Here is a 121,896-nt window from a genome sequence, read left to right as displayed (position 1 = left end):
TGAGAGCGGGCCGTATATCAAAGTCGGCATCGTAAAGGCACCAACTGTCATAGGGCTTATTGTGGCGGGCTCGCTTTATGATGGCATTTTTACTGGTACAAGCTTTGAGCACTGCCAATTATATTCTACTCAAGTCTGTAGTTTGTAGATACATGGAAGCCCCGCGCATACTTTTGAGATGATGAGAAATTAATGAAAGATCGCATTCTGTGAATGTTGTGGTGATAAAAACTTTCGTGACAATTTGTATGCATACCTAGATGTGTTTAAAGAATCAAGTGCGAATATATCTGTCTTACCAAAGATTCCATACCTCCCTGGTATACTTGTATTTATATGGTACGTATTTTCACTGAAAATCTGTTTACTAACAATAGTAAGAACAAGCGGTTGGCCCCTGGTCTAATTCTGTTGTAAGCCATTCAATTTGATCTGATGTTTTCATTCAAATAAAAATAGTCGTTGGTGAATTTTGTCATCACATATTAAATTTCTGTTGACGTTAAATTTTAGTGTAACCATAAGTCTGACATTGTTAGTGAGAAAGAAATAATTTGAATAGATTTATTTATTACTATATTTTATAGAATTCTTAATAAAATAAAGTTTGAAAACATACGTGTCTTTTCGGTACAGTTTTGCGACGAAAATACTTACATTGAAAGCCCGGGAGGGAATAATTATTAAACGCAGCAGTGGTATGATTATTTTGTATAATTCTAATAAATAGTTCAATAGATTTAAAATAGATCATCACGTTAAAGTTCCATGTAAATATGTTATGTTTAATAGATAGGGAAAAGTTTCTTCGCATATCATATGAAACCTCATTACAGTATATAAGTGCCATGCTGTTCGATGTCTGTTTGCGATCTTATGATTAGTGACAAAAGATCCCATTGCTGTCGGGATTCTGGGATTCTTCTTTGGAATTTTGGGACTACTGATCAAAAAAACGCAACCAGTGGTTTTCATCAGCACTCCCCACTTAAAAATCTTTTCAAAAACACTTCGGTGTCATTTCGTTATCTATAACCGTACAAGCTTTGAGAGTTTGCATTTGTTAGATATCAATGTGTGTGTTTAAATTCAAGTCAAATGAAAATTAAATACGCTAGGGTTAATTTATGTTTACTTATGAGTTTACAAGTAAATTGGTAACCTTACTGGGTTACCACTTACTAATTTCAAAAGTTCTGACAAAAAGCCTCTAGTTGATCTCGTTAGAATTCGTTTCTCGTAAATATTTAAGATCTATTTGATATTAGTTATTAAAATTAAAAAGTTATAGAGCCGGACAAGAATCCTAGAGTCTAAAAGTCCGGATTAATCCCGACGGGTGGTAATCCTATGGTAAACCCTAAGTTAATTTAGAACTACAATGAAAACACTAAAAGTAACTATCCAATATTCGTTGTGGAAGTACTACTAAAGGGACATCATCGGAGGATTTGAGTACAATTTCGTCAAAATATCAGTATTTCGACGAAGTTGTAAGCGATTTGATCACAGGTGTGAAGTATTTCTTTGATTTGTGTTGTTGCCTAGTGCCACATTTAAATCTTCAAATTTATACATTTATTTATAAATACTATTCAAAACAAGGCTCACCCGTGACTATGCATACTGCAAAGCACGAGAAAGACAAAACAAGCCGCTCGTTTTTAGAAGCAATCAATAATAATTGTATGCAGCTGCAATATTTGCAGAGACGTACACGAAGGGGCGGGGCGCGGCTTCGTTATTAGGGTGCGTACTGCGTGCGTAGTTGTGTGTTATGAAGGCTGTTGACAGGTAGAGGGTTGGCGGCGGGGTGACGGGCGCAGGGAGTCGGCAGCGGCGCCCGCGCAGCTCGCGTGGCTCTCTCGCCTCGCGCCTGAGTCACGCGCTCCGTAATGCTTGCATAATAATAATGACGGATGCCGATCGCGCGGCGGTCCCTTTGATCTGTGGGGCGTTTGATCTCGCCGGCCGCGCCGACTGCTCGCCGCCCTGCCACATAAACGAGCCCGCCTGTTACCTTTCCGACGCCGCGCTACTCGGCCCTTCGCCCTCAATCTAAATAGAGGCTTTTGTGAACGGCCAGCTACCGACTGCGATACTACGTCTTACGAGCCAGTGCCGCTGTGCGCGTGTTCAGTATGGGGTGTGTTCACTGCGGGCAGTCGCCGCGCTATCACTCGCTCAGCCTCCAGTGATGACCACAGGAGCCGGTCACTGCCGAGCGTGGCTCACGTGGACGATATGTGTACGCATTGTTTTTATTTACGTCGGGATTGTGATTACAATGAGGGTTCTGTTTTTTGCTTTATCTGTGGTTATGGTTTGTTTCTTTGTTAAATAAGTTTTAACGAGTTTCAAAAAGGTTTTATTTGTTCGTGTTGTTGATTGTTGTTTTGTGATCAATTAGTCGTTTTAGAAAAGGGTTGTATATGGCAGGTGTTGTGAGTATATAATGTGTGTTTTTTTTCGATTTCTTGTTTCTACTGGGTAATTGATTAAGTTACACGTAGGTTATTTGTCAGCATAATACTTAGATTATGAAAAGTTTCTCTTGAATTGAAATCTAAGTTACTTTCTTTATTTAATAGTTTCTGTTATCAAACGTACGTACCAACAAGGAACTGGAATGGTTTGGATTGTATTTTTATTTGTAACTATAAAGTATAGTTAGTAAAACAATGAAAAAACAAAAAAAGCATCGCTACAATAAGAGTGTCCTGGTCTTACCTACTCTTTTCATTGGTAGGTAACTAATTCCATTCTTAGATTCATAGAGTTTTTAAAAAAATATTGAAAATAATTTACGTTTTGTTTAACATTTAAATTAAAATATTGTTTATTATATTATAGATAAAAATCGTAACTATCGTAACTACCTTAATCGTGCATGCTACACGCGGAAATTGCAATTCACGCGTCCCAATATAAGGCGATAAGAATGACTTATCGGGTATATTGGGACAGCTTCAGACTATTGACAGCTAATTACTGATCTCTATTTGTTGATAGTATATTGGGAACGGCCGTTAGTCGAGTTAGTAAGTCTTGTGAGGCGATGTATAAAATATTGTCTTAAAAAAAGATCCCAGAAAGAGTTTTTAAAATCATATTGAAAATAATTAACGCTTTGTTTAACATTTAAATTAAAATATTGTTTGCTTAACCTTACATCTCAAATTGGGACAGGGGAATCAATAAATCTATGAGGTACAATTTACATCAAATTAATAATATATTAAAATCTTAGTTATAGAAAATATCTGGGCATGATCTACCCTATTCTGTGGTTAATCTATGTTTGTTATGCTTCACTAGCATTTTCTGGTTTTGTCACGAAAGTTAAGAGGTGAAGGGCGCTCAACCAACAAGTTGCTGATCTAAAAACTTGTAAACTGTTATATTTATTTTTAAATTAAACGCTATTAATCAGTTAACAATTGTTACATACTATCGATTATTCAAGGGTCATGGCAGGAGTTCAAAATCCCTCCTGATTACGAATATGACCACGACCTACCTATATATATTATTGGGCAGGGTTGAAACCTACAGTATTGAGTGGTCTTAACGCTCGTCCGTTTATACCAGTGGGAGGCTTCTTTGCACAGGAAGCCGGCTAGATTATGGGTACTACAACGGCGCCTATTTCTGCAGTGAAGCAGTAATGTGTAAACATTACTGTGTTTCGGTCTGAAGGGCGCCGTAGCTAGTGAAATTACTGAGCAAATGAGACTTAACATCTTATGTCTCAAGGTGACGAGCGCAATTGTAGTGCCGCTCAGAATTTTTGGGTCTATCAAGAATCCTGAGCGGCACTACATTGTAATGGGTAAGGCGTATCAATTACCATCAGCTGAACGTCCTGCTCGTCTCGTCCCTTATTTTCGTAAAAAAAAAGTCATTTATATGTCTAACAGAAGATCCTTAGAGAATTCTTTTTGAAGTCATTTCTAAAGTTCGCGAAAGATGACCGCATAACGTTATTTAATGACATTAAAATGCACTACGACCTCATAATCTAAGTTCAGATTGTACACAAAACTTTTGTATTTCAATCTTTGTAGATGTTTCTTTATTTTGAATGATAGTATTGTTCGTTTTTTTTCTTTTCTTGACTTGATTCCGATTTGTCATCCTCTTTGGGTTAAGTCGGTGTCATATCTCAAGGACAGAAGTTTTCTCTTACTCTTTCCTGGGTTTTCGAGCTTGATCTTTTCGTTTCCTGCTATGTCTACCATTTCCTCAGCCCGCCGTCTGTTTGGCCCACCAACATTTCGCTTTCCTGATGGCTCTTCCATCTTTTAGGTAATTCAATCAATTCCCTACCCTCTTCTGCTCTAGAGATGTGGTGTGACACGTAACCTGTCCAGCCTCAGTGCATCTCTGCTTTTTTTGCTTAGTAAACTTGTGTTTAATTTTATCTTTAGACTTTGTAATTTTTGATTTTTTCTCTATAAAGGAACATGTATCGCTACAATGCATTAGGTATGGTAATAGGCAAGCATCTTTTACCACTTTTATTGATGTATAGGTTGCATTCGCCTTTAAGGATTTTCCGTAAAGATTTCAGTAAATCACTTAAGATTTTAAATAAGTAGATCTTAGCCACAGAACATGAACCACGTTGATATCGTACAAGGAATACTTAATGATATTTACTTCGAAGAACTTTGCCATTCCCATTTCATACAAAATGAACTAGTAGAAGTGGAATCACGGGAAATGTTATTTAATAAACGGGACGCAGTATGAATAGATAAACTCACAAGTACCTTGGGGTTCCGTCAGTGCTTTCAAATATTTTCGGGCGCACTGAGATTTCTATAGTTTCTGAGTATTAAAATAAATAAAATAAGTAAATTTGCTAGAAACTGTCATAACCATAACGTTAACACCAGGAACAGACATAAACTTATATGCCTACTTCTCGACTAACGGCCGTTCCCAATATTCAGTCTATCTCTAACTTGAGATAAAAATCGTAACCATCGTTAACTTTTCTATCCCAATACACTTATCGACGGTAACTCACCTTATCCGTGCACGCTACACGCGGAAATTGCAATTCACGCGTCCCAATATAAGGCGATAAGAATGACATATCGGGTGTATTGGGACAGCTTCAGATTATTGACAGCTAATTACTGACAGTAGAAGGTAGTAATTTATCTCTATCTGTAGATAGTATATTGGGAACGGCCGTTAGTCGAGTTAGTTAGTCTTGTGGGGAATGTGTATGTATAAATATGGCTTTTACAAAAAGATCCCAGAAAATGTTCAAAACAAAAGTATTACGTTATTTAAACGAATTGTTAAAAAACGTTTGTGTGGTAAAGGTTACTATAACATATATGACTGTCCTAATGATACCACAGATTGGGAATGGATCGACCGCCCGACCGATCAGGCAACTAAATAATAAGTTTATTTGTACAATATTACTTTGTAAACATATTTTTTCGATGAAAAAAAAGCCCGCTGATATTGTTTCGCCCATTCTTCTCAGGTCTGAGGCATTCGTTTTGGAATGGGTGGTAGTTTTTGACTTTCAATAAGTGATGTAAATGCTATTTTTTATAAAATATTTGAATTTGAATCCCCATTCTCATTCAGTAATTCAATATCAGTAGTTTTTGATAATTTTTATGACGATGACTTCTTGTCTATTCGTCTCAGCAAAGGCAGCTTTATGATGAGGGGTAGTAGTATAAATATTTTTTATTGACGATCTAGAAGCTAGGATTAAGAATGACCAGCGTGGGATATTATTCCTGGGACCTTAGATCGGGACATCTGGCCAAAGTTTGTAGGATTTCAGTTAATATAAGTATCTAGTTGTAGAGTGCACATTGCAACATTTTTGTATTAAAGAATCTTAGAAATATAAGTAATGTCTGATAATAATTGTTATTTCATTATTCGGCAATGATCTCGGTATTGATCTAACAGCTATTTGAGATTTTTATATAATACTAGCTGACCCAGCAAAAGTTGTATTGCCGATATTAAAATCGCGATACAAAAGTAACTGTCGATCGTAGATGGGTGAAAATTTGAAGTTGTATGTATTTTTAATGCTGACTCATAATCAAACAAATTTAAAAAAAATCTCAAAAAAAAAAAAAAAAATTGACGTGGACCCACCCTTAACATTAAGGGGGATGAAAAATAGATGTTGTCCGATTCTCAGCCTCAATCGGTCAAGCCGTTTTGAAGGAGTTTGAACTACAAACACCGCGACATGAGAATTTTATATATTCGATTTCTAAACATTTGTGCTATGTTATTTACCGTTTTACTACTAAATAATGCGATATTTGAATTAAGAATGGTTGATAGAATCTGTATTCTATTAAATCTTTCCAAGATAAAAATTACACTTAAAAAATACTGTTTACTAATAAATATAATAATAAACTCTAACTTTTTAATTTTGGTTTTGAAATCTTTACTGCTTGTCTGAACGCGCTGATCTCTGAATCTAGCGTACGGTTGTCAGTAATTATTTTTATATACTTTTTTTTTTTATGGAATAGGAGGGCAAACGAGCTTCACCTGGTGTTAAGTGATCACCGCCGCCCATAATCTCTTGCAACACCAGAGGAATCACAGTAGCGTTGCCGGCCTTTAAGGAAGGAGTATGCGCTTTTTTTGAAGGTATGTAGTATCGTCGCGAAAACACCGCATAAGGAAGCTCATTCCACAGCTTTGTACGTGGAAGAAAGCTCCTTAGTGCTCCTCCTAAGCTACCTATGATTATTTTAATTATAATGTTATTAACAGATGAGGAATCTATAGTACAAGGATTGAATAGATATTGTGAATAGTTTTTAATTTACTTCAAAGATTTTGTTTTGCTGACACATTAAATATTCTTAATATAGTTTAAAATTGATGTGCAAACTGATTTAATCGGCTTGCGATTTCAGTTTGTTGTTTTGCCTAAGTTAGGTTATCACCCTCACCATCTGGATGTGTGGCGGTCCTCCACATTGCGGTATTCAAGGAGCTTTCTTCCACGTAGTACAAAGCTGTAGAATGAACTTCCTTGTGCGGTGTTTCCGGGACGATACGACATGGGTACCTTCAAAAAAAGCGCGTACACCTTCCTTAAAGGCTGGCAACGCTCCTGTGATTCCTCTGGTGTTGCAAGAGATTGTGGGCGGCGGTGATCGCTTATCAACAGGTGACCCGTACGTTCGTTTGTCCTCCTATTCCATAAAAAAAACACTTAATGAAGAGCCAACCTCAAAGTTTCTTTCTCTAAGTCCTTTCAAGGCTTTTTAGTATTTTTTTATTTTGTTTCTGTATTTTAAATGATAATATTGTTTGTTTTTTCTATTCTTGAGATTTGACACCCTCTTTGGGTTAAGTGGGTGTCATATCGCAAGAATAGAAGGTTCCTCTGACACCTACATTGGTTCTTCTAGCTTGTTCTATTCGCTTTTCGCTATGTCTACCATTTGCTCAGCCCACCGTATTTTTGGCCCACCAACCTTTTTTTTCTACTAGATTAGGCCGTAGTACTCAGCCCTCCTAATCGCTTTTCTTTTTCTCCTTCTGTAGCGTTGGTTGCAAAGTTTATTAAGTCCATTTTCAATAATAATCTTGAAGATTGCAGTCTTGGGTATGTCTCTGAATCAATTTAAATATTCTGGGAGTTTGGCCAATTTTTAATTATATTGTTGTTTGGCGTTTCCTTTCAATGCGAGCATTTTCCGAAAATACGGCAAATTTGATGAAGATAGCCCTAAATCACCGTAACCTTGAACCTTTTACTTAGTCAAAAGTATCGAAGACTAGAGAGGACACAGTTAATGAATGGCATGTTTAATATTTCAGGTTTTGTTATCGGCTGCCAGTCACGGAGTCTCCCCCCCAGATAGTCTGAGGCTGGTTTGGCTAAGCAACTCTTCCCTCACATGCAATGATGGGACGCCAGCCGGGTTAGTATACTTTAATACATACTTATAATGTTATTATTCATAAAGCCAAATCTTTATGACTCCACTACCAGTACAGCACCTGGACTGTTTTTATCGGATATCTAACAGCAAGATACTTTATCTAGATGTATAAATTATCTAAGGGGTGACTATTTGCGATAATTTTAACCCCTCAAAAATTTATTTAAAAAAAGTGTCAATATAAATCTCTTTTTTGATTTATAAAAAGGAATAAAAAACTTCCAAATTGAAAAATTCGATTGACTCGGAAACAAACATCCATACTCATCATATAAATGTTTTCATCTATCGTGATTCGAACCCGGGACCTCTAGCTAACTAAACCGGGTCACTAACCAATAATTTTAGTTGAAGGCCGCCTTTCGCCCATCAAATCTTTGATTTTGGGGAAAATACATACATAAAAAATGTGACGAAATTCATCATGTAAAGAAACCCAACCTCTCTCAAATTCAGCAAACCATCGCCTCACGGTGCTCAAGCAAGGTGCTTCTCTCCCAAACGCATTTTGAAGACGAGCGGCACATTCTTGCGGAGAGAGAGAACTTTTAAAGTAATAAAAAATCATCGCTCTAAAATATTTTCGACTTAATTCCATTTTCGTTGCGTACCTAGAACTGATAAAAGATATGATAGATGTGATAAAAAACAATTGACAAATGATATCCCCGCCAATTGTTTTTTTTTATTACTATAAAGATTGCAACGTTTCAAAAAATATAACATTCGAAATTCAAATAGTTCCGATTAGCTAGAAGTGCAAAACTTTTAGTGTGTATCTAGTATATGTATAATGTATGTAGTACTTTGTACAGTCTCCGCGGCTCTGGGCTACTATAACCAACAAATTTGTGCCAGTTTCTGTCTTCGGCTATTTATTTATTTCTGTTATTGATGGCACAGTACTGAGGAAATATACCGAAGTAGGCGGGGCTCTATTCCACACCCTAGGGTTAAGTGAAATTGATATATCTGATATATCACAGTTCAAAAGCTTTTACAAACACGGTCAGATACCATAAATAATTTTAATCACTTGTAATAATAGTTCCAATAAACATTCAAATAGCGTAGAGCAAAGGTTGTGCATTTGAATTTCATTTCAATTTATTTGTATTACTAGGTACTATCTCTACTAAGTAATAAGACGGTTTTATCACAAACAATTTAAATCTTAATGGTGTTATATTAAATTAAAGTAGTCTGGATTTAAAATACACTTACTGTCTTCGGTTTTATGTGCCTTAATCTCAACAACATAAATATTTGCGCATCCGGTGAGTCAATGAATATTTTACGTTTCAGATACTATATCCGGCGAGGAGCTAATAGTCAACACTGGGTTGTGTACCTGGAAGGTGGCGGATACTGCTGGGATAAAACATCATGTGAAGGTCGATGGAAACGCCGTCCAGGTCTTATGTCGTCATCGCGCTGGCCCAGAGCTCGACGTGCCCCAGCGTTATTATCTGCTGACCCTGCAGCCAACCCACTCTGGCACAAGTCGAACCATGTTCTACTACCCTACTGCTCCAGCGACATGTGGGCGGGAACTCGCATTCAAACAACCAACACAACCTTTGCATTTACTGGTCGACTCATAGTGAAAGCTGTATTAAACGAACTACTCCAACTAGGTCTCAAAGGCCGGCTTTTACTCATTGGCTCCAGTGCTGGAGGAGCAGGTGCTATGCTGCACGCTGATGCTGCTAGACGCACTCTACGAAACCATGGAATCCGAGTGGCAGCAATCGCTGATTCAGGCTGGTTTTTAGATAGGCCACCTAGAGCAAGAAAAGCGTCATCGACTGACGCAATCGCTAGACTTGGCCATTCGTTATGGCAAGGTTCTCCGCCTTCAGCTTGTGTGCGTATATATCGAGAGAAACCGTGGTTGTGTTATTTCGGATATCGACTATATCCACACATTCGGACACCATTGTTCGTCTTTCAATATTTGTTTGACTCGGCACAACTGACGGCAGAAGGAGTGCGGGCTCCGCGTACGCGAGCTCAATGGGACGCGGTCCACGAGACCGGCTCAGCCATTCGTGCCAGTCTCAAAAGTGTAAGAGCTACGTTCGCTCCAGCCTGTATTGCTCATGGAGCTCTAGCGAGGCCTGAATGGCTGTCGATCAACGTATCTGGGGTGTCACTTCCGCGTGCAATTGCGTGTTGGGAACGTCGGATAGGGAATGCAAACAGGCGTGATCGAGTTCGGTGCGCACCAAGGAGGCTAATCGAGAGGTGTTCTTGGCCTCAATGTAATGGTTCCTGTCCTAGACTGCGCGATCCTCGCACCGGTGAAGAGGTGGCTTTAGCAGCCTTATTGCAGAGCTTTGGATTGGACGTTCGAGGCGCGGCTGCAGCGATGGGACTCGATGCGAGAGCGTTATCCAGAATGAGTCGAGCTGAGTTATTGCCTCTGTTAGCTCCGCACAAGTGATACTGTATCATACATAGACTGTTTACGTGCATTACTGCACGGTGAATCTACCTCGTTTTTGTTGCAAGTACAATTAATTTTAATGTTAGATGTTATTTATTGTAATGATATGCTGCGGTATTTATAAAGATTAAATAAAATGCAAACATATTGTTTAAATTTATTTAGGCGATAGGTTATTTTATTTACAAACGTGAATAGTAACATCACTGTTGTTTTGAACTTTTTCTTTGATATTAATGAAGACTAGCTTGTACATATAATAATAATAATTTAATTCTCTAGGTCTCACTCAGGTTAATAATAACGATGTCAACTTTAATTTTTAATAATTGAGCACGTCTTTATCTAATAACATAATATATCTTTGGACTTTTGAAATCTTCTACGTATTCATTTATAGAATATAGCGTCGTGTTAAAGCTATTGCAAGCCACGGGGAACGCACATTGAATTGCATATTTGAACTAGATTTATTAAGGTAAAGTCCTTTATGCCGAATTCGGTTGTACTGTCATAATCTGGTTGAGCGTTCGACGCTGATTTCAATTGAAAGATCTATGACGTCATTTGCCAGGAAAAAATCAGATGCAACAATGTTTGATCGCTGTCTCCAAAGTGTTCTTAGTCGCGTGGTGACATTACGGTTGACAGCGTCTGCATTGTGTCTCAAGGAGCCTCTTAGAAGCAATATGTCGAGGACATTGGGGGTAGTTTGTGCCATCGCTGAGAACATTGGTGATCGAGCAGAAGGCTGTGGTGAAGTACTGATTGCATTGTCTAAGTACTCAAGTAGTTTCGTGGGGCTATTTGTGTTAGCCCATAACTGAGGTAATATCGGCCACAGCCAACTATTTTCTGAAACAAAATTATAAATTTTATCCTTAATGCATTTTATTATAATAGTGACGACTCATTCATCCCTCTTGTCTCCTGCCCGTGTATGCAAGCCTGGTTAAGCATAAGCAATGGTAGATAAAACTTAGATAACCTGCTCCAATTAGTTGAATATGGATTTCCAATAAGGAATCCAATTTCACGATTTACTATATTACTAGTGAACAAACCTTTGGCGCCCTTCAGACCAAAACACAGTAATGTTTACACATTACTGCTTCACGGCAGAAATAGCCCGTTGTGGTACCCATTATCTAGCTGGCTTCCTGTGCAAAGGAGCCTCCCACTGGTAAGAAAAGTAAACTAATTATGACAGTAATCACGACCGTTTACGAAGTATCCTAACACAAACAATAAATCTCCATCAGCTGAACGTCCTGCTCGTCTCCTCCTTTATTTTCATAAAAAAAAATTGTTACATGTTATGAAGTTGAAGACTTATAATGATTTTTCTGATTATCTAGCGAACTATCGCACTTTAAATCCCCATTGGGAACAATGCATTGGTATGTTTTATTGTTTGCATTTTTTTAATTTCATGATAAGGCAAAAGTTTTTGCTTTCAGCGCTGAAATGTCTCCTTTTGTCGTATCCTCTCGATACGCGAGCACCCCTCTAACTGTCACTGGCTATGAGCGAGGCCTCACTAGTGCGTTGCGTTGCGTCATCGCACCGTCAACGCTGCGTCCTTTCTCATAGATTTTTTGTGCCATGCCACATTAATGCGTTGCGTGTCAACGGATCGACGGACAAGAAACGAAGCGGGGGAAGGTTGATGCACTGCGTCGTCGGAGCTCCGATGCTATCATATCTGGAGATATCCAGAATCTTTTATTGTTTCTATGTTTGTTTTGGCGGTGGCGTAATAAAAGCAACAACAAAACACGTTTTTTCCGATCCATTGTCGAGTGAAGACTGTTAACACTGAGACGCTAACGCAGATGGGGCATACAATGCGTTGGTCTGTTGCGACGACGCAACGCGACGCGCTAGTGAGGCCTCGATATGAGGTCGCCCGATATATCGACTCCGAATATGCTGATACAGGCGGGGCGTATCAATTACCATCTGAGCTGAACGTCCTAATCATATTGTCCCTTATTTTCATAAAAAAAAGATTAACAAATATAAGCATCCAACACTTACAATGATTTATTAAAACAGGTCGACCTGGCATCACAAGCAGCACCCGTCCACGAGTTAAGTTTATGTGATACGGCTGGCTTGTTAAAAATGAGCTTACCCGCTACGACTGAGTTGTCGACATAGCTGAAAACAAGTCTCTTATCAGCATCTACTAGTGACTGAATGGTGGGGCCTCTAGTTCCTGCCCCGGTTGAGAACTGAGTTGCAAGAGCTAAGTGAGACCCGAGCTCGCGCTGAACCAGCTCTAGAAGACCTGCATGAACCGATCTGATTGGTGCACCGTCGTGCTCGTAGAAGCCCACGGGAAAATGGTGAGCATCAAGGAATACTACCTGAAAGAAAATTGTGAACATTTTTATTGCAATAAGATTTACAACAGGATTTTAGAGACGCTAGATCTGACGGTACTATGACGTCACAAAGATGGAGGCTTGTCTTTTTAGCATTGTGCGGGGATTAAAAAGTTTTGTTATAATTAAATAATTATTTATATTAAAAACCGACTAAAATTTAAAGATAAATACTTAGTTGGTACCAATATAGACATGGAAATTACTAAATTTAATAGTGTAGGTAAAAAGGTATATCTTTGGCTATTACCACGAAAGATTGAACTCAAATAATAATAATAATATTCACATACTCTTACATAAATGGTTGTAAAGATAATTTATTTTTAAATTTTACCATTATCTTTATCTCGAAAGTAGTTCTTTTGTAAAAAGTTTTACTTTTTATGGATTTCGCTAAGCGAATGTTGTTTTCTTGACTTATGGAGTAAGCTGGTGAATGCTTGACGAGAGTCTTACAAACGAACGCTAGCCTTGAGAGAACGGTGACATTTAAGAGCACTTTCATACGAATTCAAAGTAGAATGATAAAAATGTGATAATTTATTTCTAAGAAATTTAAACAAAGATTACAAAAGTAACGACTTGAATTAGATATGTTACTTAAACAAATGTACAAGCTGTAAAGTCCAGATTGCTCGTTTCAGCCTGGATTTATTTAATAATTCATAAAAATCTTGAGCGATGAGTCTTTGGTGTAATTGGAAGAGATGAGAAGAGAGAGAGAGAGTGTCAAATCTGTTTTTAAAAATGTTATCTGTTTTAGATGCAATTGTGAGGCCCATAACAAGAACACTCTAGTATTTAACAAATGATTTAAATTAAAATGAAAGGAGAAGATAATCTCAACCGACTTACCTCTTTGGTTGAGTCTAAGAAGGACTTTATTTCCCTCAAAAGAGGTACCAGTGGACGGACTCGTATTAAGTTGTGGTTCAACCAGTACCTGTAAAGAGTTAAACGTTTCTGTCAGTTTTAATATGTTTTTTTTATAAGATTTATATATTTAACGATCTTTACTAATATTATAAAGAGGAAATATTTGATTGTTTGTTTACATTAAATAGACTCCGAAACGACTGAACTGATTTAAAAAGTTCTTTCCCTGTTGGGAAGCCACACTTTCCCCGGATGACATGGGCTTTATTATATTAAAAAAAATAGGGTCATTAATAGAACTCCAATAATGTAAACCCAAGGTTAAAAAAATCTTAAAATATTCTTTTCATCGCGTGCCCCGCGAAATGGAATAAAATAATGTACTAAGACTTTGCGGAACACATAATTATTCAACTACAAAAAGTTTCGCGACAGCGTATGTATATAAGTATTCTTATATTTAAAATAAAAATTTAATAGTTAATAGATGTCGATGACTTATGAATTCATTCAATAAAAACTTTGTCTCTGTTGATATTGATATAGATTTTAATACAATTAATTTAGCACAATTTAAAAATGTTATTAACAAGAGAATAACTGCAATACATGATCTCAAATGAAGCTCATAAATTCTGTAACATTAGTCTTTTTTTAATGTTCTTTTTCAGTAATATTTAGTTAATTAAACTGTACTTGTCACAAGAAACTTTAAGTCTTAGTGAGAAATTACTAAGGAACAATTGTTTTAGCATTAAATATTATTAGCCATTTAGTTGTACCTATATTTTATATAATTATTCTGTTTTCTTTCTCCAAATGTGTGCAGTCCTGAGTGTAGGTACACACACAGAGACACTGATGAATATTATGACATTTCTGATTCATAGCAGCGGCTACCGAGACACAACGACATACCCTACCACCCTCGTTCACGCTCCCGTCCTTAAGGCGAAGAGTAAGCAGAATACACGCAAACAAGGTGTTTTTAGACATGTTTTGTGGTGAAAATATAGCATTTGGAGCTATAAAAACTACTTTATCCTGTTACACATACCCTTAAGTCTTACTTGTAGGTTGCTAATGCCTGCTGTTAGTTAAACTTAACACTCCAAAGCCATTATGAACTACCAGTTTTGTTTGCAGTTAAACAAGTTTTTTCTCGGCATGATGCATTTGTTTAGTATACTGCTCTCATAAAAGTTGTTCTTATAGCTTTTACTTTATTGTGTTGGTATATTTATTAAGATTAGAAATCAATAATGAGGATTGTAAGCAATTAAACTGTTAGCGCCTGTTAAAATGTTAAATTTTCGACGCAAGAATTTTTTAAATATTGGCTTTGTTACATAGGAGCCGTGAACTCATATCGCTCAAGGTCGCCGGCGTTAAGTGTCGCCTTAAGTTACTTACCTACTTCTCATTCTATGCGATAATTCTTCGACCGATCTTTGAGACATCAAATATTTTTATTCAAAACTAGCTGACCCGGCAGACTTCGTACTGCCTCAAGCGATAAAAGGCATTTATTTTCTCAAAATTGATTCCTTTAGAATTCTTTTTGATGTCATTTCTTATACTACTAGATACTACTACCGCATCGGAAACAAATGGCGCTCTGAGAGAGAAGAAGCGGCGCAAGAAACTCTCCCAGCATTCTTTTTTTATGCGCTCTTTTCAATAAAAATATACAATATTGTACAGTCGCTATAAAATAATCACAATCTAGTCCCAGGCTGTCCGATCATTTAGATATTCAGCAGTGGAGTAATAGGATTTACGACAGAGCCATTTTTTTATAAAACATTTAAATTTATTTATAGATAATGCCTGAACAGTGGCTGGGACTTTATTGTAGAAGTGTATACATTTACCCTTAAAGCTATTATGTATCTTATAAATAAAAGACCTAAACTTTTGTATGAAATAAACAAACAGAATCCTTTTTTATTAGAACAAATAAAATAGAAATGCTCGGTATGAATTAAATTTAATTATTATTTTCAATTTATGTTACTAATAAGTTATTTTATTTATACTACTTCTCAATAACACATGATGTTGATCACTTACAAAACAGAGTTTTCCTGAAATACTGACTATTTATAAAGTTTCAATTTCATATTGACAGACACACGCAGTTATGATACAATCTGTTAATAAATTTAAAGCTCTCTGATAAACTATATTTTTTGTTTTGTTTCGAGGTGGTTCTGAAATTATATTTTTTTGACAAAACTTAAGATTTATCAATCTACAATGTTTGTTACACGTATCAAACGTCAAATAATAGTGTTTGCGGTCTGAAATTTATTTTGTGATAAGACTTAAGATATATCAGTCTAAACTCTAAATAAAAATAATCTGTTAGATAGTTAACAACTGTATTTAAATTACCAACTATAGTTACCTAAAAATAATATTATTTTTTACCTCCTGAGAAAGTTAGAAAGATATAAAAATTCTAATTAGTTATTCATTTTAAACTATTATTTTACACATCAAAGAAAAATCAAAATCGATGTTTTATTTAATAAACAATTCAAGGCCAAAATTAGCCAAATCGGTCCAGCTGTTCTCGAGTTTTAGCGAGACTAACGAACAGCAATTCATTTTTATATAATACTAGTTGAACCGACAGACATTGTTCTGTAGATAATAAAAAAGAACTGTTTTATAGGAATTTTCCAATAATATTTTCAAACATCAAGAATGCTCCCTGTTGTTAACTATAATGAAATTGTTTCACAGCAGCAATGTCAAACCGTGCGTCACTATATTCTCGCATAGAAAATATGTCCATACAAAATAAAATTAGAAATAAAAATAACTATTGGTCCCAAATCGAAATAAAAGCTATCCTATCTCTCAAGTTAGACCTAACTGCACAACATGAAGTAATCCCCATTTAATTCCGATCATTAGTTTTGGAGTCCATCGCGGACAAACAACATGTCACGTAATTTATATATATAAAGATATAGATTGTATTTGAAATCACGTGTTAAACTTCGAAAACTACCATATACTCGAAAATTTAAGCATCAGACACGAGAAGATCGCGCGTTCACAAAAAGAGTTCACTTCCCGCGTTATTTATTAATAATATTTAATTATGATAAATTATCTATAGTTGTAATCAGCAATTACTTTGTTTATGACTAATAATTCATTACAATTAAGTCGCTTAATGCTTGATATGTCCGAGTGTATAACAGTTAATTACTTTTCAGCTGATTATCCTTAAAGATTTTTATCTATACGGAATTAATTATATTAGTGAGATATTACGTCGATTCTTTCAAAGGCAAAAGGCGAGATCACAATTGCGAAATGCCAGGCGTTGGAGCGTGATAAAGCATTGCGCATACAATTATAATTTAAAATATGTTGTATAACACTGTATATCACGCACTACTTTTGTTGATCAACAACAACTCTAGACGGTACGTTTTATAAAAACCGTACCACAACAAATTCTGTTTCGGTCTGCCGTAGCTAATGAAATTGCTGGGCAAATAAGACTTGACATCTTATGTCTCAAGGTGACGAGAGGAATATTAGTGACGCCCAGAATTTTTGGGTTTTTCAAGAATCCTGAGCGGCACTGCATTGTAATGGGCAGGACGTATCAATTACCATCAGCTGAACGTCCTGCTGGTCTCTTTCCTTATTAGCTACTTAGGTACCACCTTAGCTACCTTCACCAGTGGAAGGCTTCTTAGCACAGGATGCCGGCTAAATTATGGGTACCACAAAGGCGCCTTTTCTTCTTCATTGAAGCAATAAAGTAATTATTTTGTTAAGGGCGCCGTAGCTAGTGAAATTACTGGGTAAATGAGACTTAACCTCTTACGAGTATGTCTGAAGGTGGCGCGAGGAATTTTAGTAACTCTCAGAATTATTGGGTTTTCCAAGAGTCCTGAGCGGCACTGCATTGTAATGTGCAGGACGTATCAATTACCATCAGCTGAACGTCATGCTCGTCTCTTTCCTTATTATCATCAGAAAAATATTTACCTATGTTTGTTCTAAAATAATACAATTTTTTTTATGGAATAGAAGGACAATCGAGCGTAGGTACGGGTCACCTGGCGTTAAGTGATCACCGCCGCCCACATTCTCTTGCAACACCAGAGGAATCACAAGAGCGTTGCCGGCCTTTAAGGAAGGTGTGAGCTTTTTTTGAAGGTACTCATGTCGTATCGTCCCGGAAACACTGTACAAGGAAGCTCATTCATTCACAATTATAAAACTACCTAATTAGGTAACACCACAACACCTTAGCTACCTTCACCAGTGGAGGCTTCTTTGCACAGGATGCCGGCTAGATTATGCGTACCACAACGGTGCCTATTTCTGCCGTGAAGCAGTAATGTGTAATATGCCAGTGTTAATTGAAGTGAAACAGACCAATCTAAAATTGATTAATATTTAACAAATAAAAATACTAAAAACTAATTTGGACATTGTAACAGTATATTATATTCAGCGCACAACGATTTATAGGTAATGGTCGGCTTCCTTTTCTAACAAGTAAAATAAAACCAAAGAAAACAATACGAAAGAAATGCATATGAACAAAATAGTTGTTAAAACAAGCTTCCCTTACCTATCTTCAACATTTGGATAGAAGTCGTAATATGCAATCCTGAAGTCAAAGTATCTGATGCCATAAACAAGTTGCGCCCATATAGAACGGTCCTGGCAAAGAACGAAGAGGTCCCGGGAGACTGTGCTTATTTCTGTATCGAAGCGCCACGCTCCCGCATTGTGTGTGCCGGGAACAGCCAGTTCGCCGATACGTAACTTATTTATTTTGTCCCTGGAATACATTCATACTTTTAATCACATCTACCTACCGGGAGAGATATAACTGAACCCCCATTTGATACGGCAGTGGCATTCGCCCGCATCAAGGCACATCTATTGTTTCATGCAAATCCCTTGATTTTTGGTAAGCTTAGTCAAGCCTGGGGGTTCTGCAACATATAATATCACGGATGTACTCAGAGGAGGTTTCCGGGTTGATACCAGCAGCCGAACTCCACCATCGGACATTACGTCAAAATGCGAAATTATACCCCCATCATGTTGACATCCGGTATTCCACAACCACGGGTTTTGTGAGGGACTTCTTGCCTCTAACAGTCAATTACCGGCTATTGTTTCCAGCTACTTTCAACCATAGAGCACACTCCAAACGAAAAGGCCAGAAACGCATCTCTTGCGTTTTTTGCCACCCCTGGATTTGCAAATTTCCATGGACGGCTGCCTCACCACTTTCCATGACGCGAGTGTCTTGCCCGTTTGTTCTACTTCCACTTTCCACTCTTATATAAAAAAACCCTCTTTAACACACATTGTAAATCTTTACAAATCTCAGAGCGCGTGAGACTCATATAAAAGGCATAAAAGGCATTTATTTTCTCAAAATTGATTCCTTTAGAATTCTTTTTGATGTCATTTCTAATATACTAGACACTACTACCACTTCGGAAACAAATGGCGCTCTGAGAGAAAAGAAGTGGCGCAAGAAACTCTCCTAGCACTCTATTAAAGTAATAATAAAACAAATCGTAAGCCCGGGGAAAAAAGTTTTGATTAGAAATTCATCACTAATTATATGTAGGGTTTTACAGCAAAACTGTGGACCCATGACATCGAGTTTACTAAAACGTATCTTCGTAAACAGTTTCTTAGAAAAGTTGTACTACATGTGATCAATAATTACTAAAATTAACATTAAATAGTCCCTGTCTGAATACGATAATTGTAGAATTTGTCGGTAGTTGTATTGTTCAGCTCATAGCTGCTTAGGGTGTAGATGTCTTCACGTGGATAGATGAGCAGCGGTTATCAATTACCAAATGATGACCGATTCGTTCGTTTGCCCTCCCCTTTCATAAAAAATACATTACTGAAATATCTTTGAAAACAGAAATAAATTCTTAAAATCTTTCTTTTTCACATAAATATTGTTTATCAAAAGCAATGAACCCGTCGAGGAAATACGTAGGTCGTACATTGATATACCAATAAGAGTGAGTAATATTTCTTTGTTTCGTTTAAACGACAATTTCCCTTTTACGATAAAGAGAGATTGGCTTTTTATAAGCTTTTGTATATTCTACCTACATGTGTAGTTATTCTGTAGTAAAGATATCAAGAGTTTGTAAGAAAATAGATTCGATTCGCAAGATTTTGGTGATGTTCATGAGTGACCGACTTTTTTTTATTACTTTTTTTTATATATTTAAACATATGTTTCATCCGAGCGCATATCAATGAGATGTTACCTCTTTGTAGAATCAATAAGTTAACCGATTTTGAGTTCCGAATTGTCTTTTGTTTAACGAGGTACCTATAGTAAGGCCAACGAGACAAGATACAGAATGTAAACAAAGTTTCAGGGCTTCAAAACATTTTTATTTGAATTAATTATATACAAATTATGGGCTCTATTATATATATTCTAACAGTGACTGAGTCTCGTGCCAGAGTTTGGCGCGTCAACATGTCCTGAGGATTCCTCGTGTAGAGGCGAAACACGTGCCGAATTGTTTAAAGACGAATATTGGCGGAATTAACACTTATGAAAACTTAAAACATTTGGATAAATATGGATTTCCGCAATTTCAAAATAACGCCTACTTCAATAAATTTTCTAATGACTTTTTTAACAACAAGCTGCTCTGCGTTCCACGCGGTCAAATGGTTCGAGCTGATACTGGGTAAGTATACTAAAATGTTTTATAACAGTTTCGCAAGCTCATTTTTTATTAGTTTTATTGTAATAAGTCTAAATCTATGAATGATTTATGCGATATGCGGTCTTGCTGACTTATTTGGTATGAGAAATGGAACGCATTTTTAGATGCGTGTCAGCTAAATTGTACAAACAGGTACATGACAATGACAGGTAACAAACACCTAACTATCTGAGTTATTTCTAAGTCTTCGTTATGGTCGTCGTATAACGAGAATACTTCAACCTTACTCTCTACATAAGTCTGAATAATATACATCAGCCTTAGTAATTTTCTACTAGTTACGAATATATGTCTATCTAATATATATATAAAATGTGCCTCTACACGGTACAGCAGCATTTAGGGGTAGCTTTAAATACAGCGCCTCCAAATGCTGGAATGATTTGCCGCCACCTATTAAAGATCAAAAATGTTTGTTCTCTTTTAAAAACAAACTTAAATCTTTTCTTTTAGAGAAACAAAAGTGTTTAGAGGCATAGAAATAATAATAATCAGAAAATGAACAGATTCAATAATAATAATAAAAAAAAAACAAAAAATATACCCTATTTATTTTGATAAAAAAAATCTTTTAAAAGTCCCATTCAATTCAATCTAGCTTGGTTTAGTTTCTTCTCTTTTTGTTATATTTGTAGACGGTCACTTTAAAGACCTACTCGTATAAATAAAGGAACCGTGTTGTCTACGGCTGCTGTCAACAGGTCGTCTTGGTAGGTACCTACTGAAAATCAGTGTTGGAATTGGGGTGATCCTTATTTCAATTCCAAAAAATGCTGAGTGTGGTGTCCTTTTCGTGACGCCGTATTTTTAAATTTGTTATTTTTACTATGTATATAATGTTTCGTGTTGTCATGAATAAACTTTACTTACTTTACTTTAAATCTATCTGTCAAATTTATTGTTTTATTTTATTACAAATTTAATGCCGATGAATTAAGCTTGTAATATAATACATAGCATACAAGTAAGCTCACAAGTTTATAAATCTACTGATACTATATACGACTGATAAGATTGTACACTAATAACAGGGGATTATAAAAAATGATTTGATTTTAAATAAATAAAACAAAGGATTTTAATTCAAGATTTTTTATCAATGATTAAAGCTAGTATCAATAATTTAAATAAACACTTTTTTAATGATTATAATACGTGATTTTAATCCAATATTGATCGATCCATACGTTTTGATCGCCTGCCACAAAGGTAATCCTTTTTAAATAATATTACTTTTTTAAATTTGAGTTTATATTAAAATTAACATCAATAGAACTAAGTTTATTGTTTGAATATTGTTTGAATGCATACTGTACTAATATATACGTTTAATAAAATCGAAACAACTCAAAACTGTCCACTATGTGTCTTCTACAAAAAAACACCGAAGCCAAAAAAGTAGTTCGAATAAGTATAAGTAGAAGTGTTAGTATGTCCGGATGAAGTGTAAAAACGAGTGAATAGATTTAATCTAATTATCAACCGCCGCCTCTTGGAATAAATAAATAGAGGACCACCAGCTGGTGATCTTCATGCATCTCTCGCCAATAAATTGGCGCAAGCGGTTGAGGTTTCTGGACACGGCGAAGGCCTTCAGTTGGGTGTGGCACAAAGCACTTATCATGAAACTGTTATTCTATGGGCTTCTCGAGAGATTGTGCAGATTGGTCGTTAGCTATGTGGCAGATCGGAGCATCAAAGTCGATATCGACGGTACACGCTCTGACTTAAAGCCCATAAACGCTGGTGTCCCGCAAGGCTGCGTGCCATCCCCTACACTGTTTCTTCTGCATATCAATATATCCATATGCTGCAAATCAGCAGTATTAACGCCAACAGCACAGGGTATGCTTCTTACACCGGCCGTGCCAAAATCTCCCGGGATAGCGTCAATGAGAACCGGAAAAAGCTTGTGCCTAAAGTCAGGACTATGCCTTGCAAAGACTCGGAATGGGGCCGATAAAATTAAGTCCAATTCAACCATTAGAAGACACAAGTTTGTTTGTTGACTGCTCAAAAGTCTCACCTTGTCGTATCCCCTCGAATCGAGATCACTCTTCTAACATATAGCATACTCGATTCGATCGAATCGATATATTGGCCGACGTTCAGTTTTGTAGTTCTAATTTCAGGCAGATACAGCCTGTGGCAGTTAGAGGAGCGCTTGTGAATCAAAGGGTTACGACAAAGGGAGACTTATGAGCGGTGAATGTACAAACTTGTGCCTTATTATAAAATCCAATCGTGTTGGAAACTGAATGATGCAAACAATGAAACTTAATAATATATTGTTCCCCAATGGGGATTTAAAGTGCGATAGTTCGCTAGATAGTTGTAAAAAACATTATAAATCTTCAACCAACTTCATAACATGTAGCAATGCTCACCCATTATCCTCCATCCACGTTGGTTGTATTTTCAGGCAATTGATCACTTGTATATTATTATGGTCACCGGCAGCAACATAAGGCCACAGGCATTGAGGACCTCTCAACCCTGCACCATAATCCCATCCAACCAGAGATTCCTCACCAAGAGAAACATGAGTTATATGATAACCCTCCAAAGTTTCGACAGGATATACAATGAGCCCGTTGTCCCATGACGTCGGCTTGTTCATAAAGAGACCAATCTGAAATGTTGTAATAATATTTTTTTAACGGAGATAAATTCAATTTCTTATATATTTATACAAAGAAGGGTATTAAACGCACATATAGAATATAACACATATAAACTTGAAGAACGTCTTGAGACTCGAGAGATACCAACTGCTCCAACTTATAATGATGGGCAAAGCAGAGGTTAAACGACACGCTGGAAGAAGAAAAAAGTCCTGGTTGCGTAACATCCGGGAATTTACGAAGATCGCTAGCGTAAAAATACTATTTCGCTTGGTGCAAGACTGCGAAATATTTGCTGAGCTGATGGTCAACCTCCAGTAGTGGAGAGGCAGAAGAAGGAGAAGAATAGAAACTTGGAAACTACCACCCGTTCCCAAATATAAGAATATAAGAAAGGGCGCAAGAAACTCAGTAGGCTTCTTTCAGCTTAAATGAAATTTCGTTACTATAAAATTTATTAATTAAACAGCCTGAGGGCAAGTTATATGTTATAATACAATTTACCACACATACTTTCTAATAACAATTCTTTTGCTTTGTACAGGTTTTTTAAGTTGGTATATGGGATAGACCTGGAACACCGACTGAAGAAGATGATTTTTCAATGCACTTTCCTTAAAATTATTCGAGTGCCTAGTAAATATTCAAATTTGTATTCTAAATATTTTCATAAAATTCCGTACTTTTATCGGCGATACATATTGTATGGTATACAACATATTGTATTGTGAACAATTCCCTATAGAACTTGGCTAATAGTTTCTTATTTTTTTTTTATGAAAATAATGGACGAGACCAGCATGACGTTCAGCTAATGGTATAACTTTTACGTATTGTATACTATATATCAAGCAATATTATTAATTTACTATAATTGTTATATGAAAATGTGTTAAATTTAACAAATTGAAAGATGTGTATTTAAATCAGTAGCTTACATATTAAGATTCAAAGTAATAAGATAAATGTCTTTTCGTTAATTTAATTTATACAATATATATATATATATATGTGTATATATGTAGATTTTATAATGGACTGTTGCGGTTCTTAGTTAAGGCGTGAACTAACAACCTAGCTTAAAATAATAAAAATAAAATATAATACGACATGGGTACCTTCAAAAAAAGCTCGTACACCTTCCTCAAAGGACGGCTAGGCTCCTCTGGTGTTGCAAGAGAATGTGGGCGTAGGTTTACTAGCTATTTTAGACTTAACACTACCCGTACGCTCGTTTGTCCTCCTTTTTCCATAAAAAAAATTATCACAAGGGTCGCTGATAGTGTGCTCGTGCGCAGATGAAGTCTCAATCGTCACTTGTCCGGGAGTTGTTCCCACTACACTACACCTCACGATAGGTATATATGTTATCAAATCACTATATCTCATACATATTATGACTAGTAAATGCGGGATGCGGCGAATTTAACCACGCGGTCAGCAAGCGGTGCGGTACGAGTTGATTTTACGTGCGTTATTTAATCTATAAAGACCGTTAAACACGCAATGCTAAATAATTGCATATAGTTTATGTATGACACATATATTCTACTCAAATGATATTATAATAATCGTTTCCTGTTCTATTTAATAACAAATAACAGCGATTAATTAACAGATTGAATCAGAGAATAGGGTTGTAAGAGAGACATTAGCTTAGGCCTTTTAAGATTTAAGATTTCTAAAATAACATACAGTGGGAGGCTTCTTTGCACAGGATGCCGGCTAGACTATGCGTACCACAACAACGCTTATTTCTGCTGTGAAGCAGTAATGTGTAAGCATTATTGTGTTTAAGTCTGAAGGGCGCCGTAGCTAGTGAAATTACTGGGCAAATGAGACTTCTTATGCCTCAAGGTGACAAGCGCGATTGTAGTACCGCTCTGAATTTTTGGGTTTTCCAAGAATCCTATGGCATTGCATTGTAATGGCAGGGCGTATCAATGACCATCAGCTGCTCGTCCCTCATTATCATAAAAATATCTGCGGACTCAGCTTAATGTTGCTAGAGATAATGAATGATCACTTAAAAATCACCCGCTGTAACATGGAAGGGATAAATCTAAAAGCTCCAGCTATAGGTACATACCTGAGTAGGAATTGTTGCACATGTACTGAAATCCCAATTCAGTTCTATTGCATCAACAATGTCACTTTTACCAATCAAGCGTAATGTTGGCGAATGTATTGTGATCCAGACCTTGCCGCAAAACGATTTCTCAACTATTTGTTTATCTGACGCTGAAATTGTTTTAAAATCATAAGAATCACGCTCAGTAACCAATATTGAATCTAAAATTTAAGTCACCACCAACTAACTATAAGTAAAGTATTAATAATACTACCAATGAATACATTAAATTATTGGCAGCGTTGCCATGTTGGATAGCAAGGCTGATTTGTTGACCGAAATAGCTGCCAGCGCTAAGGTTGCCAGCCCTATTGAGGCGAGAAGATCAAACGTCACATGACATATTTGCGACGCTTGTTGTCTTCGGCAGTCGAAGCAGCAGCCACAGCACCAACTGACGTAACTAGGACATGAGAAGGAGCCAGAGTCGCCAGCGCCCTTCCCCGTGCCCAAGCCACTAGGGTTATTAAATCAGGACGCTTGCCATCGCGGCGGGTAATACCATTTTGCTCTAAAATATCTGCTTTATTAAGAGCGGCAAATGCCCTGCGGATGACTTCATTAATGTTGGCGGGACGACTGATACGGCCTGCCGATTTTAGTCAGGATAACCCGTGAACGCCACAATATTATTAGCATTACTATTTATAAAGATTTTAAACGAATGCCTTAATATATGAAAAATGTTTAAGATACATCTTTTAGGTTAGTCGTTTGCTTATTTAGTAACAACGGTGGAAAAAAAAAAATATTCTGCCACACACCACTAACGTAAAAGTATTATTGTGATTCGGCTGAAGGACGTCGTATCTATTAAAATTACTGGGATAATGAGATTCAACATCTTATGACTCAAATGACGAGCGTAATTGCGATGTCACTGATTGAACTGACAGGCGTGTAAACATACAAACTTTACCAGATCTTGTGGGGCCTACTAACACTGCGTCTTCAGGTACGTGGTCGCCATTCGAGAACTTTACTGCCCCAACGGCCATCTGTTCGTCAAGCTACATTCCCAGCCCACTGCCATTTCAGTTTCGCAATCATTTGCCAATGCTCACAACAAAAAAGCCTTGGAAAGCAAATTGATTTGGATGGTCGTACATTCAAAAACTATACCACTTGGCACTTCTACTTGCATTACCTGTATTGTTACTAGAATCATTTGTAGTTAATTTTTCCTTTAATATAAATCTTTAAGGCAGTCATTGAAAAGCAGAATAATATTATACAGGAAACATTTTATACAGTTTATATTTTATCGACCACCATAAGTCACTTACATGCATTATAATGTTATTTTTTGTAAATTAACAATTATTTAAGTATAACTTTTTTATAGGTTACTGTTTAAATTTATATCTTACATTGTTTTGGTATTAGTTCCTTCACCTCATCTTAAATATTATATTAAAGTCTGTTCATGCAAATATAATATGTACCCACTTTAATGGATTTGAGGATTTACATAACAGTTAATTCCTGCATTATCAGATTACGAATCAAAGATATTTAGAGTGTAAGTACTTAGACTTTGCTCAGACTTTACTCAGGTAAAACTTTGCTGAGTGTGATAAACGCGAACTTGACTTTGGGCTGTCTTAGCTTAAACACAGCATAATTTTAGCTGTCAAACGTGTATAAATACGAAATCAAAGATTATGAAAAGCTTACACTCATCAAGTTTTACGTGAGTAAAGTCTGAGCAAAGTTTTAGTTCGCTCTATAGATGTAAGCCTAAGATTCTGATTCTGAGAAACAGTTATAGTTCGTCCATTTGATCGCTGTTTATTCGCACTTGTTGGAACGTTATTTAACACGGCAATCTAGTGTTAGTTCGTGTTTGTGCGAAATTAGTTTACATGAAACTAGTTTTAACAAAATGTTACGAATGACGTGATTCTAGTGTCACGGAATTAATCACAGGCTGTTGCATATGTTTGACAGCAATTTTTTTATGCCTATTTGAAGCGCCACTCGCGAGCGTCCAGAGAACTAATTTTGACGTATAATACAAATGGCTGCGAAGGAACGTACAATACTCAGAGTATTTTTGCATTTTGAATTAATTTCGTTCTTTTTTCTCGTTATTTATTATTCAATAATAGCTACCATTTTACGTAATTAATGTGTATTGCTATTTATTTTGAAATGATCAGGTTCCTAGCCAAAAAACTCAATATAGTTATTGAAATAGCAAAAACAGTATGGTTTTATACTTATTTCATTTTTTTACTTTTTTTGTACAAGACCTAGTCTAGACAATGAGGCCACAGTAACAACTCTTTTTAGAGAAGGGATTTTACTATTTTCAATCCTTGTTATATTCAAATCACTCTATTATTGCTCTTTTTAAAGAATGTGTTTTAATTATTTGTACAACTTTCTTTCTTTCCGCTTCTACTCATTAAAAATATAATTTCTTAAGTCAATAGTAGCAGTGATATCACATTGAATCGTCAGGCTTAACTGCTAAATTTAGTATGACTTCAGCTATATCGCAACTCAGCTGAGAAGAAGTCACAAGAAACTCAGTTAGGAAAAAGTTGCAGTGAGTTCAAATAGATTAAATTATCAAATAGATTAAATTAAATTATAACAAATTTAATAATTTAACAAAATAATAAGCGTCATTAGAAAGAAAGAACAGAAAAAAATATTTTTTGAAACGTATAAGTAGTATGTACAAATACAAAAGATATAAAATGAAAATAAGATTAAGATTGATAAACAAGCAAAAAATAAAATGATTGAAAAATTTCTACTATATACGATTCAAAAAATGGTCCCAACTCAGCATGTTTGCTGGCTTGGAAACCAACGCTAGTCTTCCGTTGGGCTATTTGGTGGCGTCATCATAAATATTTAAATATAAAATAAAGCAAAACTTTTAAATGTATCACGGCGTAGTTCGCAAATAAACGCTTCATTTAAATTAGCCATTACGTGACGTATTGAAACAGTTATTTGGTAATTTGCGGTAACCGGTAGCTAATGTTCAACGCGGGTGTAATTTCATGCTCTATATACAAGTGCCAACTACCTCCCATCACCAAAAACCACTGACCCGTATAAATACCACTGGACATGCTGTTCTATATGTTTGACAGCAAATTTTATGTGCCTATTTGAAGCGCCACTCGCGAGCGTCCAGAGAACTAATTTTGACGTATAATACAAATCAGGCTGCGAGGGAATGTACAATACTCTGATGTATCTTTGCATTTTGAATTAATTTCGTTCGTTTTACTTGTTATTTATTATTCAATAATCATCGTTATAAAGTACACAATTCTGTTTTGTAAATAGTTTCCCGCCATCTATCGATGTTTGCTGAGATTGTCATCACTAGTTTTAGTACCGCAGACTCTCGCTACATGGCCAACAGCGCCAAAATGGCGAACATCAAACAGGCACAAAAGCACTTTGACAACCGCCAGTCCTGTGGTATATAGTAGAGGTCAGTGCCAAAAACCCATTCATTGCTACGTACATACACGTTTAAGAATCCGCATTATACGTTCCGATTTTAATGTCGTTTCCAAAGACGGGGTCCGATATGGAACGAAAGAAACTGGAAAAAATAATTACAATATAAATTCACAGAATATGGACGTTTGTGGGAAAATATCTTGAACCGGCGTTCTGTTGACAAAAAAAATATTTACTTTAGATTATTCTTAATACGTATGACAACGTATCAATACACTATTTGCTATATGATTTGATATAATTTTATATATACTAGTTGATCCGACACACCTTGTTCTGTACATAATAAATAAAATACTGTTTTTTATGAACTTGCCAAAATATTTCATAACATCATGTATTATTTCGTAAAATAAGGTCCATACAAAACAAACATTGGAAATAAAAATAATGATGGGTCCCAAATCGAAATAAAACCTATTCTATCTCTCAAGTTGGAATAAACTGATTAGGAACAACGAATTGGGATCAGGCCCGACGCCATTAAAAATTATGCACAGGTCGTCCCGAGGAATCTGTGCGGAACCCAAGCTATTCGGGATTTATAATCCCCAAACACCAAAAACTACGATTTCAGCGAGGGGATTTGTGCCAAAACGTCGTTGTTTTAAGATTTAATGAGATAATCCGTTTCTACGTTAAATATAATTTGGTTGTTTAATATGGGGACCTGTAGACACATGTGTAGATCCGTCATGATCATCAGTTTCATCATCATCATCAGCCGTCCACTGCTGGACAAAGGCCTCCTCCAAAGATTTCCACGACGATCGGTCCTGCGCTGCCCTCATCCAACGTATTCCGGCGATCTTGACCAGATCCTCGGTCCATCTTATGGGGGGCCTCCCAAGACTGCGTCTTCTGGTACGTGGTCGCAATTCGAGGACTTTACTGCCCCAAACGCCATCTGTCCGTCGAACTATGTGCCATGCCCACTGACTATGTCGGTAACTTTGGCTCTCCTACGGATCTCCTCATTTCTGATATGATCTCGCAGGGAAACCCTCTCCTTTGTGCTCTGAGTGACCATTAGCTTTCTCATAAAGCCCAATGATGTTCGTCATGATCAACTTTCATCAATTGGAGAGTTACCAAAAACATGGTAAAATAACATCAAAAGTGGCCCTACTTTAGGTAAATGTTTTCGGCAATCAACGTTAAGGATTTCCTAATACTATTCAAGTAATTTTGCTAAACTTTCACGGCTAACGACTTCGCAGTGACATAATTTCGACTTACATAACTGTGTGGGACATTATAATGCGATCGGTCTCCGTCGTCTAATCGCGCACATTTCCTTATACGGATCAGATTTCGTTGCATAAGACCAAGGAACTCCTCAACATGATACTATACTCAATGTAATTTTTGCCACTGCGATCATATTATAAAAGCTATAATTAGTGGATGTTTGAAACTGGTGAATTAAAACTTTTATAATTAGTTGATGGATTTGGCATTGGTCGAATTGCTCGCTGGAAAAATGGAATTTATAAACGAAGAGGAATTATATTATGTGAAATATATATTTCTGCTGCAGTACTGGAGAATAGTTCGTGCATACGCGGTCAATGAGATAGGTCAATTATTTATAGCGACACGGAATGCTTAGTTTTTTTTAATTATAATCACAATAATGAATAGGAGATTTCTTTGCACAGGCTAAGTAAGAAGCACTGCGGCGCTTTGTTCTGTCGTGAAGAGAATATACAAGCATTATTGTTACGGTTTGAAGGACGTCGCAGGGAAAATTATGGGTTATTAAGTTAACGTTTTATGTCTCAAAATTAAATAAACTTATTTGTATTTATATTGTAATTTCCAAAATAATACAAAAAATTTAAGATATGAGTGGCTCTACAGTGGATCATGTAGGACATATATGTATCAAAAATATATCAAAGAACGGTGTAACAATGGCTATTTTGCTAGTCTAGGTAACTCAATATCAAGGTATTACAAGCTGCAAAATCGAAAGGAATGAATTCTGGCAGCCCACCTTCTAGGTGAGTTCTGCTTATTTCTGGTCATGATAATCTGTCACCTATCTGAGAGTCAGGACTCCATTGAACCAGAACCGTTCTGTGGGAAGCCGAGCCGAATAAATTGTAACAAGAGTAAACAGAATTGGGAGAAGAGCAATACACCTTCAAAGACTCTTAAGCAGGAAATGAATGGTCGTATCCCCTCGATTCGAAATCACCCCTCCAACTGCCACAACCTGTATCTGCATATTCGGCGTCGATACATCGAGCGACGTTCAGTTCCGCGGTCACTTGGAAGGCGAGACAGTACTTCACTATAAGCCACCACCTGCAACTATATAAGGGGCAAATTCTCCCTCGCATGGAGTACTGTTCTCACCTCAGGGCGGGCCCTCCTCAGTATCAGCTTCTTCCATTTGACCGCAGACAAGAAAAAGCTGCTCGCAACATCGATGATCAAGTCATCTCGGATAAGCTTAATAATTTGGCGTTGCTTAGAGATGTGGGTTCTCTCTGCATCTTCTAACGCATTTATCACGGGCAGTGCTCACAGGAGTTGTGCGGATTGATACACCCGAATTACACCACTGGAAATGACAATATCAAAATGCCAAATTCCAACCGCATAATTTTACGTCTGGCATTCTACAGCCACGCGTTTTGCTGAATTTTCATGCCTCGTTAGCCTCTTTGTGGAATCAATTACCCACTGCAGCATTTCCGAACGCATACGACTTTCATATACACGTACACATATACGCATAGGGAATTTCAAAATTAAAATAAACTCCCAACTTAAACAACGCATCTCTTGACACCTGGTGATGCGGCGGTTGCCTCACCACTTTCCACCAAGTGAGACTCTTGCCCGTTTGCCACCTCTGATATAAAAATAGAACGCCTTAAAATAAAACTTATTTGCAGGGACTGAAGGTAGCCATTTCTCTTAAAGGTGTTAATAAAGGAAACTTCTGTAACGGACAGGCCATCAATAATCGGCCAAGAGGGAGGATGCCTTGTGACGATCGATTAAACAAAACTAAATCGTTTGAAACAAGAGACCGGAAGTGGAAATATGAGGCGGCAGCAGCAATACTATACTATCGACACAATTAACACTATTGAGAGACGGGCTATTGAGTATACTATACAAGACATACATCTTTGTGCCGTTTGGTGTCGAGACACTTGGCCCGTGGGGCCCAGAGGCGCGGAGAATGTTCAAAATACTATCTTCGCGCCTCAATAAGGCTACTGGAAACCCAAGCGCTGGCAGCTATTTCGGTCAACGGATCAGCCTTGCTATCCAACGCGGTAATGCTGCCAGTATTCTTGGTACGCTTCCACGTAATGATAGTTTTAATTTTATGTAGTCGTAGTATTGTAAATATAGTTATAAGATTTGTTTTGATTAAATAAGAATTGCTATACAAGAACTTGTTATATAAATAACTTTCTTTCTTTACTTCAAAACAGATGGTAGAAGTGACTTAGATGCGTATCTCTGAAGCGTGTCTCTCAAACACTAATGTCTTGTTCAATTTATTTTGTAAGTTACACAAACAAATTTACAAAATACAATAAAGAGATATTTTACAATAACAGATCCTTGAAACAATAACTATGGGATCTTCACACCCTGGTCAGTACAAGTAAGCAGTAAACCTTTTTCTATTATCCTCTTCTACAACCCTATTCTTTAAAAAGGAAGGTATATAATTATTTAAAATGCAAAATGGCCATACTTTGGACACATCGTAAAAATAAGTAACGGATCGCATCTGCAGATCTTTTGAATGCTTTCTTAATTACATTATGTGGACTATAAACTATAACGGTATCACACAAACAATTGGTGTTAAAAGAAGTCCTTGCAATAATTAATATTAAAACTATACACTAAATACCCGACGATCTCTTTCAGCTTTTGAGTAAGAGCCTTGAAACGAAACTACACTGGCCTGTAAAAGTAAGTATCACACTTTTCAAATTAAATTTTTTTCTTAACTATAGAAGGTAGAGATTTAAGATTAAAAACGTTTTGATGCAAATTTTATAGGCTTTAATTCTTAGAAACTAAAATTATACATTAGTAACATTTTTAACTTAAAAAAGATAAAACAATGAAAATAGACATTTTTAGTTTAGTGTAAAAAAATTCAACTAAAATGTATAACATGTTATTTAATTTTTAATTACTGGTATTGCCTCCTCGAGCTCTGACTACAGCTTCGAGCCGGTTTGGCATACTGAACACTAGGTTTCGGAGCCGATGTTGGGGAATATTCTCCCATTCTTCTACCAGGGCCTGCTTTAGTGCCCTGAGGGTAGTAGGTGGTGGTCTGCGATTTCAGACTAGCCTCCCAAGCTTCATCCCAGGCGTATTCAATCGGGTTGAGATCAGGACTTCTTGATGGCCAAGCCATCACGCTGATACCGACCTCCTGAATATACTCTTGTACGATATGAGCCGTGTGTGGCCGGGCATTAGCATGCATCAGCATCGATCCATCACCCATATTTGCCAAATACGGCCCTGCATACTCATTGAGAATCTCTTGAGCATATCTTTGCCCAGTGAGGGTCCCATTTTCTATGGCTACTAGCTCTGTGCGACCTTCTGAAGATATGCCAGCCCATAAATGTACACTGCCTCCGTATTGGACTCTTTCTGAGATGCAGGCTTGAAGGTATCGCTCACCAGGTCATCTGTAAACACTTCGCCTTCCATCAGAAGTGTAAAGGGAGAATCGAGACTCATCTGCAAACAAAATTCTTGACCATTCTTCTTCATCCCACTGCATGTGTTCACGGGCGTATCGCAGTCTCGCTACTCGATGCTGTCTCTCGAGTTTTGGGCCACTCGTTGGTCTTCGGGGTTTCAAATTTGCTTCAGCAAGTCTTCTTCTCACTGTACTGTCACTAATGTAGTCCCTCCGGGTCTGAAGTAGCTGTTGCTGGACTTCAACTGCATTTTGGTGGCTATTTCTTAACACAGTGGAAATAATATAACGATCTTCTCGGGCACTGGTACACCTGGGTTTGCCATTACAATGTCTCCTCAGATGGTGTCCAGTCTCTTCGTACCTTCGCTTTACCTTCTGGACCGTTCGTACCGTCATACCCAGCATTCTTGCAGTGCGACGCATACAGATGCCTAGTTCCAGAAAAGCCATGATCCTAGCACATTCTTCAACTGAAAGAGGCATGATAAATAAATGTTATGTGCTTTTTAGCATAAATTTTTAAAACAAGACCCATCGATCTTGAAAAAAATTTAAAACAGACAGAAAAATGCGAATGGTAAAATTGTAATTCGGAAACGTCCACTTTGAAAAAGGAATGGTTTTGTTTTTGAAGTTTTTTTTCAGCCAATTCTTAAAAGAAGGTTACCGACTATAAAGTTTTCATGTACAAATTAATTAAATTCTCTTTGAAGTCCTTTTTATTTCGAAAGTATATCTTGTGAACTTAAAACGTTATCCCAATTTTAAAAGTGTGATACTTACTTTTGAAGGCCAGTGTAGTACAGTATCCTGTACATCTATACTCATAATTCTGTGCCATCGATCATAAAGGTAAGGTCACAATCTTTCCTATAAACAACTCTATCGGGAGCTTCCTTGCGTGGTGTTTCCAGGAAGATACGAACTGGGTACAAGAAAAAATAACGCGCATATCTTACTAAAATGCTGGAAATAAGTATTAATTTTGTTTTATTGCAGTTAATCTCGGACAATTGTCTTTAAATTCAAATGATAGATACTCAAGAATCACCCTGGTGATGAAATGTACGACTAGTTCGGTCTTTACTAACATTACCTTTTAGATTAAATTATTGGTTAATAATTAATCTAAAAGATATTAAATAACTAAAATATATTGAGAATAAAAATATCACATTAATCATATAATTAATTTGAAGCAAAACTTCGTAAAGCACGACTTGACATAACTCAGATTTTTTTCAGAAGCAAAAGTCAAGCAGTCTTCTAAAAATGTCAATTGAAACAACTATTTAACTGTGAAATTTTAAAAGTTTTAAAAAATTACTCAGTAATATGTATTTTTGGAAATCTCCAAGTGTATTTGTTTATTTATGACTACTTTTATAATAAATAAATTATTTATACAGTTTTCCGAAATTTCTGACGTCAACGACATTCTTTTATTAAATAACAACGTTATATTGACATGTGCTTCAATTTCTCAATTATTTTATTAAATGTGTGAAAATTTTAAAATGTGAATGTGGTATTAATGAATTTTATATAAAATGAAATAATTAGTTAGATGAAATGGTGGAATACCAGGAATATATTACTATTTCATCAATATATATGAATATCCATGAAATGTTTATTATATAAAATAGAAACAAAGATATGACGAAAACAGGTTGGAAGTTAATGAGTTTTTTTGTACAGACATTATTATTTAATAAAAAAAGTGTGATAAAGAAAATCCAATTTTTAATATTGTTTGGTTTTTGTGGTACCTTGTAATATGGTAATAACTCATTTGACTGAAATTTATATTTGGTAGCTAAATTGTATTGTATAAAATAGTTAAAATTAATAGTGAAGATGGTTAAATTGGGAAGAAAGTTCAAAAAGTTCGAAATTAAGATAATTTCTTTAGAGTTTAATAACTTCAATTATTTGTCTAAGATAAATATTTTCTATTTAAGAGTAACTGAAACATGATATTTTTGCATAGTACTATCTTATTTAAGGGCAACTAAATGACCATAATTAATATCTCACACATTTTTAGTATGACAATATAAAAAAAAAATGTAAAAACAAAAAAATCTGAAAAAAAAAAAAGATTCCGATACTTTTGATTAGCAGTGTTAAAATTTAACTTATTATAAGTTAGTTTGTTTACATTTATTACTCACGGCCAATAGATGCTCCAAGTGCAGTGGCTGCAAGTAAAGCCACACTGTACCAAGACACAACCATCCTTATCGGTGGCTCCCACGCCACTGAATAAATCACTTATATATTTGGCATTGTTTCGACACAACCTGCGCATACACTTCGCATCACAACGATTATCGCAACCGCTTCGTCACGTATCGCTTGATATGATAGAGCCGCGACTGTCACTTTCTATAACAATTGCTCAATGGAACCAACGTTGAGCATGATGTTGAGAATGATGAGCAGTTGTATTGACGTCTTCCGCTTGCCCCCATGCTTCCGATTGGCAAGGATGTATTAACATGAGTATAGGATACACAAATCTGTACTTTTTTTTATGGAATACTAGCCGTTCCCGCCCGCCAGACTGGGCGAATTTTAAAAGGAAATAAATTAAATTTTATTCATCTTATTTCAAATACAATAAAAAAATAATAGCCATAAAACCATCTCGATTAAATTTTGCATCGGATGATGGTAGTTTCATGTCGATACGATCAGTGGTTTAGGCGTGATTGTCCCTCAAACAAAGACCATTTTCACATTATATATATATAGATAGAAGATATAGATAAGGACTGACGATGATGAGAGATCACCGTCAAAACTCGCATGCAGCACCAGCGAAACCATATTAGCTTTGGCAGCCCTTAATAAAGTGTCATGAAATAGACATTAATAATAAGTTGAAGTGATCTTAAAGGAATATTCTTCTTTAGATTTATTCTCAGTAGGATTTTAAACCATTTATTTAACAATACTTATAACTTTATCTACAATATATTACTATGCCTAGGTTGATCCGTTGACCGAAATAGGTGCCAGCACCTGGGTTTCTAGAAGCCCACTTGAGACGCGTAGGTAGAACTTTGTACATTTTTCAGGCCTAGTGTCGCAACACCAAACTGCACATAGATGTAAGAATCGCTGAGACAAAAATTTATCATATTCTATATTTAAATAAAATACTTTTTAAAGTTTTAAAACGCCTGTAATTAAATCTGTATTTTTACACAAAACAAGAAGACTCTATCAGTTATACCAAACACCATCTCATCATCATCATCAGCCGGAAGACATCTACTGCTGGACAAAGGCCTCTCCTAAAGATGGTCTTGCACTGCCCTCATCCAACATATTCCGGTGATCTTAACCACATCGGCGGCTCATCTTGAGGGGGAGACAAATAAAAACTTCTAGTACTGGGTGAGTTCAATCTAAGTGAAATTCAATGGGTTGCTTCATCTTCTGGACTTGTTCCGCATAATATAAGCAAACAAATTTACTTTGATTTTGCTGTTAATATTAATACCTATGTACATTTTGAAACAAAATAATCACGTAACAAACAATATTGGCCGTATACTTGATCTCGTAGTCTCAAATGACTCTGTATACCAGCGTCCTACTCAACTCGTCCCTGAGGACTCGCCTCATTAAGCTATATGTGTAGTCTCTACCCTGGATTTTACGCCCTTATCACCTCAAAAAATGGATTTTTCTTTATCAAGTGTGCCAACTACGACAAAATTCCTAAAATATTGTCAGAGGTCTACTTGAAGGAAATTGTCTCTGCAGACGACATTAATGAAGCACTTGGCTATTTTTACAAAATAATATATAAATTCCGAGATGAGTTTGTCCCTATGTAAGTCGCCTAATGTTAAATATCTCTCGTAGTATACTTCATCTCTAATCAAAATGATTAAAGAAAAATGCAAATACTTTCTAAAGTATAAAGTCTATGGAAGATTTATTTCCATACGATATGATATTCCAGAATAAGCCTCTTTTGGAGTTCTCATAGAATGTGTTGATGCAACTGAAAGGGAACATTAAGGTATTTTTGAGCAATCTATATGTACTAATCCCAAAAAAATGTTTTCATACGTTCTAGACAGACTATTGCAAGCAAGTATATGAACTCCTTAAGCCAATAGATCTGAAAAAAATTTCAGGACCTGACCATTTACCAGCTGAATTTATCGTGGCAATCGAGCTGTCATTACTGGTATCATTGTTGTTTAAGATATCCTTCCAAGAGGGTCTTGTTCCCCTCAAATTGAAAACTGCTTATATCTCTCCATTACATAAAAAAGGTTCCAGCGAAAATGTAGAAAATTATAGGCAACTATATAATATCCAAATTATGCTAATTTGCTAAAGTTCGTGAGAGAATTGTGTTAACGCAAGTTTACAAAACATTTAGTTCGGCTTTTGACCAATGTCATCATGGATTTTTAAAAGCACGCTCTACCGTCGCAATTTAGCAGTGGTAAATGACAAAATTATCTGAAAAAATGGTACAAGGTAATCAAGTTGACATTATACATATACATGGTCTATAGGAAATCATTCCACCAAATTAACAATTGTATTCTTCTTAAGAAGCTTACAGCACTTGGTATCTGTGACGATTTATATTTAAATCTGATAGAAAACCCCTCAAGGATCATTACTAGGACCTCTGCTTTTCATAAATTACATCGATCTATTTAAAAATCTAATTACATTTTGTTCGCAGATGATATGAAAATTTTTGGTACAGCCAATAATAAGACAGATGCATTACTCATTCAAGAAGATTTATTTAGACTTGATGAGCTTCTTACACCGCTTCATCTCTCACTCTCTCTCAGAGCACCATTTGTTTCCGAAGCGGTAGTATTATCTAGTATGTTAGAAATGACATCAAATAGAATTCTAAAGATTAGAGCTGAATACCTATATCCAAATGTTTCTGCATGCATTACACTACTAAGCCTACCCCTTCCCCTCATACGTATATTTTACGACAGGAACGTCTATTTGTGGTAAACGAAACAAGAAATCTGGGTGTTGTCTACGATAGCAATAATCTTACCGCATGTTGATCAGGCTATCATAAAGCATCTAAAGCACTTGGTTTTATAATTTGTACAGCCAAACCTTTCAAAAGAATGAAAACATTAAAATGCTCTACTGTTCTTTCGTCTGAAGTCATCTCAAATATGGTTCACAAATTTGGAACAAAATGTAAGATGAACACATTAATCGAATTGAAAGGGTTCAGCGGAAGTTTATACGATATCTAGGCTTTAAGTTTAAAATACCTAATGTAAACTACGAAGAACGCTGCAAGCGCTTCCACCTTCTACCACTTAAAGCTCGTAGAGATATTTCTGATATAATCACATTAATCAAAATACAAAGAAGTATGATTGACTGTTCCAAATTACTGACCAAAGTCTGTCTGGCGGCTTCTAGTAGAATGTTAAGACAGCCTATCTTTGCTGTACCATTCTATCGCACGAACTACAGAAGAAATACATTTTTGTGACACGGATAAAATCGATATTTTAGCTCCAGTATTAATTCGTATCAATTAGAGCCCATTTGGTGCAACAACTTAGCAGTGATTAAAAAATTAACATTAGGCGTGAAATTACTGCTTTTTTTACCTTTTTGTCAAATGGCGATGGGAGTGCGAGAAGTTTTATTTAATAGTTTTATTTCAGAAGTTTTAATTAATAATTTTTAAATCATAATAGGGTATTTGCATTAATTTGAAAAATACTTTAATTTTGATTTTTTACATCCTAAAAATTATCAATCACATCAAATTATAGATAAAAACATTCTTATTCAGTTAAAAAATAAATATTCTATCCCGGAAATATATTTCGGATCAGATCAGATCAGATTTAATAATCTCATACTTGATTCATATGTACATGTTGGCAATCTTAAAAAAAAAAAAACTAAGTAATTTGTATTTTATTAATTTTGATGTTAAATAACACGAAGGTATGTTACAAAATTTGAAAGATGCCATTGAGTGTCAAGATGCCACGCACACAAGCACCTAATAGTTTCCATAATAAAAAAGCTACTATTCTTAGGTAGTGCGGTATCTAGCTGGAGCGCAGCGGAGACCAATCCTTAATCTAAGTCAAAATGATAAAAACGTCAAAATAGTCTCACAACTTTGTTAATTTAAAGGGGCACTTACCTGAAACCACTGAAACACTACATACTTTTTAAGTTCGGCTATTCTTTATTTGGAAAGCTTTTCACTGAACACTTTGTCATTGCGTGGCGTTATAGTCAAAGCGCGGTCGAAACAAAATGAATGAAAACTCTGGTTAATAGACGCGTAGGGAAAGTTTTGGTTCAGACAATTTTTGATTGTGAGTCTAGTTGTTTATTGAATATCAATGCTCTGCAGTTATGAAGACACTCACAGCGTTTTAATTTTTTATTTTATAATGTACTAGTTGACCCGGCAGACATCGTACTGCCTGAATCGATAAATAAAAGACCTAAACTATTGTATGAAATAAACTTAATGCAAACAAGAGGAATACTTTATTTATTAGAACAAATAAAAAAAATACTCTCTTTGATTTATTACACATTATGTTGCTTACTTACAAAACAGAGTGTTCCTGTAATACTGACTAATATAAGGTTTTAATTTGATATTGACAGACACACAGTTATGATACAGTCTGTTAATAAATTTAAAGCTTTATTATAAACTATATTTTATGTTTTGCTATGTGGTCCGGTTAGGTTCAGAAATTTAATCTTTGAGAATACTTAAGATTTATCAATCTACATAAAAATAATCTGATAAATAGTTTGTAGTTAATCTACCTACTATAGTTACCTAAAATTAAGTTTATTTTTTAACTCCTGAGAAAGTTAGAAAGATATAAAAATTCTAATTAGTTATTCAAACTATTATTTTAAATTGATTTCTGAACGGCGGGGGACACATCTTAGAAAAATCAAAATCGTTGTTTTTATTTAATACCACGTATTTTCATATTTATTCACCTTTTAAACCTTCCCTGGACTTCCACAAATAATTCAACACCAAAATTAACCAAATCGGTCCAGCCGTTCTCGAGTTTTAGCGAGACTAACGAACAGCAATTCATTTTTTTATATATAGATTAGTAGGCCTGATAACTGATTTTGAACTGTTCGAAAATATTCAGAAGAATTCAATTTCTGTAGAAAATAAGGCTTGTGATAAAGAATATTTCTATCATTATATCATTTTATAATCACTCTAAGACGCTTCCTGCGTCATGGCTTGCGATTTCTTCGTGACGTCATTTCAGTATTTGCTAACAATAATCAATAGATACTTACGAAATGTCAAAGCGATATCTATATATATGTGACGTAAATAATCTTACATTTGATCAGATTATAAATACATTAGATTATTTATACGTCTAGCACGGACTAGTAAATAAATAAGGACTCCGTGTTACCTTACATAACAGTGTAGCACCAAAACTAGCCGATTAACGTGTAAATACATAGCCCCACGCATACACTTACACTACTACAGGCCGATAGGCGGCCATTATGAGAATTGTCATCGTCTGTGACAGATCAGTTCGCGTCTCAATAAAATATTTTAAAAATGCCGTCGTGCGTTCTGTAAAAGTGTAAAAACGATACTATATAAGTATTTGTGGCCTATATATGATTACTTAAGAGAGAAAAAATTGTGTAACTAGTATCCCCGTAACCGAACACACACTAGCATAACAGTGCTTCACTTGCTAATATCACGGCGAGGAGTCCTTCTTTTTTTACTCGTCCGTGACGTCTAGATAGACTATGACAGTTGTGAAAACGTTAAAAAAATTTAACCTCTACTTTGAGCAATTCACGCTAAGTGTCATACAAATCGCGAGTGTAAGACGTAGCTTGTCACGCACACTTAACTAATATTCCAGGCCTGTTTTTATCGGTTGTCTAACAGCAAGATAATCTATCTAGACGTATAAATTATCTAAGATAAGTATATTGTTTGGAATCTTTATACCTGATTATATATACTATGAAACAACATATAAAGATTATTTTTATTATCATAATGCCGAATGTGAAATCCACATACATGCGAAGTCGCGTGCAAAGGGTTAGACAGTTATGTCTAATAAATAGAAAATACGGCCCTGTATACAAATTTTCGTCCATTGTACGCACGCTCCACGTTAAAGAATGGGATTACCAATAGTTTCGTATGTAAGTATATTTACTTTTGGCTCCCAAACTGTCATCGTCTATACCCTACAGATTTAAATAAATAAATCTAAAACAAAAAATAAATCTTTAACTTATTACTATTATGCTGAACGCATAATATGATCCGCCATTTTGAATACAATTCTTTATCCGCACGAATTGCATTCCAATAGAATTATAGTCATTCGCCCTAGTTGAAGAGACTACGTGGTAATCCCGGATGTATTCGATCAGCTCACAATCAAAATACAACGGATTTGCTTTTAATCTTTTAATGTTACATTGATAATACTATAATGATTATTATTACAAACTTATAAAAAGGAAGTAACATTTTTCTAAGTTTCTCTGTTGGAATTCTTCGGAACAATCATACTTACTTACTACCTATGTGTAACCGAAGGGGTGATAACCTACTGGCAAATTTGACATAAGTCTGTTGCAATTTCGTAATCAATTGATAAAATTTTAGCTTTAGAATTCGGTTCATTTTGTTGCCCTTACGTGTGCCACATACTAACAAATCTGCTGTATTGAATTCGTTGCAAAATTACAACATTATTCAAAATTCAAATTTAATGAAGATTCAAAGAAACATTAATATATCTACCATAGACATATTATGTGTCTAATGTGACATATCTATGGATTAGTTTCCTATTTTGTTTCGAGACAATTCATTTGTTATATATATAAACGTGTCAGATACAGTATGAAATCATGTCAAAGTAGAGTTTAATATTGTTTCATTTATACACACTTTTTATTAGCTTCTCCTGTATGTATGTTTGTTTTGTAATCAACTCATTTGGGCGCGATTTTGACCCCCTTTAAACGGCTAGATTTCGTTCATACTTCGTAGATTTATCGAGGCCGATGATAATACATATATTTTATAAAATTATTCTATTTTTCAATTTGATAATCACATTTTTGTTAATTTTATAATTTTCTCATCTATCGTCGATAAGGCAGGAATTGATGTTCATTTTAAATGTCAACTATTATCTTTTCAACCGAAGCGTATTTTTTATATGTTATAGTGTAATTTTGAAGTTATATTATTAACATTATATAATTTTTGCAAATGTATAATATAGACAAAATTTAATAGTTATCAATGCAACTTCCAAGTAATGACTGCCATTAATGCTATTGTTGCTATGGGGCAAGTCGAGTGGCACAATAGACAGAGCACTTCAGCGGCGTAAAATTATTTTTCGACGATAGTGAAATAAATAGAAATGTTTATTTATGCTGCCTGACCCAGCAAACGTTGTATTGCCATATAATGTAATTCAGATCTACCAAATATTTCGTAATAATAAAATTTATCGTACTACAATTATTGTATTCGATTGCCATCTTCCAGTCCTATTGCGGATCTGTGCATGGAACAGAATAACATAAAAATTTCAATACAAAATAGTTGTAGATCGTGTAGAAAAGCGCAATTTTGAAGTTTAAAAAAAAAGTGAAAATAATTTAAATAAATATATATGCACACAAAATTTCAAACAAATCGGTTCAGCCTTTTCGGAGGATCACCGTGGCACGAGAATGTGGCGCGAATGGTGCGCACTGCCTACTGCGCATGCGCGATGTCAGCTATTGGACATTCTTAATGCGAAGTTTACGGCTTTTATCTTGTACAAAAAACAATGAGATCTATAGATCTTTCTGCCGCGAGAAGCTGCTAATGTGATGGAGCTTGGAGTATTTTCACGGGAAGTAGACAAGTACAATGAGATTTAGGCTGAGATCTACTTAGACTTTGCTCGACTTGATTTTCGTAAAACTAATCCGAGTGTAAGCTTAGCATAATCTTTGATTTCGTTTTTATAGTCATTTGACAGCTGAAATTATACTGAACTTAAGCTAAGATAGCCTGATACAAAAGTCAAGGTCGCATTCTTTTCCTGAAATTTTTATTATATCATCTGCCCATCTGTTTCTTGGGCGGCCTCTTTCTCTTTTGCCAGATGGTCCTTCCCAAATTGTCGTTAGTGTTTTTGTCAGTTTTACTCTCATATACTCAAATAATTCAAGACCAAAATAAGCCATATCGGTCTAGCCGTTCTCGAGATTTAGCGAGACTAACGAACAGAAATTAATTTTTAATTATATATATAGATATGATATTGTCTTTTAAAGAGTTTTCATTGTAATGCAGTTTGTTTGTTTGGAACGGATCGTTACCAAACTGAAAAAAATGAATTGAATCCTCGTTCCACCAGATTACCGGATAGACTGGTTTATGGCCACTGTCCCAGAACAACATTATACCTAAATAGTAGCTACGCAATGTGCATAAAATTATTCAATCAACTACTTCTAGAAACAAAAAACTTACCACAGAAACGATTTACTGGACTCCTGTTTAAATGGTTAATCGACAAAAAAAATTATAGGGCTAAGGATGTTTTCAATTTTAAGTAAACTTTTTGCATGTTTATTTTTAAATTAGCTGAATAGAAGACACTACAATAAATTTAAAGTCTATAATGTATACTGTAATCGACGCAAAAAATAAATTTCATTTCATTTCAAACACCCTGTAGTAATTCCTTATGGTTTTGTATTAAGTAAAATACAAAATGGTAGAAAATAGTAATTTATATTTGTGCACGAAGTCAGAGTTCTTCAAAAAAACACTATTTCCCATTTATTTGTTTGTTTATTAATAAAAAATAACTATAAAAACATTTTCACAAATAAATACGGCAATTTAATACAGAAACACTACGACAATATATAAAAATAACAACATCAAGTTATTGAACCTCTTTTTCGAATTCTATAAAGTTTTCAATATTAGCCGCGCGTTTCGTGTTATTTTTTGCGCTCTCTGTAGAGGTGACAGATGGTGCGCGACTCGGGTTACGCAGAACTGGCTTCTGTAGTTGGAAGAAGTTCAACGATGCCTTTAGTTCTTTAATGAACACCTCCTTGTGAGACACCTGGGGAATTAAATAAAAAACATATGAGAAGCTCATACGCGGTAGAAGTGTTACTTATTTAATGATCGACAATCGATATGAAAGAATGCGTATTTTCCTATGGTGTTGCTAGAGATTTTAGTACCGGCGTCAACTTGCACGTTCAGAGCCAGCGGGAGGCTCCTTTGCACAGGATGCCGGCCAGATTATGGGTACCACAACGACGCCTATTTCTGTCGTGAAGCAGTAATGTGTAAGTATTATTGTGTTCGGTCTGAAGGGCGTCGTAGCTAGTTAAATAACTGAGAAAATGAGACTTAACATCTTATGTCTCGAGGTGACTAGCGCTATTGTATTGCCGCTTAGAATTTTTGTGTTGTCCACTTGAATCCTGAGCGGCACTGCATTGTAGGGCAGGGCGTAACAAATACCATCAACTGAACGTCCTGCTCTTCTCGTACCTTTATTTCATAAAAAAAGAGCATAATGGGAGAAATGCTTAAATGTCACTGCTTGTGGCGGCGACATGGGACGGGTCGTCGCCTTTCCTAAAATATGGTCGAGGGAGGCGATAGCTGGCCCATGCGTAATGCTTGTGAACTGGCGCTACTTGTGGTGGCAGGATGATCCTGCTACCAGAAGCTCTGCATCAGATTCTTAAAAGCATTTTATTTAAATCGCTTATTAAATGTCTTTATTTTATTTACGGTGTCTGTGCGTGATGCAGCTACTGTACTCATTAACTACTATTTTGTATTAATTTACATATTTTACTTTTTAAACTTACTCGTGTAAGACATTGACTATTTGACGTTTGAGTATTTTTTTAGCATCAGTTTCCTTATAATATAGTAATTGAAATGATTTGTAAAACGACGAAAATGTAAATATTTTTAAAAACAATTAAAAGAGTGGCAATGAGTTTCTTGCTACTTCTTCTCATTAGCTCAACCCTTTACGAAGTAGCGGTAAATTGAATAACTAAAACAATTTTTTTTGACATTCATAAGTATTTTTTCCGTGATCTACACAAAGTGATTTTGATTTGATTTAATTGCTATCCTACGGCTCGCTAGATTTTCGCTAGAGAGCATTTTAATGTCCACGGAAAACAGAGCTCACCGATCAGTTCTGTCTGAAATATCTGTATAAGTATAAAATAGAAATAAAGTAATTAAAAAAAACTGATAAACACACTTTTTATAGAAAACCGAACTAAAAAATATAAAAATTATTATTTTTTTTGTATTTATTTATTAATTATTATATTATAATTATTTTTAAATTTAAAATTAATATCAATTCCTGCCTTATATAGATGAAAATTATATAAATTAAAGAATCTTATTTTGCAATTTGAAAAAGGGAATAATTTTAGCAAATTAATGTACTGTCATCGGTCCTCGATAAATCTACGAAGTTTGAACAAAATCTGGCTGTTTAAAGTGGGTCAAAATCGCGCCCAAATGAGTTGGTTACAAACAAACATACATACAGGTGAAGCTAATAAAAAGCGTGTAATTATAGGTGAAACGTTACCTGTTCACGAACAACTATATTTCTGACTTCGTTGAAGAATTCTGCAGCCGTTATGAACAATGAAACGACCAGACCAAGAATCAAGACTAAGAAAGCTCCCATTAGATTATCCATCTCTAAATCACCTTCCACATCATTTTCATCTGTTGTTCCCTTAAATAAAAAAATAAATTTTTAAAAACATATACCTTCATATTACATTAAGGATTGGTCTCCAACTAGATGCCGTGGGCGTAGTCATGAAATAACGAAGACACTTCACTACACTCAAGGCGGTATCTAGTTGGAGCGCAATGGAGTTCAGTCGATTTGAGCTATGATTTGAGCTTTCTCGATGTGAAATTGTTTTGGATGAATTGCGGAAAATACTCGAATATTTTTTTTACAATTACTTAGTATTTATAAACCATTTACGGTATGAATATATTTAATTACACAATTAAACTAAATATACCAGCACAATTCTATAAAGCTTTGCTATAAAAAATATTATGAAGATATTATTGTAATAAACAGTTCTTATTAGCACATAAGAACTCATTGTTAGATAATATAAAATGGTTGACGTAACGGTGGAATAAGAATTTATTTAAAATTGAATACCATAATGACGCGAATGAAAAACAATTGAGACGGAGAAATAGATTAGAAAGTGAAGTAAGAACGATGGACCATCAGCTTACAAAATAAAGAATGAAATTATTATTTCGAAAACAAATAAATAAACTTAGATAATTTATACTTCTAGATAGAGTCTCATTCTGTTAGACAACGGATTAACACAGGCCAGGAATATTAGTTAAGTGTGCGTGACAAGCTACGTCTAACACTCGCGATTTGTATGACACTTTGTGTTTCTGTGCGTGAAATGCTCAAAATAAAATAGAATGGAAAACACTTTATTAGCAATAAAAAATCACACACCTTCAATTTACAGTATTTATTACAATTATAAAATACTAAATTAAATGAAATAAGGAAAATTTATTGAATTAGGCGTTACTTTGCGGAAATACATAATTATACAAATGATTTAAGTTTTCTTTAGAGTTAATTCCGCTCGCCAAAATCTTGGACAGATTTTGGCGAGACAACACGTCCTGAGGATGCCTCGTGTAGAGGCGAAACACGTGTCGAATTGTTTTAAAAACAAATATTGGCGGAATTAACACTAAAGAAAACTTAAATCATTTGTATAATTATGGATTTCCGCAAAGTAACGCCTAATTCAATAAATTTTCTTAAATCGGCAGGTATAGCTGAACAGGCGAAATTATACATCAAGTTGACCAAGCTTCAGCGTCTGGCAGCCCAAAACGTTTGGTTCAATCAACAGTGTAAACATCTAAAAGTCATCCCTAATTACATCAATATAGTCTCGTGCCAGATTTTGGCGAGACAACACGTCCTGAGGATGCCTCGTGTAGAGGCGAAACACGTGTCGAATTGTTTTAAGAACAAATATTGGCGGAATTAACACTAAAGAAAACTTAAATCATTTGTATGAAATAAGGAACAAAAATTATCAAAATTAGAGACCTGTGCGGCTCGGGATTCCCTGCTAAAAGGAGCTGACTCAGTACATTGTTAGTCAGTACAGAATACACCAACACAACACTGGTTTTCAGCAGCCCCGCGTTGGAGTTGACAGTTACTGTAGTCTTCTCATCGTAAATATCTTTTATTATGTCGTTAAAAGGAATTAATGAATATCATAATATGTTGATTTTGTCTTATGTTGAAAATGTATAGAGTTATTATAATGATGAACAAAATAATTGTAATAAATATAAAATCGTATTATAATTTGAACGAAATGTATAAAATGTGTAATCTTAATATATATAAATCTCGTGTCACAATGTTTGTCCTCAATGGACTCCTAAACTAATGAACGGATTTTAATGGTGATTACTTCATGGAGTGCAGTTTGGTCCAACTTGAGAGATAGGGTAGTTTTTATTTCGATTTGGGACCCATAATTATTTTTATTTCCAATATTTGTTTTGTATGGACATATTTTCTGTGAGAGAATTTATTGACGCACGGTTTGACAGTTCTGCTTTGATACAATTTCATTATAACAACAGGGAGTAGGTATATTTTATGAAATAATTCTTGATGTTTTGAGATATTATTGACAAATTATTAAAAAAAATAGTATTTTATTATTATATTATGTAAACAGAACAACGTCTGTCGGGTCAGCTAGTAAATAATAAAAAAATACAGAATTGTGTTACTTTATAAAATAAATTGCATATCAAGGTTAAAATTTATATTATAAAGAATTTAAAATAGCTTTTTTTATATTTTATTATAAAATTTTGAATATTTTTCAATTCAAATTGGTGGCGGTGAATTGTTCCAACGCTTAGTAGCACTGTATCGAACACTACCCCTGAACGCTGTTGAGTGATTGTCACTGCTTATATCTGGGAGTCAGATCTAGTTTTTACATGACTTGCACTGCGTTGCCTTGGCCATTCAAGTTTATTAAACAAGTAAAGTGGTGTTATATTATGTGCGATACCGAAATGTAAGGTTGCTAAAAGACACCTGCGGCCTTCCATATTGAGTTTATTGGCTTCTTTCAAATGGAGTAATGTACTGCCTGGGCGGAATATTCCAACCGAATGGAGCGCACGCTTTTTTTACTCGTTGGATGGAACATTTTGTTTTGTAAAGTAATCTTGGCCCATACACCACGTCACAGTAATTGAGCTTTGATAGTACAAGTGCTTCTCATAATCTAACTCGAAGTTCTGTACTTAAATATTTTCGAATCTTACATCATATAACATTAAGTCTATAATAACAATTTGATATTACTTGGCTTATATGTTTTACAAAGCGTATGTTTTTGATAGGATATAAATAGAGGAGAGTTCTAAACTAAAGCTTTTTCGACGTTTTCACAGCTGTCACACTTTATTTAGACGTATAGATGATCTAAGATATGTATTCAAAATAACTACACTCCAGTACCTACAAGTCAAGCAACAGACTATATATGTAAATAGGTAAATTAATTAAGTAAGTAAATTGTAATTCAATAGTTCTATATTGTATTGTATTTGTAGAACACAAATAGGCCTTAGGCTTGTGTGTAAGTAGACCTCATCAAGCAACTCCATCAATTTCAATTCCTTCGTGTGGGCTTAGTAAACGTATTTGTCCTGGATATAAATCAGACAGAAACTAACAAAATCCAGTTAAATCTGAATATTTCTAATGTAAGAAAATGCAGAAGTAACTTTAAACATTTTAATTTTCAATAATACCTGAAATCATTTTATCGTCTTTAACAAACCGAGTAACGGGTTTCAACTTCCTACATTCCAGGTGATAAATATTCATGTTATAATTAAATTAAATAATTCGATTTACAGCGCCCTATTGATGGTGTAATTTGGGGGAGTGATCACTGATAAGCTAGACTGTTGACAATAATCTAATTGATATTAGATATTAACACAGTGCTCTGTGTACGGCTCGACCACTTGGAAACGCCAAGAGAACGCTTCAAGCAGTAGCAAGAAGAAGACACACAGTCTTCTCCCGCATTTATCTTGGGCAGTGTTCTAAAGAACTGTTTGACCAGATTCCTCTCGCCAAATTTTTCTTTCCCACCACACGCCACAAAAAATATGGATGTGTGGCGTTTAACCGCAGTGCGGTTTTCAAGGAACTTAAAAATAAGGGACGAGACGAGCAGGACGTTCAGCTGATGGTAATTGATACGCCCTGCCCACTACAATGTAGTGCCGCTCAGGATTCTTGAAAAACCCAAAACTGCGCTCCTCACCTTGAGATATTAGATGTTAAATCCCATTTGCCCAGTAATTTCACTAGCTATGGCGCCCTTCAGACCGTAACACAGTAATGCATCACGACAGAAATAGGCGCCGTTGTGGAACCCAAAATCTAGCAATTGCAAAGGAGCTTCCCACTGGTAATCTATGGAAAGAAGTTCCTTTTGCGGTGGCTCCAGGACTGGCCGTAAAATGCCGGCAACGCTTCTGTGAATCCTCTGGTGTTGCAGGAGAACGTTCGAAGCGATGATTACTTAACATCAGATGACGCTCGATTGTCCTCCTATTCCATCAAAAAAAAACTTAATTTAAAAAATGAAATATTATTATTTATCGCTCTTAATATCATCTGCCTTTAAATTTTGGGATTTCAAAGATAATTAAAAACAAGTCATCATCATCAGCCGGAAGACGTCCACTGCTGAATTAAGGCATCCTCCAAAGATTTCCACGGCGATTGGTTCTGCGCTGCCCTCATCCAACGTATTCCGGCGATCTTGACCAGATCGTCGGTCCATCTTGTGGGGGGGGGCTACCAACACTGCGTCTTCCAGTACGTGGTCGCCATTTTATGACTTTTCTGCCCCACCGGCAATCTGTCCGTCGAACTATGTGCCCTGCCCACTGCCATTTTTTTTGGCAGTGGGCAGGGCACAAAAACAAGTCACATAAAATTAATTACTTCGCATTGATTTGCACCATATTTATCTTCCCACCATTTCCTTTTGATTTTGTCTAAAATCGTTAGCTCTTTCAACTCCAATATGGCTTGATTAATGTGCGTACGGAAGGGTGAGTCTGAAAAATAAATGGAATTAGAAATCTGCCAACATTTTACCAAATAAAATGTATTTAAATGTGGACTTAATTTAAATACAATCATTAAGATTGAATGAAAAAATATAAGAAGAATAAATAAAATAAGAAATGTTCAGAAATATTATATATAGCTATTAAAAGCAGGACTACATAATTCTGTATTCCTTAGTGATAATCTTATGTAACTCAATATTATCTTAAATTAAGTAGTATCTAACGGTTAAGGATATTAAGAGTTATTGACAATAATTGGTTTTGGAGATTATTTTATTATGTTGAAATTTTATGCTTTGTTTTTATATAATCTATGGTGGACCAGTGGGACCTATGCACAGGATGCCGGCTAGATTATGGGTACCACAAAGTATTTCTGCCGTGAAGCAGTAATATTTAAGCGTTACTGTGTTTCGGTCTGAAGGGTGCTGTAGCTAGTGAAATTACTCGGCAAATGAGACTTAACATCTTATGTCTCAAGGTGACGAGCGCAGTTGTAGTGCAGCTCAGAATTTTTGGGTTTTTAAGAATCCTCTGCGGCATTAAATTGTTATGGGCTGGGTGTATCAATTGCCATAAACGTCCCTTAGTGTCATAAAAAAAAATCTGTTGTGACAAATATCGTGCACAACCACGATACTCGGTTGATGTCCTCTGGTGAGTTCGAGGTTCCTAGAATCAATAACTACTACGGAGATAGGACTTTGAAAAAACGCCTACCTTATCTATTAAACAGCTTGCCTGAGGACATCCGACTAGAAACCAGTAAAAGAAAATTTAAAACTAAACTTAAGAAATATTTATTGTCAACACTGCCTTAAAATTAAAATTAGATTTTTTAATTGTATTTTTTATCAATATTTGTTAATTACACTTGTATAAAATCAATGTTCTAATAAGCATTAATGTATTGTTATACATTTTTCTTGTTAGAGACTTGATCCTGCAGACAAACTGTCCAAACAGTTTTGCGGGACTATGTTAGCTTTTAAGATTCTTTCTGTAAATGATTAATAGTATAAATAAATAAAATAAAGGTACGACAAAAGGTAAAGACAAAAAGTATTACATTTGGAATAATATTACTATTCGCGTTTATAAAAACACAGATAGAGTTTGTAACAATTATAGTTCGTCCAACCATTTATTTTTACTTTTGACAGCTCGATCTGACAGATCACTTTTGTGGTGACTATGGAGGGTAGAGGCAGGGAGAATCATCTGTGTGTATGAAAAAGTGTCCGTCAAAATGCATTAAATGAAGGTGGCGCTAAAGTAGCATGTGGGTTAATTTTAAAAGAAGCGCCAAATTTAAAATTATACAAATCACTTTATCTACACGTTTTCTCATAATAACTCTTTAAGGTTATATTTACCACATTATTTTGTACAACGTAAGTTTTTGTAATTTTACTATCTAACTACTTAATTATTCGACAGTAATATTTTTTTTAATTCACCATACTTCATACCATAACCTGTGCCTACACTAGCCCCATTCTGGATGATTTTTGAACTATTATTTACTACATAAGCTTTTTCAACTTTTCTCCCTTAAGAGATTATACACCTTGCCTCTACCCTTTATAGTGGTGACGTCAGGTATTAAAAATATTTTCTCTTACTCGCGGGCATAGCAATGCCGTAGTCTTTGGAGTCTAGTTCCCCGCCGACTTTCTTTAGGTTACAGTTTCGTTTCAATTTGTATTCTATAGTACACGACTCCATGAAGAAGGCATATTTTCCATCTCCTTTGTCCACTCTTCTTTCTCCCTCGTCATTACTTGTGACTAGAACAACGGGGTTCGCTATCATATTCTCGTACATTCGCCGAAATGTTTTGTCTTTTGATCCCTGCAATACAGTTTTACCACCAAAATATCTTAAACGATATGTCACTTGTTAGTTTTACAGAACATTGTAATTACTAGTTTTTAAGTTAAGTTTTACTCTCTAGGCTCTCTGTACTTATCTTAAGTATCATTTAAGTTTTTAAAGCTGGTGGTTTTCCTAATAAATAAAATAGATAGAGATGGGCCGAAAAGTAAAGTAAAAATCAAGAATTCGGACAAACTACAACCGAAGTTCGGTTGATTTTCGCCGCGCTTTATCGGGAGTTACAGTACGTGTCTTGTTTATGCATCGCGGATAGCTACGCCCCAATCACACCCCCGCGTGAGTCTGGCCCATCATATCTTTTTTATTAGGTGTTTTAACGAGGCTTACGTTGGGCAACATGTATGCATGTATGTATTAATAATTTCTTGTTGCAACTGTTAAGGGCTTGTTTTATTTAACAGATAGGACAGATTTTTGTTTCAATATTAATAACATAATTTTTCAATGAAAAGTACAGTTATTTTTGTTGTTTAGTTTTTTGTTGTACCGAATAAGTCGTTCTTCGACCGAAGTTCTGTTCAAGCCCCCAAATTTCGGTTAAACTGAATGTAAATCAAAGTTCGGCACATCCCTAGTAATTACCATAGACTTACTAACATATAGACAAACAAAGTGTGCGAGAGAGACGAACATATATCTCTAACGGAGACACAGCAAGATAGGAGACAAAAAAAGGTAAGCGAATATATTGTTACTGAAACCGATTTTGACTGAGTAGTCCTAAACAGTCTGCAACGTTTGGAATTAGCTTCTAAAGTATGTTGAATACTAACTAAATCACTAGCTAAAGCGCACATTGATAAATAAAAGCGTTCACGCATAATCGGTCCGTTATGTAATTATATAACCGATAGTATATTCTATGTGTATCGTAGTGTGTAATTAATAATAAATAATTTCTCTCAATATATCTCTTCACACGACACGCCACAAGTTAAGATATCATCCCCACCATCTGAACCATCATCATCCCACTATAGAACTACATCACTGTAATTATTTATTGAGTGATTTGTATATAAGATATCATACAAATTAAAAAAATAAGCTAATTATGATAAATTTATCTATAAAATATAACTAGGCAAACATAATAACTGAAGGCATTACTTTGAAAAAGTCGAGTGTAGATCCACCCCGAAGGGCTCCGTACAATACTTTCTGTTGTTTCGCCAAATTCTCCACACTATCGATTGGATCGCTCTCCATTGCTGTTGTCATTGAGGCAGACAGCTGCGCAATGTATGTTTGACACACAATCACTGCGAAAAACCACCACATGGCGCACACCCAACGCGATCCGATCGCTCTGCAGATGAAGTTTGTAATGTATTACTTTAAACTACGAAAACATATGAACTAATTTCTTTTTCTTGTATTTCCAGGGTTATATGACAAATGTGCCCCAAAAAAGGAAAGACCGGCATCCTATTCTCATTACATGCCGTATGATACTTTTATGTCGTTCACTTGGCGTTGCGTAGAGACATCACTTTATTGTGTGTCTTCTACCGCATTTATCACGGGGAGTGTTCCGAAGAGCTGTTTCACCTGATTCCTGCCGCCAAATTCCACCTTCCTACGACACGCCACAAGTTAGGATATCATCCCCACTATCTGGATGTGTGGCGGTTTTCAAGGAGCTTTCTTCCACGTACCTACTACAAAGCTGTGTAATGAACTAGCTTGTGCGATTTTTCCGGGACGATACGACATGGGTACCTTCAAAACAAGCGCGTACACCGGCTTTAAAGGCCGGCAACGCTCCTGTGATTCCTCTGGTGTCGCAACAGAATGTGGGCAGCGGTGATCACTTAACACTAGGTGACCTCTTTTTCCGTCCTCTTTTTCCATAAAAAACAAAACATTTTTCTCATCAAGCATCAGGTTGGATTGATTCATGAAGAACCCACAACCCGTTGCACAATAGACAGATACTCATAGTCTTAAGTATTCTGAAGCATGATTCCTGTTGCAGGATTCCACCGCCGCCATCACAGGTCACAAACTTAATATCATCCTATTCAACTCTAAGGTTGGGGCTCCATCTAAAGGTTAACTTTACAGTTGATAACCTGCTCAACCCTAATAATTGCATATAAGCCATAACCTGACAGTTGAACAAGACATACGCGTATCAAGATTTACGATCGATGCGTCACTCGAACGTTTATTTATTTATTTATTTAAAAGTATATTTATATATTATAATATATGTATATTATTTTATTTAAAATTTAGTCTGGATAGATCTGTGGCGTACTTGTTTATTGCTTTTTTAATGAATGATAGAATTTTATCTATTCTAGCTTTACAATCCTTAGCTCGTTAATTCCCACACAAAACATAGAGCTTTTGAGTAGCCAATGTTACTAGAACACAAAAACCAACATAATTTTCATCTCCACCCCGTGTAAAGTCAGGGTGCTGTTCTAGTATTTAATTAAAAAAGTTGCCGACCCTAATTTTCTTTCAGCCTTCGCTAATTGTTTCTAAATCAATAGTTACTTTGAAGCTTAAAGAGACTGACAGCCAGACATGCCGAGTGAAATGTTTGACATCAAAAGGGATTCGTTCGTTAATATTTATTAGAAGTTTCACAAAAAATTAATTGCTCTTTAGAAATATTTCTTAAAACAATTTTTATCATAAAGCTTTTGAAGAGTATTAAATAAGAATTTTGTATTTAAAACAACGGCAACACTGTTTATAGATGAAATTTCGGTGAAAAATAATTATGATTGTTAGATATAATAAATTATTTTCTTAGATTTACGCGATTGTAACACATTTAAATAAAACACTTTTTAAAGCATTAAAACGCGTGTAATTGTAACTGTGTTTTAACATGAGATTTTTGAGTAAAACTTACATTTTTATTATTTTAGTTAAGCCGACGTTTCTTGACCTGTCAAGACCGCGTTTTCAGAGGGACTGCAGTTGAAGTGAGTCAAGATAGTATTTATTATAGTTGTCATTACTAAGATTAGCGCCATTTATGGCCTCGGAGATGGTATTTGCTGTAGACAGATGGTTTTTGGCAAAATTTACTGAAAGTGTTCTCTTCTGTGAGTAAATTTTGCCAATTTTACCATTGCATATGCTTGACCACGCATGCAGCATGCATACGCGGCAGGAGAGACGCGAGCGACGAGCGTGTCGTCACTTGTAACATTATAAAACTTATATATTTACATACATTTGAAGTCAGAGAGAGGGATCCGTTCTACTATAAAACAGCCCACGGTGAAGATATTCTGGGTATAATGTTAGATTTTAAAGCAATGTATAATATATGCAGGTAACCCAATTACATATTAAAAGTTTCACAATTATTTTAATAGAGATCTTCTTTAATAGTATTTAAAAGTCTGAGGGCTTTCCGTTCATCTTACGATGAATTATAATATGTTTATATTTATATGATATAAATCTTGGTTAAAATGGTTTACTTACTTCGGTAATATATCACACCCCTGAGTCATTATGGAACCCATCGTAAGCCACGCACAGTTCTTGAAGTTCCAAATATTCTCCAACTCCTCAGGTTCCTTGTCACATGGCTGAGGATTCTCCCAGTCAGCTGGCGATATTCTAAATCAAACATTATCTTAAAAATTATAACACAATATAATATAAATCCATTAATTTGTCCCCATTATAGTATGGAAGATATATAAAGAAGTCCTTAAGTCATTACCTAACCCATACCTAATCAGAACTTTAGCAGGTTAAAATAAATATTGATAATTTTGAGCTATTGTTGAGTGTTCTCAAGAGATAATAGATGTATCTGGCAATTTTCTACAAGTCAATTAATAACGTTACTATCAGATCTGACCTACTGAACAATATATTGTCTCTCAGGTATCCTCCTTAGAAAAATTCGTTTGACCAGGAATAGCCACACATATTTCACCCCCGTTTGAGATCATCCTTCCGATGTCGCTAGTCCCAATCAGATAGCACCTTCTGTTTAATATCCCAGCGGATACTCCCAAGGGAGTACCACTTGCGCCTCTCTCTCCCCAAGAGAAGTCACCTCCAATGAGGGCTTAGCGGGTGCATGCCCAAAGACAACCTCATTGATTAGTGGGTAGGCTTCTGTGAGTCCCATATATCCAACGCAGCCGGCTGATGTCGTTTCCCCGGAGGGTAGCCCTTTCTCCTTTGTCTGAGCGTAAAAAAATGTCTTTGGTTATGATAACGTGCATTTTTTTATTTATTTGATAAGTAGAAATTCAGCGTCGTCATATTTGAGTAACGTGAGACTTACAAGTGTACTACATAATATTACAATTCCAGAAGTAGTCATCATCATATCAGCTGAAAGACGTCCACTGCTGGACAAAGGCAAGATCTACACGACGATCGGTCCTGTGCTGTCCTCATCCAACGTATTCCGGCTAGATTATGGGTGCCATAACGGCGCCTATTTCTGCCGTGAAGCAGTAATCTGTAAGCATTACTGTGTTTCGCTCTAAAGGGCGCCGTGGCTAGTGAAATTACTGGGCAAATGAGACTTAACATCTTATGTCTCAAGGTCGAGCGCAGTTGTAGTGCCGTTCAGAATTTTTGGGGTTTTTCAAGAATCCTGAGCGGCACTGCATTGTAATGGGCAGCTGATGGTAATTGTATTAATTACCATCAGCTGAACGTCCTGCTCGTCACGTCCCGTTTTTTCATAAAAAAAAAAACATCATCGGTCCATCTTGTTGTTTACAGAAGGCAGGGCGATATTATATAAAGACGTACCTTGAGCATACGAAGAGGACTATTGAGACAAGACAGTAGGCCGTGGCAGTATACATCCATACATCAAATGTATATGGATTTAGGAAAGAAAACATAGCTGGTGGTATCTTTCTCTCCTTCGTATACAGAATACTGATGCCCAAGGACATGAATGGAACAGAAAAATCAACAACCTCTTTTCTTTCTTGAGTTATTGTCAAATCGCAAACAGCCAAATCTGCTTTCTGGAAAATAATAAAAATTAACAATAGTTATATTATTATTATGTTAGTACATTAATATTTACGACAACAAGTTGATGTAGTACTAGGTATTGGCTTAAAAAAATTATGGCTTTCTTCAAAAGTTTTAGTTTTAACTTGTTTAGTAATCTAGTCTCATAACTTCAATATTTTGGCGCAATAAATTCTTCATTATTTTTTGTTCTGGCAGAGCTTACTGATTGAAATATTTGAAAGAAGATAACTTTGTAAATGGCTGTCGTAAATATTACTCATACCATTCCATAATACAAACGTATTGTGAGTATGATTCAAATATCACGAGTAGGATAATAAGAGAAATTATATTATTCAATTTTTTTTTTTTATTTTTTTTTTCATTTTTTTTCGATTAACTCATTTACAATCATATATTTTTTTAAATGAAAATAAGGGTTAAGACGAGCAGGACGTTCAGCTGTTGGTAATTGATACGGCCTGTCCATTACAATGCAGGATTCTCAGGATTCTAGAAATAACCAAAAATTCTGAGCGGCACTACAACTGCGCTCGTCACCTTGAGACATACGATGTCAAGTCTCATTTGCCCAGTAATTTTACTAGCTGCGGCGCCCTACAGATCGAAACACAGTAATAATAACACATTACTACTTCACGGTAGAAATGGGCGCCGTTGTGGTACCCATAATCTAGCCGGCATCCTGTGCAAGGGAGCATCCCACTCAAATATTTTTATTCAAAATAGGATGTGACATCACTTATTGAAAGTCAAAAAACTACCACCCATTCCAAAATGAATGCCTCGGACCTGAGAAGAATGGGCGCAACAAACTCAGCGGGGTTTTTTTTTCATCGAATAAATATGTTTACAAAGTAATATTGTACAATTAAACTTATTATTTAATAGCCTGAAGGCGATCATTCCATTCCCACTGGTATCATATATAGAACAATTATTAGCTGACTCGAAGTAACAAGCCCGCGGCCGCTTCAGTTGCTTGACTGAATAATTTGTATTTGCGAATATAAAGGTATTTCTTGGTCAAAAAAATTTCAGATAAGTAATCACCAACATATTATATACTAAAACCTTCTCTGAAACACGCTGCATCTTATGGTATAAGTAGTATTCGGTCGGTGCAGTAGTTTTCCGAGTATAACCGGAAAAAACCGGCTCGTCTAAAGATAGATGTGACGATCAATCTTATGTGGAGACCCTCAAAGTAAAGCAAATACGTGCAGCCTGAGCTTGATAACTACTTAGATTCAGATATCGCACGAGTTGAATGCAGAGTTCAGGAATGCGATAGTGCTGTGACCAAATTTTTTTTATGGAGTAGGAGGACAAATCAGCGTACGGGTCACCTAGTGTTAAGTGATCACCGCCTCCCACAACACCAGAGGAATCACAAGAGCGTTGCCGGCCTTTGATAATAATAATAATTCAATGAATAATGAGTGTGTCGATAAATTAAAACAATGCTTAAGTTTACCATTATCACCTGATGATTAAATCTGTTTTTGTTCTGCCTATCACACATGTTTAAAACTTTTTTCGCCATTTCTCGTGCTTGGCGAAGAGTAAAACTCGTTTTTTTCTATGGACTCGCACCGAATTGCAACTTTAGTATTAACACAACATTCCCTGTGGAGGCTTTGCAGTGGATGCGAGCTAGAATATGGGTACCACAAGGGCGGCTGTTTCTGCCGTGAAGGAGTAATGTGTAAGCATTACTGTGTTTCGGTCTGAAGGGCGCCGTAGCTAGTGAAATTACTAGGCAAATGAGACTTGACATCTTATGTGTCAATGTGACGAGCGCAGTTGTAGCGCCCCTCGGAATTTTTGGATTTTAAAAATCCTGGGCGGCACTGCATTGTAATGGGCAGGGCGTATCAATTACTATCAGCTGAACGTCCTGCTCGTCTCGGCCCTAATATTTACACTGCAGGCGCGCGTGGCGAGGCGTGCGGACAGCGGGGAGAAATAGTCGCTGTTCTGTAAATGTTTTAAGGGTTAGATTACCTTATCGAGTAAATCTCCAATCAGGCCATCCCATTTCTTCATTTCAGGGTCGTATTTACCGTAGCTCTTGTCTTTGTCGTGGAAGAATGAGTATGTGTAGTTGAAATTATGTTTCCTCAGGGTGTCGAATATGTGCTTCACTAGATCTACCGAGAAACCCTCGTATTTAGGATCGGCGTCTTCTTCAACACATGTTTCGTCTCCTTCGGGACACTTTGTCTTGTCGTAGAAATAAGGCTTGGCTTTCCGTGAAATTATCTTTGGGAGAAAATAATTTTGTTTGTAGTATGAAAACTAGTAGGTTTGGGCACCTTTGAAATTCCTATAGAGACATTGTATTTCTATTTAACTTTTCCAGTTCATGTTCATACATGTTCAGTTGAACTTTGCTAATAATTGAAACTAAAATGCCAGGTTGCGTAGTAAAACTTTGTAAAAATAATACTATAATAAATAAGAAAGACACTTGGACCACATAGCATCAGTAAGTATTTTGTATTTTATCAATTTCAATGTAAAATAACCTGAAGCGTATGTTACAAAATTTGAAAGATGCGCATTGAGTGTCAAGATGCCACGCACACAGGCATCTACGAGGGGAGGCTGATAAGTAATCTACCTAACTATGAAAGAAAAGACTTTGATGGCTAGTTTTTTTTTTATTTTTCTATATAGTCTCCTGCAAGTGAAATACACTTATGACATTTGCAAATAAGTGACATCATGCCGTTATAATAGTAATTTTTATTTTGCTCGTCAAAATGGTCAGTCACAGCCTCCTTCATTTCTTCGTCCGTCGAAAATCTGCGACCCCTCAATTTTTTCTTTAAATCTTTGAATAAGAAATAGTCACAGGGAGCCAGATCTGGACTATAAGGTGGATGGTTAATTTCTGTGAAGCCGTTTTTGCTCAGGGCTGACCTCGCCGTTAAGGCTGTGTGTACAGGAGCATTGTCTTGTAAAATCAGAACACCTTTGCTGAGTTTGCCTCTCCGCTTTTCTTTGATTTGTTCACGAAGCTGGTCAAGCAAGTTTGCATAATATTCAGCATTCATTGTTGTATTTTTAGGCAAATAATCTATCATCAAAATCCCTTCGACATCCCAAAATACGGTGGCCATTAGTTTTCCAGCCGACGGCCGAACCTTGAACTTCCTTGGCGGCTTTTCTCCTTTAAATTTCCATTGCATTGACTCTTGTTTGCTTTCCGGATCCCACTGGCGAATCCAAGTTTCATCACAGGTCACAATTCGAGAGATAGTCTCTTCTTCTTTACCTTTGACCAGGTCTAGAAATGCCTGACACATTCTACTCGCCTTTGTTTGTCAAAGGGGGTCAACATTCTAGGGACCCAATGCGCGCTCACCTTGGACATGCCCAAATGTTCGTGAATAATTTCATGAACTCGTTCCTTGCTAATGCCCACATCTCTGGCTATCTCCCACTGCTTGATTCGCCGATCTGCAAGAATCAGGTTCTTCACCTTTTCAACATTATCTGCGGTAAAAGCAGAAATTGGCCTTCCACTACGTGGGTCGTCTTCCAGGCTCTCACGGCCATGTTTAAATTGCTTCGACCAAAACTTTATGACGAATTCAGAAGGACTTGAATCACCAAACACCTTTAACATGCGCTCTCTGATCTGCGTAGGCGTATTTCCTTCTTTACTTAGGAATTTAATCACTGCTCGATGCTCAAATTTCATCATTTTACAATTTTCTTTCGACATGGTTAAATCAAAGCCGCGCCAAAAAAACAAAAGCAAGCGAAAAAAAATAAGCGTCATAATTTTGAAGAAGGAATAAATATAGAATATGATTTTGCAGTGGCCAGTTCGATTTTCAAAACTTTCTTTAACAAAGTAGATTTTATATCAGCCACCCCTCGTAATTTCTAATAGTTCCCGTAATAAAAAGCCACAACCTGAGAGTTGAACAAAGCAAACAGAATTTGATAACGAGGCGGTACTCGAACAGTTAGCTCAGTTGGTTAGAGCACCGGCACGGAACGCCGGAGGTCGGGAGTTCGAATCCCGCATCGTTCATAAAATTTTGTTTTTCAAATTTCATTTGTGTATTAATCCTAGAAGTGAGGGTTATCACTTTAAAAACATAACATATTGTTTAGATTTATAAGAGCGACATCTCAAGTCAATTTCCTAATATGCAAATATTGGGGTTGAACAGGTTATCAACTGTAAAGTAGATCGTGTAGATGAAGCCACAGCCTAAGAGTTGAACAAAGCAAACAGAATTTTAAAACGAGGCGGTACTCAAACGGTTAGCTCAGTTGGTTAGAGCACCGGCACGGAACACCGGAGGTCGTCGTGGGTTCGAATCCCGCATCGTTCATAAAAAAAAATGTTTTTCAAATTTTATTTGTGTAAAAAACCTGTTGTTCTTAGGTAGTGCGGTATCTAGTTGTAGCGCAGCGGAGACCAAACCGAGGTCCCTTTAAAAAACAAAACCAATTCGATACATTATCATTGTTATAAGATCATGGGATTTGAACTGTTATAAAGATTTATAATAATATTAAAAATAATAATATATCAAATATTGGTATACACAGCATAATTTTACAAGTATAAGTAATCTAAGAAAGTAATGGACTAAAAATCTTTAACGACTGAATAACGTTATTAGCAAAGTTTACTTTGTACTGTTTGATTACATTTTCTATAAGGCAAATTGATTTATTTAATCTTGATATTTATCACGACGGAACCTTCTGGACGATAGTCAGAAATACACGTGTAAGACTGTTGTCTTTATTACAATAATCACAAGAATTTTATTCAACTATATAAATAAAAAATAAATATTTTTTTTGTTTGTTGCTTATGCGTTTCGAAACAATTTATAAGATTCTGATGAAACTTTGATAGAGTGTTCTGGGGACGCCCGCAACGGTTTTTGTACCACAAATATAAACATCCATAATTTTTTTCCTCTTTTTATTTCGATAAACTTAACGTAGGAGTGAAACGAATGCCGAGTTAAATGTAATCTAAGATATTTCGCTCAACTAACATTTTCTATTTTCCAGTTTCTATTATTGTCTAAATAACTTTCAGATTTATCATTAGCATCGAGCACTGAGAACACTAACATTCTAATAGTTTGTAATGTAATATTATACTATAGAATGCGGTATTCACCTTAAAAGGTAATGCATTTCGTAATAAGACCGTTTTTATTTAGCATAATTATAAATGTAATATTGTAATTCCCAGTGGTGAATCTAAATAAATAGTAGAGAATCAGAAAAGTATTTCATGTTATAACTTTAACATTATTCAAAATGTATCGAGAGCGAGTTGTCTGAAGATTATAATATGTTAATAGTCAATACTCTATTATATACACCTATATAATATAATAAAAAAAATATTAATAACATACCTATCGAAAGTATCTTGTCAAAATATTATAAAATAGTCTTTTGCAAACATAAGATTAACCTTATATTAGCTATTGGTTGGCAGATGTGTAAATAATCGTAATCTGCTGCCACTAGTCTGTTAAATAAATAAGCATTGCATAAGAATTTTCATTACGAAACGTGTCAGCGAAAAATCTGCTTGAAAATCTGGTTGAATTTTTAATTACGTATGGCCGTGACAATCCGTACTCAGCCTATTTAATGAACGTACGTTTCCCGCTGAATTTGTTAATAAAACATCTCTCTAGGAAACATGCCTAAGGCTGAGGTGTATAGAGCATTCATAGATTTTGCTCAGACTTTATTTACGTAAAACTGAGCAGAGTTTACGCTTAGCCTAATCTTTGATTTAGTTTTTATAGTCATTTGACAACTGAAATAATTATACTTGGTATGTATCGCTGTTGCGGTTGAAAAAGAGCCGTTTGCCTAATTTAAAATTACGCGTGAGTTTTTTCGTAAATGAAACTGTTGTTTGAGTGCGAGAAGTTTACTTGTCGCACGCAAATTATACTCGGCGCACGCAAGTTTAACTAAAATTGCTAAATTATATAAAATAATAACAAAAAAAAACACAATTGAAATATCAAAACTGAATTGTGGTTGACGCGTCTGACAGTTTAATGTAATAAAACTAATATATAAAATTCTCGTGTTGCGGTGTTTGTAGTTACACTCCTCCGAAACGCCTCTCCGCCGATTCTCATGACATTTTGTGTGCATATTGGGTAGGTCTGAGAATCGAACAACATCTATTTTTCATCCCCCTAAATGTTAAGTAGAGTCCACCCCAATTTTTTTTAAATTTTTTTTAAATTTTATTTTATTATGATTCAGCATTAAAAATAGATACAACTTAAAATTTTCGCCCTTCTACAATCTACAACTCTTTTTGTATCGTGATTTTTATATTATTCTGTTCCATCCACAAATCCGCTGTAGGGTTGCAAAATGGCAATTGAACACAGTAATTGTAGTACGATAAATTTGGTAGGTCTGAGAATCGGTTGCAACTATTATTATACCCCAAAATTTTTTGAATTACTTTATATGGCAATACAATGTTTGCTGGGTCAACTAGTAAAATTATAATTCAAGTTAAAAAAAGTTAAAAACGAATATGGAGCCAGAAATAACACTTAAATCATCGAATTTGTAATGCAAAGTTCTCGATTGCCCACGAAAGCGAAGGTGAACGCTCATTCGCTTGTAGTTGCACAATATACTAAGCCCAATGCAAATGTCAAGTTCCCGTTTTATTACACTCAGGTAAGTTTTACGTAAGTAAAGTCTGAGCAAAGTCTAGTTATGCTCTTTAGATACGGCTCCTTAGTATAAATAGAAAACTTACAATGAAATGTTTACTGGTCTGCTGCTGGTTCAGCAGTTCTGATGATGGTCGATCCACAACAATTTCTCCTCTAGTGTCAGACCTCCACGTGCCAATGATAGCCGGATTCTTGGACAGATGGATTTCATTAACGTACAATGTGTAGTTAACTCTGTGTCCAAACTCATTAAACTCTATATTCCCAGTCACTCCAGTAGATTGCATCTGTAATAAATTATATTAAGTACATTAATTAGTGAATTAAAGTATGATTAATTAATTAAATCTACTTATGATCCTATATGCACGATTTGTACATCTGCTGCATCATCAAAATTAAAAAGTTTACATCGATTAGTTATCTAAAATTTCGCTACTCTTTTCTAAATTTTATAATGAGAATTTACAAACAAAATGATTGAATTATGCGGGACTCAAACATCTCGCGTTCCGTGCGAGTGGTATTCCACTGAGCCAACCATTCGAGTGACGTATCGTTGATAAATCTTGTATATGTCTTTTTCAACTCTCAGACTGTGGCTTCATCTACAGGATCTACTTTACAGCTGATCATTCTATACTTGAAAATTTCTCATATAACAAATTGTTTATAACTCGAAATTTACAGTATTTTATTGCTACAAATTCTGTTATCGCTTGGACCACAAAGATCTCTTATAATGAACGAACGATGCTTATTAAGTGTGTTATTTTAAATAACGATGATTAATTATTAAATGTTATTTTAACGAAATAAATTTGGAGTAATAGGGTTGCTCTGAATACCAGGATGTAAAATAATCTGTTATAACGAATACGAACGTCCTAAGCAAATAGCCAAAGGTATCCTTCTCTAACCTTCAATATTTCATTTTGGAGCAAGGCGCCCACAGACCACGGTTCTCTGTTTTTACACAACTCTTCATCTGGTTTCGTAATATCCTCAATGTCACCGACTTTTTGTAACGCCTTCAGGACATGACTGGCAATATCATTCATGAGAAGTGCTTCAGTCTGAAAAAGGAACGTAATCTTATACATTAACGGCCTTATAAATAAACTTGGTATAAAGTTATAACATGGAATAGACTACGAATATGCAAAATGTTTACTGTATTTTTTTATGAAAATAAGGGACGAGACGAGCAGGACATTGAGCTGATGGTAATTGATAAGCCCTGCCCATTACAATGCAGTGCCCTTGATTAGGATTATTGAAAGAACCAAAAATTCTGAGCGGCACTACAACTGCGCTTGTCACCTTGAGACATAAGATGTCATGTCTCATTAGACCAGTAATTTCACTATCTACGGCGCCCTTCACAGTAATGTTTACACATTACTGCTTAACGGCAGAAATAGGCGCCGATGTGGTACCCATAATCTATCCGGCTTCCTGTGCAAATGAGCCTCCCACTGGTAAAAAGTGAGAGATATCACTTTATAACAAGATGTATAATTACCTCTATATCGCTGACAGGCGGAGAGTCCAGTTGTGTCGTCTCGCTGGTCCATTTACCAACTCTTGGAGCTAGGAAATGCTGTGCATCTTGGAGAGTTTCAAAGTCTGTGATACTGAGCCATGTTATGTTTGATTGAAACTGTGTTAGGTCTTTTGCTACCATTGAAGCATCCATGGATGTCAACACGTAATGCTGCAATTAATAACACAAATTACAGAACTATATTCAGTATTTTGAGAGTCACCGTGAAAGAAAGAAATAAAGTAACACTATTTATTAAATTAGCATGGATTTGAGGATTTATTAAATGAATGTCAAAGATATTCCATTTTTCCAGATATTTAATATTTTTATTAAATAAATAGGTGTATGATCGTACCTAAATTTAAATCAATATTCTTTCGTTGTATGTATTGGAAGACCACGACATATTCAACATAGTTAATTTTTCCTTAAAAAGTTGGAACTATTTAAAATTGTATATTAAATATTTAGATATGCCTGCCCAAAGATAGTCATTTCGAATGGTAATCATTTTCGTTTATTACGTCATAGAAATAAATGCATTATGATTTGTATAGAACTTATTGATAGAACAATGAATCAAGTACTTGTTTGGTGTGATGTGAATAATGTTTTAACTTGAAATAAAATTGACTTCGAATAGAAATTTAGAACAAGGTGACTAATTAAAACCAGGTTCGAAGCTGTCAAAAATATCGAACTACATGAGTTTTCAATCACATTTCTCCATCTTTGGATATTCCAAGCTGATCAGTTTAATAGGTTAGGTTGATAACTAATTCTACTGCGAGGACGTCATCTCGCAGAAGGAGGTGGCGGAGCGGGCTCGGGAGGACGATGTCCACTCGGACCGTATCTGTCGCCGGAGAACCGTGCGGCGCTTGAGTGTGGCCGCGGGTGGACGGTACGGGTTTACCTATCCACCCGCCTTAGTGGTCAGCCGCGAAGGGGCGACGTCCGCGTGTACCTGGACGCCACCTAATTGAGAGTTTATATAGAAGATGGTGCCCGCGTGTTACGCATAGCTAAACCTAGCGAACCGCCGCATAAGCATAGCCCCATAAGCGTTGCACACGGCACTCGAGGCATGTGGCGCAAGCGCAGTAGAAACGTGACTTAGGTGACATCATTGACGATGTTTACCTGATCGTGGAAAATATAATTGTATTCATTACTTGATCTAGCATCGATCAGTAGACATTAGGATAATTTATTGTAATTAGTTATAACCTTCTTTTAAGTAAATTTGCATTTTTTTTGCATCTCCTGGCTACAACCAACGTAATTCGCGCACTTGCGGGCACGCGCCAGGAGGAGTACCGGATGTGTAAACAACTCCGTTCCCGGACTCCTCCTACCAAGGTATGGTACATCGTGTGGTTTTAGTCGGTTCGCTTCCGACGCACTACTGTACCGAAAACCCCGGTGGGGTGACGGCTAGTGAGGGTTTCCATACGTATAAAAAAAAAGTTTAATTACTAATTGCGACAATAATCACGACCATCATGTTGACGAAGCATCCTTACACTAACAATGAATTCAAGCTCTAAAGGTTGATGCATTCAATATACGATAATTTATATTAAACAGTTAATTCTTTTTTACATATTATAAAATAATTTAAATTATTTAAACACGACTCATATATTGGATCCAGCACCTTACAAACTAATTTGTTATATATATTACAGCTATTGTACAATACTCTATTTGATTGAAAAGAGTGGCCGTTGAGTTTCTTATATGTTCATCTCACGAGCTTAACTTCTTACGAACATAAGGCAAATTCAGTAATTTAAAAGAAATATTTGTAGTGATGATTCAAAAGCGCATAGTTTAAGCCTAATTGAATAAAGTTTATTTGACTTTGACTTTGAATAAATAAGTTTAATCGGATTAACAAATGTTTCGTTGTTTCTCACAAAAATCGTTTCCGTAAATATTATATACATAATTATTCCTAGACTTAACTACTGTTAGGCAACTAAGAAAACATTTTACAACCATTAATTTAGTGCAGGAGGAATTTCAACGTCACAGAGGACTTTAAACTTTAATTTCTAAGACAGTCAGTTGTATTTTCCTTATTTCTGTTTACTTGCAAGTTTCTGGATTATCCTATAATCCAAAACATGACCAATCATTTAAAACGTACTGCTGTTAGGCGTCTGGATGTGCGGTAATAATTAAAGCCAGTCTTGGCAACTCGCCTTTCCCAATAAAGTTCATATTATAATGTGTAAGATACTGCTTAGTATCTATATTAAATAAATATATATAATACTAGCTGTCCCAGCAAACTTTGTATTGCCGATATTAAAATCGCGATAGAAAAGTAACTGTTGATCGTAGATGGGTGAAAATTTGAAGTTGTATGTACTTTTTAATGCTGACTCATAATCAAATAAATTTAAAAAAATTGTCAAAAAAATTAAAAAAGAAAATTTCGTTGGACGACCCTTAACATTTAGGGGTATGAAAAATAGATGTTGGCCGATTCTCAGACCTACTCAATATGCTCACAAAATTTCATGAGAATCGGTCAAGCCGTTTCGGAGGAGTACGGGAACGAACATTGTGACACGAGAATTTTTTTTTTTTTTTTTTTTTTTAATATTAACACACTTTTTACACAAATTATCTTGCCCCAAGTTAAGCATTTATAGCCTGTGGTATGGGTTACAAGACAATGATATATTTAATACAATATACTTACTTAAACATACATAAATTCATATAAACATACACATAAACATACATAAATACATATAAACATCCATGACTCGGATACAAACATATAAATGCTTACACCTACCGGGATTCTAACCCGGGACCTCTAGCTTAGTAGGTAGGGTCGCTAACCACTCGGCTATACAGGTCGTCGATTTTAAAATATGATAGTGAAATAATATAGTAAATAAAATTAATATAATATTTTTTGTTATAGTTTTAGTATTTGCATGTTTGAAGTTGATATTTTTTGTTAATTATTAAGGCAATTAATTAAGGAAAAACAAGTCAACGCCTTAAATTTTGTCATTTTATACGAGTTTACTACAAGTACTTTAATGCTATTATTAATATTGGGGAAAGTTGCACTTAAATCTGTAGATCTATTATGGGGACATAATGTGCTCGGTGGAACGCCCAGTGATGACTATGCTATGACGTTGTGAATTGTGATGGGGTAGTTTGGCAACGACTAGAGAAATTATTCCCTTGCATAATAAAAGTTTCCGTTCGATGCGCAGAAAAGTTCTCAGTGAGGCGATGGCCTCACACTCCAGTATGATGTGTTTAGTCTCTTGGCAGAAACATCCGACAATAATACTACATTCTAAATTTAAATTTAAATATTTTTATTCAAAATAGGATAATATCACTTGCTTCAGAAACCGTACCTGAGGAAAACGGGCGCAAGAACCTCAGCGGGCTTATTTAACTTCCGGATTGAAAAATTTCAAAAATCGGGTAGTTATTGGTTTTACCACGATTTTAGAAAATAGAGTTTACATCAGATCTCGACGTGTTTATGTCCTAGGAAGCTTCCCTGACTATTCCCGCAATGATGTCCTCATCATCATTCCTGTAAGCGTGTGTGTGTGTGTGTGTGGTGTGTGTGTGTTTATTCATCGATGTATGTTAATTATAATTTCTGAACGACTTGTAAGGGCTTGACTAAACTTAGATTTTGACGGATCAATTCGGACAGGCAGATAAAAAAAATCTCAAAGAAACTACGAAAGAAATTGTTTTTTTTTGGAATAGTTTTCAAACGGCTGTACCAACCGAATTGCCTTTTATAAATTTATAAAATAGGGTTTTATTTAACTTTTGAGCTCAAAGAGCTCAAAAACATAGAACAGCTAACTCTTTGAGCTCGAAGACTACAATTTGAAGCGTTTAGGTATGTAATTAGCGGGAAGTCAATAGTTTTAATTTTTTCTTATAAAAAAATTATGGATACAATGTAATATCGAATAGTAAAATTTATTATTTATTAGCCTGAGGGCGGTCGCTCTTAATTGTAACCATATTTTTATAATAAAAAGAATCTCGATGAGTTTCTTACGCCCGTTCTTCTCAGGTCTAAGGCATACTTCTTCGAATGGGTGGTAGTAGCAGACGGCCGTTTTCAATAACCTATTTAAAATTTAATATACGTTCACAAAAATCGTCACCTTTTTGCTCTTAATAGTGATTTTCATTATTATAACACTAGAAATAAGGGATTGCTTGTAACTAATTCTAGTAGGCTTCATAAGATACATAAAAGCTTTAAGGGTAAATGTATACACTTCTATAAAAAAGTACCAGCCACTGTTCAGGCATTATCTATAAATAAATTTAAATGTTTTATAAAAAAATGGCTCTGTCGTAAATCCTATTACTCCACTGCCGAATATCTAAATGATCGTACAGCCTGGGACTAGTATGTGATTATTTTATAGCGATATACATGACTGTACAATATTGTATATTATTATTGAAAAGAGCGCAAAAAAAGAATACTGGGAGAGTTTCTTGCGCCGCTTCTTCTCTCTCAGAGCGCCATTTGTTTCAGAAGCGGTAGTAGTATCTAGTAGTTATTAGAAATGACATCAAAAACAATTCTAAAGGAATTGCCTTTATGCCTTTTATCTATTATTAGTTTAACTTACTAGAGGTAAGACAAATTTATCCTTTTACGCTTATTTACATTTCAATAACCTATTGACATAAAGCATTGGACTATAACTATACTGGACATAACTATGGATAGATAAGATCTTGTCATTATACGGTGACAGCAATGTATCCGCAACTAGAGATACATTATTAAAAACGCCCGTAAGACAGTTTTTAGCATATTCACATGTAACTATGTACATACATAACAATATCAAGAATATATTGAGAAAAAACAATTAAGATGTTTATTTCTTAAAATTTTTGCTCTGAATGATTTTTTTGGACTTAGGATATAAATAGCTTGAATAGCAACTGATGTATATCGACGTCAGCAAAAGCTACAAAACGATTTTCACAACTATGTGTGTGAATGTATATATAATATGTAAGTTACTCTCAATCTACCTGATAATGATTCACCATGTTAACACTGCGGGCTTCAGTCAGATACTTGACCAGATGGTCCACATGACAGTCCAGAACCACGCGGTATTCCTTAAACTCGCTCAGCTCCTTAAATATCTGTGGCAGCACAATTTACAACAGATTAACAATAGATCACGGACACTTGATCTCTCTTACATGTCTTATAGAGATTCTTCACAAAATATAAAAGAACCAGCTAATTATTTGAATAAAATATCTGGCACGTACATATAAAGTTTATATCGGAGAGTTCCCATGATTAGATGTGACGACAGCTTGACCGCAAGTTATTTATAACTTTGGGTTGAAAAATTGTTTAAAAATCTATATAATACTAGCGGTCCCGACAGACGTTGTCCTGTACACACTAACATACACATGGACAGGAGAATTATATATGGACTGAACTGAGAATCTTAACCCTAAACCATTCTCAAACTCACTGGAACACACAAAAAAATCATCAAAATCCAGCCATTTAGGAGGTAGTTCAATTGTGAATCTAAACCATCCTTGAATCCACTTGAACACACACAAAAAATTCATTCAAGTCGCTCCAGTCGTTTAGGAGGAGTCCACTGTCAACACACGTACAGAAGAAATATATATATATATATATAAAGATATACTGTGTGTCAGCGAGTTGCAAAGTTGCAATGCATGTTCTCACGTCAAATTAAATAAAGAATTGTTTTGTGGTGTATATGTGTTTTAGTATCGCGAATACTTAACATTATAAAATTACTTAATTGAGAATTGTATCAAAATTTAAAAATTACACTACGTTTGTTCTCCGATTTCAATAATTTGCATGCGTTATATGTTTGGATAGGAGCACTGGATAATACAAGCCAATAACACCATGTAACCCAATCCTGCAAATAAACATTTTTTTGTGAAATAGGAGGACAAACGAGCGTACGGGTCACCTGGTGTTAAGTGATCACCGCCGCCCATATTCTCTTGCAACACCAGAGCGGAATCACAGGAGCGTTGCCGGCCTTTAAGGAACAGTTTCCTAGTTACTAATTATAGTTAGAATAAAGCACTTTGTGTCGTCGGAGAAATTGCGATTTAATCTAGTCTAGTGTCCGGATTGCATCCTTGTTAGGAAATGTTTCTCCCTTTGTTGAAAAATGTATTTTTGTGAATTTTTATCATAAAGTTGTATTTGTATTATTTCTAAGATTACTATATTTAAAATATGACACGTCGCTTCGACGGTTCTTGTGGAAATCAACAATTATTCTTGTTCTGTACCACTTTTCTTTCAATTCGAGCCTTCGAAACTCAAACATCACCCCCAGCAGTCACACGCAGTCAAATATTTCAAAGCATTTCACTTATATGTCCTATTTTATAAATCGTTAATTCCTTACTCGAGTCTTATTGTATCTAAATAATGATTTTATTTATTTATTTAGACAGCGTTTAACAATTGTATAATTAAATAGGTTAATGATAACACTGAAGTTTTATGTTTCAACAAACATTTAGTTTCCATATAATATGATACTTAGGCAATACAATGAGATAAATAGAGAACTTAGATATTATATTATCCAATAGTCCACACGAATTTAAACGTCACCTTCGAAAACATCCAAATGAATAAAAACCGACAGAAATTAATTTCTTATATTTTTTTCCTTTTTTAATCTAATAATTGAAGTCTTATATAACTAAAAGTCCATAATCAACTTTGAATCGTTATTTTATTTTAGTTTATATTATGTTATTAATTAGTAATAATAAGTTTGTAAGTAGTTAATTGTCACAGCAGCAACTATGAATGTTTTGTACATCTGTTATTGATACTCACATGAGTAATTTAACAGTGGGAGGCTCCTTTGCACAGGATGCCGGCTAGATTATGGTTACCACAACGGCGGCTATTTTTACCATTAAGCAGTAATGTATAAACATTACTGTGTTTCGGTCTAAGGGGCGCCGTAGCTAATGAAATTACTAGGCAAATGAGACTTAACATCTTATGTCTGTGCATGTAAGTGACGATATCTTATGTAGGTGACGAGCGCAATTGTAGTGCCGCTCAGAATTTTAGGGCTTTTCAAGAATGCTGAGCGGCACTGCATTGTAATGGGCAGGACGTATCAATTACAATCATCTGAACGTTCTGCTCATCTCGTCCCGTATTATCATAAAAAAAATATCTTGTAATACTATATTATGTAATTGTTATATATACTGTTGTTGTATCGTTAAGAATAAATAAATAAATAATTCAAATAATTATGAATAGTTTAGAAAAACGGCTATACAAATTCTCTTATAAATAGAGTTAAAGGCGGTACCTTGAAATTGTCTGTATTAGGGTTCAGCCGTCGAACAGTTATTGGGTATTTGTTGCTATATTCGGCTAAAATCTTCTGTATTCTTGTTAAGCCTGTAATGAGATTAAAACTATGAAACCATACAATAGAAACACGAAAACTTAAATTAAGCGCTTCTGAATCAACATAATAAAGTAGATTAAATTTCTGAACCTACCATATATTCGAAAATAGTAGAGTTCATAAATTGTTGTATAGCTTTTGTTTGCAAACTAATAACAAAAATATAAATAATGTAATAAAAATTTGTTAACTTTAACAAACATTCATTCACCAATATCATTGGTTTATAAATGACTTTCATTGAGGTTCTTTTACTTGCTTTTGCATTTTGAAGAAAGACGACTTTTGGTCGAGAGGGCTTGCTTGATCTCCAACTTCTCTTCGGCTAAATACGATGTGGCAAAGGGCTTGGTAATCTATTGTTTCATAATTAATAATTATGTAGTATGTACCCGTTTTACGCGGGGCCTGTAGCAATTGTATCTTTTGCTACGTGGTTAATCCGGCACTAACCTAGAAAGAGGCTCCTCTGCACAGGATGCCGGCTAGATTATGGGTACCACAACGGCGCCTATTACTGCCGTGAAGCAGTAATGTGTAAGCATTATTGTGTTTCGGTTCGAAGGGCACCGTAGCTAGTGAAATTACTGGGCCAATGAGATTTGACATCTTATGTCTCAAGGTTCCGAGCGCAGTTGTAGTGGTGCTCAGAATTTTGTGGTTTTTTAATAATCTTGAGGGGCACTGCATTTTGTTATGGGCTGGGTGTATCAATTACCATCAGCTGAACGTCCTACTCGTCTCGTCCCTTTTATTCATAAAAAAAATAAAGTAAACTAATATTAATTTTAATTATCGTTCTGTTTCTTACCATAGTCATCTTCGTACAGTACAGCAAAGTTGTCCCACCGATAGTATTCCAACAGCATTGCATATGCGAATGAAATATCATCAGCAGGCGGGTAGAAATTTATTGAAATATTTTTGTAAACTGGTGTTTGTTCGGTATTGATCTCATCTTTATTTACATCTGGTGTTTCTTCCTCGATATCTGGCTCTGTGGGTTGCCAGGTCGCTTGGATGTGAGGAATGTTTGCCATTGCACATTGATCACGGATCGCTCCGTCGAATATCGGATTCTGTGGTCCGAATATGGCAATTGGTTGCATTGATTTGACTGAACATACTGGAACAAATAAAAAAGTTAGTGTGTACTTATGTATGCACGCAAGAAGTAATACTTCTTTGGCCGAACAAAGTTTGTAGACAGAACAATATTATAAAAATCTTGCAACGATGGCTTTGACAATTAATTATTAAATAACGAATAATGCTGTACGGGCTTGAACCCTAATAATGGACGCAGAAACCAAAAAAATATAACGAATGTCGCTAGCGTCAGAAATTTTTAGGTTCTTCACCCTGCTACTTCTGTGTTACAGTGATGCATCCTAAAATTTCACTCTCACCTTTTTTTCATAACGCACCTAAAGAAGTATAACGCCAAAAATTTTAATTTAAGTGAATTTATTGAAACAGATTTCTAATCTAATGAATAACAATAATAAGTTGATTATTATCGAAAACATGCAAATTTAATACAATAATCAACAAATAAGTGCCTTTGTATAGATTTCAAATGTGTGAAATGTAATGTTTATGAAAGTATTGTGCTGTCGAACACAAAACAGATAAATGAATCCTTATTGCTTACTGCATGTTCTAAGAACAATAAAAAATCTAAAAAAGTACTTTAAAGAACTTTTGGCTGATTGACCGTTTGTCTGTATGTATGTCCGAGCAAAACGCTGCGGCTAGCAGCGACCCACGGCGAAGGAAAAAAGTGTGCTTTTATGTCTTTAAGCATACTCCATTCCGCTATCAGAATCCGAATAATATTTCATTATTTGTGTATAGAACGTCATTGAGTATAGCAGTCGAAACTTATGTTTTTACTCGTTTTTTATTAGCTTCACCTGTATGTATGTTTGTTTGTAACCGGCTTATTTGGGCGCTATTTTGACCCACTTTAAACAGACAGATTTCGTTCAAACTTCGTAGATTTATCGAGGACCGGTGACAATACATGTATTGATAAAATTATTCCATTTTTCAATTTGCGAAATAAGATTTTTGTTAATTTATATTATTTTCACCTATCGTCTATATGGCAGTAATTGATGTTAATTTTAAATTTCAACCATTATCTTTAACCGATTTATCAAACTATTAGGAAATTTTCGATTACCAAAGAGAATTTTTAATTCAACAATACAGATTAACTGCAATTTAAAAAAACTAAAAAATCTAAAATAATCCAAACTTAAAAGAGTCTTTTTAGGTTTTTTTCAACTACTATTTATTATAGGATGTGATTTGTCTATGATGTGTAGAAAGTCATTGATCATAAATATAGCTATAAAGTAAATTATTAAATTAAATTAAAAATTAAAAATTAAATTTAAAATTATGAATAACATAAAAAGCATTTCTATGTTATTCATAACGTTCATTACATAATTAATCTTTCTTACAATGTCTCCATACTGAGTAGCTGTCACTTCTGGATGGCTGGAGTATAACGGGATCAAGTCTCCAGTTTTTTATTCCTGAAATTAATTGAGATATTAACGGTCTATGTAATCTGAAAAAAAATGTCGCTGAAAAATGGCGTTGTCACAGAGAAAATATATAATATCTTATCTTATATCTTTAAACGAGCAATTCTTGTATATATATACATAATCTGAATCTCGGAAACGGCTCCAACGATTTTCATAAAATTAAGTATGCAGGGGATTTCGGGGGTGATAAATCGATCTAGCTAGGTTTCAATTTAAAAAAAAATGGTTTTATCCATGTTTGAATGAGAAACAGCTGCAATAATATTAGAATACAAATGTAAATTTCGCCACTATATACAAGACTATTATAGCTCAGGTGGGACATTGGGTGATCCGGAAAGCAGAAGACCCCGGTTCGAATCCAGATGTCCTATTAGTTTTTTTTTTATTATGTATAAATATACAACCTATCCATTACGAACAAATGTTTGCAATAAATACTTTTAATAACTAATTAACAGAGCTTATGTATATATGTAATTAATTTAGCATTTAGCATGTTAAAAAACCAATTTATTATAACATTTTAATTTGTGAGATTTATTTTTCTAATTTTGTGGTTGTCATGTGTTTGCTATAACACGATTCGTCAATGCCATTGCTTGCGGTGGCGTCGTGTGCCGTGTTCCTCAGATATGTGCCAAGGGAATGATGTCTGGTCAATGCGTCAACTCGTGAATCATGCTTTGTGGTGCCTTTAAATGATGTTTAGATATGAGAAAAGTATTATACAGGTAATAGCCCCTATAACGCGGTGGAGTGGTTCCGTGTTATACGGGCTTTTGCCATATAACGCGTTTTTTCCGACATAGTAATTTGTAATAATTATAATAATTAATCACAATTCGTAACAAGTATTTTCCAATTGTTTGCTCAGTTTTATTATTTTTAAGAATTTTAATAAACAATTTAATTTTGTTATAACACAATTGATACACGTGCAAAAGTACGGGAAGCTTATTTAGAACTGTCTTAATCATTATTTATTTCAGAGTATAGAAATATGTATGTCGGATATGTCCGCGTTATACAGACGTAATCCCACGTTATAAAAAGGATGGTACTGGGTAAAACAAAACGGTATAAGGGTACCGCGTTATAGGGGCAATTACTGTATAAGCCAATGCCACAATTAGCCATTGATAGAATTATGTATGTGATGTGAACATTTATACGTTCGTCCATCAATGCTTTTTTTGATGGCCATAATAATGGCACACTAGATATATTACTTACTCTTTTCATTTTCATCATTTGCCGATACGTCTGGCGCACTCAGTTGATTTTGTCGCATACTTTCATTGAATGCAAGTCGTTGAGTAACCGCTTGTTTCTCAAATATCCCCGCTGAAATTAGGAATAAAATGTCATGCATTTTATAACATAATAATTATTTTGGGTTGCGTAGGAACGTCGATTCATTGTGTGTCTTCTACCGCATTTATCACGGGGAGTGTTCCGAAGAGCTGTTTCACCTGATTCCTGCCGCCGAAGTTCACCTTCGCACGACAAGTTAAAAATTGCGATATCATCCCAACAATCTAGAGGTGTGGAGCTTCCGCCACAGTCAGGGCGGATTTCAAGAAACTTTCTTCCACGTACAAGCAAGCTGTGGAATGAGCTTCCATGTGCGGTGTTTCTAGGACGATACGACAAGCGCACCTTCTCCTCCAGTGACTCCTCTGGTGTCGCAAGAGAATTCGGCGGTGATCACTAAACATCAGGTGACCAGTACGCTCATTTGTCTTCTTCTTCCAACTGCCTCTGCCAACAGAAACCGAAGATGAGAATGCTGTCCCCTCCAGTAGGTATAGCAATAACGTTTTTGTGATAAGTTCTTCAGTCGTGAAGCACCGAGCACAGAAATAATTAAGTTTATTTATCAAAATTTACATATTGAATTGGCAGGCTAGTCAACAAGTTCAAAAATGATGTGTTAATCTATACTAATACAATACTTATGCTATAAAGAGGAAGATTTGATTGTTTGTTTGCATTGAATAGGCTCCGAAACTACTGAACCGATTTGAACAATTATTTCACTGGTGGAAAGCTACACTAACACAAGTAACTACGAGTGACCTAAGCTATATTATATTTAAAAAAAAAAGGAATCCTTACTAAAACTCCAATAATGTAACCGAAGGTGTAATAAAATACCTAAAATATTATTTAAATTGCGTGCGCTACGAAAAATATTTATGATAGAATAAAATAATGTACCACGACTTTGTAGAAGACATTATTATTTACAAAAAGTGTCACGACAGTATAGTATAAAAGTGTTTTTTTTTTTTTAATATTTGAAATGTCGCTACTGCGTGCTCAGTCCTGTGTGTATGCGGACGAAGTCGCGGGATATCAGCTAGTTCATAATAAAGATTATCTATCATTTAGAACACTTACTTCATTAAACGAATAATAATCAAATAAGTTAAAAACAATATTGCGTCATGTATATAATATTGACATAAAACTTACCAATTTGATATGAAATGTCACTTGTCTCAACAACCACTACTTGTGAATAACATTGTTTAGCTGCGAATAACAACCACAAAACACACAAGAAAAACATTTTAAATAACCGTAAAAAACTATTCTAACAACTGTATTGAAAAAATTGAAAATACACAAGGTAGGAATTAACTAGAAAAGTACATGATGATGAAATTGCTTTCAGCTTGAGCTTTGTAATGAAATTCCGTTTCACTGAATGTCTAAAAACGTGATTAGTCTACCGCAATGACGAAAATCGTCGTCGGATCTCACGGTGCGACCTAAAATTGTTTTCCAAAAATAATCCAGACGGTATGCTGTCGGCTTTGATGCCGCATGGCCGTCTTTACAAATAGAAGAAATAAAATGACGCAAACACTTATCATACTGTTAATATTGTACTGTAACAACGCAAATGCTGCTGTTAGTACAAAATACCCTATTGGTAAGACTCATTAATATCTGCTGTTGTTTTACAATGCGTTTACTAATAAGTTTGTTTGTGTTGCAGGCGGTCTGTTTAATAAACAAACTATGCCGACTACTGCGCAGGCCTTTGAAAATACGGTGCGAATGGGCACGACGAGGGCATACCATGGACGAGTTATTTACTTACCAGTTGTCGATAGCTATTCTACTGCTTTAGAATGTAAGTTGTGTTTGTCATTACATTTTCATTTAAGACGTTATTACATGCCAGTGACCTTGCTCATACAACGAGAGCGGGGACCAGGGCGTACGAGTCGTATTTAAAGCTTAAAGTTAATAAATTATTATTAATTTATGACTATAAAAATTAAGAATTTAATAGGCTATAAATAAAACTAAAGAAATTAACATTTTGACTGTTGCATCATAACGTTATCACGAGGAACAAACATAAACTTCTTATACCTACTACTCGGTTAAGTCGAGTTAGTAAGTATTTATAACAATACTAGCTGACCCGGCAAACGTTGTTTTGCCATATAAAGTATAATTCACGTGATAGTTTTATAAGTAATAAAATATTGCCTATATTATAGCCTGTACATCATTTTGTTCTATTGTCAATAGTTGCAGCGCACGCAAAAATAGGTTTTCGATTTTACACCTTGTGTTACAAAATAGCAATTTTATTACGGATCCCTAATTTTGAAAAAAAAAAACATTAGCATTAATATAGCCTATAGCCTTCCTCGATAAATGGACTACCCAACACTGAAAGAATCATTCAAATCGGACCAGTAATACCAGAGATTAGCGCGTTCAAACAAACAAACAAACAAACACTGCAGCTTTATAATATTAGTATAGATTATGATCCTAGAAAATGTCCATAACAAATGTTACCACATTCAACAGAATTGTTATAAAAACGTTCGCGTGGTAAAGGTTACTATAAAATAAATGATTTTCTTAATGATACCACAGACTGGGAATGGAGCGTCAGGCTATTTAATTATAAATTCTATTGTATGTAGTTACATATACTAAATTAAGAAAAAAAAAATAAGTCTGCTGAGTTTCTTGCGCCCGTTCTTCTCAGGTCTGAGGAATAATGTTTCGATGGGTGGTAGTGATTTTAGATCGTATTTTTAATAAAAATAATTGAATTTAAATTGAGAGTTTTAACCAAGCTACTAACAATGAACATATTACATACAGATATAACTATATTTATATTGCATTTTTGCAACTCAGCAAGTGAATACCAGTGCTGCATCCTTTGCACAGGATGCCGGCTAGATTATGGTAACCACAATGGCGCCTATTTCTGCCGTGAAGCATACGTAAATATATATTCATACAAAGAATAATACTGGTTCTATGGCGTGTGTATTTAATGTTTCCCATATTTTAGTATGCCCACAGACATCAGACAACAAAGGTATTGTGGCACTTGTTGATGCTCGACCAACGAACGGAGAGTGTGATATTACCTGTCTGTTCTGCAATCGACTAAATGTAAGTAGATAATGAAATAAGTCCACTTTCATCAAATAATCCCAACAGAAATTATTCATATTTAAATAATAGTCAAGTCAAATAAACTTAATTCAGTTAGGCTTAAACTTAGCGCTTTTTATACGTCACTATAAATATTTCTTTTAAATTACTGTATCAACCTTAGTTCGGAAAAAGTAGAGCTCATGAGAAGAACATACAAGAAACTCAACGGCCACTCTTTTAAATCAAATATTGTATTTTACAATGGCTGTTATATACAAAATATATGAATCGTATTCAAAGTTTAAATATTATCTATCCTATATTGGATGCATCAATCTTTAGAGCTTGAATTCATTGTTTGTGTAAGGATGCTTCGTGAACATGGTGGTCGTGTTTACTGTCATAATTAGGAATTGATTCCAACAACTATAACAGGTTGACTTGGCACTACAAGCAGCACCCGGTCGCGAGTTGACGAATGGAGCTGCCATCGTTCCCTTCAAATATTTGAGGGAAGGAGACGACCTAGCACACGACGCCTCCGCAAGAAATATGAAGTAGTCAATGAATAATTTGCGTTAATTAGCCTTTAATACGAAGCGAGTGGTTTTTAACATTTTTAATTTTATTGCATTTGAACTAATATCGATTCAAATTGACTGACTTAAACATTATTCTGAAGTGTAATTTTAAACATAAGTTTACGTTCTTCTTAAACTATCCATATAAATGCAAATATGAACACGAATAAGATTGCGCCTCTTTGTGTTAGACGGTGCTATAAAACATAGTTCAACCTTTTGCGAATCATTGTCTTTCTTACATTATATTATGTTTTCTTTTCTCTTTTGACTTAACAAGCAAATGTTTCACCTTATCCATTAAGGCTGGGGACCAAGCTAATGGCCTTGAACAATCGAGCGGAGCTAGGTTACCTCTCTCACACAAGATTGCCATAGTTTTAATTCAGAAGTAGAAGCATATTTAATTTATTACAAACATAATAAAAATTTCCTTACAAAACTATGTTATGTATAATTGTATTGATGTACAATTAATAATTTTCGTACAATTTTTATCTAGATTGAATGATTAACATGGCTCCAACTGTAAAAGATGGGGTAGATTGGTGAATTTTTATTCCACTGCCTTTAAAAAATAGAAACGTGTAGATATATAATTATTTTTTATAAAAATGTAAACCTTCAAGAACTGGTTTCAATTATGCGCTATTTTGGCGATTTCTTGGGTATCATTCGAATCGATCCAACTCCAAATTCATTTCCAAACAAACTGCAATACCAAGGCGCATTTGTATTGCAGAAATAGATGTGGTGGCACAACTATTTACGCACGAGTTGAATGCAGAGTACAGGAATGCGATAGCGCTGTGACCTAACTATAATAACTGTTGACCATAATCATGAGTGTGTCGATAAATTAAAAAACGCTCTAAGTTTACCATTTTAGCTAATAATTAAAATATCAAATTTTGTTCTGCCTTTCTTCAACAAAATTTTTTTTACGGAACCTGTTGGACTCGGTTAAGTCATTATTTAAAATCTAATAAATAACATTGAATCGCAACTTCAGTATTAACGCGACAACGTGGTATGCAAACGATAACTATCGACAAGGGTACAGCACTACGTGAAGTGTGCGGAAAGCGGGGGGAGATGTTCACGCTCTATACCTTAGGCACCGACTGCATTCAACTCGCGCGCCGAGTATACTTTGTACAAACACTACACATGCATTTGGTTACGCCTATTTCTAATCAAATTAATAACCCTTAACGTAATTCCAAATAATTATATCATAGAGGAGACCTATTCACACTGCTTATATGTTAGGTCTTAGAGAACCATTGAATGTAAATTAATATATTGATTATTTAATTGAACTAGCTTGACTTTTGATGAATTTTCTATCGTTTTTTAGATTTCACATCTGTCTCTCGGTTGGGAACCACCAGATAATGTTAACGACAATTTATACACATTTATGTACCATCCGCCGCCAGAGCTAATTTCAAAAGCATTCGCAACTCTTATTAAGAAGTTGCAGTGGGACAAATTCACAATTTTCTATGAAGATGATGGAAGTACGTAATCTGCGGTTGTTTGTATAATGTTAGGGCTGGGTTGCATAAACTAAATTTAGCAATGACAAACATGCTAACGAACGGGTTAAGTAAAAAATGTGTTGCACCATTAACTTTAACTGCTTACAATAACCGTCCAATATTCGCCGGTTAAAGCTATTGTTATTATTAAACAGCTAAATAGAAACCAAAAGTTTAAAATAAATATTTTTAACGTTAAAAGTCAGCGTTACTGTTAACGTTAAATATGCCATAAACATTAACTATAACAGCTATTAGGATGTAACCCATCCTAAGTGTAATATATATAAGGGAACTGCCGAAATTCGATGACAACAGTAACGTGTAACGTGCTATCTTTTTATTGTTATATATGTCTTGTAAATATTAAGAAAATAATTCAATTTATTATAAATTTTCAATATATTTGGCATTATACACTCCCACTGTTACTGCACATAGTGTTTTGAGTGCGGTAAAGATTAATTACATCCATTTCTATTCCTTTCAAAAACTATTTTATATCAATTTTATCTTTATTTATTAACAATTACTGAAAATGAAAGATCTTAGTATTTCAGTGATTTACTAAACCGATATAGACTCAGGTATATTTTTATATCCTTTTATAGATCAGCAATTCAATTGCTTTTGTTTTGCTCTCAGCAGTCAAATTTGATTAGAACTTGTTAAAGCAGCTTTAAATATTTTCTAGTAAATGACCATAAAACCGTAGAAGTACACGTAATATCACCGTGTTGTAACTTACCTAATTATGTGTATTGCAGGCTTTGTACGCTTACAAGAAATCATAAATTCATGGCCATACAACAATGATCAAATATTGTATCGGAAACTGGATCCAAAAGGTGATAACAGAGAAATATTTAAATACATATTCAAAGTGGCGCACATAAGCTACCACGTTTTTGATTGTGAAGTGGAAAATACTCTAAAATATATGGATGAAATTATTCAAGTGGAAAACTCCACGCAATATCAAGTGAGTTCCTGTTTTTATTAGATCTTTTTATATTGCTATCAAGTTATTAGATTCCTCTCATTCTTTCGTCGGAAAATTGGCTTTTCAGATGAACAACTAAATCAATATTGGGACGACATTATTTGTTAGTTTGGTAGAACAACAGATATATTGTGAAAAAACTTTTAAACAGGATAAAATTTACAATTGGGGCTTGCATAAATGTCGATTGTTTTCATGTAATAAATGTTTAATGTAATGCATTTTTTTTAATACACACTTTTTATTAGCTTCAACTGTATGTATGTTTGTTTGTAGCGGACTCATTTGGTCGTGATTTTGACCCACTCTAATGGAGGCCATACACGCTAGGTTTTGCATGATGGTTTTAGCCGTGCATGCAAAACCGACAAGCATAACCGAGTTTCATACTACACATACACGTTAGGTTTTGCATGCACCGTCTTGACATGAACTCTGAGTTGAGCTACGTAGTACGTGATGGTGTGTAGGACGCAATGGACGACGACGATGTAATAGCTGTACTTGGCCTAACACTTGTTCTGCAGAACAGAAAAAGAAAAAGAGAGCGCACTGAATGGTCTAAACGCTGGTTATTGAAAAGAAAGCAATTCTCCCACGTAAATTTGGTAAATGAATTGAGATTTACACCAACAGATTACAAAAATTATTTACGAATGGATGAAAAAAATTATTTGAAACTATTATCATTGATTACTCCGTTAATACAAAGACAAGATACTGTTATGAGGAAAGTAATATCAGCACATGAGAGACTATCAGTAACATTAAGATTTCTTGCAACAGGAATCTCGTTTGTCTCTGTCGTGATATTCTTTGCACTTTACGCGCCAAAGACACCTTGTCTGTCCGACTTATAAATTTCAATGAATTCTTCTAATGTGGCATTGCGCTTGCGGCTCGCCATTTTGCCACAAACAATTAAACACTGAGAACTGTGGCAGGCAAGCTCACCGGACGCCACACACGCTCGGTTATGCTCGCGCGCAAACATAACCGAGCGGCATAAAATATCAATTTTGATATTTGCTCGGTTGCATGTACATGCACCGATAACTGACTGTTTAATCACATACACGCTAGGGCTTGCCTGTCGGTTATGCATGCACGGCTAAAACCATCATGCAAAACCTAGCGTGTATGGCCTCCATAAACGGTCAGATTTCGTTCAAACTTCGTAGCTATATCGACATTAATTTGAAAAAAATATTCCATTTTTCAATTTGCAAAATAAGATTTTTGTTAATTTTCATCTCTCGTCAATAAGACAGAAATTAATTTTAAATTTCAACCATTATCTTTAACTGATTTATCTAATATTAGGTAATTTTCGAGTACGAAAGAGAATTTTGTGCTTTTTAGCGTGTTTTTTAACTATTATATAATATTATTGACTGACAGAGTCTTCTAAAATGATAACAGTAACTTATGAAATGTTCAAGCTAATTTCGACCTACTTGGTCATTATGGGTCATGATCACAGAACATAGAAAGATAATTCTGTGGTCACGATTACATTTTATCGATAGTACATTACTGCTTCACGACGACACAAGGCGACCCTCCCACTGGTGCTACTAACATTCAACGAGTGATACTTGTATTCATAATTGAATTATAATATTTAAATTTCATCACAACTCTTCTATTCATTTTTATATCATAGTTTATTTCTGTTTGATGAAGATTTGCCTTTCTTGTCACACGTCACGTCATGCATTTCTTAGTTAAAGTGCTTATTACACTTCACTGAGTTTAGTCGTCTGAATTCAGTCGTTTACTAAATTTAGCTATCATCCTAAATTCAGTTATAAGGATGGTTTCTGACTGACTGAATCATTAAGAAGCCTAATTAGAAACGTATTTAGTAAAATGTAATTGCATTAAGTTGCTGATTTCAGTCGCTCGTGGCTCTTCGTGTCGTCGTAGATAGATAGTATCTTGCTTTTTAATAAATGGTGTCGCAATATTTAATTATAATATGTCGGAGATGACTACTGAAGTTCGCGTTTAGAAACAACACCCATAATGTCTTTGTTTGCTAACTTTCCTAACAGTAATAAATATTCGTTCATCAATGTTCTTCTTTTTTCTATTTTAATTGAGCCAACGGCAAGGGCTTGGCAAAGACCCAGTTTTTGGTGTCTGGAGCCATCCTCGTATACGATTAGTTAGACTTCGTCGCGATTCAGTAACTAAATTTAGGAAAATGTCATCAGAAGCTTCTAATTTATAAGCTCTGAATTTAGACGACTAAATTCAATGAAGTAATAAGTGCTTAAAATTCGACAAGTAAATATTTTTCAGAGTTTCATATTAACAAATCTGGATGCGTATACAATTAATTTAGAAGAGGTGCCAGCTTTAATGGCAAATGTCTCGACGATGCATTTGACAAAACCAAACGATGTGAGATGGAAAGATATGGATATGAATACAGCAAATGTTTCTATACGGGTAACATTTAATTTTATTTTTTAATTACTACAAGAGGACATCTTTGCAACTCTTTTTATGAAAGAGGAGGAATAACGACCATACGAGTCATATGATGTTAAGTGCAATCTCTTGCAACACCAGAGAAATCACAGGAGAGTTGCAGGCCTTTAAGAAAGGTATACGCGCTTTTCTTGAAGGTACTCATGTTGTATTGTCGCCGCAGAACGAAGCTCATTTTTCAGCTAGGTTGTACGGGATGGTATCGTAATTTGTGGCGTGTCATGCGAAGGTGGAATTCGGCGGCAGATAACAGGACAAACAGCTCTTCAGAACACTCCCCGTAGTAAATGTGTTTGAAGACACAATGAAGCGACGTGTCTAGGTAACGTCAAGTGATCTAACCATTCAGAGAACACTGAATCTAACTATGGAGTCAATTCAAACTTGAAGTATATAAAAAGACAAGATTATACAAGGCTAGGTAGTCTTAGTGACACATTATTGTGTATAGTTTTATAAAATTTGCAATATATAAAACTTTACGATTGCATTGTAAATATGGTTTCTTTATGCCATTCCACGCCTTGTAAGTTGATGTAAAATGGAAGTCATAAAAGCTATATATTTCTTTCTTTTTTGACGTGACAACGTCTTATAATTCGATAGAGCCGGCTGCACGCACGAAAAAACATGACTCATGCGGCGTTACCTCGCTCTGAGGCGTTCCATATAAGGCTTGAAGTGCAAGCGAGAGCGCGGAACGAGCGACAAAGAAGCACAATCGGCCTTTGCGTTCGGCATCGTTCGACATCAGAATAACACAGATTGTAAAAAATTAAATATTACACATGTTTAAAAGTTGTAAAACAATAGCTCAACGCACATTTATACTTGTAAAAACTATTAAATTGTAAAAAAAAAATGACATAATTGTATTTATGCGTACAAATAAATCTAACTTGATCAATTTCATTGTGATTTCCAATTACCTCCTTCTCTATATACATACAAATCTGTTAAACAAATGAAATTAAAATTTTCTTTTGAAAAATGCTACCATTCCATCAGTATTTTCTTAAGACGTTGTCACGTTCAACTATCGTCAGTAAACCGACTTTACAGACAACCATTTTTTGTATGATGTTGTGTTCAGACAAAGAATATATTATAGACAAGTACGGAAGCCTCACTCCGCAAAATCAATTAAAGAAATAGGTACTCTTGCGGTCATACAATAAGGTGTAATTCAGATGACAAAGCGCTACCAACCTACATTTTTATTCGCCTAGAATTTGCTTCTCTTTCTATCGCGTGACTCTTACCTCTTCTGACGACACTAGGGTTGACTTCTTTACCTAAACTATACTTACCTAGTATTAGGTTAACTTATAAAAATAGCTCAATTTTTTTCTATATTATAAATAGGTATGTTATCGTTATATTAAATCAATATTATTTCGTTGTCAAACCTAAAAAATTAATAATAATCACTTTAAATAAGATTGTTTCAGCGTCTTTAAGAACGCAAAAAAAATTAAATTTGGATCGCAATGACCTTTAATATGTTTTGCTTTTTTATGTTTCTCCATTTTTTAAAAATCGGTCGGATCAGTGGAGTAAATGACAGTGAACCTCGTGCGTCACTGCTCGCTTGTAAGTCCCTACTGGCTGGCCTACTCTGAAGAGGCCGCCGCACGTACTTACGATTTCGATACCTACACGGGGAGTGAGACAGGCCTGGTTCAGATGAATTGATAGTCTAAAGGCACCGTTCCACGACTGTCCAGCATTTTTGTTACTAAATACATTTACTTGAGCTGTAGAGGTTGTTTGTCAGTATACACCGGCTAGATGTATAAATTAACAAAAATTATTTCATAACAAGGTCAGGGAACAACGAAACAATGATTGTAATGTTTGAACTTACAAATTCTGTAATTCACTAAAAAGATTTTAAATTTTGAATACAATTATATTTTTCGTAAACTCTATCTCGTAAGTCTCATTGATGAACTTCTGTAGTGATAAAAATTGTTGATTTCAGTTAGAGACCGCTTTAGTAGCAGACGCACTCAGTCATTTAGACAAGGCTATTCGTAAAATGCAGCAAGACAACGACGACAGATATATGGGGAGACAGTACGGTCGCAATATTGATAACCCACCTCCATTGTGTTTTGCGAATAGTAAGGCGGAATATGAAGCTATTGCGTGGCCGAGTGGAAATACTTTACGTGAAGCATTGATAAAGGTAACACAGTCAATAAGTGAAAGGAATTGAAAATATTTAGTATTTTCTTTGATTAACGCGAGTGTTACACTTTTAAAGGATTAAAATGCGTGGAATTGTAACTGTTTTTATTTTAGAAAACCCGATGTTCCAAGACCTTTCCAGATCTCGTTTTCAGGGGGACTGCAGATGAAATGAGTCAAAGATAGTATTTGTCATAGTTGTCATTATGAAGTTTAGCGTCATTTATTGCCTCTGAAGTGGTCTTGAAACGTGAATATTATGTCTTTATGTGTTTAGAACGTCATTGGTCCTAAAGAATCAATAAAAGAAAAATTTAAAGAAATAAACATTTTAACTGTTGCATCTCAACAATATATTCTTGATAGTGTTTTATTTAAGTTCATTGGCACATTAGCGAATTTTTTAGAAACTGTGATAATTATAATATTCAAATCAGGAGCAAACATAAATTTGTAGTGCCTACTACTCGGTTTAGTCGAGTTAGTTAGTTTTGATTAGCGGTGTATGTTATTTTACAATATGCTCCCAGAATGTATAAAACAAAATATGTGTAATGATAGTCAAAAATTAATAAAAATAAATAAATTTTATTGTACTTAATTATATTGTGACGAAAATTTTATTAAATACAAGAATAATTCCGCTAAGTTTGTTGCTCTTGTTCTTCTCAGAGCCTGTGGCATGCTTTTTCGAATGGGTGATAGTTTTTGACATTCTAAAATTGATTTTTTTCACTAATCTACTTTCATCTGTCTAATATTTATTTTAAAAAAAGCATTCAATATCGTGCTTTAATGTTGTCAAAAAAGCACAGTTGTTTTGGTGCCATATACAACTAAATATAGTTTAAGCTTGGTAGGGTAATAAAAATATTAAGTAATACTTAATACCAAAGTATCCATCCCTTCTCTGTGGTAATACATAGTACACGCCATATTACAAATATAATATTTCCATGATTTATTTATCCATTTCCATTATTGTTCGCCTGCGGCTCTCACCACAACCCACACCACTCTCGTTTTTTGACCCTTCTTATACAACAGTTGCAATACTATTAAGTCCTATTTTCACATTTAAATTAGGTTCTACTGATTTGTTTTCCTTTGTTTTTAAATAAGCGTAAAAAAAATACAGTAATTAAATATAAATTTACTAAAACTAAATTTGCGTCGAAACAATTTATGCACAGGCTACAAAATTATACAATACCGCAAATAAATCTTAAATATATACACAAAGACATATAGGGAATGTAAAACTAGCGTTACAAAATGCCTTAAAACTCCTAATTATTTAGAAACTGAAAACTTGCTAAATTAATTATAATATGAGTAAATAGTGTAAATGTGTGTTCTAAAAAAATATATATTATTATAATTTTTGTTGTAATTATATTATAGTATATTATATGAAAAGATAATTAAATTTCGATTGTTATCTAAATATCGTACTTTGAACATTTTACTATTAAATAAATATTAGTAAAACTACAAATTACCTTAGTTCATAGTTACAGTGGTCGCACATTCTTGAGACGATGACAAGTGTTTTTATGTAGGTATATTATTTACAAGTTTAGTGTGAGCCACGCAAATATTAATCTACCTTCAATATTGAAACAATTTTTAGTTTGTTTATTTTATGCCTAAGATTGGTTTATTTAAGTATGATTTATGTTTTTGTTAAATGTGTAAGCATTCTTATCCGTTGGAAAGAGCGGTCTTCCCTAACACAGGTTCTGCGAACTTAAAGTTCAAGGGAAGTCCTTCAAATACTATTGCTAAATGCTAAATAAATAAATTTTTGATTTTTGATTTTGACTGAATAACGCTGTGCCTAGGAAAACAGCCGGAGCTTAAGTTTTAAATGTCTTTACAGAAAACTGGAGCGAATTTTAAATATATAATCTATTTGCAGACAACGGCGAAGGGATTTACAGGGAACATTGAATTCGACGAGAACGGAAAAAGAACCAACTTCGCTCTACATTATTCCAAATTAAGTAACGAAAGTCAGTTCATTTACGTCGGCTACTGGGACTCTAGAACGGACGTAATTACCGATGAAAAAGACGTAACCGACCGTTCAGCTGCAGTTACTTCGAGATCCGTTATTAGGGTAAAGTTTTTTCAATTGTCAGCTTTTCTTTAATTGTATTGGACTTTGTTTGTACTATACTAAGACTTAGATAGTTTATACATCTGGATAGTCTGTTAGAGTTGTGAATACGTCGAAAATGTAGCGGTGAATCGTTAACCTCTGTTTTCGTTACTATCTTATCGCGAGTGTTAAGCCGCGTCCACTGCGCCGTGTTTTCGTGTTTCTTTACACAAAACATGTTTTATTAACAGATTAGGGGCATGGGTTAACAGTTTTGATAAAATATAATATCTTAGGCTCATCGAGAAAACGAGTATAGAACTATTGGCAACGAAAATAAACACTGCCAAGGTACGTACAGTAGAAAGAAACAAAAAAAAATTTATTATTTACGGATATGCCGCATTTTACGGTGACATTTTATTTAGACTGAACTTAATCAAAGTGTCCCTGTATACAAAATATCATTTTTTTAATTATATCATCAGCCGGAACATGTCCACTGCTGGACTTAGGCCTTCCCTAAAGATTTCCACGACGTTCGGTCCTGCGCTGCCCTCATCCAACGTTTCCGGCGACCAGATCATCGGTCCATCTTGTGGGGACCTACCAACACTGAGTCTTCCGGTACGTGGTGGCCTTCGAGGACTTTAATGCACCAACGGCCATCTGTCCGTCGAAATATGAGCCCTGCCCACTGTCACTTTAGTTTCGCAATCATTAGAGCTATGTCTCTCCATTGCCCTCTGAGCGACCATGAGCGTTCTCATTAGGCCCAAAGTTAACGACCACGTCTGCGTACCGTAAGTCATCACTGGCAACATACACTGGTTGAAAACCTTCGTCTTCAGACACTGTGGTACTTGGGACAAGAAGATTTTACGGGGCTTGCCGTACGCTGCCCATCCGAGTTGGATTAGACGAGTGACCTCTTTCGCGATTGGACCTGCGTAATTGAATTGTTTGTCCGAGATAGACGTCAACAATTTTGAGAGTGCAGTTCCCAATTGTTATAGGAATAGCTGCGACATGGACGTTATCTTCGTCTTGTCTATGATCATTTTGAGACCAGTTTGAGGAGTTCCTTGGAAAGCTGTATTGAGGCCATCGGTCCATTTTTTTAAATTAAATAAAGGGATATTTATTTTTTGCAAACAAATTTAAATAAGGGGGTTTTGTTAAATTTTAGGTAGTTTCAAGAAAAGGTAAGCCTTACTTTGACATAGACGAATCAAATGGTACAACCCAGTATCGCGGTTATGCTGTAGATTTGGTTGAAGAGATATTCAAATATATAAGTAAAGTTAATAAAGAAGATTATAAATACGAGTTTTATCGAGTCAGTGGAGACCACTACGGAAACCAGATCGCCGGCACGAAGAAATGGAATGGAATCCTAGGAGACCTGATCGATCACGTAAGCAATTTTGTTATGTTTGATTTTAGTGTTCCAACTGACGTAATAACTAATGGAGAACTTTACCATACCGACTTTACAATATATGCTATTTAACGAGAATCCTCGTATGAATTTGGATTTATTATTATTTATCCTACAAATGACTTAAGCATTTTAACTATGTGATAACTATTGCTTCTCAATAATATATTCTTGATATTGTTATGTATGGACTTAGGCACATAAGTGAATTTTCTAGAAACAGTGATAATCATGTCGTTAAATCCAGGAACAAACATAAACTTGTTTTGAACATATTACATATACATACAACATGGAGTTAGAGCCTATTTTGTATATAGCTGTTAATTTTCTTATTGATAAGAAAGAAGAAGCTGTTGTGTTTGTATTTGTTTCCCAAATTAAAATAAATTGGTAAATAGCAAAATGTTGTCCATAACTGAGGACTTTTCCCGATATCAGGCGTTATTGGCTTAAATGCTCATCATATGCGTTGCATGTGATGAGCATTTAAGCCAAAGAGATAAAAGTACTTATACACGTATAGCGGAGAGCACGATCAAAATTGAAATCCAATACTTTACCAATTTGGTAAAAAATCTTTTAGTTCATCAAAATATCTTAGATTATTACTGTACAATAGATGAAAAATATGGTATGGTATGGTATACCTGGGGCTCCTGTTCCTGTCCGCAATTAAACCACTAGGTTGGGTCCATTTTGCGTGCAGTATTGACCAGTTACTCCAACCAGCCCAGCTCCTTACAGAAGTTTAGAACATTCCTGGGGTGTACGCAGACTTACTGGAGCGACCTCGTATTAGTTAAGGTTTAGCCCGTTGATTGGCCACCCTCGCACATTCCAGGATTACGTTAGTGACCGTTTCGTCCTCGGCTAGATAGCCTCTGAACTTAGGACTGTCCGTTACGCCAATTTTGAAAAGGTGCTTGTTTAGTGAGGTGTGACCCGTAAAGGTGCCCACAATTATACGGATGTCATGTCTCATATGGCTTATAAGTCTTCGTGTCAGTTTGGGCGACAGTGCTGCAGGCTTAGCCAAGTTGACAATCTACAATCGTCAACGCTTATAGAAACCTAATCAAATATATGGGAATGACGTCACAATATCGTTAAGTCACGTGGTCAAAACGAATGAATAGAAAATTGGTAGCCAAGCTTACATCGTTCAAAATGATAGACTAGAAATTTAATTTTAACAATGTGATAACTATTGCTTCTCAATAATATATTCTTGATATTGTTATGTATGGACTTAGGCACATAAGTGAATTTTCTAGAAACAGTGATAATCATGTCGTTAAATCCAGGAACAAACATAAACTTGTTTTGAACATATTACATATACATACAGCATGGAGTTAGAGCCTATTTTGTATATAGCTGTTAATTTTCTTATTGATAAGAAAGAAGAAGCTGTTGTGTTTGTATTTGTTTGCCAAATTAAAATAAATTGGTAAATAGCAAAATGTTGTCCATAACTGAGGACTTTTCCCGATATCAGGCGTTATCTACATAATATACTCTACAGCCCTCTGATATTGAATTCTATATTATCTTTATCAACGAATATAGAATTAGTAATCAGATGATAGCGAAGGCTTTCTAGGATGAAATCAGCCGGAAATTGTCCATATTTTTTGTACTTAATTATTCGATATTTAAATTTCAGAATATTCTTCTTAAAATATTAAAAATAATGTTTTCATTTTCTACTTATCATGTTAAAACTATAAAAAAATATTGAGAAAGTGAGAATGGGTTGCGTCAAGTAAACCTGAAACATACTGTTCTGTTACAAAATCATGAAATAAGTAAAATATATATAAATCAAATTATATTCGTAGTTGAAGAACGTAAGTCCACTTTAGCGCAATATCAAGAAAGCATTAAGAAATATAAAATCCAGGACAGAAAGCTAATAGCAGACTATTTTCAGAATGCAGAGTTGGCGGTATGTGATTTAACGATAACATCAGAACGTAATGCCGTAGTTGATTTCTCGACTCCGTTCATGTCGTTAGGGATAAGTATGCTGTTCAAGGAGCCCGAGCCCGAAGAGCCGGACAAGTTCTCATTTCTCAAGCCATTATCTTTGGATGTGTGGCTATATCTTGGTACTACGTATATTATAGTATCCGTCGTGCTACTTATATGCGCTCGGTAAGTACCGTGTGTCAAAAAAACTAAACATTTGTAGACATGAAAAACACTACTGTTCACGTTCACCGATTAACATTAGATTCATCAAAAATCGGTCATTTGAGCTTACAACATTATTAAATCTGCGGGAAATCTAACTATAAACACTAACAAGGAAATTGGGAGCTCCTAAATTGGATTCTAAGTCGGATAGATGACTCGCTTTTGAAGTAGAATTACATTAGTCCTCATATTTAGATGGATCCGTATCCTTCAAGGCATCATAAGATAGGGCTTAGGAAAAGATAGAACAGAAAGTTTAAAGAATATTTACGATTTGGAGAAAAACTATCTCATACAAAAATTGTTCACATTTTAGAATCAGATGTATTTAGTATTTTTTTAAGATTTGAATCAAGCAGTACGGCTACGTATTATGTTTGGAATCTAAATATATTGTATATTTCTATTCATTGCATCAAAACCTATTTTTCAGTCGGGGGCAGCCGTCCGTGCTAAATTTGTCATGTTCTATTAAAGTGTACTCCGTGTCAGAGACGTCCGTCTTAAACAAAGCGTGGATGCTAACTAAATTTTAGTGATACGATTACACATTACTAAATTGAATATAACTTAGGAAAAGTGTGATTACGGAGTTCTAATCTGTTTAAATTAGATGATTTGTTCTAACTTCGATCTTTCGATTGCCTAATTAGGTTTTCTGTGTATTGCATGTGATGAGCATTTAAGCCAAAGAGATATAAGTACTTATACACGTATAGCGGAGAGCACGATCAAAATTGAAATCCAATACTTTACCAATTTGGTAAAAAATCTTGTAGTTCATCAAAGTATCTTAGATTATTACTGTACAATAGATGAAAAATATGGTATGGTATGGTATACCTGGGGCTCCTGTTCCTGTCCGCAATTAAACCACTAAGTTGGGTCCATTTTGCGTGCAGTATTGACCAGTCACTCCAACCAGCCCAGCTCCTTACAGAAGTTTAGAACATTCCTGGGGTGTACGCAGACTTACTGGAGCGACCTCGTATTAGTTAAGGTTTAACCCGTTGATTGGCCACCCTCGCACATTCCAGGATTACCTTAGTGACCGTTTTGTCCTCGGCTAGACAGCCTCTGAACTTGGACTGTCCGTTACGCCGATTTTGAAAAGGTGCTTGTTTAGTGAGGTGTGACCCGTAAAGGTGCCCACAATTATACGGATGTCATGTCTCATATGGCTTATAAGTCTTCGTGTCAGTTTGGGCGACAGTGCTGCAGGCTTAGCCAAGTTGACAATCTACAATCGTCAACGCTTATAGAAACCTAATCAAATATATGGGAATGACGTCACAATATCGTTAAGTCAAGTGGTCAAAACGAACGAATAGAAAATTGGTAGCCAAGCTTACATCGTTCAAAATGATAGACTAGAAATGTAATCGATTCTACAATGTTGATTGCTACCACAGACTAAAATCGCACCATCTCATATTAAATCGTAGCCAACTTACAGTTTTGACAAGCGCTAACGAAACACTTTCTAAGTTTTTGTGCGACAAGCTAGCGTTCGCCGAGACCCAGTAGAAAACGATAAAATAATGGCGTCACTGACGTTTATTTGATCCAACTGTGTTGAGACGGAGAAATTTTTTGTTTAATAGTTGCTATGGTAACTTTGTTGGATTGTATTTATCATTTCGCATTTAAAATGCATATGTTACCGGCAATCTGTATACTCTGTATAATCCGGTACTGTATGCAATACCTTGCCTAGGTATATTATCCTAAAATATATGTATAGAATTTCTTAAATATGTAAGTAATGTATGTAATATTATTTTTTTTATACTTTGCCTAGGTATTCTATACAGGACCGAGTTCGCAGCCGGTAATTTATGTCAAAGGAAGATCGAAAGTTACACGATCAGAGTTTCGTAGTTACAAGTAAAAGAAAGGTACTTTTCATAATAAAAACTTATAAGGAGAAACTCTAAATTGTCATTTTTTTAAAGTTGATTTTAATTAATAAAACATGTTTCATTTGCCCGTCATTTTATAGGTAGTTTAACAGTAATAAATATGACTTAAATCAATTAACTTTACACATAGCTGATGCAACAGCTATTACACGTATTCTATACAATCCCTAGGACTTGTATTTATTACCTAGGTAAAGTATGTAATGGATATTCATAATATTTCATACATGGAACAACTGAACCACCCAGGTATTATATACATTGCCTAGGTATTGTATACAATGCCTAAATTATACAGATTGACAGTAACATATACATGACTTCAGGTTTGATGTTTGAAAGTACGCTCACCATAGACTAAAATATAGATGTTTTCTAAAGATATTGGAGAATGAGCGATTGACTCAGTCGTGTCAGAATGGCTACCAAGTTAGCGTTTTCTACAATCGCTTACGCCGAATCGTTGACATTTGTAGAAAGTCAATCGTTACAAAGCGTTTGTCACTTGACTGGGCCTGCAGGTATCGCTTCTTTCGACTGTTTACTACAGCTTGAGACATTCATCCATCGAGTGTGATTGTTGTATGTTTTGTTTTTCACGTTTGAATTGTTTCAATAGTCGTTATTAGACTTTAGTTAGCGTCTTTGTCGCTTGGGAGCAAAATTACTAGATAAAAGATTAGTCAACGCTTTTTACGAATAAAATATATCAATAACCATACATACCTACTAGACAGGTGAATACATAAGCTTCGGCCGGGTATGTCGGGAAAAGAATAAATATTAATACATGTCAACATACACATACACATTCACAGACACAAACATCATAACACGCACACACTCACACCTTATTAGTGTTCAATAGGTACCTACTTAATGATCACAGATATGTAAAAGCGGTTCGTCTGACATAGGCTTTGTCACCTAAAAGAAGGCCCCAAACAATTATATCATAAATAGTTATATGTTTGGTACCAATAAAGAAATTTGAAAGTTTGAACGTGTATATTAACTCCCTCATAAAATAAAACACTATGTTTATTTTAGCATGAGTCAAGGAGATTGGGTTAATCCGCACCCTTGTAATCGGAATCCCGAAAACTTGCAGAATATTTGGAGTCTGTACAACTGTATGTGGCTGACAATGGGTTCCATCATGACACAGGGTTGTGACATTCTGCCCAGGTAACATAATAATCATAGAAAGTTTATACGTCTAGAATCTAGATAGAGCCACTTGCTGCTACACAACTGCTGAAAACAGGCCAGGTTTATAACTTTGGTGTGCGTGACAAGCTACGTCTTACACTCGCGATTTGTATGTCACATTGTGTTAGTAAATAATTTTACTCGACGTTTTCACAGCTGACAGAGTCTATCTAAGATAGTGACTATATAGCGTTTTTGTTACTGTATACCAAATGAATACATATTACTATTATATTATCTGATACACATTTTTACGTAGCAACTAACCCTTCCTAATTTCTCTTGGCTCATTGTTATAGAACAATAAATATATTGATGCATTTCAGCATTACCTTGTTACAGCAAAATGCATAGCTAAATATCATATTTAAATACTTTTATTGAAAACTCACTTTGTGACATTAAAATCTATCACGTGCACGAAACTGAGCGATGAGTACTGTTTTAATAACACAAAATCTCTATAAATATAAATATACCTGTGTATTTCATGTTCCAGTCATCATCATCATCAGCCGGAAGTCGTCCACTGCTGGACAAAGACCTCCCCCAAAGATTTCCACGACCATCGGTCCTGCGCTGCCCTCATCCAACGAATTCCGGCGATCTTGACCAGATCGTCGGTCCATCTTGTTGGGGGCCTACCAACACTACGTCTTCCGGTACGTGGTCGCCATTCGAGGACTTTACTGCCCCAACGGCCATTTTTCCATCGAATTTCGCAACAATTTGGGATATGTCGGTTATTATGGTTCTCCTACGGTTCTCCTCATTCCTGATTAGATCTCGCAGGGAAACTCCGAGCATAGCCCTCTCCATTGCCATCTGAATCTTCATGATCCAATGATGTTTCTATATTTATAGATTTTAAGATGAAATAGTTGATGTGTTTTTGTTTTGCGCTGTCTTATCTTAAGCTCAGCATAATTTCAGCTGTCAAATGGCTATAAAAACGAAATCAAAGACTATGCTGAGCCCACACTCAGCTAAGTTGTACTTAAGTCAAGTCTGATTAAAGTATAAGTGCTAGTAAACGATATATAAGTAAGTCTGTTTTCGTGGGATCATTTATTGACATAGTATTGTTTTTATGTTTTCGGTAATGGTTACCATTACCGAAAACATAAAAACGATAAACAATTTGTTATTGCAAACTTAAAATAACGGTGTATTTAAAAAAATTGAGGAGGTTCTCATTTGTCGGTATATTTTTTTCATGTTTGTTACTACAGAACTTTCGACTGGGTGAACCGATTTAGATCATTCTTTTTTTATTTGAAAGCTGGTGCTCCACGTGTGGTCCCATTGCAATTTTTCTTTTTAGTGCATTATTGTATGCATTGTTTTGGAATAGTGTTTTTGAAGTCGTTTGTTTTTTGTTAAAATTTTTTTCAATGTTGTTAATAATATAACTTTATGCAGAGCGGCAGGTTCTCGCTGGGTAACTGGGATGTGGTGGTTTTTTGCCCTGATCGTGACTGCCTCGTACACCGCCAATATGTCTACTTTTATGAGGAGCAGTCGACGAAGTACCGAAATCACAGATATAAAAGATCTTGCAGAACAAAATAAAATTTCTTACGGTGCCGTTCTTAATGCTTCTACGTACAAGTTCTTTGAAGTGAGTATCAATTAATTTAAATATTGATACGTCAGGCAAAAGGTTTATATCCCTTTATAAGAACGTTGTTAGGTGAATACAGTAACTTTTACATAAAGAAAAAGTGCCAAATACGTTGAGGTCATGTGTAGGTACTAGTCTCACCCTGATTGTTTTTAACACGGGCTTTTGTTTTTTTTTAGGACAATAAGGGACGAAACGAGCAGTACGTTCAGCTAATGGTAATTGATACGCCCTGCCCATAACAATGCAGTGCCACTTATGATTCTTGAAAGGCCCAGAAATTCTGAGAGGCACTACAACTACGCTCGTCAGCTTGAGACATAAGATGTTAAGTCTCATTTGCCCTGTAATTTCACTAGCTACGGCGCCCTTCAGACCGAAACACAATAATGCTTACACATTACTGCTTCACGTCAGAAATAGGCGCCGTTGTGGTACCCATAAACTAGCCGGCATCGTCCCTTATTATCATTAAAAAAAAAAGATTATTATTTTTTTATATCTGCAGACATCCAACGATACAGTATACGCTAAAATTTGGTCCACAATGAAAGCTTCGAGACCTACAGTTTTCACTCATTCTAACGAGGAGGGTCGGGAAAGAGTACTGCGTAGTAAAGGGACGTATGCGTTCTTTATGGAGTCAACTGCCATTGAGTATTATATGCAGCGGTATTGCGATTTGAAGATGGTTGGCAACAAGCTTGACTCGAAGGACTATGGCATCGCTATGCCAAAAAGTAAGTAGCTACCTAATAAAATTTCGATGAATATTTTTAAAGTTTACTCCGAATCGATTTTCATATAAGGCGCCCGATATGAGCAAAATATGGAGAGTAAAACCTTCCTTGATGGACCTTTTAAAATTGGAATATTGAGTTCCGCTTTTAACAGGAGCTGTGTTTGGGCATTTCCTGACATATTTCGAGTGTTAAGGATTTATTTGATTTTATAATTAATACGCTTGTATTAGCTTCTGCTGCATATCTGTTTGTCACCGACTCCATTGGACTTGATTTTGTTTAGTACCTGGTCAAAGACAATCGTTTTTGAGGAGTTCTCCAGTCGTGCGTCGGAGCTGACACACACACTTTTTAGGAAACCAATGTTTTATTCGCATCTCGAATGAAAAATCAGCTTGATATTATAAAGCTATATTTTTTTTGTACAGAAAACTGTCTATTGCACATTTTTGGAAAGTCTCGTCCATTTTTTTGTATCAAAAGTTAACCTTAAAGATTATCCCCCTTATTCATAATGATCCGCTAACTTTAAACAGCCGCTTAGGAGTGTTTTTTCTCATTCTGACTTTGGTCAATAGAAGAAGACAGAGTGAGAATTAGCAATGCTTTAAGTTAGCAGACTATTATGTATAAGGAGGTACGAATACAGCAGCATTAATACTAATTTTATTAATAATATCTTACAATGTTTTCAAAATTTAAATAGACTATCAGTTATATAAGTCTGCGCCAAAAAGTTTATTTGTATAAGTCATTCTAATCACGAATCTCTTCTTACGATTTACAATGTTTGTCTGGCAAGGGGTTGAAACTATCAAAAGTGTCTGGCTAATGAGGATACATCATCTACTTACTACCCAAGTATTATATATATAAATCAGCTTTTATAACGTAAGTTAAATTATAATTTCATGAATATTAAGGGTGTCTGGTAAGAGGTTGCCATGATGTTAAGTGTCTGGCAATGAATAACATGATTTTTTAATTTTTTAATAATATTTTGAAGGTAATACCGAAAAATCACACTTTATTATTTGATCGGTATTTTACACATCTTTAGTACCGTTTATCTGCCAAAGCCACTGTAACCCAAACTCCATAATGGTCCATCGTTCTTGCCTGTATTGGGAGCATGCGCTGACAAACTTTCAGCTTTCATAAAATATCGTAGGCCTAGGGTTCACGGGCTCTTAAACTATAATTATTGAGTATAGTCCGGACTACCTTTCAGTCCGGTCAATTTAGACCAAAAAATGAGAGTGAAGTTACATAAAGTCCCAACAAGCTGAAAATCAGTGAAATTGTTCAAAACATAATTATAAACAATGTTTAAAAGTTTCCCATCATTCCCGTGTATCGAATTATAATTATCTGAATCGTTATATCTCAGTAATAATAGTTATATCTCAGGTGGCTCGTAAGAAAAAAGTATTGATACAATTTTATAGATAATTTTATGATCTATTCTTGTCCGAGGTACTTTTATGATAAAACTAACCGTTTTGGTGAAAATCGCGAAAAATTATTTTTTTGACCTTTGACCTTGAATAAAAAAAAATCCATACACGGGAATGATGGGGAACTTTTAAACATTGTTTATAATTATGTTTTGAACAATTTCACTGATTTACAGCTTGTTGGGACTTTATGTAACTTCGAATGTCTAAATTGACCGGACTATTTGAAGACTCGCCTTAACAGAAGTCAATGTTTTGGTATTTCTTATTTCCGAGAGAATGCTGTTATAAATCTGAGCTCCTCATATGTTATAACTAGCTGACCCGGCAAACGTTGTTTTGCCATATAAAGTATAATTCACGCGATAGTTTTATAAGTAATAAAATATTGCCTATATTATAGCCTGTACATCATTTTGTTCTGTTGTCAATAGGTTTTCGATTTTACACCTTGTGTTACAAAATAGCAATTTTATTACGGATCCCTGATTTTGAAAAAAAAAAAACATAGCCTATAGCCTTCCTCGATAAATGGACTACCCAACACTGAAAGTATCATTCAAATCGGACCAGTAGTACCAGAGATTAGCGCGTTCAAACAAACACTGCAGCTTTATATATTAGTATAGATATATTTGAAGTTGCTACCACTTTAGGTAATATAGCAATATAATCCCAATATTTTATGTAAAATGGATTACAGAAGACCCACGTCGTGATGTACTAAATGCCAGTGCGAGAAGGGTACACGAAAGAACAGGTTTATAATTTAGGGTGTAAGTGTTACTTTTAAGTTTTGTTTCTATCTATCTGTTATTGTAATACTTTTAGTTTCTTCTAAGTAAATAATATATTGTCTTGAATGAATTTGCAGACTCACCATTTAAGAGTTCAATAGACAGTGCAATATTGGCGTTACAAGAGTCTGGTACGTTATTGGCATTAAAAAAGAAATGGTGGGAAGAGGAGGATGTCATCGAGGATTGTAAGGTTTGTATCATTCATTAATATCATCAGCACAATACGACCTCCTGTGAGAAATATAGGCCAAGTACGTGTTGGCATGTAACGAAGCCGGAAAGAAACAGATAGCGCGCGAGTTGAATGCAGAGTACAGAAATGCGATAGTGCTGTGACCTAATAATAAATGATAACGATAATGTCGATAAATTTAAACAAGGCTTGAAGTCTAAACAATTTGTTATTTTTTTTAAAGTGATTACCCTCACTTCTGGGATTAATTACACAAATAAAATTAAAAATTTTTTTTTTGATCTGTGCGAGACTCACCCGTTCCATGCGAGCGCTCTTCCAACTGAGTCTACCGTTCGAGTGACGTATCGTTGATAAATCTTATATGTCTTGTTCAACACGCACGGAATGCGAGAGGTCACGGGTTCAAGTCCCGCATCATTCATAAATATTGTTGCTTGAAATGTGTACGTATGTTACACTCGGTTAAAATGATGAAAAAATTATTTTATTAATATTTTCATCATTTTAATCTAATAATCAAATCTCAAATTTAAGCTCTGCCTTTGTGTTGAACACATGTCTAAAGCATTTTTCGCCATTTCTCGTGCGTGGTGATGAATAAAATTTAACATTAGTATGAACGCGATATCAAGGTAAGCGATGACTACGGTACAGCACTACACTGTAAAAGAACTGGAAAGCGGGGGGAGATGCTCCCGCTCTTAACGCAGGTCTTGACTGCATTCAACTTGCGCGCTACCTGTTGTACCTTGGCACTATGTGTTCCTAGGCCATAAGGCTGGTTTTAAAAATTCCCGCGATGTAAAATTTTATTGTTTAGTGTATTCTGTACGTCACTATTGACTTCTCAATTAGAAAAAGTAGTCACTTACCGCCATTAAGCCGGTGTTTGGTGTTATCGACGCTAAAAAGTTTTTTGGGGGAAAAAGTAAGTATTTATAATATGCTTTGAAGTCTGATAGTTTTAAACTTTTTATAATAGTCACTGAACTTTTATATGCCATCGGTTCTTTTCTATAACTAGGATTTAAACAATTATTAAGTTACGAGATCAGTAACCCCAAACTATTTGAAATCTACCGTTTTGATAAAGTTGGAGTCTTGTACTTCGGTCACTGTCAATCAATTGTACATTTAGAAGTTTTACTTTTGTACTTTGGCAAGGATTATTTTTTTAATTATTTCACATTCACGTAATATAATATTCCTAGTAAAGTATAAAAGGTTTGGGTCCTATGAAAAAAAAAATTAAGAATATCATTTAGATTTTGTTCAGAATTTATGATTTATTTTTTGCCAAATATGTTATTTAAACGAATAAAACGGTTTTACTCAACAATACTTATATTTTCCATTAATTACCCCCAAATCATAGGTACACCATAGTACTGGCCTAGGTACATAGGGTATGTTGTACCTTGGCCAATCCCTTTTTTCGTTTTAATTATTAAAACACTTGTAAGTATTAAATATACAGTTTTGATATTTTGGGGTGAATACTCAAATAATTGATCTTTCAAATAATAAAAAATCGTTTGAGTACAGTTCGTCAAATAATAATAAAAAATAGATATCTAAAAAACTGTCCTAGGTACAACAGGTTCCCCTACATACGAGTATCATATTTCATTTACTGTTTTAATAAGAGTTTTATTAATTCAGGCTAATGCCACGGTGGAAGATGATAGTGGGTCGCTTCAGATGAAGAACACCAGTGGAATATTCATGGTGCTTGGTGTAGGAGGTGCCATTGGGGTGGTGATCGCAATAATAGAATTCCTATTCCACGCACAGAAAATAAGAGTTAAAGAACGGGTGAGTTGAATTATTAAAACTTACATGAGACATTATTAATCTAAACAGTTATTTTAAAGTGATATCCCTTACCTCTGGGATGAAATATACATATTTTATTTGTACAAAAATTGATATCGAGAGGCGCGGGTTCGAATCCCGCATCATCCAACAAATTGTTTAGGTTTTAAAGAGCGACATTTCAAGTCAATTTTCTAAAATGCAATTAGTGGGGTTGAGCAGGTAATCAAATGTAAAGTAGATACTGTAGATAGAGCCACAATCCGAGAGTTAAACAAAAACATACCAAGATAAACGGATACTGCGTCATGCGGACGTTTGGCTTAGTTGGTAGAGCGTTTAGACGTAACCCGAGAGGCACGGGTGAGAATCCCGCATCGATAATAAATTTTGGTACAAATTAGACATTATTAATTTTATTTATTTAAAATCAGCTTTATTCATCAGCAGGCGCAACCCGCGCCCCCGTCTTGTTAATATCATATAATGTTTAAGTATGAGATTGATCTCTACAACTTTTGTGTAAGACATTTTGGTGTTAATTACATATTGGTTACATGGGAAGATGACAGCATGATGCTCATAAAATGTGAAGTTTTGTTATTGTTCGCCTTTGTTCGCATCACTCACATCGATCGGGTGACAACCCTGCGTCTCGCTCGCCGTGCTAATCTAAGATAGCACCTTTCTGCGAGCTTTCTCCACTTATCAAGCTGATTCAGATCAAGATTTTACTATTTTATTTAAGAAATAATTATTCTGTATTGTTTCCTTAGCGCAAAAATAATGTTACTGTTAGTACCTGTCATAGTTTTTTATTCATACAACGATTAATTAACATGTTTGAAGATTAACACTTAAAACTTAAGCCTAAATCTGTAATTATGATAAATCATTAGCTGGTTTATAGGATTCCGTACACAATTGGTGTACCGTACTGGAACCATTATTATAATTATGACTCTACTATCGGTCTGTATGTTGGCATGTGTGTATGTATGTCATAAACCGCAAAAACTTGCTGAAATTACGACAGAATGGAAATTCCAATTTGGCAGCTACGAAAATATGTTATTACTTTGTGCAATGGTGTAGAACCCTTCATGACGAATTGTCCGAAATTGTTTCACTCGTCGACATAAAGGATTTTCTTTAATTAACGCGAGTGATTTTATACATTTATATAAAACACTTTTTAAGGATTAAAACGTGTGTAATTGTTGTAACTGTATTTATAGATTAGTTTTACAGGTAAAAAGGTGGGATTAAATAAAATAATAATAGAAATGTAAAAAAAAATTACAATAACACGCGTTTTAATCCTTAAAAAAGTGTTTTATTTGTTGTCATATTCTTGACATATTTTATATTTTTAAAGTGAAATTTTTATAACGTCTCAAACTTTTTCATACGAATGATTTAAGTTTTCTTTGTTGTTAATTCCGCCAATATTTATCTTTAAACAATTCGACACGTGTTTCGCCTCTACACGAGGCATACTCAGGACGTGTTGTCTCGCCAAAATCTGGCACGAGACAAACTTTGTCGTCTGTGTGTTGCATGTCGCGTGACGGTCGGGCGGCGCTTATAGTTCGCAGCAGCTAACCTTGTAGTGTATAGACTATTACTTATTTAGTTGGAGACTTAGTCTACTTTTATTATTTCTCATTATCATTCCAATTTACTATATAAATTAAGATTGATTTAATGTATAAAATTAAGATTGATAAAGCGATTATTAATGGAATATTATTCCAATTTTTTATTTAGTTAAATGTCTATAATATTAAGAAAAGTTTCACTTTTATCGTGGTTTCATAAAACCACAATCCTCTTTTTTATGATATTTGAGAAAAAATATAGGATTGTATATATTTTTTCAGATTACATACAAGGAAGCTCTTATAAGTGAATGGCGCGTGTCGTTCAACCCTAGACAGCTCCACAAGCCGGCGGCTCCCCCCCGCTCTGCCGCCCCCTCTACGAACACACCCTCACCTCTACGAGACCGGTCTAGATCGCGCGCGGTGTCTGTTCTCAGGGCTGCCTCTTCTTTTATTAATTTTGATGAAATATATTAATTTATGTTTGAAATATTGTTTTTTTTTGGTCGAATCTTCTTTTTATGACACTAAGGAACGGGACGAGCAGGACGTTCAGCTGATGGTAATTGATACGCCTGCATTAGATTTTATGCCGCAAAAATAGTACATTTCAACACTCTCAAGGGAATCAAAATTTATAGAGTACTTTCCGTTGACTTAGAACCGCCTTATACTACAAGTATATGAAAAAGTCTGAAAATTATACATTTTTGTAAGTATCTCATAAAAAACAGGGTCTTACAAGGAACGGTGGTCCAAATTTTGAATAAAGCCATGAAAGATCTTCACCAGTTTTTTAATGATGCTTATGTTTTTGATATATGACCAAGAATGAAAACAATCTTTGCCCTTTTTTTACAAGTATAGGTAGCTACATAATAAATCTACAGAACCCACAGTGGGCGAGGGCGGCTCGCACTTTTCTGGTTTCTTCCTCCTATACCATAATACAGAAACAAAACCTTGTAATGTCTCACGTTTTGCACAGGTGAGACAACCGTTGTTCAGTAAATAGCACTGCACCCGGGGACGTCCGCTCCTGACTAATGACTGACTGGAACTGGCGCTCATGCTCACCGCTGTACTGTACATTCTTTATATAGCACTCAACGTCAAAAGACTAATGTCACTGTCGATGTCATGACAGTGACAATAATAGTTAACACTTTTTAAAATGAAAATAAGGGACGAGACGAGCAGGATATTCAGCCGATGGGAATTGATACGGCCTGCCCATTACAATGCAATGCCGCTCAGGATTCTTGGAAAATCCAAAAATTCTGAGCGGCACTAAAATTGCACTCGTCACCTTGAGACATAAGATGTTAAGTCGCATTTGCCCAGTAATTTCACTAGCTACTGTGCCCTTCAGACCAAAACATAATAATGTTTACACATTACTGCTTCACGACAGAAATAGGCGCCGTTGTGGTACCCATAATCTAGCTGGCATCCAGTGCAAAGATTAATTATTAAACATTAATTCAACCAGATGTCAAGACACTACATTTTTTACTATGGTATGCTCAATCCTATTATCCTTCAAATATTCAAAATCCTTAAAATACTTAAGTAAACAAGATTACTACTAAAATTAATTTCAATTATTAATACAATTGTAACATAAGTTTGCCGTTCACGAGCATTCTCGTTTGCTAATTAGTTTTTGTACTAACACAAGTTAGGTGCTAACGACTTTGTATTTCAATTAAAACCAATGCTAGTAATATTATTTATAATTAAATTATTACTTTGCTTTCATAGTTTTATCACAACTCGTTGTTTTGAATATTAACTTTGTTTCAGTTGCAACAATTTTGCTATTGGAATTTATTTCGTGTTAAGCTTAAACAGAACTTAGATAATTAATACGACCAAATAGAGCCTCTCGCTGTTGGGCAACACATGACAACAAGCCAGATTTATTACTTTAGTGTGTGTGACAGTTACGTCTTAAGTCAGTCAAGTCTTATACGTCAGTCACTTTGTTTTAGTGTGCGTGCGTTGCTGAAAATAGAGGCTAGGCAATCATTTCGGCTATGTCAGTGACTTTGGTTCTCCTACGGATCTCCTCATTTCTGATTCGATCTCGCAGGGAAACTCCAAGCATAGCCTTCTCCATTGCCCTTTGAGCGACCATGAGTATCTATATATTTAAAACAAAGTCGTGTTAGTTACACCATTTATAACTCAAGAACGGCTAGACCAATTTTTTCTGTTGTTTGATTTTTTCCATTTCTCTTAGTCTGGAATAGGATAACAAGTAATAAAATATCGAAAAAAATCACAAAATAATATTATTATAAAAAAAAATATTATCTGATACATTTTGTATGGATTGACATTTTCATGACATCTCGAGAATAGTAAGAATTCAATGATGTTTTTTGTTAGTTTCACGCTACATGAGTAATAAAATACAACTGACAGTGAACGTCATGTTATTCAAGTTGACCGGTTGGTGTGTTTGTTTCGAGTTTCTATTAGCTTATTGTGCCGATATTATCATTAACAATGTCACGACCAAGACGATCAAATTATTCCCGACAAAGACGTAACGCAACTAGAATTCGAAACATTGTGAATGAAAGGACAGAAAAAGAACAAGAAATTGCAGGTGAAAAGAACCGCGTTAGTATGGATCAACGTCGTGCTATCAATCACAAGAGCAAAGCGAGGCAGCCCGTAAAACGGATTGGATGGCAATACGAAATCGTCCAGTAAAACCTCAGAGATCAACAACTAGATAATTTTCGACGCAGAAGAAGAAATTTATGAAGTACTGATTTGAATCCAGCAGCGTTTCGATACGATTGCAGTACTTATTAATGCTTGCATACTAGCTTTCGCATTAGGCCAATGGACGTTGTTTGCGAGTTTTTTCCGAAGAACGCCAAGATTGTGCTGCCTTAGTGGGAAACTGCCGAATCATGACATTTTCTAGCAAACACTCAAAAATACAATGTTTGTTTCCAAATGACGCCATTTGGGGCAGACAATATCTAAGAACGAGGACCTAATCCGACATTCAAGCTATTTATTTATTAATTAATATACAATACAGTAGAAGAATAACATACCTACTATACTTATTCCTATGAATCATATATGCTAATTCTGAAAAAAGTGTTTATAAATCAATAATACGGACTTTGCTTTTGATATTGTAGATATACGGACCATTGCAACCTCTCGAAGATGCACAGCATAAATTTTTACAATTATACTTCATAGGCACCATGGAGGAATAATTTGATCGATGTCAAGAGATCAATGCAGTAATGATAATAGCAATTCGTCAAGATCTGCAGCAACTACTTCATGAACATTTTGCAAGTCTTTCATTTTCGATCCGTCTCGCATTCGCCCAGAGCATTCAAATCTTAAGGCCAAATCTAGAAAGTTTGTGGTCTAAATCTAGAAAATCCATTTCGCATGTTCAATTAATTATATGTGGCATGTTCACGGGATGGTAGACCACATGCGTTATGCGCGTGATAATAAAACGGTAAATGTCGCCATTATCAGTATCACAAGGTGCTTCACTGAAGAGCAACCCCTGCACCAAAATACTCAGCCAATAAAGAATAATTAATGAACTTGATTTTTTATTTCCTTATATTTATTATCCTATTAAAATATTCAAATTTATTAAATCCAAAATCTGCTCATTTATTGCCTCTAAGGCGGAACAATGTTCGCCGGGTCAGCTAGTTAGTTATAAAATACGGTCCCTTATTAACGTTACAGCTTATTTTATAGCTGAAGTAAGGTTTTTTCAAACAATAGACATAATATTGTAGGAGAAGAATTCATAATTGCATATTAGTTATTAAATAATAAATAATACCTGCTATAGTAAAACACAGTCTCTTTAAGTTTTAATGTGTAGTTCGGAATCAAGTCTTTTATTATCTATGAACATTTAATTTTCTTTCACTTTTCTTTACTGTTCCAGATGTATACCTTTTAAACAATCAGGAAAATGCTCTTTCCTCGAAGGTGCTTGTGTTACATCACAGATATTTATTGCCTCATCAATATTTAACCGTTTTCGCTACTTCTTCTATCTCCGTGGCGCTACAATGGCGACATTAAATAAACACACTCTTAGAACTTATTAACCGTAATCGTACAAAAATATTATTAAATTTTATAATTTTCAACAATACAAATTATATATTTAGGAAACAAATTTAAATCACCCTTACGTGGCCGCATAAGACTGCACGAAGTAGGTGTCGGTGGCTACACTAGCGCGCGGCTACTAAATTTCGTACAAGTTGTTCGGAAATGATGTATTTTATTTTTGAATATTTTTATTAGTAGTAGTTGCATAGAATTTAAGAATATGAAGAAAAAATAACATTATATTATTTTCTCTTTTGTATTAAGTAAGTTAAGTATTAAGATTAAGCATATATATTTTTTTTTTATGCCAATACGGAACGAGACGAGCAGGACGCTCAACTGATGGTAATTGAAACGCCCTGCCCATTACAATGCAGTGCCTTTCAGGATTCTTGAAAAACCCAAAAACTGAGCGGCACTACAATTGCGCTCGTCACCTTGAGACATAAGATGTTAAGTCTCATTTGCCCAGTAATAACACTAGCTACGGCGCCCTTCAGACCGAAAAACAGTAATGCTTACACATTACTGCTTCACGGCAGAAATAGGCGCCGTTGTGGTACCCATAATCTAGCCGGCATCCCGTGCAAAGGAGCCTTACACTGGTAAATTTGTTTTCATTAACTTTTTTCTGTGAATGTGTCAGTTTTTCTTCCAAAATAAATTCATTTTAATTTTTATTAATTTTTTCATTTCATTCATCTAAAAATAAAATTCATAACTTAGAAGAATAACGCTATTTGTGCCAAATCAAATAAGTTTACGTAAACAACATGTTTGGAATTAGATTTTGGAAGTTTGTATAACATGAGTTACACGATTATCTTGGCACTCGCCCAAAGTGAAACCTGATAAACATACATTTTACCTGTTGAATAATAATTAAATTTAATTATGTTATGAACGTTTCTGTAAACAACAATATCTTGATCTAATTCATAATCATGTTATTATCAGAGCTGCCTTATATATTATTATGTTAGATACAAAAAATCTCCTAAAGTCCGAATTTGCTGAAATCCTGTAAGGAAATAAAATTGCGAGTAATAAATATTTCTTCTAGGATTAATTCCCGTACCATCAAAGAAGATGTGGACTTTGGTGCTTACTGGCGATATAGAGGATATATCCTAAATCAATTCCTTAAAGAGAGTGGCTCGATCAAATTCTTGCAATTAGGTAAAATAGAAGGGTTATAAATAACAGGACCCAGTAAGCTTCCTTGAGGCACCCCTGTAAAAAAATCATTTAAGAGAAATTATCTCATAGTTGAATTTTGCCTCAAAGTATCTTTTATGATGCTATGATCTTTACATGAAGGATGAAAGGAATGAGCTGTTATAATAAGGCGTAACAAAATTATTTTCATTCTAGCGTGCGACTTACGGTGACCGCTATTCGATGGATCCGTTCAATTGTTTTATGCTTCTCTCGAAAGCCAAAGTAATGCAGACGAATGACTTCTGATTGGTTGTTGTGCATTTAGTTGAACAATTTTCTCACGATTAATTTGGTCATAACTGAAAGAAGGCTTATCGGCCTATACGAGCTAACTTACTGCGGTGGTTTTTCCTGGTTTATTTACCATGATTTACTGCTCAGTTTTTCACTGGGCGAGAAATCGTGGCGTGTCGTAATCAGGCGTTAAAACTGCCGTGATGGTTTTTTCGAATAGACCATTGCAAAAAAAATGTCACAGTCAATTGCTCAGCTTACCTTTTTTCCTGGTTTAGGTAGGGGTACATAGATAGATAGATTAGCCACGAATATTACTACCTTGAACATAGATTAAAGATATCTTTTTTAATTGTAAGTTGATACGACAGAAATCTCTCCGACTCTTCTCCAACTTTTTCTGATGGCTGTTAATAAAATCAAAAACTAAGCATTATCGTTTTTTTTTTGATTTTTTTTTGTTTTATGGAATTGGAGGACAAACGAGCGTACGGGACACCTGGTGTTAAGTGATCACCGCCGCCCACATTCTCTTGCAACACCAGAGGAATCACAAGAGCGTTAACGGCCTTTAGGGAAGGTGTACGCGCTTTTTTTGAAGGTACCCATGTCGTATCGTCCCGGAAACACCGCACAAGGAAGCTCATTCCACAGCTTTGTAGTACGTGGAAGAAAGCTCCTTGAAACCCGCACTGTGGAGGACCGCCACACATCCAGATGGTGGGATGATAACCTAACTTGTGGCGTGTCGTGCGAAGGTGTTATCGTTCTATGTATGTCCATCGATGTATATGCTTTTACAACAAGATCCCGAAAAATGTTCAAAACAAAGGAATGACGTTATTCAAAAGAATTGTTAATAAACGTTTGTGTGGTTAAGGTTACTATAACATTAATGACTGTCTTAATGATACCACAAATTGGAAGTGGAGCGACCACCCTCAGGCTTTTTTTTTATTGAAAAGGAGGACAAACGAACGTACGGCGCACCTGGTGTTAAGTGATCACCGCCGCCCACAATCTCTTGCAACACCAGAGGAATCACAGGAGCGTTGTCAGCCTTTATATAGGGCTATTAAATAATAAGTTTAAATGTACAATACTACTTTTTTAACATATGTTTTCGATGAAAAAAAAGCCTGCAGGGTTTGTTGCGCCCGTTCTTCTCAGGTCTTATAAGTGATGTTACATCCTATTTTGAATAAAAATATTTGAATTTAAATTTGAATGGAACCAGAAAGCTTAATCATTAAGAGCCAGTTCTTAAAGTACGCATAGCATAGGAGTAATAATTGCTCATTTGAATATCGTTAGAATCTGTAGGTATTTTGTTTCCCATCGAATAGTAAGTGATAGATACCGCAGCAAGAGTCACTTTGAAACCTCTCCTTTTGCCGCTCCACTACTGCAAGTTGCTTGGTCGTCAGCTCAGCGCATCTTGGTCAGTCTTGTGCCAAGCAAAGCAGATCTTCCTGTATCTTCAGACTCTGTTAATACTGATCCTGATTATAATGTAGTCATGATAATAAGTTGTAGAATATCTCTCATGGCAATGACAATTCGCTTGATGGTTTCCAAAAGTAACATACATATATGGACTTCGAAATAATACAAAGTATTTAAAATGAAAAGAAAAAGTGTTGTTTCTCATTATTATTATTAAGCTAAAGATGATAATTTTAGCGTTCAACGTGTTAATTGCGAGCAATGAAAGATGGAAAGACATTTTAAGCTCAGTAAAGAGCATGTTTATCCCTTAGGGAATCATGGGGGATTGTGTTAATAGTTCACCTCATAAGCTACGTTTTCATTCATCAATATGTTCCTAGATAATTAGTATATAAGTAATTAATTGTATACCATATTCAAATATAAGCATGTATTTGAACAGCTCTTAGCTATAATTTTAAATTCAAAGCAATCAAACGTCCGCTGTAGAAAACTATACTCCGTTCCGTATTGACTATGCACTAGAGCTTGATATGTTGCAAATTACTCGTTTATAATAATTATTCATTACAGGAAATAAGCGTAATATTTTCCACAATGGATGTGTTTTTGAAGCTGTTATACTTCTTTAGGCGCGTTATGAAAAAATGAAGAGAGTGAAATTTTAAGATAACAGATCACCGCGCATCACTATACCAAAAAAGTAACAGGGTGAAGTTGGGTTCTAAAATATTTTGACGTTTGCGTCATTCGTTATTTTTTTGGTTTCTTCGTCGATTATTAGGACAGGCAAAGGGTTCTAGCCCATACAGCCGTATTCATTATTTAATAATGGAGGAATAAGTTCATTTTAATGATTTTTACTTCATTAGGCCAAAGAAGTATAACTTCTTGCGTGCATAAGCACACACACACTTTTTTTTTCATAAAAGCGAATGAAAAACAATGACGATAAGTGGTAGTAATTATGAATAAACGATTGGTAGTACTGTAGACCCAATAAAAACTGTAGATTGCAAGTCTCGGCCTCATTTTGAGAGTATTCACTTGCAGTCAAATGAACGCTCGTCTCTTTAGAAATAGATGATATATATGCGTTAATGCATTAGAAGGCATGATTTCGATATTCAAATAAAACCAACTATAGTTATAGATTTAGCTTCCCGATATACGCTGTTCTGTTTATAATAAAAAAAGGTATTTGTCCAAGGCAATCGTAACAATCTAAATTATTGAAAGGAGTAAGATTTAAAAAAATGTTTTTTTGAATGATTCATATTTTTTTTATGAATATAAGGGATGAGACGAGCAGTACGTTCAGCTGATGGTAATAGATACGCCTTGCCTACTACAATGCAGTGCCGCTCAGGATTCTTGAAAAATCCAAAAATTCTGAACGGCACTACATTAGCGCGCGTCACCTTGATCCATAAGATTTTAATTCTCATTTGCCCAGTAATTTCACAAGCTACGGCGCCCTCTAGACTAAAACACAGTAATATTTACACATTACTGCTTCACGGCAAAAATAGGCACCATTGTGGTATCCATAAACTAGCCGGCATCCTGTGCAAAGGAGCCTCCCACTGGTAAATATATATATGGTATATAATATAAATAGAATATTATTAAGTTTAATTAGTTAAAGTAGACACTATTTAAATTAATAGTATCTAAATTTTTTTTCTTTGTAATGATGAATTTATATATCTATATCTCTCGTAAAATAAATTTTTATTACAAACCAAGCCAAAACCTTAATAACTTAGTGCAATAATTTAAAGTATCTTAGACACGAGAATAAAATTTCAAATAAAAATCAGTAAGTTGTACCAAAGTCCACTCAATGTTGAAGTTTTCATTAAAAATCATTTAGAGTTTAGTTAATATAAGAAATATTGAGAGAATACTTAATATAATATATATCAAATATTCATCGTACACAAAATGATTGCCAAAATATGAAATTTAGTTCAAAATTGTTGAAATCTAACTGTATCATAGCAAGCAATAAAGCAAATACTCCATCAATTAGGTATGCGGAATAGAAATAGCATTGAATTGCTATTATTGCCAATATTATTAGATTCATTCCATTCCGTTTCAAGTATTCCATTCTATCTATAGCACATCATATATTTTTTTATGACAATAAGGAGCGAGACGAACAGGAATTTCAGTTGATTATCAGCTCAGGATTCTTGAAAAACCCAAAAATTTTGACAGCCGAGACCACACTGGGCATAAGCTAAGTCAGCAAATTGTAATAAATGATTGTATTTGTTGGATGCAATTACTAATTGTGACAGTTATCACGACCATCATATTTACGGAGCATCGTTATAAAAACAATGAGTTCAAACTTTAAAGGTTGATGCAGCACCTTACAAACTAATTTGTTATGTATACTACAGTCATTCTAAGAGTGGCCGTTGAGTTTCTTGTATCTCACGAGTTCAACTTTTTCCGGACATATTATGTTAAATTCAGTAGTTTAATAGAAATACTTATAGTGACTATTCAAATCGCTTAGTTTAACCATTAATGAATTAAGTTTATTTGAGTTTGACTTTGAACATCACGTGGAGTCACATATTATATATAGCCTCTTATTGATATCTACCAATATACACAAAAAATATCCCAACGGAGGTAAATCGTACTTTCATAGCTGGTTACATATTTTTTAATGGCACTTGTTTTGTTTACAAAATAATTTGCTGCTTTGACGAATGTATTAGCTTAAATATTATTATAAGTTGTGAAATAGTACTTAGGTGTGCTTTTCTTATCCTTATTATTATTATTAGATGCGTTGTGAGACCCTTTCACTGCATAGTAAGTAATTTTTCAATTAAATTTCGCGCGCTGATTGTCATGGATCTTGACAGCGTGACACTGAGGCAGCGGACAACGTATCTAATATCTTTAAATGAGCAATTCATATATATATACTCGTATATATATTCTGAATCTCGGAAACGGCTCCAACGATTTTAATAAAATTTAGTATACAGGTAGTTTCGGGGGCGAGAATTCGACCTAGCTAGGTTTCAATATTAAAAAATGTAATTTATCCGTGTTTTATATATATATATATATATTATATACACAAGACTATAATAGCTCAGATGGGACATTGGGTGATCTGGAAAGCAGAAGACCCTGGTTCGAATGCAGATGTCCTATAGCATTTTTTTTTTCAAGTTTTGTACATTCTTAAAAATCCGAGCAAGGCTCGGTCGTCCAGATATCGTTGCCTTAAAAGGCCACATTGAAATTCCTTCATTTCGCTTGGGCCTACTTACGTTCTGAGCCTTATTATTCTAAGTTCACTACATTATTGTGTAAAACGTAAGTTTTTGTAATTTTCACTATTTAACTACCTTAGTCGACAATAATATTTTTTTTTTTTAAATCGGCATACTTCAATTCGCGTACAATTGCTACATTCACCATATTTCATACAATACCCTGTGCCTACACCAGCGCCATTGTGGAAGGTTTTTGAACTGTTATTTACTACATAAGCTGGACACTTTTTCAACATTTCTCCCTTAAGTGATGATACTCCTTGCCCTCTACCCTCCATAAGTACTACATAGAAACTGTTTCAATAATATTTATAATAATAGCTTACTTATTAGTTCGCTTCTAATAAAACATAAAAATAAATTTGTAACAATGCTTTTAATATTAATTTAATACTCATGGTTTGCATATTGTTTTTAAAATTATGTATTTCGTTAGTCAACAGAGGCTTTAATACTTTAGATATATCTACAGTACAAAAAGTTATTGATAAAGTTCTTATTCAGCTCAAACTCAGCGCATTTCAGTTCGGTTGAGAGAAGTTATGAAGAGTTGCTTAGCCTCATTAAACTATGAAAAAGTTTACGATATTTTCCGCAAAGTCCAGCAAACGGTTACAAACATGGAACTATCAACTACAATAAGTTTTGATGACTTCCTTATAACTTCGGTATATAAAAATATAACATTACTAGTTATTATCCGCAACTTCGTCGCGTTGAGATAACATTAACAAAACTTACTCTTTGTGTTGATCAGGGTATTATCTTAGATAAATAATTTATACGTACTGTAACAGTGGTAGACGTGTCTAAAATTAGCGGCTAACAGTTTACCTCAATATTCAGACAACGCACGGACACTAAAACAAAGCGACTGATGCATCGCGAGTGTAAAGTATGTAGGCATCATGCACACTAATACAATAAACCAACTGGCCTGTTGTCATATTGTGTTGTCTAACGCTCTAACTCTTACCCCCTTATTCATAATAGTCTGCTAACTTAAACCATTTCTAATTCTCAAATCAAATCAAATCATCTTTATTTGCAAGATAAAGTAATAATAAGATGTTGTTGGCTTATCATTAACAGATGCTCTTATCCTAACCCATAAGGCATGCATTCTCACACTGTCTTCTTCTATTGACCTAAGTCAGAATGAGAAAAAACACTCGTAAGCGGCTGTTTAAAGTTAGCGGACCATTATGAATAAGGGGGTTAACATTTACAATAAAAGTATATGTGAATTAAAATGGTTGAAATGAAAAAATAATGGTTTAAGAAAAATCTAAAAAACACACTAAAAAGCATAAAATTGTCTTTGGTTTTCGAAAATTTCCTAATATTAGATAAATCGATTAAAGATAGTGGTTGAAATTTTAAATTAACATCATTTCCTGCCTTATCAATGATAGATGAAAATTATATAAATTAAGAAAATATCTTAATTTGCTAATTGATAAATGAAATAAATTTATTAAATATATGTATTGTCATCGGTGCTCGATAAATCTACAAAGTTTGAACAAAATTTGGCCATTCAAAGTGGGTCAAAATTGCGCCCAAATGAGTCGGTTACAAACAAATAAACATACAGGTGAACCCCTTAAAATAAATTATTTTAATTTACAATCTCACTATATTATATGTATCAATATCCTCATAATGCGGGAATTCCTAATTTATTGTTCATTTAAAGTTAAAGTTGGTTGAAATATTTAATCAAATAGGACCACAAGAATATTACTTGAATAGCATTAATTGTATTTAGTAAAAGTTTAAAACTTCAGTAAACTAATTTCAGGACAAATCTTCTTAATAAGGTTTGCTGTTACAATTACATTAAAAGCCAAACGATATTATATTACGTACAAATAAATTTGGATAAAGTTCAAAAAAAGGATTCTATATAATATAAAGAAGAACTAATAAAGTGTATTTCTATGATAAATATTTAAGAACTACATAGACGGTATTGTAAACTATATTCCTTAGTAACCACAATAGGCCCTCATAATTTGGACACATTGGAAAGGTATTTTTTTATGGAATAGAAGGACAAACGAGCGTACGTGTCAGCTAGTGATAAGTGATCACCGCCGCCCTCGTTCTCTTGCAACACCAGAGGAATCACAGGAGCATTGCCAGCCTAAAGAAGGAGCTTTTTTTTAAAATACCTATGTCGTATCGGCCCGGAAACACCGCACAAGGAAGCTCATTCCACAGCTTTGTAGTACGTGGAAGAAAGCTCCTCGAAAACTGCACTGAGGAGTACCACCACACACCCAGATGGTGGGGATGATATCAAACCTTGTGGCGTGTCGTGCGAAGGTGGAATTCTGCGGCAGGAATCAGGTTAAGCAGCTCTTCGGAACACTCCCTGTGATATATGAGGTAGAAGACACACAATGAAGCGGCATCTCTACGCAACGCTAAGTGATCCAGCCGTTCACAGGGCACCGAATCCCCGACAATTCGAGTTGCTCTGCGTTGCACGCGGTCAAATGGATCGAGCTGATACTGCGTCAGAACAGAGATGACAGCAATACTACATGTGTGGCCGGACCTGCGGTTTGTAGAGCGCTAGAATGTTGGCCGGCTTGAAGTATTGCCGTACTCTATTAATGACGCCCAGCTTCGAAGCCAATTTGGCTTTGCCCTCTAGATGGCCACGGAATTGTCAATCGTCCGAGATTTCGAGACCCAGTATTCTAATACTAGGCGAAGCTTTAAGGGAAGTAAGTGTTGTCGAAGAGCGGTGATACGACAAATGGGGTTTTTTTTAGTTGGAAATGCGCAAACTTGAGTCTTCGGGGGGTTAAATTGGACAAGTTTCAATTGACCCCATTCCGCGACCTTCTCAAGAGAGGACTCGATAGAAGACACAAGTTTCTCCCGGCACTGGTCGACCACTCTTGCTGAAAAAAGCTAAAAATCATTTTGTTTTGTAGAGTTTGTGTTTCTAGGTAGTCGGGATCAGTAATTCAGGTTCCCACATTTCATGTTACATCGAAAATGACGTTTGTTCACTAGACATCCGGACATCCCTTTAGAACTAATAGCAGCATTCTTTCTGTGTTTTTACTACCATTGCATATGCTTAACAAGGCTTGCATACACGGGTTGGAGTCTTCATAAGTACGACTTCAAAAATGAATGATTATTATTAAGTTTGAATGATTATTCAGTAAGCTAATTAGCACAGACTAAGGATAGATCTATAGGTGGTTATGCTATAATTAAATTAAAAAAGGCTAAAACATTACGGTGTGATCCCACTGGCGGATAGAATACTATCCGTATTAGATCTTGTGTTTTTACACAATATCTTTAGCGGTAAAATAGATTCTCCATACTTGACATCAAAATTAACAAGAAAAATGCCTATTCGTTGTTTGTAGTACCACAATCTAGGATTAATCTGGGTCAAAACGCAACTATTTCTAGGCTCTGTAGGTCATATAACTCACTGGCTAAATCGCAGAACATTGATTTATTTATTCTGCTTGCTGAATATAAAAAGAAAATACTTAATTTACACACGTCACTTAGAAACCTTGTTTTCATATTTCATTTTTATTTTTCTATTATATATTACAATATTTATAGATTTCAGTTTTTAAATTGTTTATAATTACCGTCTTATAAACTTAGTATAAAGTAAGTGAATTAACTCATTATGTACATGTAAAGAGTGTAATTTGTTAGTTGCCCAAATAAATAAAAATTAATAAAAAATAGCTTTTACATTTATATGAAAACTAACTGATCGCAAATTACAACAACTACTAGTCAAAAAGTTAAAATTCTGTTCAGAATTTTTGATATCCAATGTATACTAAAAGCTTCAAAATACATTTTCACGGAAACAACCGTGGGCTGAATGCACAAAATCGCTCTCCGCAATTCGCTTTGAGAGAATTTCCCTGTACCATATTACGATGTTCGTATTTTGTAAAGTGATCTGTTAGCAGTCAAAGCAATATGTGGACATGGAATGAAAATTATGCCAGTTTATGAATCGCTTGCTAATCTTTATCTATCTATCTATATATATATATATAAATGAATTGCTGTTCGTTAGTCTCGCTAAAACTAATTAATTTAATTAATTAAATTAATTATCGTATATTGGATGCATCAACCTTTAGAGCTTGAAATCATTGTTTGTGTGAGACACAATTAGAAATCGCATCCAACAACTATAACAGGTAACATGGCACCACAAGTACCACCTGTTCACGAGTTAACGGGTGGATCAGCCATAGTACCCTTTTTAGAAAAAGCGTTTTTAATATGATAATATATTTAATAAAAGTACCTGTGAAAATATAAATTTTAACTTTATTCAAAGTCAACTTTACCCTTTTAACATTTGTCAATGTAAAACTAACATGTTGCAGATCAAACGTTTGAAAGTAGACCGCAGATCCAAATATTCACTTCTATTTCTACAATTCTCTCTTTTGCTTGAACATTTTTGTGGCAGTTAGCCGCTACGTGAAAAAGTTAACATTCCGCTCTGTATATCGCTAGAGCGTGTAACTTGTAAATATATGTACCTAAATACAATTCGAACATATGTAGACGTAAATTTGTTAAAATGTGCAGTTTTATGGTGAAAAAACTATTAACTGATGCTTTACAATCATCCTCATAATCTATACATACATACAAATAAAATTGGAGTGTCTGTTTGTAATATTGAAATAACCGTTTTTTACTTTATACACCAAAATAACATTTTTTACAATTTTTGTCCGTCTGTCTATCTGTTTGTTCCGGCTAATCTCTGAAATGGCTGGACAGATTTTGACGGGACTTTTATTGGCTTAGATATCTGATGTAATAAAGAGTAACTTAAGCTACATTTATTTTTAGTAATAATCTTTTATTTTAGATAAATAAAGTACTGATGCAATGTCCAAGAAACGGTCTAATTCTAAAAATAATTTATATTATGGAAAAAGAACGTTTGCCCGGTCAGATAGTAATAAGTGAAATACTATTTTTATGAATTTGTCAGTAATATTTCATAACTTCAAGAATTATTGCGAATATGCTCCCTGTTGTTATAATGAAATTGTTTCACAGCGGAACTGTCAAACATTATTTTATTTTTCTAAAATAAACGTAGCCGAAGTAACTCCTTCCCTTTATCTTTCGGAAAACTTGAGCTTTAAGGAGAAGAATTGGCTCTATTAAATAAACATTTACAGCATCATCGTTTTACAAACTATTTCAATTACAATATAATATGTAAAGTGATGTAACGAAAACACTCGAACGTCAAATCCTCGATATTATGTTGTTATTAAATTTATAAAGCTATTTCGAAAGTAAAACAACTGAACGATTGCTCTGTATTATCGCCAAGTTCTGATTGCCCATGACAGAATCAGATCACAAGAACAAATATATATTATAAGGAAAGTTAGTGACACATTATATAAATACTAGTCATGCGTTGTATTTACAGCAAATAAGTATAAAATGTTTGTAATGTTTTTTTAAATATAATTATTATGATATAAACACGATAAACCACTAACTACACACACTAACCTCGCAATTTACATCAAATAATTATTATTACATACCAATAAAAACTACTAAATTAATTATGACAATTATTACATATTAATATCTTCATCTTTCTTCTTTCTATGTTAATATAACTAGCCGTTCCTGCCCGCTTCGCTGGGGCGATGTACCTATATGCTTTTACAAGATCCCAGAAAATGTTCAAATCAAAAGTATTACGATATTCAAAAGTATTGTAAAAAACGTTTGTTAGGTAAAGGTTACTTCAACATAAATGACTTTCTTAATGATTCCACAGATTGGGAATGGAGCGACCGCCCTCAGGCTATTAAATAATTAGTTTAATTATAAAATATTACTTTGTTAACATATTTTTTTATGGAAAAAAAAGTTTGTTGCGCCCATTCCACTCAGGTCTGAGGCATTCTTTGTTGGTTTTTGACTTTCAATTAGTGATGTCACATCCTATTTTGAATGAAAATATTTGAATTTGAATATATTCTAGATATATGTGTCTATGTTTTAGATATAACATTCCATGTAGATATACAAATATAACTCAAATTTCAATATTGTTTCATAAATTTATTCCAATTACCACTTATGTTTTTATTAATTTATATTATTATTAA

General features: G+C 35.0%; 4 protein-coding genes across 6 annotated transcripts; 2 read left to right on the top strand and 2 right to left on the bottom strand.

Annotated features, from left to right (window-relative positions):
* Positions 1-1,996: 1,996 nt before the first annotated feature.
* On the top strand, positions 1,997-10,564 carry LOC126975320 (palmitoleoyl-protein carboxylesterase NOTUM). 2 transcript variants are annotated; one of them, XM_050823159.1, is made up of 3 exons: positions 1,997-2,248; positions 7,846-7,949; positions 9,276-10,564. In XM_050823159.1, exons 1-3 carry the CDS (start codon positions 2,198-2,200, stop codon positions 10,414-10,416), a joined length of 1,296 nt encoding a protein of 431 aa, XP_050679116.1. In that variant the 5' UTR covers positions 1,997-2,197; the 3' UTR covers positions 10,417-10,564. The 2 variants fall into 2 exon arrangements, with proteins under 2 accessions (XP_050679116.1, XP_050679115.1); XM_050823158.1 differs by having other exon boundaries at positions 1,997-2,323.
* Positions 10,565-35,765, bottom strand: LOC126975321 (PI-PLC X domain-containing protein 3-like). The gene is made up of 7 exons (XM_050823160.1): positions 35,600-35,765; positions 25,175-25,326; positions 22,849-23,093; positions 18,301-18,513; positions 13,668-13,755; positions 12,557-12,791; positions 10,565-11,274 (listed from the first exon to the last, which is right to left on the bottom strand). Exons 1-7 carry the CDS (start codon positions 35,661-35,663, stop codon positions 10,931-10,933), a joined length of 1,341 nt encoding a protein of 446 aa, XP_050679117.1. The 5' UTR covers positions 35,664-35,765; the 3' UTR covers positions 10,565-10,930.
* Positions 35,766-44,314: 8,549 nt separating this feature from the next.
* Positions 44,315-78,717, bottom strand: LOC126975293 (glutamate receptor ionotropic, kainate 2-like). The gene is made up of 17 exons (XM_050823100.1): positions 78,482-78,717; positions 77,237-77,347; positions 75,911-75,985; positions 74,248-74,562; positions 73,335-73,426; positions 70,999-71,115; positions 65,899-66,090; positions 65,294-65,449; positions 64,457-64,660; positions 59,662-59,919; positions 57,418-57,641; positions 56,119-56,256; positions 53,773-53,971; positions 52,389-52,617; positions 50,633-50,748; positions 46,136-46,288; positions 44,315-44,617 (listed from the first exon to the last, which is right to left on the bottom strand). Exons 1-17 carry the CDS (start codon positions 78,576-78,578, stop codon positions 44,432-44,434), a joined length of 2,862 nt encoding a protein of 953 aa, XP_050679057.1. The 5' UTR covers positions 78,579-78,717; the 3' UTR covers positions 44,315-44,431.
* LOC126975298 (glutamate receptor ionotropic, kainate 2-like) lies at positions 78,620-105,861 on the top strand. 2 transcript variants are annotated; one of them, XM_050823114.1, is made up of 16 exons: positions 78,620-78,638; positions 79,011-79,148; positions 80,343-80,446; positions 82,373-82,535; positions 83,324-83,538; positions 85,867-86,016; positions 88,043-88,249; positions 90,173-90,373; positions 91,545-91,772; positions 93,733-93,956; positions 96,971-97,108; positions 98,555-98,753; positions 99,265-99,496; positions 101,831-101,946; positions 103,615-103,767; positions 105,651-105,861. In XM_050823114.1, the coding sequence occupies exons 2-16, from the start codon at positions 79,034-79,036 to the stop codon at positions 105,846-105,848; spliced, it is 2,643 nt and encodes an 880-aa protein (XP_050679071.1). In that variant the 5' UTR covers positions 78,620-78,638; positions 79,011-79,033; the 3' UTR covers positions 105,849-105,861. The 2 variants fall into 2 exon arrangements, with proteins under 2 accessions (XP_050679071.1, XP_050679070.1); XM_050823113.1 differs by lacking the exon at positions 78,620-78,638 and adding an exon at positions 78,786-78,944.
* Positions 105,862-121,896: the final 16,035 nt, after the last annotated feature.

This window comes from Leptidea sinapis, chromosome 35 (genome assembly GCF_905404315.1).
Source record: "Leptidea sinapis chromosome 35, ilLepSina1.1, whole genome shotgun sequence".
Taxonomy (NCBI): Eukaryota; Metazoa; Arthropoda; class Insecta; order Lepidoptera; family Pieridae; genus Leptidea; species Leptidea sinapis.
Note: the sequence above shows the minus strand (reverse complement) of the source record. Positions and strands in the feature narration are given on the sequence as shown.

Bases quoted from the DNA above. Each gene is read 5' to 3' on its own strand.
- LOC126975320 (XM_050823158.1), top strand. From the start codon at position 2,198: ATGACCACAGGAGCCGGTCACTGCCGAGCGTGGCTCACGTGGACGATA. The intron at 2,324-7,845 runs GTTTGTTTCTTT...TTAATATTTCAG, and splicing joins TTGCTTTATCTGTGGTTATG to GTTTTGTTATCGGCTGCCAG. The intron at 7,950-9,275 runs GTTAGTATACTT...TTTACGTTTCAG, and splicing joins AATGATGGGACGCCAGCCGG to ATACTATATCCGGCGAGGAG.
- LOC126975321 (XM_050823160.1), bottom strand. From the start codon at position 35,663: ATGGTTGTGTCTTGGTACAGTGTGGCTTTACTTGCAGCCACTGCACTT. The intron at 25,327-35,599 runs GTGAGTAATAAA...AAACAATTTCAG, and splicing joins ACTTGGAGCATCTATTGGCC to CGTCAGATAAACAAATAGTT. The intron at 11,275-12,556 runs GTAAGCTCATTT...ATTTTGTTTCAG, and splicing joins CGACAACTCAGTCGTAGCGG to AAAATAGTTGGCTGTGGCCG.
- LOC126975293 (XM_050823100.1), bottom strand. From the start codon at position 78,578: ATGTTTTTCTTGTGTGTTTTGTGGTTGTTATTCGCAGCTAAACAATGT. The intron at 46,289-50,632 runs GTAATTAATTTT...TTTTTATTTAAG, and splicing joins ATGGTGCAAATCAATGCGAA to GGAACAACAGATGAAAATGA. The intron at 44,618-46,135 runs GTAACGTTTCAC...TTAATTCCCCAG, and splicing joins ATATAGTTGTTCGTGAACAG to GTGTCTCACAAGGAGGTGTT.
- LOC126975298 (XM_050823113.1), top strand. From the start codon at position 78,836: ATGGCCGTCTTTACAAATAGAAGAAATAAAATGACGCAAACACTTATC. The intron at 78,945-79,010 runs GTAAGACTCATT...TTTGTGTTGCAG, and splicing joins TAGTACAAAATACCCTATTG to GCGGTCTGTTTAATAAACAA. The intron at 101,947-103,614 runs GTTTGTATCATT...TTATTAATTCAG, and splicing joins ATGTCATCGAGGATTGTAAG to GCTAATGCCACGGTGGAAGA.